The sequence below is a fragment of the Cervus canadensis genome, chromosome 8 (assembly GCF_019320065.1).
Source record: "Cervus canadensis isolate Bull #8, Minnesota chromosome 8, ASM1932006v1, whole genome shotgun sequence".
Lineage (NCBI taxonomy): Eukaryota > Metazoa > Chordata > Mammalia > Artiodactyla > Cervidae > Cervus > Cervus canadensis.
Window position 1 is genome coordinate 39,560,053 of NC_057393.1, and position 110,468 is coordinate 39,670,520.

The following is a 110,468-nucleotide window of genomic DNA, read 5'->3' on the forward strand; positions in this document are numbered from 1 at the left end:
TATTTTGGCCACCTGATGTGAAGAGCCAACTCATTGGAAAAGACCCTGATGCTGGGAAAGATTGAAGGCAGGAGGAGAAGGGGATGACAGAGGACAAGATGGTTGGATGGCATCATTGATTCAATGGACATGAGTGTGAGCAAGCTTCGGGAGATGGTGAAGGACAGGAAACCCTGGTGTGCCACAGTCCATGGGGTTGCAAAGAGTCAGACTTGACTAAGCGACTGAACAGCAACAAAAATAAACTTGCTTATCTCTTAATAAATTTGAAAAAATTTAGGAAACAAAAATGTCACCATTGCAAAGACCATGGGGTCACAAGCATGGTATTTACTCTTGTGTTTCCATTAAAGCATGTTATAATTAATTCTGCAAATACATGGTGAAGAATGACAGAGTAGAACACACCATGGAATTAATAACCACATAAGAGCTAAACCATTAAGTTATCTATTTTAAATCCCCACTTGCAATGCTCAGATTTTTAAAAAATTTTCAGGGCTGGCTGACCCCATTTCCTTCTCTATTATCATAAATTTCTCTATTTCCTGGAAAGTTCAAAAGTGATTTCAAATCTGACAAGATTTTTAAAGTCTTGGATTAAAGATCCAGTGTTAGTACAAAACAAGAAGTATAATTGCAATTTGACTTCTGAATCCTGGACTTAATTTTAAGTGAATATTACAAAAGAAGAGAGAAATACAGAAAGAGATGTCAGGGCTCGAATGCATGAAAATGAGAAACACATTCTGATTAGCAAAAGTCCTTATTTGATTAGATAGCAGTTCTTAACATTAAAAAGTGCTCAAATGAAAAATAAATGTCCTTGTATTATTTAAAGAAGAAATAACTATACAACCAAGGAATTTGTACAGGTTGTAGACAAGAAAAAAAGACTGTAACAAGGTATCTAAACCCTCTCATTTCTTACGTTAAAAAGTATTGATTGATATGCTAATAATTCTCAAAATCTTTATCTCTACAACAGCTTACTCCAAAGTTCTAAAACCATGTAACACACTTACATGAGTTACACCTGTGTCCCATATTCACAATTTTGCAAAAACTGGAGCAGATCATCTCTCCCTAACCCTTCCCTCGTCTTACTCCTAGAGTTTTGAATTGCAGTGAAAGGTACCAAAATCTACCATATTTTCTAAATGGGAAACCTGCATGTCACCCTTGATATGCTCTTTCCTGTGTATCTTATATCAGACTAAGAATTCATGCTATATTTAGTGTCTGAACATCTCTAGATTATTATATCAGGGGGCTCCAGTGGGACAACCACAGTAGTTACTTCAAAAGAAAGATTTAATATAAGGAATCAGTTAAGTGGGTATTGGAGCATTGTAAAAGGAAGGAGGGAACCCTAAGCTAACAGAGAGTTCAGGGTCAGCCACTACCTCTTGGATTGGAGGGACAGAGAACACAGGTTGGGATCATCAGAATAAAGGAACTTTCAGGAAGGACCCTGAAATTCTTGGGACCCAGGCATGAAGAGGGGCCATTGGTTGTTGCTAGTCCTACAGGAGCTCAGCAGAGGAGCTGCATCAAGTTGAGAGAGAGAGCTGGTTCTGGTACCACCGAAGGGTGTGATTAGGTTGGTTCAGGGAGTGTGGAAGGAAGCTGGACCAATGGCTATTCCTAGAATGAAAGGCTGTCCTGGGCTTACACTGGTAGGACCAGCAAACATGGAGAAATGAGTGAATCTTTTTCTCCCTCATTAGCTGTGGAGTCTCCTTTGAGAGTTCCCTATTGGGAGAACCCAACACGAAGCCAACGGAGAGAAAAGAAATGGTAGTTTACAGAGTTCCGATGTCAGCATCACAGGCTAAAACAGAAAGAACTGTGTTTGGTGCCAGGAGATAGTAGCTATCAAATGACAAAAATAAAACAGTTCAATATGATGTCCTTTGTTTAAGGGAAGGCAATCTGTGGATTGGAGGAGGAGAGTGGTTCAGAAGCAGTGGAGTACTCTGCCTGAGGGATGTTTGGGCAGGAGTGAGTTTCATAGGTTGTTAGGAGCAGCAACACAGAAATAGGACATGGTGGGTTAGGAGTGTGGGTATTTCTTCATAAGGCTGGCAGGTCATTTACGGAATAAGGAAAATGTTTTGACATTTGGCTTAAACTGATTACTCTGGGGTTGCCCATCTGATCTTATTTGTTTATTCATTTATTTGGCTGCACTGAGTCTTAGCTGCAACATGCAGGTTCTTTTTAGTTGTGGAATGCCAACTCTTATTGCGGCATGGGGGTTCTAGTTCCCTGACCAAGGATTGAACTCAGGATCCTTGTATTAGGAGCACTGAGTCTTAGCCACCAGACCACCAGGGAAGTCCCTTTGACCTTATTTAGAACAAAGATATGAAAACAGATTCTTGATATTTGAGGACTGGCTGGCTGGAAATACTGTTTTTGGTCAATCAGAGCATTTATAAGGACACAAAAGTTAAGTAAGTTTTGGTCTGTTGTTTGGTCTGTTTGACCTGGCTCCCTGCAGCCTTCAGAGTTCTTCCTTTTCTCTCCAATCCCACTATTGCTCTTCTGCTTTAGGAACTATAATCTCTCAGTTGACCTAATGCAGTATCCTCCTCCTTGGTCTTGCTGTTTCCTCTTTTGGCTACTTCAAATCCAATCTCTACACAATGGCCAAAGTGATAGCTTTATTATCTAAAGGAACTTCTGATCATGACATTCCTTTACTCAAGTGCCTCCTATGGGAGCCCTTAGACAATGTGATGAGTCAAGATCTCAGAGGAAAACTCTGAGGTTGGGTGCACCACAATCCCTAGGTATCTCTGCTGAACTCTCATGAGGATCAAGTCTTTGGGTTAGACCTTGTAGAAACCTCTTTTTCCTCACAGACAGTAAGGTGCTGGGCAGCTGGAGTTGCCTCTATCCACAGCCGGAGGAAAAGGGCAACAGAGGATGAGATGGTTGGATGGCATCACTGACTCAGTGGACATGAGTGTGAGCAAACTCTGGGAGATAGTGAAGGACAGCAAACCCTGGCGTCCTGCAGTCCATGAGGTCACAAAGAGTTGGACACAACTGAGAGACTGAACAACAGCCATATGAAATGGACACTTTCAATTTTAAGCCTGCCAGGGTCTGACTCAAACATTATTTCTTGATAGAAGACATTCATGTGTGAAAGTTGTTTCATAGAACTTCTTTTTGTTTGTTTCTGTCATTATGGCTCAGTTTTCCAGAGCGTAAACTCTAAACAGGTTTAAAAAATTATGTTTCTCATATTTCAGTGGGTTTCCCTGGTGGCTCAGCTAGTAAAGAATCCACCTGCAATGTGGGAGACCTGGGTTCGATCCCTGGGTGGGGAGATCCCCCAGAGAAGGGAAAGGCTACCCACTCCGGTATTCTGGTCTGGAGAATTCCATGGACTGTATAGTCCATGGATCCGCAAAGACACAACTGAGCGACTTTCACTTTCACACCTCATTATGACAGTGTTTCACCGTGAGGGACCCCAGAACATGCTCCCCCTAACTATGCTTCTTTGGCAAATGAATTACTTTATTGAACTAAAGTCCATTGAGAACCAGGAGAGGCAGGGAAAGATTTAAAGGCAAGATACAAAGTTTCTTTTTGTGAAGAAAATTTGTATCTATAAAGGAAAGGGTGGAACGGGAGCCCCTTGCCTTGGAAGCTGGGAGTCTTAAACACTGGACTGCCAGGTAAGTCCCTGTTTTCTTAGTAATCTATCTTTTCTTAAGGGCCCCTCGGAATTCTTTGGTGGCCCAGTGGTTAAGACTTCACTAGTGTTAGGACTTAGTGCTTTCACTGCAGAGGGCATGGATTCAATCCTTAGTGAAGCAACTAAGACTCCATAAGCTGCGAGGCACAGCCAAAGGAAAAACAGAGAAGCAGACAAACTTTGCAGTTGTGAAGAGCCCCCAGCAAGAACCTAGAAGGGTAGAAGGAAAAAAATTTTTTTCTCCTCTACAATGATACTCCATTCTCACACCACAACTGATCCAGTCCTCTGTCTTCACCTTTAATTCTCCTGTTGGCCTAGAAGAGGGTTTCTCTACCTCAACACTATCTGGGGAGGATAATTCTTGGCTGGGAGAGACTGTCCTATACCAGGATGCTTAGCAGCATCCCTAGAGTCTACCTTCTCAAGACAAGTGGTATGCCCCACACTTCTGGGTGTGGCAACCAAAAATGTCTCCAGATAATGCCAGATGTCTCATTTTGAGTTAAACAGCCATTTTAGTTAAATGATATGATTATTTAGTATAAGCATGTTCCATGCAACATTTTAGAAATTGATCTAAAATTTACATTTAACTGAACATCCTGTATTTTTATGTGCTAGGTCTGGCTGTCTTACCTGGGGAAGAAAATCATCCCTGATCGAGAGTCTCTGGTTCAGAGATTAATGAAAGTGTTTCACCACTTGCAATGAATCAGCTGCTTTTTTATTACTTTACTTTTAGTGTCCACATCACTGACTCAGTGGATATGAATTTGAGCAAATTCTGGGAGACAGTGGAGAACAGAGGAGCCTGGTCTGCTGCAGTCCATGGGGGAGCAAAGTCGGACGCGACTTAGCCACTGAACAATACAACAATACCTACATTCAAACATTTCATCTTTCACGATTATAATAAGTATCGTGCCTTTAGAAACAGACTGTAGGGCAGGAAAAAGGATCTTCCCTCTACCCTTCTAGATTCTATGGCTGAGAATCCCCCTGTAATAAAGGCAGATTGACAAGAGAAAATTGAGCAGAAGGTTACTAGCAGGTATACCTCATGTACACCTAGGAGACAACCAGGAAAACTTTGGAAATGGCCAAGTCACCACCTTAAAACCATCTTCAGACAGAAGAAGATGTTGGGGGAGCGGTGGTTATGGGAGGTGATCAAGAAAGCACAGAAAACAAGGGTAATAGTGTTAGGCAGATTTAAGTCATTCCTTTCTCTGTGGATAAATTTCTAGAGATTTAGAGTCACCCTTGTCTTTCTGGTGGGGTTTCCCAGGTAGCTCAGTGGTAAAGAATCTGCCTGCAATACAAGAGACACAGTTTGATCCCTGGGTCAGGAATACCCCTTGGAGAAGGAAATGGCTATCCATTCCAGTATTCTTGCCTGGAGAATTCCATGGAGAGGAGCCTGGTGGGCTACAGTCCATGGGGTCGCAGAGTCAGACAGACTTAGTAATGGAGCAGGCACATGCACATTTTCTTCCTGGTACAGTGAAGGAGATATTTCTACAAATGGACACTTTCATTATAAATATAAATCTCCCTTGCAAAAGAGTAAATACTACTGCTTTCAGAGATTCTCCTGTGAATGTTCAGTTTGAATAATAATCAACTGAAAATAATCCTTATGTCAAAAAGGCCTATTTTAGGATTACATATTCTGCTACCATTTATCAGGAAGGAAAAAAAATTCTCAACCCTTTTAGGTTCTTCTGGCTGGCCTAAAAATTTAATTGACAAGAAACAGATTAACAGGAAAAGATCAGATTTAAGTTTGCACACACTGGAACCTCACATACATGAGAAGTTCAGAGAAAGAAAAGTAAATGAGGTATATATGCCATCCCGAGCTAAGGAATGGAACAGAGGCCTGGGGCTTCAAAGAACAGGAAATTCATTTGCAAGATAATAAGAGAACATGTTTGGTAATTAAATATTTGCCCTGCAGTATTAAATGGGTCACTCAGATAAAATTTATCTCCAGTAGCAAGGCTTTTTTGGGAAAAACTCCAAACTTAAGTTCTTCTGGGTAGTTAGTTCAGTTCAATTCATTCGCGTCCAACTCTTTGCGACCCCATGGACTGCAGCATGCCAGACCTCCCTGTCCATCACCAACTCCCAGAGTTTACTCAAACTCATGTCCATTGAGTCGGTGATACCATCCAACCATCTCATCCTCTGACATCCTCTTCTCCTCCCGCCTTCAATCTTTCCCAGCATCAGGGTCTTTTCCAATGAGTCAGTTCTTCACATCAGGTGGCCAAAGTATTGGAGTTTCAGCTTCAACATCAGTCCTTCCAATGAATATTCAGGGCTGATCTCCTTTAGGATGGACTGGTTGGATCTCCTTGCAGTCCAAGGGACTCTCAAGAGTCTTCTCCAACACCACAGTTCAAAAGCATCAATTCTTCAGCGCTCAGTTTTCTTTATAGTCCAACTCTCACATCCATACATGACTACTGGAAAAACCATAGCCTTGACTAGATGGACCTTTGTTGGGAAAGTAATGTCTCTGCTTTTTAATATGCTGTCTAGTTTGGTCATAACTTTTCTTCCAAGGAGCCAGTGTCTTTTAATTTTATGGCTGCAGTGATTTTGGAGCCCCCCCAAAAAAGTCTCTCATTGTTTTCACTGTTTCCCCATCTATTTGCCATGAAGTGATGGGACTGGATGCCATGATCTTAGTTTTCTGAAAGTTGAGTTTTAAGCCAACTTTTTCACTCTCCTCTTTCACTTTCATCTAGAGGCTCTTTAGTTCTTCTTCACTTTCTGCCGTAAGGGTGGTGTCCTCTGCATATCTAAGGTTATTGATATTTCTCCCGACAATCTTGATTCCCAACTTGTGCTGCATCCAGTTCAGCATTTCTCATGATGTACTCTGAATATAAGTTAAATAAGCAGGGTGACAATATTCAGTCTTGACGTACTCCTTTCCCGATTTGGAACCAGTCTGTTGTTCCATGTCCAGTTCTGTTGCTTTATCTGCATACAGATTTCTCAGGAGGCAGGTCAGGTGGTTTGGTATGCCCATCTCTTGAAGAATTTTCTACAGTTTGTTGAGAGTCACACAGTCAAAGGCTTTCTTATAGTCAATAAAGCAGAAGTAGATGTTTTTCTGGAACTCTCTTGCTTTTTTGATGATCCATTAGATGCTGGGAATTTGATCTCTTGTTTCTCTGCCTTTTCTAAATCCAGCTTGAACATCTGGAAGTTCACAGTTCATGTACTGTTGATGCTTGGCTTGGAGAACTTTGAGCATTACTTTGCTAGCATGTGAGATGAGTGCAATTGTGCAATAGTTTGAGCATTTTTGTCATTCCCTTTCTTTGGGATTGGAATGAAAACTGACCTTTTCCAGTCCTGTGGCCACTGCTGTTTTCCAAATTTGCTGGCATATTGAGTGCAGCACTTTCACAGCATCATCTTTGAGAAGTTGAAATAACTCAACTGGAATTCCATCACCACCTCTAGCTTTGTTCGAAGTGATGCTTCCTAAGGCCCACTTGACTTCACATTCCAGGATGTCTGGCTCTAGATGAGTGATCACACCATCATATTCTTGCCACCTCTTCTTAATATCTTCTGCTTTTGTTAGGTCCATACCATTTCTGTCCTTTATTGTGCCCATTTTTGCATGAAAAATTCCCTTGGTATCTCTAGTTTTCTTGAAGAGATCTCTAGTCTTTCCCATTCTGTTGTTTTCCTCTGTTTCTTTGCATTGATCACTAAGAAAGGCTTTCTTATCTCTCCTTGCTATTCTTTGGAACTCTGCATTCAGATGGGAATATCTTTCCTTTTCTCCTTTGTCTTTTGCTTCTCTTCTTTTCATAGCTATTTGTAGGGCCTCCTCAGACAATCATTTTGCCTTTTTACATTTCTTTTTCTTGGGGATGGCCTTGATCCCTGCCTCCTGTACAATGTCACAAACCTCTGTCCATAGTTCTTCAGGCACTCTGTCTATCAGATCTAATCCCTTGAATTCATTTGTCACTTCCACTGTATAATCATAAGGGATTTGATTTAGGTCATACCTGAATGGTCTAGTGATTTTCCTACTTTCTTCAATTTAAGTCTGAATTTGGCAATAAGGAGTTCATGATCTGAGCCACAGTCAGCTCTGGGTCTTGTTTTTGCTGACTGTATGGAGCTTCTCCATCTTTGGCTACAAAGAATAAAATCAATCTGGGTAGTTAAGGGAGGGGCAATGGATTCTCTTGAACCCACTGGGTCTCTATTGCCTTTAGTTCAAAGTAATCTTCATGTCAACATGGCACATTTGGGGAAGCTTGTTTCAAACTCCTACACCTTCAAGATGCAGTCAAGAGAGAGAGACAGATTCCAGTTAGAGGAGTTGTGGTCCTGTTAGGAAATTAAAGAAGACTTTTCAGTTCAGTTAGGGTGCAAAGAGCTTGGAGAAACCATCAACAACCTTAGCATAGAGGTAGTGAAAGTGAAGAGTTCTGTTAAATAAGTTAGAAGAGATTACAAAGGAAGCTAAAAAGGGTTACAGAAGATTTACACAAGAGAGTGAAGTACTCCCTGGAAATAGCATTAATGTTTAGGTCAATAGGAAAGACCCTGAATGTGTTAAGAATAAAGAAATGCAAAATCAAACTAAGCCAAAGAGGAAGTCAGCTGCAATCTTACTGGGTATTGCAGACTTCCGTCTTCAAGTCTCCAACAGAAGTATTAGCTAATTCTTAAAATTACAGGGGGATTGGCTCCAATGCCAAGGCATAGTAGTGTATAATTCTCATTATAACAACAATAAGACTCCACTGCATCCATCAGTGGAGTAGAAAGAATTTCCCTGGGGAGGAAAAGAAATTCAAGAGCTCAGGTCTTGAATCCTAGCTCCTTAATCTTGACCAGAAAGAACCTCAACTGATCAGAGTCCCATCCATTTGCTTGGGATGACTGAACTCTTTTCTCATGAGTGTGTGTTTTAATTCTGGGAACGTTTAGCGCTTTGCTGTGATTGTGTTAAGTTCAGAAAAAATGTGTGAATATTTTGTATTATATTTGGTACCAAATATAACAACTTCCCTGGTGGCTCAGCTGGAAAAGAATCCACCTGCAATGCAGGAGACCTGTCTTTGATCCCTGGGTTGGGAAGATTTCCTGGAGAAGGGAACTGCTACCCACTCCAATATTTTTGCCTGGAGAATTCCATGGACAGAGGAGGCTCTGAACTGGCAGGCTACAGTTCACGGGGTCACAAAGAGTTGGACATGACTGAGCAACTTGCACTTTCACTTGATATATAAAATGTCTGGGCTTCCTAGGCTCTAGTGGTAAAGAATCCACCTGCCAATGCAGGAGAAGTAAGAGAACTCCATGGGTTTGATCTCTGGGTTGGGAAGATGCCCCTGGAGCAGGAAATGGTAACCTGCCCTAGTATTCTTGCCTGGAAAATTCCACTGATGGAGGAGCCTGGCAAACTACAGTCCATGGATCTGCAGAGAGTCAGCCGTGACTGAGTAACTGACTGTTCACACACACACACACACACACACACACACACACACAATGTCAACAGTGCTTAAGAGATTTGGCATGTTAGTCTATTTGACCATGTGGCCTGGTGATTCCATGCAAAATGTATTGTTGTTGTTCAGTCACTCAGTTGCGTCTGACTGTTTGCAACTCCATGGACTGCAGCACACCAGGTTTCCCTGTTTTTCATCGACTCCCAGAGTTTGCTCAAACTCATGTCCATTGAGTCTGTGATGCTGACCAACTATCTCATCCTCTATTGTCCCCTTTTCCCCCTGCCTTTAGTCTTTCCCAGCATCAGGGTCTTTTCCAATGAATTGGTCCTTGGCATCAGGTGGCCAAAGTTTTGGAAGTTCAACTTTAACATCAGTCCTTGCAATAAATATTCAAGATTGATTTACTTTAGTATTGATTGATTTGATGTCTTTGCAGTCCAAGGCAGTTTCAAGAGTCTTCTCCAATACCACAGCTCAAAAGCATCAAATGTATAATAGAGATTTTAGACTTATGATTTTTAAATGGAATATTACAAATTAATTTGACTAAATTTGAAAAAAGAATGTTTAAGACAATTTAATATTTGTTTTATTAGAGTAAGTTTAGTTTATTCAATTCACAAGATTGTTTAGCTGTGAAAGTATTACTTGTTATGCTCAGAATTACAGTGCTTATAAAGGAAAATCAAATATGGTAGTACTATAAGTATAATTTAAACCTTTCAAGGTAATTGAATTGACTAGAATGTAAATGGGATTAATTTTTCCAAAATTTAGTTTCTTTTTGAGTTGCTCAAACTTTACTCAGAGATGCCCTTGAAAGTCATTATGAGTATACTTATGTATTTAAAATAGTATAGTTCACAAGTTGACTTTATTATTTTAATTAGTTTATATCGAAACATCAAGAATATTAAACAAACTTATCTGTGAATAAAGATAGCAATAATCCATTAGTTTCAAAGTGGATTTTTCACAAAGGTCAAGTCCTGTGCCAACATACATGGTTCTAACAAGTGAGTTTGTTTGCACTTAGCCTTTCTCAATAGCCACTGAAAACCAGATTTCAATAGGAAATGTCCCAAACACAGTACCCCGTTTTGAGCCGAGTCCTTCCTGACCCTGTGAAAACTTTTCTTCCCCCTTCAACTCTGCTTCCTTCTTTTCACATGTCACCATTGGCAGAGGAGATATGACTCAGAAACCGGTTCCTCGGGGTTGTAACAGTAGATGACGCAGGACTTCGGTCATTCATTACACAGTAAACTAAGGCCCTCGTTTCACTGGGTTGGGCTCACTGGAAGGTGTGTTGCTGTGGGCTGCTAGAAGAATACTCACCGGCGTCAGAAGAAATGACTTGCCGCTGACCGCCCTGGGCTTCTAGAGACCTTTCCCTGGACTGGGAAGGATTTGGATATTAACTGGAAATACCTCAAGAAGGTTCAAGAAGCAGTAGAGGTGAAGTAAATCTGTGAAGGACCAGTATGGGGATCCTATACTCTGAGGTATGTAAGTTCTCTGGAAATGAGATTCCCAGGGTGTTAAAACTGGCTCCTGCTTTTCAAATGGAACTTCCTATCCCTGTTACTATGTCTCCTTTTCTTCTGTCTAACTTTCTGTAAAAGTATTAAGTCCAAACAAGGTCCTGTGTGCTAGTCTTTTTGATCTGTTTAATATTTTTAAGGCAATAGTATCTTGCAGCTCTAAAACTTTAGCTAGACAGAGCCATAGCGTGTACAAGTCATGATGTCCAGATGTTTATGGGGGTAATTTGGATCCATAAAATGAAGTTTATGAAGATAGAGTTAATGGAGTTGTGTTTTCTGATGTCAAATATCCAGGGGATAAGGAAAAATTGTCCTCAGCTGAATTTTCTAAACAGACAACAGATAGCCTGGTTCTTTTATGGAATCATTTGTATAATACAGAGTAACACCTTTCTTCTGGTATTTGAAAGGAAATTCACCTCTAGCAATTACTAATAAAGCCTGCCCCTATATAGGAGACAGATAAAAACAGAATGCATTTTGATATTTTTCTTTTCACATCTGATGGATACAGAAATACTTTCTCCTATATTGAGAGTAACCAGTTAGAATCAAATAGATTTTTACTAATGTTTTAAAGGAGAACAGGAGAGTGATGTTTAAACAAGAGTCCAAGAGAGGAAATGATGTTATTGTTCACGATTTGCTCCCTCTCCTCTCTGACACAAATAGCCTGTCTGTCCGCATTTCATTGCAGACGCTTGAAACCTCTTTCAGCAGTGGAACCTCTTTGGGTGGTTCATCTATTACTAAAGGCATTTTCTCAGTGTTGGCAGTTTTGTCTAATGCCAGGTGTGGGTTTGTGTTTCTGTAGTCAACTTGTTCTTTAATTAGTTTATATTTCTAGGTATGTCTTGCCCAGCGACTTTAGGCTGGTGAAAAACCCACATAGATGAAAGTGTCAACATGTATAATATTCTAAAATGCTACTCTGGCTTTTCTTAAACCCTAGATTGCCTAAGCGCTGGGGAGAGGAACTTGTTGAAAATGCAGTTTCAAGGGCCCCCACCCCAGAGATTCTGCTTCACTCAGTTTGGGGTAGGGTCCAGAAACCTGCTTTGTAGAGGAGCCTCTCAAGTGATCCTGATGTAGGTAATCAGCTTACCACCTCTTGGGAGAGAAACACTGGTTTAGGCTAGTGCTTTTCAAACTTTAAAGTGCATACAGGTCACTCAAACATCTTTTTCAAATATAGATTATTATTCTGTAGGTCTGGCTGGGCCTAAGATAATGCTGCTGGGCCAGGACCACAGCTGTGAGAAGCTAGGCTATAGTTTTAGCTGTTCCCTTCTCCAAGGGATCTTCCCAACCCAGGGATTGAACTCAGGTCTCCTGCATTGCAGGCGGATTCTTTACTAACTGAACCAACAAGGAAGACCAGACTGTAGTTTAGGCCCCAGGAATAATTACTTACAGAAATCTCTGTGTGAGCAGCTTAATTGTTAATGGCCTGCTGATGCGGCAGGTGGTTGAGTCAAGGCAAGGCAAGACATAATGAGTTACTTAGCAGTATCAAAGAGAATATCCTCAGAAGCAGAATGAATGGTTCACTTTTCAGATATATCGAGGACAAAGCAATGTGGAATTTACTGTGATATTTGAAAGCAAATACAACCACCACATGCACACACACACATCACATGCTTACACATATCCGTAAAAGACTTTAACTTACCCAGAAACTCATAGGTAATTATTCAAAGCTCATAATTAATATTGAATCATGGATAGTATTGACTGAAAAACACATGCACAACCCTAAAGCTGAGAGTTATGTTTTATTCAGCAGACACTCTGAGGATCTCAAGCCCAGAAGGCAACATCTCAAGTAACCCTGAGAAAACTGCTCCGAGGAGGTGAAGGGGAAGCCAGGATATATAGGAGCTTTGCAAGCAAAGGCAGGTAGTAGGAACAGATGATTACTAGAAAGAAAACTAGTTATCTCAAGTTAAAGAATTTAGTGCTTTTCCATGTATGGAAAGACACCAGAGTCTGGGCTCACTGAAATCATTTCTTTGATATGCATCTCAGTTATCTCAGGCCTATATCCTGGTTTTCACATCCTGAGTGTTCTCGGGGCTCACTGTAGGGAATGGCCGCAATCTGCTGGCTTCTAGATGGCAGGTTATTTGTTTTCTTCCTGAGTTCCCTCAGGGCTCATCAGGTCACCTTTGATGGTCAGAGGTGGCTGCAGTCTTTGATGACTCTGACATCCTTTGTTTACTGATATGTCAGGCAATAAGGTAGTGATGGGATAAAAGGTATTTCCATGCAACTCAGTATCAAATGATACTACTCGAGTAACTCAAAGAGGTACTTACAACTTGGGCTCACATAGCATCTGAACAAAAGAACGAGTTTGTAGATCAGTGGCAAGATGGAAGGAAAAGAACTTTGAATTCCTAAGGCAGAAAATTGAGGGAAGGCAAATACATAAGATAGCTAATGGAAGATGAGAGCTAGTTTCTGTAGATTGCTTTGTTGCGTTCTCTGGGCTGACAAAGGTAGTTTTGTGTTTCCTGGTAGAGAAGGAAGGGAGACACCTTCACAAATTTATATCCTGTTTTTAGTTAAATAGGAGGGCAGAGAATAATCTTTGTATATACTTTTTCTCAATTGCTTTTACCTCAAAATAACTGTTCCATTAAGAGGTGAAAATTGGGGTGCATATTCTGCTATTCTTTAGAGTCTTGCATTGCTAATAGTTATGCTATTTTATATTAATAGCTATTTATATTAATATCTATTTATATTAATACCTAGCATATATATACTTATTGAGATACAACTGACATTACATTAGTTTCAGGTGTATAAAGTTATGATTCAATATTTGTATATATTGCAAAATGATCACCACAGTAAGTCCAGGTAACATCCATCACCATAGTCACCAGGCTTACATGCATCCCAATGACTTACTCATTTTATAACTAGAAATTTGCACCTTTTGACTTCCTTTACCCATTTCCCCCACCTTTCACCTCCTTCCCTCTGTCTCAGGCAACCACCAATCTATTTTCAATATTCATGTGTGATTTTTGTGTGTGTGTGCTTGATTTGTTGTTTTTCATTGTTGTTATTTAGATTCTGCGAAGAGTCAGACATGACTGAGCAACTAATCACAGCACAAAAGTTAGAGCATCTGGTATTTATCTTTTTCTGTGTGACATACTTCACTTAGTATAATACCCTGAAGGTTCATCTTTGTTATGAGCCCCTGCTAAGGTGCTTCAGTCACGTCTGACTCTTTGCAACCCCATGGACTGTAGCCTGCCAGACGCCTCTGTTCATGGGATTCTCCAGGCAAGAATACTGGAGTGGGTTGCCATTTCCTCCTCCATCTATGTTGTAACAAATGGTAAAAGAAATTTGTTCCTGTTTAAGGCAATGGCAACCCACTCCAGTACTCTTACCTGGAAAACCCCATGGATGGAGGAGCCTGGTAGGCTGCAGTCCATGAGGTCGCTGGGAGTAAGACATGACTGAGCAACCTCACTTTCACTTTTCATTTTCATGCATTGGAGAAGGAAATGGCAACCCACTCCAGTACCCTTGCCTGGAAAACCCCGTGGACGGAGGAGCCTGGTAGGCTGCAGTCCATGGGGTCCCTGGGAGTCGGACATGACTGAGAGACTTCACTTTCACACATTGGAGAAGGAAATGGCAACCCACTCCAGTGTTCTTGCCTGGTGAATTCCAGGGACGGGGAAGCCTGGTGGGCTGCCGTCCATGGGGTCGCACAGAGTTGGACACGACTGAAGCGACTTAGTAGTAGTAGTATGGTTGAATAATATTCCATTGTAGATATAGATGTACCACATTTTCTTTATCCATGTATTCACTGTTGGACATTTAAATTATTTCTAATATATTTTTAAGAAAGAAGGAGAAACTAACACAACATTGTAAATCAATTATACTCCAATAAAATTTTTTTAAAAATAGAAGGAGAGAATGAGTGGGTGTCCCAGAGTCATTCCTAATGCCTACAGTAGGGGATATGCTCAGAGCTCAGTGAGAGAACCTAGCTTGGAGTGATCACCCCCGGTTACACAAGCCAGACTTTTAAACAGGGCTGATTCGTTTAAACTCTTATCACACATATCTGTTCATACTGTTTACAATAATAACAAACATGTACTTTGGACTTATTATGTGCCTGGCTGTGCCTGCCAATGCAGGACATGTAAGAGATTCAAGTTCCTCCCCTGGGTTGGGAAGATCCCCTGGAGGAGGGCATGGCAACCCATTCCAGTATTCTTGCCTGGAGAATCCCATGGACAGAGGAGCCTGGTGGGCTACAGTCCACATGGTTACATAGAGTTGGGCATCACTAAAGCGACTTAGCATGCATGCACACATGAGGTAAAGACAGTTTCAGGAACCTGCTCAGAGTTAATGCAACTAGAGAGTACTTACTGGCTAGAGACCTGTGTACATTCAGGGAAATTCTGCTTACCTGCTGGTGAACCTGCTAAACTCTTTCTCTAAAGCTCTCTAAACAGGCATGTCACCCTCCATAAAGAAGCTGGTCTTAACCACTCTGCTCCCCATGAAGACACACTACGGCCCTTTCCCTTAGAAGAATAGGGTACTAAATCCAGGTGCCAGTGAGGTACATCTTACTCTCAGCTGTAGAGAAGTGTTGCACTGGAAAGTACTGTTGCAAAACAAAAATTAGAAAGCAGGAATATGTATAAAAACTTAAAGAGCTCAAGAATTTGTGCTTAGAAGACCTATAGAATCTTCTCTAAGCTCTTATGCTTGTCAGCTAGGGAGTCAGGCCTTAAGAGGAATATCTAGAGAATCATACCATAAATGATGTAGCCCTTTAAACTTTAGGAAAGTTTAATGTTAAAATTACCTATGAACAGAGGTGCTTACACACACACACACACACACACACTCTTAGTATTAATGTTTTAGAAATGAATCTATTTTTCAGATAGGAAAATGATGCCATAGAAAAAGGGCATATGGTTTAAAGAAAAGCGGGATCATATTGGAATGAACAGTGTCCAGAGAAAGCAATTTCAGCTGAGCAGGGCTTTTTGGGAGAGCTGGTACCCCTGAGGAGGAGAGCTCAGTGGGGAGAGAAAGAGAGATGTAATGAGTGGAAAGGCCATTGGAATGGAAATCCAGAAGACCTGGAATTTAGCCCCCATTGTGCCAGAAACTCTTGGCCCTTACAGGAAATCATTTAGCCTCTCCAAGTCACAGTTTTGATACACATAAAACAAGAGGGCTGGGTGAGATCCAGTTCAGCATGAAACACTGTGTCATTCCAGACAAGGGAAAAGGAGAAGCAAAGGCAGTTGGAAAAAAAAAAAAATCCCTCCTCATAATTTTACAAGCTATATCTTCTTTGTTTGTATATTGCTCCCTTTGCAAAATTTTGGCATTATGTATTTAAAAAGAGCACCAAAGAGCACCCAGTTGTTTTCTTGATTCCTTCCTTGTATATTTTAAGTATTTTACAAATGATAATAAGGTACTAAATCATTTTTCAAAGAGGAAATGATAACTTCAATGTATGAGCAGAAACTGGAGCTAAGTGCTAATAAATATTTATTCACACATTCAGTCATCTATTTGTTTAATCAACAATATTTATTGATCACATACTACATTCCAGGCACATACTAGTTCCTGGCACATAGTGATAAGAAAATAAAAGTGGATCTGGACCTCTTGGAGCTACCAATGTGAAATGAATATACAAACTGAAAAAAAAAGAACTAGATGCAGTGAAAAGAGGAAGCAAGGAAACAACAGGATAAAGAGTATCTAAGACAGGTGTATATGTGGAATTAGATTTGACCTGAAAGGCTTCTCTGAGATAGTGACATTCGAGCTAAACTCTGGGGAAAATGAATCAATCTTAGAATCTAGTCTTGGGGATAGTGTCCTGGACAGAGGGTGTATGTGTGGAGAATCTGAAGCATGGGAAGTTGGGGCAATTGGAATAACCGAGCAGTGTATGCAAGGCATGCTGATGAAAGCAGTTCATCTGGGTACAGGCAATAAGAAGTTTTATCATCTATTCAGAACTGTGCTTGCATGCGCTCAAGTTATGTCTGACCCTTTGTGACCCCATGGACTGTAGTCCATCAGACTTCTCTATCCATAGGATTTTCCAGGCAAGAATACTGAAGTGGGTTGCCATTTTCTTTTCCAGGGGATCTTTCTGAGCCAGGGACTGAACTCACATCTCTTGTATCTCCTGCATTGGCAGGCAGCTTCTTCACCACTGTGCCACCAGGGAAGCCTGGAATTTAGAGAGTAATGAATCTGACTCCGGATTGATTTGCTTTTTGTCATCACTGCTCCAGGGATTCTAAATAATGTCAGCTTAACATGGTCCTCCAAACCCTTGGGCAGAAAGTCCAGGAGTACAGGAAGCAGTAAGTGTAAGACTAATCTCTGGCGGTCTCGACCGGTAGCAGCTTGAAGCAGAGTTTGAGCTCCTGGCGGATTGGTGTCAGGCCACGGCAGTGAGAGTGTCAAATCCTGGCCACCAGACCACCAGGACCAGTGATCGGTGACAAGGCCCTGGCCCCTCAGCTGTGTGCAAATGAATTTCCATGTAGAGGAGGAAAGTTGTGAAGCAAGTAAAGTGTTTATTAGGAGGAAAAAGAGTACATATGGAAAGACACACAGGCAGGCTCAGAGAGAAAGAGTGCTGTCCTCGTGGTAGTTTGAATTACTTTTATGGGACATTTCTTCTGGGTTTCCTTTGGCCATTCACCTTGCTTGGCTTGCTTCTGATATATTTGGTGCATCCCAGGACCCTCCTAAGTGTGCACATGTGTCTCTTAGCCAAGACGGATTCTAGCAAAGAGGCCTATGGGAAGTTGACATCACTTACTATGAGCTGATGCTGCCTCCCTTTCTGACCTTCAAGGAGCCTTTCTGCACACGTGTCATCTGGAAGGTCTCCTTGCCTTCGAGAATGAGGAATATGTGATCTTTTATCTCTTACCTGGGTAGGGCTCAGCTCCTCTCTTGCTCCAGCTATTTCGGAGTATGGGAGGAGACTCCAGCTGTTCAGACTGGGGCCCGTCTGTCTCCTGCCTCAACATGACTTCCTCCTCAAAGCTCTGAACTTACTTCTTTGGTGGTCTGAGCTGGTGGGGAGATACAGGGCTTCTGATTTGCTAAATCTAGCAGTGAGAACCCACGCTTCCTCTGCCCCTTCTCCTCAAACAAGCCTTTGCTGTCTCCTGGTCCTCATCCCTGACCGCAAGGCTTCTGTCTCAAGTGTGGTAATGATGCTTCTTTAACTTTCTGGCGGTGAAGACAACATCACGTTCTCAAGAGTATCTTTGTTGGAGAAAGAACACAAAATAGATAAATGTGTGCCTTGCCTTGATTTCCCCTTCACTGTTACGACTCCTTATAACCCAACCACCGCTGGGACTATCCTTCACATAACGTAGTGGATGTAAAGACGACAGACAAACAAACAGCAACATCAACAAAAAAACACCTTGTGCCTTTCTAAAATTTGTCTGAAAGAAAGAATTTACTAAGAAATTTAAGTCACAGTATGTGAAGAAAGGAGTCATCAGAAGGAAAGGCTTGAGATTTATTTGTACAAGTAAAATTAAACCTTCATTATTATTGTTCCCTAAAATTTCTTGAATTGAAGAGGAAGAAAATGCTTTCTCGACTTTTCTGGGGAGACATTTCGTTAATATACAAGGCTCTTTACCTGAACCATGTTGCATCAAAAGCCACTTATCCTTCTCAGAAGTTGTTAGGGAACATTTTAATTCCCCCCCACACTCCTTTTTTGCCATGCTGTGTAGCAAGCAGGATCTTAGTTCCCCAGCCAGGGATCAAACCTGTGCTCCCTGCATTGGGAGCGCAAAGTCTTAACCGCTGGACCACCAGGGAAGTCCCAGGGAACATTTTAAATGAGTGGATCTTCAGCATGGAGAGTGTTAATAAGCAACTTATAAAGGCAGAGTTCCACATCATCTTTCTTTAGACTGACAGTTAAGGAAGATCCTCTACACTTAGAGGGAAGCAATACTGAGGATGGGCGTGGTGGGAGAAACTTTGCTTTTAGAGAATCTATAATGGTGCAGGCAGCTCAGGTTCTTCCATGTTACTAAAAATGCAAACTTATGGACTGTAAGCCACCAGGCTCCTCTGTCCATGGAATTCTCCAGGCAAGGATACTGGAATGGGTTTGCCATTCCTCTCTCCAAGGGATCTTCCCAACCCAGGGATTGAATCTGGGTCTCCTGTATTGGCAGGTGGATTCTTTACTCTCTAAGCCACCAGGGAAACCTGAAAAGGTGGGATACAAAGTGGGACAGAGGTGGGCTTCTAGCACCCAGCTCTCGACTATTTTTAAGGCCAGACATGGACACTTCCTCTTCTTCAGGCTGATCTGCAAATTAGATGGGCATGAGGAAGATAAGCAGGGGAAAATCAATCAAAAGTTTGATAACATGTTTACATGGGAGAGACCCAGGAAAACTGAGTAGCTCGCCAAAATGGCTGAAATCTTGACGTTAAATACCATCTTCAGCTAAATATGCAGAGGATGTCGGGGTAGTGATTTGAGACTTCAAAGGGGAGGAAGGCAATTCATGTGAAGATGAAAAAGCAGAGAACTTCCCTGGTGGGCAGGTGGCTAAAACTCCATGCTCCCAAAGCAGTGGGCTCAGATTTGATCCCTAATCAGGGAATTAGATCCACATGTCACAACTAAGACCTGGTGCAGCCAAAAAAACAAAACAAAACAAAACAAAACAAAAATAAATGTTTTTCTTTAAGAAGATGAAAAAGCAAACATTCAGTAGATGGATGTTTGCTGGGCCTGCAGAAACAGTGGGACACAAAGTAGACTCTGATCTTTAGGCTTTGCTGAGTTTTCCCCATATTCCTTGCAGAGATCTCTGGTGATAGCCCTATTCTGGAACGGGCCTTTTTAAAAAAAAAATTATAGTTGATTTACAATGTTGTGCCAGTCTCTGCTGTATAGCAAAGTGATTCAGTTTTACATATACATACATTCTTATTTTTAAATATTTTTTCTATTGCAGCTTATCCCAGGAGACTGGATATAGTCTCCTCTGCTGTACAGTAGGACCTTGTTGTTTATCAATTCTAAATGTAATAGTTTATTTATATCCACCAACCCCAAACTACCAGTCCATTTCTCTCCCTCCCCTCAGCTCCTTGGCAAGCACAAGTCTGATCTCAACCAATAGTCTATGAGTCTGTTTCTATTTCATAGATAGGTTCATTTGTGCCATATTTTAGAATCCACATATAAGTGATATCACATGGTATTTGTCTTTCTCTTTCTGACTTACTTCACTTAGTATAATAATCTCTAGTCGCATTAATACAGCTGCAAATGGCATGAGATTCTGTTTCCATATAGGTCATTACTGGGCATTGAGTAGAGCTCCTTGTGCTATACGGTGGGTTCTCTATCCCATCATTACTCTTTCAGTAATTATTTATCTGATGACCATCTCTGCTCATCTTCACTGGCTTCTATGTTTTTAAAAAATAATTATAAGGGTATGGTTTATGTTAATTGAAGGTTTATTATGAGTCAGATCTGAGCTATGTGCTTTATCTATACAGTCACACTTAATCCTTTTTGTAACCTAATAAAGAAGATGTGATTATTAAATGAAGAAACAAACTGAACACAAATTGTTTAAGTTGTCCAAAGAGCACAGTTGTTAAATGGCAGGGCTGAGATCGGAACCTAGAAACTTTGTTTCCAGTGCCTGTATTTATAACCACTTGAAACTACCACCTTGTCTCTAAGAGGGGTAGAACTTTGGCTGGACCCTGATACTTCCCTCTGGGTACCCACTGGCTCCCTCTTAGCTTTCACTACCAAACTTACAACCCAATCCAGTATTCTCTTCTGGGAAATTCCACAGATAGAGAAGCCTGATGGGCTACAGTACATGGGGTTGCAAAGAGTCAGACATGACTGGGTGACTGAGTACACACACACCAAACTTGCCACAGATTCCTCTCTGATCACACTCTTTAATTCTTCTTAATCCGAGTACTCAGGCCCATATAATCTGCCTTCTGCCCAAGCCTGTGTGAAATTGATCTCTGAATGGTCATTAATGATCAGATCCAACCATCTTTTCTTGAACTTGACTTTCTTAATTCTATCTTCCTTCTTGGAACTTTTAAACTTTTTCTTTTTTCAGCAGATATTGCTAAACACAGAAACTGTGTGTCTAGGATATAGGGATCCTAGGAATGATGGAAAGATAAGATCAGGTCAATATTGTAAGTAATGTTGCTCAAATGGGATTGAGAAAACACGCCAAGGCACTGGGCAACTTTTGCAGGAAAACTGTCCACTTTTCCTTTCCTCCTCATATTTAGCTCTCAATGAAGATTTTGAGCAGCCCAAGCAGAGGGAACTTTGTGTGGTGTCCTGTGTGAACTGTGGGCTCTTAAAATGTTTGAGTATTTTAAGAGAATCTGGAAAGCCCGATTATGACATAAAAAACTCCACCTTTTAAAATATTGTCAATAAAAATTTTAGAAAAAGAAAAATTAACAATTTGGATAGGATGTCTAACCAAGCCAGGAAGACACTTTACTTTTTAACAGAAAAATTAACTCTAGAACCACCTGTTTTTAAGTTTTGGAAACCATCACTTCCCAAACGCTAGTCCATCAGTAGTAGTGATAAGAGGCAAAGTTTCACAGGTCTATGGTTAAATTTTTAAAAAATGAAATGGGTTTTTCCAAACAACTAAATCTAGCTAATATGACAGTTTTTTCCTTCTGATTACAGACTGGCATCTGTTGTCAGTGCTTTTATGACTCCGAGCTGCCCCCTAGTGGAGATAGCATGTAGAACAGCATAGAATTTTCTCATCTGCTTGTACAAGTCATCCAACAAATCACTTCTGTGTGATGTCTAAATAAAAGTTGAGAGTGAAAGTGTAGTCGCTCAGTTGTGTCCAACTCTTTGAGATCCTGTTGACTGTATGTAGCCGCCAGGCTCCTCCGTTCATGGGATTTTCCAGGCGAGAATACTGGAGTGGATTGCCATTTCCTTCTCCAGGGGATCTTCCAGACTCAGGGATGCAACTCACACTTCCTGCATTGCGGGCAGGCTCTTTACCGTCAGTTAGACATAACAATTTAATTTTATAATTAAAAAAAGCTTTGCCTCCTTTGCATTTGGGCCATATCTTTTTCTGTCTTCTCTTGCAACCACTCTGACCACTATTTCTTTACCTGTTGGCAGATACTGCTAATTAATTTAATTAGTACTTGTTTTAGTCACTAAATTATGTCCAACTCTCTGCAATTCCATGGACTGCTGTCCACCAGGCTGCTCTGTCTGTGGGATTCTCCAGGTAATAATACTGGAGTGGGTTGCCATTTCCTCCTCCAGGGGACCTTCTTGACCCAGGGATCGAACCTGTGTCTCTTATGTCTCCTGCATTGACACGTGGATTCTTCACCACTTGCCACCTGGGAAACTCATAAGCAATAATAATAACTTCCATAAACTAAGTATGATTCATGTGCTAGGTATTTTAAGTGCTTTTTAATACAGTCTAATTAAAATCAATCTGAAAATATTTAATGTTTTTCTACTCTGTTCCCAGTGCTGACCAACACTGCATGAAACTGATCTCTGAATGGTCATTAATGATCAAATTCAGCAATCTTGTCTGGGGCTGCGGTGGTGAATGGAATTAAGTAGTCTCTATTCATGTGGAATTTCTAGCCTGAGCTTCAGTGCTTCCCCTCACTCACTGTGCCCTCAACACCTCCTGATTCACACTGGTGTGAAACACACAATTATAAATAAGAAAAGAGGTATAATTATGTCAGTTGCTGTAAAGGAATGCTGTAGCCAGGAAAGACTTAGATAATAGGAAAATAAGTTATGACATGAAGGGTAAGCTAGAAGTTAGCCAGGTGAGGAGACAGGTGAAAAGTGTTTTGATTTGTTTAGCTTGTTTGTTTTCTAGAGGGGGTAGTAAGGGCAGAGGCCCTGATGGGGGAATTAAACATCGGCTTCCCTGGTGACCCAGTGATAAAGAATCCACCTGCCAATGTAGGAGACATGGGTTTGATCCCTGGGAAAATCCTCTGGTGAAGGAAATAGCAATCCACTCCAGTATTCTTGCCTGGGAAATCTCATGGACAGAGGAGCCTGGCAGATTAGTCCATGGGGTTGCAAAAGAGTCTGACATGACTTAGTGACTAAGCAACAACAAATTGAAAAAAAGAGAGAAGTCCAGAGGGAGAGCAGAGTGGGGAAATTAGGCAAGATTAGGTAGGTTCAGAAACTCCCATCATGCATTGCCAACTTCCTTATAATTCTTTATAAAATAAAAAGCATCTAGTTGCAAGTAATTACATAATTCAATATTTGTCTGAAATAGGTCTTTCCCACTGTGCAGAGTTCCTTGGTGGGGTGTGCGGGAAGGGGGCAGGTGGTCATATGTCTTTGACCCATTACTTGGCTGCCCTGAACTCCTCCCATAGGCCGATTTCATTTTAAGTAAAATCCTGCTTTCCTGACAGACATTAATCCATGAACCCAACATATGATTTCCTTAGTGAGTTGGTAATATTGTATTCATCCTTTCACTCACTGGTCTTGGATGAACATGCCTGTGTGCCAAGCAATTTAGGAAATCATGAGGTTCTAGTCCTTAAGACTAGACATAATGGAGACCCAAGATCTCATCTACAAAGCAGAGGACTACTGTTCCAAAACACAGAATTTCAAGGTATCAGGTGATTTTTTTTTTTCCTGCTGTAGTTTAATTATTCCTGTATTTCAAAACCTGCTTTTGTTTTCCTCTCCTCAGCCCATCTGCCAGGCGGCCTATCAGAATGACCTGGGTCAAGTGTGGCGGTGGGTGAAGGAAGATGGCAACTATATCAATGTCCAAGACGGCTTTAATGGAGACACCCCCTTGATCTGCGCTTGCAGGCGGGGGCACATGAGAATTGTTTCCTTTCTTCTGAGAAGAAATGCTGATGTGAATCTCAAAAACCAGGTGAGGCTGTGACTACGGTAATGCCTTTCCCCTTGGCCCGGTGGAAGCAGTGGACGTCATTTGCTTGTTGTTTGCAGTTCTTAATATCAACAAAAAATTTTTTTGGCCTTACTTTAGAGAGACTGACACTTACTGAGGCCATGTTATCAGGCTAAAAAGCAAAATAAAGCATAGTTCCATGAGCAGGTATAGTTCCATGAGCAGGCATATTTTGTGGGTTTTGTGGCAATTATGTCCTTGCATTTATGAAAAAACAAAACAAAACAGGAATGGTTCACTCCTTTGTCTGCAAAGAGCATCTTCCTTTCTTTTCCTCCTTCTCCTCCTCCCCAGGCTTCTCTTTGCCCTTCTTCTTTCCCTGCTCATGTTCCTCACTATTACAAAAGTTAATTGGCAAGAGTCCCTGGAAAACAAGTATTGATCTGGTACTGCTATTTCATTAGTTAGTCTTTTGTCTACTATGTCAATGTTCTGATCTCCAGAAGATTCTATAATTTGCTTATGGAATAAAAGAATTTCAGTAAGAAATTTGCAAAGAACAAATATGAGGCTACTTGAAACCAGACAGGAGATGCTGTGAACATCCTTTCAGAACCCCACAGGAACGTCCAGTATTGGCATCACAGTAAAGCCAACATTTAAAGGACACTGAGTAAATATAAAAAGTCACTTTTTGTAATAATTGTGAATGCCCAGAACCCACTGAAGTACATTCAATGACAGAAAATAGCCCATAAGGCCCCACTTGCCCCATCCAAGTCACTTCAAAATCCACATTTGGAGTAATAATATATTATCAGAAAATGGGTCACTGCTGGATCTTCTTGTTTGTGCTTCCCATTTTTTGTGTTGTTGGGTTTAAAAGCAAGTCATGGCTGGGCTGCATCTAACAGATAGGCAGTTTAATGGAGTGTGACATGATTGCCCCAGCACCCAGCTGAGGAACCAGGTGGGTGGCCTTGTGGTGAGAGGGGGTGGCCAAGACAGATGTTTCTGGGTTCATGCCCTCTCAGGAGACTTGGTGGTTAAGAGGCTGAGGGATGTTTGTCAACACTGGGAGGAGGCAGCTTAGCTCTGTTTGGCAGAGAACCTGAGCCAGCCTGCTCATGGAGATCATGGAAAGGACTTCAGTGGATACTTAGGTAGAGATTTTATGAGAAGTGGTATTTGGTTTGCAATTTGAAAAATACTTTTAATGTTTTTTTAAAGGTTTAATCACTTACATTTTCCCCCATTATTAATTCTTACACATTAATAATTTGAACTGATGCTTTCTCATTTCTTAGGTCTGTGAACTGCCTTCAGGAAGTTCCCCTAACCTAGGAGTTAGGAGTAAGGACTCCTAACTGGAGTCCTTAAAAACAAACAAACAGAAAGCTCTGGTGTACCATTGATGATTAAGGAGGGGTGGTGGTGGTAGCTTAGTTGCTAAGTCGTGTCTGACTCTTGTGATCCCATGGACTGTGGCCTTCCAGGCTTCTCTGTCCTTGGGAATTGTCCAGACAAGAATGCTAGGGTGGGTTGCCATGCCCTCCTCCAGGGGATCTTCCCAACTCAGGGATCAAACCCAAGTCTCAAACCTGCACCTCCCACATTGCAGTTGATTCTTTATTGCTGAGCCACCAGCAAAGCCCAGATTAAGGAGTAACTATAGATTTTCATATTAAATTCAGTCCTTTGTTTATATCTCAATGTATTTCCGCCCCCCCCAAACTAAAATGAGTGTAATAATCCATTTTTTGATAATTTGTAAAACGTGCATTTTATTTACTGTCTTCTTCTGTGGCCCAACTTTTCCTTTAGACTGTACTGTGTTCAATATTCTGGTCAATGGAAAATGGGGTTTATTTGTTAGATGTACTCTTCAGAAAAGGGTGCCATGGGTACCACAAAAATAAAAATCACAGACTAAAGTTTTTGATATTATAATTTCAAAACCTGAATTTTGACAAAGTTTTTTTTATTAATAAAGAGTCCTTTTATGAATTTTTTAGAAACAGAGAACCTGCTTGCATTACGCTGTGAAGAAAAGATTTACCTTCTTTGATTATCTACTCATTATCCTCTTAATGCCTGTCCTGCTTATTGGGTATTTCCTCATGGTGAGTACAACACTCATGAGATGAGTGAGTAAGAGATTGTCAGCATGAGTCATTAAGTTTTGCTACACTGGTGAGATGTAAATAAATGGTAACAAAAATAAGCTCTTGGTTTGTATTCTATAAATGGCATTACCAACATATATGCAATGCTATGATTGAAGTAAAGAAAGAAGAAAGGAAGCCAGGTTAATCAATCAATGATTAAATAATCTATGCAATGCTTATTTGGAAAAATAAATTAATTTTGATTACAAATCTTCTGAAGGAAAAGCAAAAATTCTAAATATTAAAAAAAATCCTCTCCCTACTGTTTATTTTCTCTCTTTTTTTTTTTTTTGTAAGGAGAGTGTAAGTCTGTACATATCTTTCTGAGTTTCTAACTTTTACAACAGATCCCAGGAGATTTGCACCAGAAGCTGACAAACATAGGGGATCTTTACAGAGAATTTGAAGCCCACCTTTCCCCTTGGTTGATTTATTCATGCTTGAAGGAATCTTTGGAGTGCAGTAACCTGCTTACATAAAGAAAGATGCAGTTGGTATATGAATACAGTCATATTATGAGTAGAAAATGAAGCTTGAGATTTTTTTCCCAAATAGAGTGACCGATTTGCACTGACTTATTCACTTTTTCCCATCTTCTTCTGGCAAGTTCCATGTCTGAGAGATGACTCAACATATATGCAATTTATTAAGTGACCAACTCCCTTCCCTTCTTGCTAATAGACTATGGGTGTCAGTTATAATAGTCAACATAAGCTCCAGAACAAACTCTGCCAGTAGGCAATGTGATTATCTCCTTGAGTAATTAAATGTTATAAATTTTGAAGAACTATAATTAAATATGGTAACATTGATTCTGATGCTTGGATTTATGAGAGAGGAAAAACTATAATTCACTGACAAACATATAATCTGTTTATGCTCTCAAAAAGTTCTTTAAAATGTATATTTAGTCCACAGCATTTGAGTATTTGTAGTTTTGTTGTGTGTGTGGGGGGCAGAATCTGCCATTCACTTCCAAGCCTTTTTAGAGATTATGAAGAAAAAGTCTCAACTATGATTGGTCAGACTGTTTTAGAATTTGGTGACACACAAACTTGCTCTTTAAAACAGTACAATTTTTTTTTCCATTTATTTTTATTAGTTGGAGGCTAATTACTTTACAATATTGTAGTGGCTTTTGCCATACATTGACATGAATCAGCCATGGATTTACATGTGTTACCCATCCCAATCCCCCCTCCCACCTCCCTCTCCATCCCATCCCTCTGGGTCTTCCCAGTGCACCAGCCCTGAGCACTTGTCTCATGCATCCAACCTGGGCTGATGATCTGTTTCACCCTTGATAGTATACTTGTTTCAGTGCTATTCTCTCAGAACATCCCACCCTTGCCTTCTCCCACAGAGTCCAAAAGTCTGTTCTGTACATTTGTGTCTCTTTCTCTGTTTTGCATATAGGGTTATCATTACCATCTTTTTAAATTCCATATATATGTGTTAGTATACTCTATTGGTCTTTATCTTTCTGGTTTACTTCACTCTGTATAATGGACTCCAGTTTCATCCATCTCATTAGAACTTATTCAAATGAATTCTTTTTAACGGCTGAGTAATATTCCATAGTGTATATGTACCACAGCTTCCTTATCCATCCGTCTGCTGATAGGCATTTAGGTTGCTTCCATGTCCTGGCTATTATAAAACAGTGCTGCAATGAACATTGGGGTGCACGTGTCTCTTTCAGATCTGGTTTCCTTGGTTTGTATGCCCAGAAGTGGGATTGCTGGGTCATATGGCAGGTCTATTTCCAGTTTTTAAAGGAATCTCCACACTGTTCTCCATAGTGGCCGTACTAGTTTGCATTCCCACCAACAGTGTAAGAGGGTTCCCTTTTCTCCACACTCTCTCCAGCATTTATTGCTTGTAGACTTTTGGATAGCAGCCATCCTGACTGGCGTGTAATGGTACCTCATTGTGGTTTTGATTTGCATTTCTCTGATAATGAGTGATGTTGAGCATCTTTTCATGTGTTTGTTAGCCATCTGTATGTCTTCTTTGGAGAAATGTCTGTTTAGTTCTTTGGCCCATTTTTTGATTGGGTCATTTATTTTTCTGGAATTGAGCTGCAGGAGTTGCTTGTATATTTTTGAGATTAATCCTTTGTCTGTTTCTTCGTTTGCTATTATTTTCTCCCATTCTGAAGGCTGTCTTTTCACCTTGCTTAGAGTTTCCTTTGTGGTGCAAAAGCTTTCCAGTTTAATTAGGTCCCATTTGTTTATTTTTGCTTTTATTTCCAATATTCTGGGAGGTGGGTCATAGAGGATCCTGCTGTGATTTATGTTGGAGAGTGTTTTGCCTATGTTCTCCTCTAGGAGTTTTATAGTTTCTGGTCTTATATTTAGATCTTTAATCCGTTTTGAGTTTATTTTTGTGTATGGTGTTAGAAAGTGTTCTAGTTTCATTCTTTTACAAGTGGTTGACCAGTTTTCCCAGCACCACTTGTTGAAGAGGTTGTCTTTTCTCCATTGTATAGTCTTGCCTCCTTTGTCAAAGATAAGGTGTCCATAGGTAAGTGGATTTATCTCTGGGCTTTCTATTTTGTTCCATTGATCTATATTTCTGTCTTTGTGCCAGTACCATACTGTCTTGATGACTGTGGCTTTGTAGTAGAGCCTGAAGTCAGGCAGGTTGATTCCTCCAGTTCCATTCTTCTTTCTCAAGATTGCTTTGGCTATTCGAGGTTTTTTGTATTTCCATACAAATTGTGAAATTATTTGTTCTAGTTCTGTGAAAAATACTGTTGGTAGCCTTAGAGGGATTGCATTGAATCTATAGATTGCTTTGGGTAGTATAGTCATTTTCACAATATTGATTCTTCCAATCCATGAACACGGTACATTTTTCCATCTATTTGTGTCCTCTTTGATTTCTTTCATCAGTTAAAACAGTACAACGTTTAAAGTTGGAGCCTGGGCAAAAAAGATGAATTACAGTGAAAAAGTCAGCTCTGATTGCACATGTATTATATTAATTCATGGGGCCTGAAGTTGTAAATTTGTGATGCATAAAGAATAAATGACATGAGAGGAAATAATCTGGGAAGTGATCAGAAAGGATTGTGCTACATCAGAGGACAGGAGGAGAAAGGCAGATATTGAGGTGGGAGGGAACTGCAAAGAGAAGACAGCTGGATGGAGCTTCCTAAATGATAAAGGGGCTTAACTCCAGGACATGCCCATTTGAATAGGGACAGCCATTCTCCCTACACAGTGGAATGGTGTGGGATGCTCAAAGTGTCCTGTGATCAGAATCTCAGAAGACTAGGCAGGAAAAGTGGATTTCTGAGGAACCTAGTTAATTTCATTCATGTTTTCAACCATTCACCACATACTTATTATAAACCTTTTATGTGCCAGACAGTGTGCTGGTATTAGGAATACAATGATGCACCAAATAGGTTTGGTCCTTGTCCTCATGAGAGTTAGATGGTAGGGAAGAATGAGTCATTCAATCAAACAGTGAAAGAAACTTATGAAATTCTCATGAGGTAGTTGGTACACAGAGGTGGTCAATGGAGAGGGATGTTGCCTGGACAGATAGGTCAGAGAAAGCCTGCTGGAGGAAGAGGGGCATAGGGTAAGATATTTACCAGGCAAAGAAGAAAGAGAGGAGGCTTCTAGGCAGAAGAAACATTCAGTGCAACTCTTCTATGGCACAGGGGAGGCTGTGGGGATGAAAGACTAACAGAGGCCAATGTGGCTGGAGCAAGGTGAGCCAGGGGGTGTGGTTGAGATGGCTGAGGCCATAAGTGGAGAGCAGAATATAGGGATTGCCACAGGCTGACGATTTTGCTTTTGTCCCCAGAGCAATGGGATGTTATAGAAAGGTTTTGAGTGAGGAAAGGAAAGACAGGCCACTGGACTCCAACCTCAGTAGGATTTGGCAGGCCTGGGATGGCACCCTAGATTTTGTATTTCTAGGTCCCCAGATGCTGATGCTGCTACTCCAGAACCGCACTCTGACAACCATGACTTTCCCTAGTTGTTACTGGAGGGCAGGGGGAAGGTGGGGAGAATTTAAGAATGATGCATAGATGCAGGGGGGTGTTGGGATTAAAATAAAGCCTATTGATGGGAATATTCCAGATATAAGATGGAGACAACGTTTGTAAATAACCCTCTCTTGTTCTTCTTGTGCTTGCTGTTGTAACAGGTGTCAAAGACGAAGCAGAATGAGGCTCTTGTACGAATGCTGCTTAATGCTGGTGTCGAAGTTAATGCCATAGACTGTGTAAGCTTGCATTTGTAGTCACTTTGAAAGAACATTCAAAATGGTATTTATGGGTAGTATACTTGTTTCTAAAGAGTCAGACATGACTTAGCGACTAAACAACAACAATGCTTGTCATCTGTAAAGTTGCTTGTTTTTTATTTTGTGAAACACTTGAACATTTAGCTGCTCCTTCCTCCTTTCTTGCCTTTCTTCTTCCCTCCTTCCTTCTTTGCCTCCCTCCCTCCTGCCCTCCTCTCTCTTCTTCCTTTTTACTGTGTCAGGCAACCTTGAGATTGACACTGAACTCATGGGATTAATACTTTTATTGAATATAGTACATTTTTTAAGAGAACTGCTCCACCAGTAGCGGGAAGTTAATAAAAATGGAGGCTCTGATGACAAAATTCCATTCTCAGTAGTTAAGCTGCAATCCAAATGCCTGTGTGTAAACCTTACCAGTTTTTATGTATGCAAGTTGTGGGAAGTTTTAAACTTACCTGACTCTTGGGTTTCCTCATCTGTAAGATGGGGACATCACTAGTTCTTACAAGGCTCATCACATGATGCACAGAGCAGAGTGATGGCACACAGTAAGTGCTCAGTGAATCCTAACAGCTGTTGTAACCAAAACCCCAACCCACTGGTGAGAAGGTCCCCAACTGCAAACTAGGGAAAAATAAGGGCAAAGGTCAAAGAGAAATCCAAATGACAATAAAAACAGTGATAACAGAAGCAGTGTAAGCTACCTTCTTCCTGTTTAAATATAAGATTTTGTTTTCACCTTTTGCTCCATACCCTTGCACTCATCTTCTCTTGCATGATAATAAAGGGATCAGAAGTTTACTTGCATGAAATTTTTGCTTATCTTAGCAAAATGAAATTTTGATTCCCAGTTCCTTATTGAAAGGACAGGCAAGTTGAAATTTGATCCTAAGAAAACCAATATTCTTAGGTTTTCTTTATGATCCATGCTGTGTACATCCATGCTGTGTATTTTATGCTGTGTACATCTGTGTGTGTGCATGTTTATTACCATTTTTCTGTGATAGAGAAAATGTCTCCACCCCTGTTTGCATTATTGTAATTTTAATTTTGGTTATATTGGTATTGTTTAAATGGAAGAAGCACACTCTGTCTGTGTGTGTGTGTGAGAGAGAGAGAAAGAGAGAGAGAGAGATACAGGAGAAGAATGCCCAAGAGAATACATTTATGAAATGAATGTTTTCCCTTTTATTTAAGTTAGAATTTTTGGATTAATTTGGATAGACAGTACATCATCAATTTTTTAGATAACTTTGAAATATATTAAGTAAGATTGTTTAAGAAACCTAAAAGATTTGTTGCAGGTATTGCTTGGTCTTCTTATTTAAACTCAAAAGGTGTATTTCTTTTTTTCAAATAGTTTTTGCTTTTAAGTATTGTCTAACCATTTGTGGTTCGAGACTGTATTGGATGACTTCTGATGTCTTATCTAATTCAAGATTCTGCTTATTTAGTGTTATTTGTACAACTAAAAATATGTAAAACACATGTAATGTGTTGAAAGATCTTTTCATCCAGAGCTTCTTAGTTTCTAACTTAGTAGTTGATGATTTTAAACTTGCTACACCAAGGATGTATATAAATGAGTCAACAGAGAATGTATCTATTTTTTAAAATGTGTTCATAATATAATTTCAAACTTAATTCCCCTTAAAAAAGGTTTAAACTTTGCCTATGACTGAAATTTCCCTAGGATATTTTTCTCATTATCTATGTCTCTCTCCATCTCTAGATAGAAAAATCACATTTTTGCATACACACAAGCACATACATGCAGACACACTCTTCCCCCACTATTTTTCAAAAACCATCTGAATATTAAGGTCCATTTCCCAAATCTAAGTAATGCAGTATAGTGCATTTTTAGGTAATTAGGTCCTATTTATTTCATATGGAAAAATTCAGATCCAGATCTTCATTTAACATGTTATCATTTAATAAAAAATAAGTGGTTGCAGCATTATTTCCTATGATCTTAGAAGAATTTCTGGGGAATAAGATCCAGAGTCAATTTTGTTAGTCTTGATAGTCATAATATTTCTTCACTTCTTGAATATTATTATTCAAAATCATAGTTATTTGGCTGCTTTTTAAAAGACAAAATTTTGGGCATGAATATCTCAGCTATAAATTTCCTTTGACTGTCAGTTGTGTTTTAAATTAGACCCCCCTAGTAGGTCTGCTATTGTATAATACATAAGATAAGCTACAACAAAGCAAGGATGGGCAATGACTATGTGGACCAACATTGATCTTGTAGGTGTGCTATAACATCTGAGCACCAGCAACCTTCTTCAGACTGGAGGGATTTTGATTATGAACCATAAAGGATGATATTTGTAAAAACTTGGGAACTCTTTAAGAGAAAAGATGGTAACATAATCAAGGTGGTGATTGCCCAGAATTGTAGAAAGAAACCTTGGGATAGTTCAGCATTAGCCTTTTATAAGCAGAATTTGTTTAGTCTGGAACAGAAAACAAGAGGGGAGATATGATGACTTACAGGATGTTGATGATATACACACTGAGGCACAACAGACTTTTTGAGCTTAAGAAATGTAATTGCATGTGGATGGTTTGCAGACTGTTGATTTGGCTTAATTGTACAAGACAAAATATGAAAAGTACTTGCTAAAGAAGTCACATGTACAGTGTGTAAGGGTTCCGATGGATCCGTTGCATTGTTGGTCTTTTGTGTTTCAGTATGGCTGCACTGCGTTACACTATGCCTGTGAAATGAAAAACCAGACTCTCATTCCTCTGCTCCTTGAAGCCCATGCAAACCCCATGATAAAGAATAAGGTAAGGATCTGGGGACCACGGTCTGAGGTCCTTCTATCAGCATCACCTTCTAACATTGGCCTTGTGTTGACGTAAATAAATTGCCCCTGAAGTTGTTAATAGCAAATTATTAAGGAATCAAGTTATCCTATTAAAGTTAGAACCCAGTGACATTCAAAGCCCTTGCCAAGCCTATGAGTCAGTCACACTAAACTGTTTACTAGATCCTTTGCAATGACATTTGACCTTCTTGGTGATAATTATAGTTTCTTTTTCTTCTCAGCATGGTGAGACTTCCCTGGATATTGCACAGAGATTAAAATTTTCCCAGATTGAATTAATGCTAAGGAAAGCATCATAATCTTTGCAATCTCATATGAAGAAGTAGCAAAAGGCCTGGATTGTGTCTCAATCTTGGACTGTGGGTCTGCAGACCACTCAACCTGGAGACCCCCATGGTACCGGGATAAGGTTGGTTGCCATGGGTAACATTTTCGAAGAGCTTTGTATTTCTAATGTTTTTTGCTCAGTGGAGTTCACTATGGTCACAATCCTTCTGGGGGAGACACTAAAGATGTTGGACTCTCCACATCAGTCAAAACAAGGTGATGTTTCAAAGTCAATCTCTTCTGAAGGAAAGGATCAGTGTTCTTCTCTCTTTTCAGTTGCGCTGCTCTTATAAAGAGGCTGTCCCATCCATATCCTGCCCCAAGAGACAAACTGTTCCTCTGAGGCTCCTTTGAGTAATAAGACCAAGAATCAAGCATATATATTCGTACAGAATGGTATATGTATGTGTGTAGGTTTAGAGATTTATATGTAAATATTCAAACTTCAACAAAATCATGTATCAGTTATCAACAACAAATGCTTCAAAATTGGCAAATGCTTCAAGTCAGAGCTTTTTTTTCCCTTACAAAGAGCCAGTGTACCAGCACATCTCTAGATGTTTTGCTATCAGCTTACAAATTAGAGCCACCTTGATTTCAAACATGATTATGTGACTATCAAGTTGTTTGTTCAAAAATATTTTTATGATTCTCTTGTGAATGCAGGACAGTTATTAACCTTGTTAGTGTATTTTTTATTGATAAAATAAAAATATTGTAAATTATTTGAAAAAAAGAATTCTTGACAACAAAGAACTATGTGATGAGGTGGTATCTGGATTAAACTTCTAGAGGAGAGATAGTGAACATTGAAATATCTGTCTCAAGTTCTTTGTCAGTGAGAGAACAGAAATGAGCACATTTAAAAATGACTGAATTTTGCAAAGCAAGACTGCATCATGAATATTTTTAGCCATGGACTACACAGTGTGTAGCAACAAATGCAGTCTAAGAATGAAAGATTTACCATCTCCAAACAGAACAAAGGTCTAATAAAAAAATAAAATCCAGGAAAATTTACTGAACTCTGCACAGTACCTTAAGCACATACTTTTTGAGGGAAGTAGTTGTGTGTAGATATAGATTCTGAAGACCTTAAATGTCTCTTACTACATTATCTAAGATCCATTCACATTGAACTTAGTTATAAGGTGACTCTAAAGATTAAGAAAAAAAAAAAAAGTGAAACTTCCAACAAATTGCCAGAATGCCTTCAATTTGGTGTCAGAGTTCTGCAAAATCACCATACCATGTAATTCATAACTGTTGTCTTTGAAACTGTGTGAAAATTGAACAATTTTCTAAAGAAATAAATCCAGGTTTATAAACGAGTTACTTTGCCAACAAAGGTCCGTCTAGCCAAGGCTATGGTTTTTCCTGTAGTCATGTATGGATGTGAGAGTTGGCTTATAAAGAAAGCTGAGCGCCAAAGAATTGATGGTTTTGAACTGTGGTGTTGGAGAAGACTCTTGAGAGTCCCTTGAACTGCACGGAGATCCCACCAGTTCATCCTAAAGGAAATCAGTCCTAAATATTCATTGGAAGGACTGATGCTGAAGCTGAAACTCCAATACTTTGGGCACCTAATGTGAAGAACTGACTCATTAGAAAAGACCCTGATGCTGGGAAAGATTGAGGGCAAGAGGAGAAGGGGACGACAGAGGATGAGATGGTTGGATGGCATCATTGACTCAATGGACATGAATTTGAGTAAACTCCAGGAACTGGCAATGGACAGGGAGGCCTGGTGTGCTACAGTCCATGTGGTCGCAAAGAGTTGGACACGACTGGAGCGACTGAGCTTAATTGAACTGGGTATGATTGCCTAATAACAGTACCTCTGTTAAGATCAAAGCATAATGTTGTATTATGTTCATGATATTTTAAAACTTTCTTCCTGGTGTTTAATTTTTGAAGGCAGAAACCTTGGCTGGACATTTGTAGCCAGTAGGTCTCCTAGCAACAACCTGTAAATTATCAAAGAAGCTTGAGCTAGAACGTAGGTACTGAAATACACACGCATGCTTTATTGGAAAAACTCATAAATATCCTAGAAGATAATCTTCTTTGACTCTCAGCTATGAAACTTGGCCTTTTCATCTATACTGTACATTGATTTTTCTTTTTTGGTTAAAGCAACTTGGCTTCCTGGGGTAGTGTTATTATGTCTCTGTAGCAATAAGGTAAAAACATCTAGCTTATTTTTTCAAATTCAGCAACCATCTGGAGCTTCAAGACCTCTGACCCCAATTCATCATTTTACTTTATTGCTCCAAAAATATGGCTCATAGACAACAATAAATGTTTTAAGGAAGTTTATTTGAATGACGTAAAGAATGACTAGATAATTTCTAGCTGTCAGCTAAAACCTACCTTTTAAGATGGAAGAATACACAATAGTACATGAAAACTGTGTTCACCCAATGAGTAGTTCAATTAATTGAAAAAATTAAATGTCAGTTTTAGCCTCAAATGCAAAAAGTCTAAAGGAATGAATACAATCTTAACCCTAATCTCGGCCCTCCCTTTTCCTAATATGGTGGGTTTCCAGTGCTGAAAATCTTTGATATCTTTCACTCATGGCCCCATCATTCATGAGGTTTTTTCCTAAGACTAGTCAGTATCAGATGCTTCACAAGCCTACATTGATAGTTCCCCGGGAAAGGCTGGTATCTTCCTGTTTCATCAGATGTATGATTTCATTGTACATACGGTGAGGCGCATCCAGACCCCAGATGAAATCCACGTGGGCCCATTCAGGAATGTTCTTATGGTAGATGAGGGTGGTCACCTCAGAGAGCAGTGTTCTCACATCATCCGGATTTGAAAGCCAGTCCTGACCCCCAGTCCACATCGCTGTAGGGACTGTCATATCTCTAACTTTGTACCTTATAGGAGTTGGCTAGAGAAAAGAAATAGTTTTTAACTGTATAACATTTGGACTTCCAAACTCATCATTTACTTTTCTGATAAACACAGTCAATGTGCTCTGTGTTGTGATGAAAGGGGCATGGGCACTGGACCCATACAAAACTGCATTTAGAGTTTCTACTCCAGCCCCTGCTTAACCTCATTTAACCTCGGTTTCTTCATCTGCAAAATGTGGATGATGCCTGAAATAACTTACCAAGTTAAATGGGAAAACATCTCAATTGCCTAGCACCATTGGCATTGCATGTTCAATTCTTTCCCTTTCTATTAGTAAATATTTGATATATAAATTGCCTTTAAAAGATAATACTCCTGTCTTTTTCAAAGATAATTTCACATTTCATGAGGTCAGATTGAAGAGATTCTACAGAGAAAGGCAAGAGGATGGAACCTACTGAGAAGGACTTGGGTGTTCACAGGGGTTTTCTGTCCTCTGTCTCCAGAAACATGGGGAAGCCAATGGCACTGAAACTTAGGGAGTTTGAACCTAGAAGTGGTAAGAATTAGATCCCTGCTCTAGTCACCCATCACCCAGAGAAAGGATATCTAGGATTCCTAGTTCTTGAGATCTTCTCTTATTCAAACAGAAATACCAGATCAGTTTGGTTGGCTGAGAGCCCTTGATGTTAATAAACACCAAGAACTTTCAACAGAAATGTCCAGGCCCACTTCTCACTCAGGAAATCCACCCTGGATCCAGGACTCCAATCCTGGGAGTCTTCATTTCTCTTTGTGGCTTTTAAGGATTTGAAGGTATAGCATCTGATACTGTGAGTTATAATAAGACATATGTGTATGGTCTTCATTCACGTTTGTGGTCAGATCCACTTTTATACAGTAACTAGATGTGAAAGGTTGGAATAGTCTATGGAACCTATAATATGTTTTTCTCATCTAACAGGTGAAACGATTGAACTGAATATCAGGACTGGCTCTAAGGCTATGTGCTTCTATGATATCTTTTTGTCATAATACCTTTTGGTATGTGTGTTTTTCTTTCCATGACATTTTCTGTCACCTATTTTGCATGCTTCACTTTCTAACTCATGACCTTAAATATTGATTAATTAAATCTATCTTGGAACTGGTATGCTTTCTCTAAAGATATACTTTAGGAAACAAGGAAGATCTAAAAATATATAGCTGAAACTCGTGATTGAGAGTTTGCTCTTCGGGGGCATTGCAACGGTCTCTCCAGTTTCCTAGACTTTTACATTTAGACTGTTGTAGAAAAGTGGACGCTAAGCATGATGTGAGACTCTCAAAGATTCACCTATGTGTGTATTCTGCTCCCTCCAGCTTTATGTTTGTGTGGTCAATATCTGTTTACATTCATATACAAGCTAACCAATAAACTTCAGAGAAGATTTTATGCTCAGAAAAGTTTGATGCCCATGACTTTTACTTTAAATTTTAGTCCATAGCATCGATTACACACACATTTTCTTGGGTAATATTTTTTCATATTTTTCACTTGCAGATTACAGATTCATCAAAAGTGTAACCAGGCAGAACTCTTAAAAGTTACCTCATCCAATAATTTTTATTTTAAAGAGAAACAGATTGAGGCCTGAAGAATCAAAGCCGTCTAGCCACCATTACACAACTTTGTAGGGCAGAGGCACAACTAATGCAGTAATTCTCACTTGTTATTAATACTCTTTTTACTGTACCATGAACCAGCCTCACTCCTGCCATCTTCATTTTTTTTTTCTGTTGTCATTGTTGTTTTTAAATCTTGAAAGATCCTTCTAGCAGCCACCAGACCACACCCTTCCCTTCACTGTCTACCCAGTCTTGCTCCTAAGAGGCCCAGTGTCTTGTTCACAGAGGCAGCATCATCAGAAAAGTTCTCCTACTGCATTATAACAGTTTGTTTTAACCTCTGAAAGTCTCTTGTCAAAGCTTTGAACTTTCTCATTCTTAAATGAAGTTGAACCAGAACTAATTACTTTTTACTTGAATTCATTTTTTAAGAATTTATTTTATGCCATGCACATAATTGACTGACAATGTTGTGTTAATTTCTGCTGTACCACAAAATGATTCAGATGTATATTCTTTTTCATTTTCTTTTCCATTATATTCACAGGATATTGAATAGAGTTCTCTGTGCTATACAGTAGGACACTGTTGTTTATCTATCCTATATATAATAGTTTGCATTTGCTAATCCCAAACTTCGAGTCAATGCCTCTCCTAACCCCTCTGCCCTGGCAACCACAAGTCTGTTGTTCTCTTTGTCTGTAAGTCTGCTTCGTAGATAAGTTCATTTGTGTCATATTTTAGATGCCACATATAAGGGATAATACCATATGGTATTTTCCTTTCTTTTTCTGACATACTTCACTTAGTATGATAATCTCTGGGTCCATCCATATTGTTGCAAATGGCATTATTTCATTCTTTTTTATGGCTGAGTGGTATTCTATTCTACTTGATTTCTTGTACTTTATTCCCATTTCTAGAATAAACTGCCAGTATAACTTTTCTCTCATGCACTTCAAAAGGATATATTTTCAGCAGTTGATATTTGATTTTCTTACCTGATTGCCTTTTTCCAGATTTTTGGTCTCACTGCCCCAGTCAAATGCCCGGAGTTCCCCAGAATTCATAGCCTAAAAGGAAATGAAAATTTAGATGGCATTCAAATGTGTTAAGGGATAAAGGTGGGAGGAGGGGTGAAAACATGCTGCCAAGTCTGCAGTTATGAGGGAAGCAGAGAACAAAGCCTGAAGCTACTTTCCATTCAACTTCAGGATAGTCTTTAGGAGAGTGTAAAGACAAGAATAAGGTCCTTCAGGAAGATAAATGTGCTATAGAAATACTTGACCACCATATTATACAACCCCAGAAAGTGTATCCCCATCGTAGTCCGTGTAGGCGGATATCCTGCACAAACCTACAGTAGGAGAGTAGCCCCTACAGTTGCGCAATGTAGTGATTCTGGAAGAAGATGACCAACATTTAATCCAGTTTAGAATTCTTCTTTGATTTTGATGATAAAATGCCTCCCCCTACTCTCCTCTCTCTCTATCTCTTTCTCTCTTGCTCTTACACACATCTACTAAAATATAACAATGACCTTTGAAGAACAATTTGACTAGGTTCTAAATTAGAAAAGTGGACAGGACCAATATTTATCATTTATTAATGTCATCATCACTATTACAACTTTTTGTTGAGTTAAAAAGTCACCCATTTTTAAAAACAAAGTAGTATTTTTAGTATATATGTATATACATTAGTCGCTCAGTCATGTCTGACTCTTTTGCAGCCCCATGGACTTTAGAGCCCACGAGGCTCCTCTTCCATGGAATTCTCCAGGCAAGAATACTGGAGTGGGTGGCCATTCCTTCTCCAAGGGTATTTTTAATAGGTGAGAGTCTGAGGTTAGTGAGGTTCTAACTCTCTGGCCTATGTGCATTTTTATTCCCACAGCCGATTGGGGTCACTCTATAGTATCATCTATAATGAGCAAAATTAGTTTTGTTGCCTCTTCACATGTGAAAGGATAATTAGCAGTCACATTGTTCCTTGAACCAATGCCGAACAAACTCACCACTGTGCCTAGAGATAGTTCCTGTGACTGTTAATCAGGACATTCCTTCCTTGCCCGCAGGTGAAATCTGCAGCACAAAGGACTTCTCTGGAAACCTCTTTGGGGAATTAGACCTGCGTTTGGATTTTTATTTCTACTTGACTTTGTTGTCCTGCTGGAAGAGCCTATCTCCAGTCTCATCTTTGAGGTGTCTAGAGACTGAAAATGTCTCACCTGAACGGTCTGAATTCACACTTGCAGAAGTCTACTAAAGATGTCCTAGGGCCAATCCTTTCCTCCCATATCCTGAAAAGTTTCAGTGTTCTAGATCAAACTCACAGTTGAAATAGTGTTGACACAATCACGTGTCATCTTGTAATAAAGGTGAAACAACTCCTGGGCTCTCCGAAGAGCATTCTTTGACTTTTCCAGATAAACTGCACAAACACCTAAACAAAGACTACAAATTCAGCATCCTTACCTGACTCCAGTGCAGGATATTTTGCACAGATGTTCCTGAAGGAGTATGAGCGACATAGACATTTGCTCGGCTCTGTAACAAAGCATGAGTAGTTTGTGGCACATACATGGAAAAACTCACAAGATTTGTACCTTGTTAAGATCAAATCTTCAGGGTGTCAAACTCAGAAATGGTAACATCATTAAAGTCTCAGCATTTATCCATGAAATAGGAAACTACACATGCACATAATTTAAAAAATGACCCTAAACATATCACAAGCACTTATATTTTTCATCTGAGAAAAGTTCTCATTAGACATCTGACTTTATCTTTTAAAAAGCTTTCCTAAAGTAATTAAGGATAAAGACTCAAGAACTGAGACTGCATTCAAATCTCACTTCTGCTGTTTAATTTTTAGGAGAAATTGAGAGTATAGCTTAATCCACTAAATGTCAGGTTATTAACCTGAAAAGTGGGAATATTGATAATACCCATCTCATAAGGTTGTTATAGGGAATAATAGCCTGGCATACAATAAAATGCTTATCAAATGATAGCTCTTCATCATATCTTTGATTTAAAAAAAACTGCAAAAAATCTTCAGGAATTAAAAACATGTTCCTCCCGCTGTTGACAGATAGCCTTCCGCTGTCTGGTGTCCTTGGGGGACTATCCCCTCTGCAGAAAGCTGCACTGCCCAATGCCTCCCCATGACTGGTGCTATCTGCATTAAATGATTATTTGATGTGGGGGTTACAAAGACCCAGCCCTCTCATGCTAACTTGGGACAATTCTCAAGGGTCATCCCATCTTCACAGATCCCTAGAGGGTCAACTGAGGTTCCCACTGAGGCTACATCTCAGCTGGACTTTTTTGATCTACCAAACCCTGTTGCTTTCCCTTCTCTAGGTGTTATTCCAAGGCCATAACCCAAATCATTTTGCACATGAATCTCCATCTCACAGTATGCTTCCTGGGGAACCCACTGTCATATGCTTCCTGGGGAATCCAAACGGTAGCCACGCCTTGTGTGTGCTAAGTTGCTTCAGTTGTGTCTGACTCTTTGCAATCCTATGGACCATAAACTGCCAGGCTCCTCTGTTTATGGGATTCTCCAAGCACGAATGCTGGAGTAGGTTGCCATGCCCTCCTCCAGGGGATCTTCCAAACCCTTGGACCAAACCTGTGTCTCTTACATCTCCTGCATTAGCAGGCAAGTTCTTTACCACTAACACCACCTGGGAAGCCCTGGGAAGCTGTGTCTTAGCCAAACTGAAACTCCCAGACAGCCTATCACAGCACTTAAACTACAAACCGGAAAGCTCTGAGTAAAAAGAAGTGGGTGATGCACAGCAGTTTTCTCTTTTGACTTATGGGTTCTAATCACATATTTTTGCAGATTTAATTCACTATAATAAAGCTGCTCTCAGACCTCTTCAATCTTGAATTTATGGAGTTAATGTGTAGTCATGTTGTTATGTTAAACTTGACTTAGCCCATGTTATTTTCTGCATAGTATTATGATTTGAAGAAAACTGAGTTTCTTAGAGCATCACTTCTCTGTCTTCCCTGGCATTAGTTCACCCTCAAGGAGAGGGAATAACAACTGTTTGCTTTGTTCTGGGACACTGAGAATTGACTAGGCTGCCACTTACCATGTTCATATTGTTTGCATTAAATCCTCCCAGGAGTAACATGAAGTTGCTACAAATCTGATCCATAATCACCTGGCCACAAAGGTAAATAACAAACTGTCTGAGAAATCGGGTCTGGTAGAGAAATTCTCTTTTGCCAAACAATCCCTGTAAAAACATGAAATAGTCATTATAGTCGAAAAGAAGTGTCTCTAATGTAAAAGTGTATCTCCTAGCCAATGGGCTGGAAAACTCTTGTGCATAGACAAGGAATTTTCTGAGGAGCCACATACCTTGATCATCACATCTGGCAGCAGCAAAAATTTGGTCCCAGGGCTTTTTGCATATTTAATAGTAGCTATGGGTGCTAAAGCAAAATACATTTTTATTTTCTGAGCCAGCTCTGGCATGGTGGAAAATGCAATAAAGCCTGCAAAAAAGAAATATGTCAACGTGGATATTGAATATCCTAGAGCAAATTAAATGCTTATTTTACTTCTACCAAGACGTTTCATTAATATTTTGTTGTTTAGTAGCTAAGTAATTATGTGTGTTCTAACTCTCTTGAGAAATTATAAGGTCCTCGACAGGCAAAAACAACAGCAACAACCACATCTCTGAGCTTCCTTTGACGTTTTGGATACTTGCTGCCCATTACTAGGTTCTCAGTGAATTATTAAATTATTGAATCCAATAATATGGATTTTGAGAAAATATGTGTATTGAGAGGTAACTATATGTTAGACACTTTGCAGGAGACTTTCATGGATCTTACTTAATTTTCAGATGTTTGTGAGGTATTTTTTTTTTTTAATAAATCTTTATAGTGAGAGACATCAAGGAGGAAAGACATTTTCTTGTTTATTGATAAAAACCACGTTCTCTAACATAATGGGTATTGAGATAACAGAGTTTTGCTGATTTTCTTGGATCTCTAACTTTTCTGGAGCCCAAATTGGAACACAGTAGTTCAGCTGGGAAAGAATCCACCTTCAATGCAGGAGACCCTGGTTCGATTCCTGGGTCGGGAAGATCTGCTGGAGAAGGGAACAGCTACCCACGCCAATATTCTGGTCTGGAGAATTCCATGGATTGTATAGTCCATGGGGTTGCAAAGAGTCTGACATGACTGAGTGACTTTCACACACACTAGTAGAGAAATTGTCCAGTGAACTGGATTCCAGTTCTTATTTGTGCCCACAGACGAGGAATGGAATACTGATAAAGTCAGTCTGTGCCTCAGTTTCCATACTTATAAAATAGAGACTAATACCCCAGATTGCAAAGGGACACTCTTTCTCGAGCCTTTGGGAGGAAAATACTCTCATAGACAGCCAGGGCGTGGCCATTATATTTTAAATACTATGTGTCTATTTCACATGGAAGCAACCTAGATGCCCATCAGCAGATGAATGGATAAGGAAGCTGTGGTACATATACACCATGGAATATTACTCAGCCGTCAAAAAGAATTCATTTGAACCAGTCCTAATGAGATGGATGAAACTGGAGCCCCTTATACAGAGTGAAGTAAGCCAGAAAGATAAAGAACATTACAGCATACTAACACATATATATGGAATTTAGAAAGATGGTAACGATAACCCTATATGCAAAACAGAAAAAGAGACACAGAAATACAGAACAGACTTTTGAACTCTGTGGGAGAAGGTGAGGGTGGGATGTTTCAAAAGAACAGCATGTATACTATCTATGGTGAAACAGATCACCAGCCCAGGTGGGATGCATGAGACAAGTGCTCGGGCCTGGTACACTGGGAAAACCCAGAGGAATCGGGTGGAGAGGGAGGTGGGAGGGGGGATCGGGATGGGGAATAAGTGTAAATCTATGGCTGATTCATATCAATGTATGACAAAACCCACTGAAATGTTGTGAAGTAATTAGCCTCCAACTAATAAAAAAATTAAAAAAAATAAAAAATAAAAAAAATAAATACTATGTGTCTATTTCAAAAGCGCCTGCATATTCTCTGTCTAAGCTGATATTTACATGTTGTGGGGCTGGAGGGTGGGCAGGGAGAAATCAGAATCTCATGGCCCTGAAGAAGCCAGATCTGAGAGAAGTCTGTGATGCCTGGCCTGGCTGTGCTCATATATGGTCACATTTCTCCTGAATATACAAACCTGATTTTTTTGGAACTTACCCATGGTGGTGCCCTGTGAATAGCCAACATAATAAATCTTTTTTTGGCCTGTTTTCTGCAAAATAAAGTTTATGACTGCAGGAAGGTCAAACCTAGCCATCTCATCATAGCTACAAGGGGAAAAGACAAAGTTATATGAAAAATTATAACCACAAACAAACAAAAGCAGCCCCCCCGGGTTTACAAACACCCTTGAGTTGTCAGTCCCATCCATCAGCTTGTTACTGTGCTGCTCACAATACTCAGGATGGACTTGTTTCAAACCCATGATGCGTGGGTGCCTCTGGGATCATGGGCTGTTAGCAAACTGTTGTTTTCTCTAGATATTATCATAGAGAAATAACCATCTTAATCAACATTTAGTGAGCCAAAGCTCCACCTCCTGGGGGAGGTGTCCTCGTTATTCACCTAGCAGAATAGCATAGGGCCAACCAGATTGTTTTTTTTTGGCCATGCCAGGCGACCTGCAGGATCTTAGTTCCCCACCAGGGATTAAACCATACTGCCTGCAGTGGAAGCATGAAGTCTGAACAACTGGACTGCCAGGGAATTCCCATCCAGATTCTTTATATGAAATGTATTAAAGATGCTGCAGGGTCCCTTCTCTGGTGAAACGGATAAACAGCAAGTTGAATATCAATAGATCATTCAAATAAAAACATTAAAAACAACTTTCGTAAGAGTGTGAGAGATCTATTAACCAAGTTGATGGCCCCTAAAGCTTATTCATTCCCCTTATATATTTAACACTGCCTGTCCTCATCTTCTTCTGGGGGCTGGAGTCATTACTTAGGGAAGAGTCAGTCCCAGGATATCCATCTACAAGGAAATGGACCTACATTTCTCCCATTCCAGGCTCCATCATCTGACACTAACCATCATTCTTATCCCACTGGCCACAACAACCTTCTACTTGGGGAACTCAATTTACTGCCCCCAGAGAATCACTAGTCAGCTATGACAATTGGGGGACATAGTGTTGGGATATTGATGGGCCAACCAAAGTAAATTATCCTAACACCAGGAGCTCTAATTCTTTACTCAGTTCTCCCAAAGACATCCATGTCCATCTCCACTCTCAAGATTTACATATACCTGAAAGCCCAGAATTCATCTTGGTCAATGGACAGGGTCTTGTGCTTCCGAGACCAAGTGTTTCCTCTGCTGTTCCCCAGCCACACGTCAAAACCAGCATCTGCCAGAATGAAGCCCAGGCTGTTGTTGGGCAGGTTGGAAATCCAGTTGCTGGCATCTCCCAGCAGGCCATGCTGCAGTAACACCACAGGTCTGGGACCTACAGAGAAGTGAATTTCAACAGCGTGTAATGTTCTGCACCTGTCGTATCCCTAATGTGTTTGAAGGCTTAAAGTTAGACAGACCTGTGTTCAAACCTCGATTCAGCTGCTTGCTAACTTGATTACCTTGGCCAGTTACTTAACCTTTCTGTGCCTTGATTTCCTCAAAAAAAACAGTATTTTTGTTATGATTAAGTAAAATAGTGCACAAGAAGCAGTTGGCAGAATGTCTGACACAGAGAAAGAATCAATAACGTTTGCCTTCTATTGTTGCTTTTGTGTAGTTACCATTATCATTAGACTTGTCTGGGGTCAGAGGATATTGGAAGTGCCCCAGGAAGAATGTATAGTATAATGATTAATTTAATTATATATAATTATAACTATCACATATAAATAAGAAAATAATGTTATAATATTTAAGTATGCTATATTATAAAATATATAAATATATGTGTATATTAATATTTTAATATCAATAATGTACACTATGGGCTGTAAAGAGTCAGACATGACTTAGTGACTGAGCAATAAAGTTAATATATAATTTAAATTAGGGTTATATAGTATATATAATTATTGACATACTATTAATATACACATATATATGAATATATACACAAATATATTTAATATATATATACTATATTAATAATATATAAACATACACTTGTGTAATTATATAATATTTATACACACACACACATATATATATACACACACATACCATACACTTAATGGCTTAATTGTTATAGGTCTTTCATATCAAGAGGACTGGCAAGCCAACTTGAAGGAATTTCAACTGTTAAACATGTGAAAGTTTTAACATCAAAATAAATAATGATGATATAAGTTATATCCCATTGAATAAATTAAAAATGTATGAGTTAACACTGACACCAACAAAAAATAAACAAGTAATTATGGGAGGAAAAAACTCTTAGTAACAGCATGTGTGTGAAAGTGTCATTCATTTATGTCTGACCTTTGTGACTCTATGGACTGTAGCCTGCCAGGCTCATCTGTCCATGGAATACTCCAGGCACGAATACTGGAGAGGGTCGCCATTCCTTTCTCCAGGGGATCTTCCTGACCCAGAGATAGAACCCAGGTTTCCTGCATTGCAGGCAGACTCTTTACCGTGTGAGCCACCAGGGGATATGGAAACTTGGATGGTGTTATAAATTCATCCATGGATACTAAAATTAATGGGTAAAAGTTTGAAGAGATATAGGATATTTACATATCCTGAAAATATCTCCTCACAAATTATTTATGAATTCCAGAGTGAAGAATATGAACTTTACTGTGGAAAAACAGCAGACACTGCCTTAGCAAAGTGATCATTGCTAAATATTGCCAAAATGGAAATGCCTGACCTCTTAAAAGATAGTAGCTCCTGTCATTCAGTAAACTGAGTCCACATCGGTCAACTGAGTCCTTACTCAGTCCATACTCAGAGCCTCCATATAAGACAAAGGCCTTTCTATAGCAAACTCATTCAGCATCTGGGCAATCTTCATGAACGCCATTTGCCTCATTTTATCCTTCTGGAGAGAGAACCCGAGGGCTGCTACTGCAAGGCCAGGATAAAGGAACTCAGAGTTATTTTAGGTTTTCATTTATGGCTGGTCCTTGAGTTCATCCTCTTAGCCCTCAAGGAGATGACCTCAACATGAGGTGATCAAATCAAGGAGAATCAGTGCTCCTCTTTGGAACCCTAAGGACGTTTCCCATGGTTGGGGCCAGCTTGGTCCTCCTTAGCAGGACGCTTTGTACTTATGGTTCACCTAGTGAATGAATTGGCTTACAAATGATTTATTTCATTTCAAATATCCCCTTGAGTCAAGGGCTTTCATTTAAATTATAGCTAGCAGGTGAGTGTGTAAGGGCTGTTCAAAGATCTATCGTTTCTGAAGATGGCCCAGCCTATTTTACCTCTTGATGTAAATATTTGAAGCTAACAACGATTACTTGAGAAAATAAAATTTTAAAAAAGACTTTTGTCACAAACTTATAGACATCTTTCAGTTGCTTGCAGTATGAATTTTATCGGCCCTCTTTTTGAAGAGATGGTGAGAAATCCTTTTCCATCATTGCTGGGAGATACCTTCCTTGAAGAGGCCAATGGGAGCTGCAGGAACAACATCAGCCACTAGAGGGGAGTATTCTGCGCCCGATAGCTCAGTTGGTAAAGAATCCGCCTGCAACGCGGGAGACCTGGATTCGATCTCTGGGTTGGGAAGATCCCCTGGAGAAGGAAACGGCCGCCCACTCCAGTATTCTGGCCTGAAGAATTCCATGAACTGTGTAGTCCATGGAGTTGCAAAGAGTCGGACATGACTGAGCGACTTTCACTTTCACTTTCATCTTGAACTCCAATTGCCTGGGCAATGAGGGGACAGTCTAAATAAACAGTGTTTAAGAAAACAAACTTCATGCATGAATAGGTGCTGCAGATAACCCTCTAAGCTTATGAAAGGCCACAGTCTCCTGCTTGCTTGGAAGAACTGTGGCTTGCTTTCCCTCTAGGATTTGTGGGGCTCAGTGAAAAAGTTCTATCTCCAGGCTATTCATTTATTTACAAAAAATTCATTCATTCATTCCACATATATTTGGTACCTGCCATGTGCTTGGCACTATTTTAGGCACTGGTTATACCCTTGCACAAAGCTGATAAAGTTTCTTGCTGAGTTTACATCCTGGTTGGGAGAGACAGTTAATAAATGAGAAAATATCTATCATATCAATGGTGTTAAGGGCTATAAGGAAAAGTAATCAGGATAAAGGGCCAGATCTCCATAGGTGGCAAGGGTTTGTTATTTTGAACAGACTGGTTAGGGAAGTACATGGCAGAAGACCTGAAAGAGAGGCCAGAGGAAACTGCATGGATATCTGATGAAACAGTGGTCCAGAGAGAGAATTGTAAGTTCAAAAGCACTGACATAAGGACATGCTGGACATATATAAAGCACAGCTATTTAGCTGGTGTGAAAACAAGTTGCACATTCCCACCAACAGTGCAAAAGAGTTCCCTCTTCTCCACACCCTCTCCAGTAGAAAACCATAATTTAAAAAGACACATGTGCCCCAAAATTCATTGAAGTACTGTTTACAATAGCCAGGATGTGGAAGCAACCTAAATGTCCATCAAGGGAGGAATGGATAGTGATGTTGTGGTATATATACACAATAGAATATTAGTCATAAAAAGAAACAAAATTGGGTCATTTGTTGAGATGTGGATGGACCTAAAGTCTGTCATGCAGAGTGAAGTAAGTCAGAGAAAATCAAATATCATATATTAATGTATATATGTGGGCTTCCCTTGTGGCTCAGCTGGTAAAGAATCTGCCTGCAATATGGGAGACCTGGGTTCAATCTCTGCATTGGAAAGATCCCCTGGAGAAGGGAAAGGGTACCCAGTCCAGTATTCTGGCCTAGAGCATTCCATGGACTGTATAGTCCATGGGGTCACAAAGAGTCAGACACGACTGAGAGACTTTCACTTCACAATGTATATATGTGGAATCTAGAAAAATGGTACAGGTGTATCTATTTGCAGGTCAAGAATAGAGACACAGACCTAGAGAATTGATAAGTGGACATGGGGGAGGTGGAAAGAGGGGGTGGGACGAATTTTGAGATTGGGCTTGATATATATTCACTGTGCTGGGTGCTGTGTTTAGTTGCTCAGTCGTGTTTGACTCTTTGCAACCCCACGGACTTAGCTCGCCAGGCGCCCACCATGTGTAAAGCGGATAGCTAGTGGGAACCTGCTCTATGGTACAGGGAGCTCAGCTTGCTACTCCTTGATGACCTAGGAGGGGTGGGATGGGGGTAGGGAGGGAGGGAAGTCCAAGAGGGTGGGGGAGTATGTATATATCTAGCTGATTCACTTCCTTGTACAGCAGAAAGTAACAACATTGTAAAACAACGATACTCCTAAAATGAAGATGTATTATTTTAAAAAGCTGTACAAATGCAAATTAGAATAAAACAGAATCCTGAACCTTCTTTATACCAAAGCCAAATAGCATTCCTTCAGCATTTTCTGGTCCTAGTTAAGAGAGGAATCTTAACTTGAGTGCAGGTTTTGCAACATACTAGCAAGTACTAGCAGAGATTCTCTGGGTAATTTAACCTCTGTGAGTGTCGGTTTCTTCACATTATTGTGAAAGCTAAATGGGATTAATGTAAATGAATTTAGCATTGTGCCTGGTATATAGAAAGAAGACAGTAAGAAATTACATTATCTGTACTCCTGATGGATAATGTAGTTGCTGCTGTAAACATAGATCTAGCCTTTTAAAAGGAATAGAGCCAAATGTAGCTGAAGGATGGATATACTTTAGTTAGTAATGAAGGTGAATTTCTTAAAAGCCAACAGTGACTGAAAATCATAAAAAAAAAGGGATTGTAAGAGCTATGGAGACATGTACCAAAATCTTAAAATATACATATAGTCCTCAATTCTTTAAAAGACTTTAGTGAAAATCTGAACATCTTAAATATTTACAGGATATTTATAAGACTATCTGGATGGGGAATATAATGTGCAGGGGTGGATATCAGATGCTATGTGGGAGTTTATATTCTTTGTGAGCAAGGTTTGCAGTGATCTATTTAAGAGATTATCGGTGGATATTCTAGAATATCTACATAGGAGGGATTGGGGGGAATGAATTAATTACTAGAAGGGATCAAAAAATAAACTTTTCTTGAAGGTGTTTTTTGAAAAGCAAATGCTGTGTTTAGAGACCTCCTTGGTGGTCCAGTGGTTAAGAATTCCCCTTCCAATGCAGTGGATGTGGTTTCAATTCCTGGTCAGGGAACTAAGATCCCACATGCTGAGGGGCAACTAAACCTGTGTGCTGCAAGTATAGAAAGCTTGTGTGCTCAGCACAGCCCCCAAAACAAAAACAAAAACAAAAAACAAAAAAAACCATACCCCACTGTTTATTCGAGATAATTGGGAGTGGGGCAGTGGTGATGAGAATTAAGAAGGAGTTGAAGCCACATTTTGGCTGGAGTAATGGGCCCAGTCTCTACCAAAAACCCAGGTTTCTTTCTACATACTCAAATCACAAGGAATTCTTTACTGTAGGGAAGATTGCCATGTTGGGATAATATAGGGGAAATCATACTTGTCTTCTTAAGTTGCACGAGGCCTTGAGGAATCCTGTTAACAGAAAGGATATATCCATCTTCTGTTAAGACTTCATACTCCTCACAAGGATAACCTTTATGTTGGATGATTTCACTCTATGGAAAAAGCAAAAAAAAATTTTTTTTTAGTTCAGTTCTGTATGATTGTGTTCTCAATGATTATAAAGTAAAAAGTAGATTTCTTGAGCACAGAAGAGATAGACAAGAAATTCCTTGCTTCTCACTAGCTAATTAGGTTATTGTTTTTTTTTTTTTTTTAATGTAAGCCCTCTCCAGTTCTCATTTTCTTTATCTTTAATGTGGAGATTGAACTAGAAGGATAGTTTTAAAAGTGTAGCCCTGAGCCAAGAGCATAGCATCGTTTGGACACTTGGTAGAAACACAAAATGATCAGTTTCCACTCACACCTATTGAATTGGAAACTCTGAGGATAGGGTCCAGCAATTTGGGTCTTAACAAGTCTCTTAGGAAATTCTGATGCACTCTAACATTTGAGAACCACTGGACAAGAACATTTATTCCAAAACCTGAGCATACATCAGAAACATTCAGGGCACTTAAATATTCTTGACCTGTCAGGAAGCATTTAACAGGAGGCTTGCTGTGTGCTGTTTTGGATCTGTCAGGAAACCTTTGGCCCTTATTAATTCCTGAATATTCAGGAATTAAGAGGAGAGGCATGCCTTTCCCAGGGCTGAGGAATCCAGGCATTTCCTTTGTTAGTTTCTCATTATGGTGATAAGTACCCTCTTCTCTCTTTAATAGGGATCGCCTTGTGTTTTGTAAGTCTGGAATTTTAATCTTTATTTTTGCTGAGGATAACTACCTTATAAGACAGTATGTATGCCCACACCATGTTGATTAAAACACCTTTGCTCCATCAGAGCTTTGGTCCCCGTGTCTGTCTGTCTTTCTTTCTTTCTCTCTCTATTTCTGGCTGATTCCCTGGAGCATGAAAGCCGGCTACATAACCCAGGGAATATTAGCCTCTTTCCTTCTTTCATTTTCTCATCGTCGACTCTGGACCACCAGGTTCCGGTCCATTAAAGGACCAACAAGTGGCGCCCAGTAACAGGGACTCTGGTACACGTGGATTTGGACGGAGTGACCCCAGAGGGCCTAGTGAGCCTGGTAAGTACTAAGACATGGGTCAATCGGCTGGAAAGCCCCCTCACTTTTCTACTTTACTTTATCACTTATTTAAAGTTCAGGGATTTTTGGTTTCACACCAGCAAATAGAGGCTTGCCATCAGACAGTGGCTGAATGTAACCCTTGATTCCCTGATGAAGGTAGTTTTGATTTAGAAATTTGGCATCAGGTCAAAGAGAATGTTGAATGAGCCATCAGACAAGGAAAAAATATTCTGGTAGGTTTTTGGCCCTTATGGGCTCTCACTGAAGCTGTGATTCTACCATTCCAAGGTAATTCTAGCCCTCCTGATATTTGGCAACAGGCAGAACACTTATTGCATGAATATGAATTAGACGATGAAGCCTTACAAAAGGCCCAGTTAGAATAACATGAGATATTTCAGAATTTTCCTATTAATCTTGCCCCAGTTGCTCCAAGTGCTCCTCCCCTGCCAGCGGGCACAAATCCCAAAGTCTCTAGAAACTGCTATTTCCCATACTGTACTTGAAAAAAGAAAAAAAAAAAAAAGAAAGAAAGAAAGAAAAAAGCTAAAAGACAACTAAAAAAATCACTTGCTTATGAAAATGCAAATCAAATATGTCAAAGGCTATAGTTCCAATTCATGAGACAGTGACTATTTTTGATTATCTGAAGGCTTGTCACCATATAAGATCAGAAACTCAAAAGATGTAAATGCTAGCTGAAATAATGGTTGCTGCCTTAAGAAAAAAAAAAAAATGAAGGATGCTTTATATGTGGAGATAAAAACCATTTAAAAAGGGACTGTCCTAAGAAAGCTAATAAAAAAGCCTCCAAAAATCTGCCCTCACTGCCGTAGAGAAATGCATTGGGCCAAAGAGTGTAAATCAAATTTGATATTGAAGGGAAACCTATTCTGGAAAACTCCAAGCAGGAGACCCCCCAGGTCCCCTTCAACAAAAACCAGGGGCAAATTCCATCTTTTCCCTCAAACCCTCAACATCCAGCAGTGCTGACGTCAATATACCAGCCCTAAATGACTTTCTCCTTTACCCTCAAGTAGTCCCCTCTAGAATACCTACTGGACTTTTTGGACCCCTGCCCCCACAAACCTTCTGTCTTTTAAGCGGCCGATGTAGTTTGACTTAACGGGCAGGAAGGCCAGAGGTCTCCAAATGGAGAAAATAGGCCGCAAGTGTCAGACATTTTTATCTCTCTTAAGTGGCAGGAGGAAACAAACTAGCGATATTTCTTCTTTTTTTCCTTCTCTATACAAATTTAAAAGGAGGTTTCTCTTAAAATACTGTGTTGCCATAATGACACCTGGTTTCACTTGAAGTTAACTACTCTCAAACCCTGAGTTAAGCAGTGCATTTTTCTTATGGAAATGTTTGTCTTAAGCTATGTTAATGAACTATGTATTTACCCTAGATTCTTTCTTCAAGTCGATTCTGCCTAAGACTCAGAACTGACTTGACAAACCAGTATGTTTTACTCATGCAAATTTTCTCTTAAGCTATGTTAATGAAACTGTATTTGCTTGGAAACCTGCCTTTCTTCAAGATTCATGTCAATCATTTTGTGCCCCGGGACAACTCACCTGGTGCCAAGGTTATCTCAAAATGCATGTTGTGGGCGAGGGGCCTGGTGCTATTGTCTTCAGTGTTGAGACATTCCCTTTCTCTAATTAGCAGACTGCTGATAGTTATATGACATCTGGCTAAAGACTAGCAGGGGGGCACTCTTTCTGCCCCTTCCTGATGCCTATGTCAGAAGCTTTCTCTATCTCCTTTATACTTTAATAAAACTTTATTACATATAAATCTCAATTTGAGAACACATTACAAACTTCTATGGATTTCCAGTTAGCTTTTCTAAAATATTTTGGAGAAATATCATTTCATTATCCTTCTGGTAAGCTGTGTAATTTCTTCAAAAACACTGAATTTATTATTTCTCGCATTTCTTTTATATAGATGGGACTAAAAACGCCAAAGCTTCATTCTGGTCTCTTAAACAATATAGAGTCTTTTACACTAAATTCAATTCTGCTCAACAAAATGAATTATATGCTCTTATTCAAGTTATTTGCCTACATCCTTACCCCATTAATATAGTCTCTGATTCTATATATTCAGTTTTTGTATTAAAAAATATAGAAACCTCCACCATAAACTCCTAGTTCTATTAAAACAGACAGTAGCCCTGCCTATATTTCTAGACACTTTAAACAGTTTTTACAATCTTTTTCTATTAAACATATTACAGGTATTCCTTATAATCCACAGACACAAGACATAGTCAAATGAACACATCACACACTAAAGTTACAAATAAAAAATTAAAGAAGGGGGAATACACAGGTACACTACTGTCTTCCTTATCTAAAGCAGACTTTACTAGATTCCAACATAAAATATTTTCTAAAACTATAATTATTGTTAATACAGCTTTATTTGTTTTAAATTTTAAAAACCTACCACAGGGAAATATTTTAACAAGAGCAGAAAGACATTTTGAGGAATTGAAGGACACTTCTATTCCTCTGCCCATTTGGTGCCAAGATGGGTTCAATAATCAATAGAAATCTGGGAAATTAATCTTACGGGGAAAGGGATATGCTTGTATTTCCCCAGATGGATCCAACAAACTTTTTCCTCAGAAAATTCGACCCAAGGGGGCCCCCGACATTCAAAATGGAGATGAAACAACAAGAACCTCAGGAGGAAGAAATTCCGGTACGGGTCATGGCGACTCTAAAGATCTCCAGAAAGCTCCTCCCTTGGCGACATCAACCCTATGATCTCCCCACTTGGGGACAGATAAAAACCCTTATTAATCAAGTTAAAAATCTTATTTCTCAACAGGGAATGCCTCAGAGTCCTGAAAACCTTCTTATTGCTATGCTCTGTTGGCCTGTGTGACCCTCGCTGGAGCCAGATTAACTAACTTACTCACCCACCCCCCCCCCTTTATTACAGGTCATAAAATGGATGGAGAAAAGACCGATCATATCAACCAATGACTCCACCCATATGCCCCCTCCCTGGAACCCTCACACCCTGGGGAAGAGGGAAAACTAATTAACATTTCTTTAGGCCTTCCATTGTGCCTGGGCCCAGGAAAATTATGCATAAACGATGGCCGACAAACTTGGGCTTTCGTCTTGCCTCCAAAAGAAGACTTTCAGACATTGCTGCCCCTTTTCTGTCTGTGAACCATGTTTACTACTGAAACTTTAGGGAAAGAGTTAGGGAAAGAACAAAAAACATTATGTAAAAGGTTACTAACACTATGTTGAAACATTACCATGACAAAGGACTTCTTGGCTGGCTTGACGGTGGAAAGGCATCCCCCCCTCCTCCTCGAACTGTCCTCGATAAACAAATTGGGCCTAAACAATGGGACATCGGGAAACTTGCTGCCAGCACCGAAGAACTTGAAACTTGGACTAGACATTTCACAGAGACCAGTCGTGGTCGTAGTAACTATTTCTTTCGCTATAATCAGTCATATTTTATACAGGCTTGTGTCCCACTTCCTTTTGTTATGGCCATAGGAAATTTACAATTTAATAAGACTTTACATTCTGTAACTTGTATTAATTGCCAATTTTGTGTTACTTTTGTTGAATTCAATCATAGTACCTACAACTGGGAATAAATCAAATTTCATTTACATGATAATGCCTCTCTGAATATACAGTTACTGCAAAAGAAAATCTTTGAAACTTTTTCTAAATGTCTGCCCTCTTCCACTAATTTGGAAACTTTAGCTGAACAAATTATCTGGGCTAGACCCACGAGGATGGTTTCAAAGTATTACCCGCAGAATCGGGTCTGGAACTGTAACTTTGGTGATTGTCTTGACAATTATATTTGTTGTTTATCATCGCCTTTCTATAAGGTTGATTAATACTAACCAAACTCATTTGGCCAGGACCTTTTTTTTTTTTTTAACAAATATAATAAAATAGGAGGAATTGTCAGGAAGCATTTAACAGGAGGCTTGCTGTGTGCTGTTTTGGATCTGTCAGGAAACCTTTGGCCCTTATTAATTCCTCAGGAATTAAGAGGAGAGGCACGCCTTTCCCAGGGCTGAGGAATCCAGGCATTTCCTTTGTTAGTTTCTCATTATGGTGATAAGTACCCTCTTCTCTCTTTAATAGGGATCGCCTTGTGTTTTGTAAGTCTGGAATTTTAATCTTTATCTTTGCTGAGAATAACTACCTTGTAAGACAGTACGTATGCCCACACCATGTTGATTAAAACACCTTTGCTCCATCAGAGCTTTGGTCTGCATGTCAGTCTGTCTGTCTTTCTTTCTTTCTCTCTCTATTTCTGGCTGATTCCCTGGAGCATGAAAGCCAGCTACATAACCCAGGGAATATTAGCCTCTTTCCTTCTTTCACTTTCTCATCGTCGACTCCGGACCACCAGGTTCTGGTCCATTAAAGGACCAACACTGACCCACTTCAGGTTAGGAATCAGGTAATTCCAATGCATTTGTAGAATATAAAGCTGCCAAGTCTCCTAAGTATCCTGTTTGTGCCCATTGTCATTACTTAGAGAAGGAGGGATTTATTCCTATTAGCTGCTGGTTTTAAAGGAACAGGAGAGGAGAAAGCCAGGTGCAAAGTGACCAGTGTAGTATAAAGGATAAAAGGGCATAGTAGTTAAGAGAAAGGCTGTGGGGTCCCACCGCTTGAGTTTTAAAATCCTGACACTTGCACTAATACATAAACTCTGTGATCTTAGGAAATTTAGTTAATCTGTCCCTATTGCTCAGTTTATTTGTTCATAAATTAGGTACACCAATAGTTTATTCAGGCTTCCCAGGTGCCTCAGTGGTAAAGAATCTGCCTGCAATGCAGGAGACGCAGGAGATGCAGATTTGATCCCTGAGTCAGGAAGATATCCCCTGGTGAAGGAAATGGCAACCCACTCCATTTTCTTGCTGGGACAATCCCATGGACAGAGGAGCCTGGAAGGCTATAGACTGTGGGATCTCAAAGAGCCAAACACAACTGAGCACCCACACATGCATGTGCAATAGTTTGTATTCTCTGGGATTATTGCAAAGAATGTAAAAAGATAATTCACATATGACACCAACAAGATTGACTGGTACATAGTAGGGACGTAACGAGCATTAGCTACTACTGCAATTAAAAATCACCTCCACCCCTTCAAGTAACTCCTATTCAGCTTTCAGAATTCAGGTTAAGAAATCTTTCTTCAGAAAAAGTTCTTAAGTTCTCCATTTTATATTTTATTTTTTGATTTCACTGCTCTTGTGGTTAGTAACTGAGTGTCTGTCTTCTCTGCTGGATTGTTAACTCCATGAACTCAGGGCTTTGATATGCTTAGATCTCTCTGTAACTTTGGTGCTTAGCCCAGTATTGAGGCCTAACAGGTGCTCAATTAACACTAGCTGGAAGAATACTTGAGTGAGGCAAGTTGTATACCAAAATATAGGATAAATTTTATCCATATGAATTAGTTGTGTGTATATGCTCAGACACTTAGTCATGTCTGATTATTTACAACCCCAAGAACTGTAGCCTGCCAGGCTCCTCTGTCCACGACAGCTTCCAGGCAAGAACTCTGGAGTGGGTAGCCATTTCCTTCTCCAGGGGATCTTTCCAATACAGGAATTGAACCCATGTTACTGGGTCTCCTGAGGCAGGCATATTCTTTACCACTGAGCCAGATCCTTAGGAGACATCCTTCTGGCCCTTAGAAGTTCCCATACAGATTCTTCTGGGTTGTTGAGTGAAGAGAATCTCTTTAGTTGTAGATATAGCCAATCTCTCTGGGCCTCAACCACTGGGCGTGCCCAGCACCTACACAACACTCGGGCTTCAGGAGCCCTAAGACTAAAATCCATTAAATTGGACTCTGCATGGAGAATTGTACATGGAGAGGCAAAGTAAGATAGAAAATTCTTATAATCTCCCATATAAATTAAATGAAGTACAATAGAAGTGCTTCCGAGTACTAATTTATATGGCTTCCCTGATGGCTTAGTGGTAAAGAATCCACCTGCAATGTAGGAAAGTAGAGTTTGATCCCTCGGTGGGGAAGATCCCCTAGAGAAGGAAATGGCAACCCATTCCCAGTATTTGCATGTGTGTAGATTCAGAATGTGTTGATAGCCTATTCAGAGTTTTAGAATTCATTCAAGGAAGTTTCTGTAAAAAGCTTCTTAAATCTGTATTAAGAATATATTAAGTCTATGATAAAGCTATGGAGCATGAACATTACTGCTCCATAAGAGAATCACCTTACTCAGTGGGAGGCAGCCTCTTCTTCCCTGGGAGGATTTGTTGCAGAGTGGTTACAATTATGAGTTGTGTGTTCGGGCAGGTCTGGATTTGAATTCTAGTTCTACCACCTACCAAGGATATGGCCTGATTTGAGTTGCTTAACTTCTTTCATCTCAGTTCTTGGATTGGAAAAATGAGGATGGTCATATCTATAGCATAGGACAGTGAAGATGAAATAATATCTTTTCAGCTTTCATCACAATGTCTGCTGTGGGATAAGCATTACTATACCATGAATGTTATTAAAATTCAGCTAAGAATGTGAGCAAAAGCCATAAAAATATTCTGGGGATGCCTAGAGAGGTCACATCATTCATGAATTTTACTGACAGGAAGACCTCTTTACCATTCATAAGGGTCCTTTTACTGCCGGTTAAAGAGTTACCAGTTCAAACTAGAATTAAATAGATTAGAATGGCACAAAATGTTACTAAAAAGGGCTGTCCTGAGAGTAAGAAAGGAGGTCTAACATCTTTTTAATATTGGAAAAAGAAGAGGAATATAATTAGCACAGATGATATGGAAATAATGATAGCTCTGAGCTTGACCCAAGACACTGCAATGATTTAACTGTTCATAGGATGAACCTAAGAATTCAAGAGAAAGTTAAATTGCATTTGAAGCTCAAAGGGATTTAATTATTTGCTTGAATTTACTGAAACTGTTTGAGGTGAACCCATATCCACTCACACCCAGCTTAGTGTTCTTTTCAGGACAATATGTTAATTTACAACTATGCTCTACTAGCAAAAATCACCACCACATATAAATATGATATATAGTGCAGATAATACACAGTTGTAAGCAATAAGCATGTAAGGTACTTCCTTTCCCCCAAAATATGGAAAATCCCAACTTACAATATTCATGAATGCTTCTGGGTCCACAGTGATAGTTGGCATATGTCCTGAATTCACATTCCTCTGGAACAAATGCGCCACCAGGATCAGAAGCCACATCTCGTTTCTGTATGAAACAATCCATTTTTTTGACAAGATTTTTGGCATGGTCCAACATCTGCATTTATCTCTTCCTGGTAATATAACAAATGATGCTAAAATCAGAAGAACCTCTAGGTTTAAAAACTCTTTCACATGTTTGCCAGCTATAATTTCTTCTCCAAATTCCAAAGCATATAAATAAGCTTGGTTGATAGGAACGAAAGAACATGAAGTAGAATAGACACCTCATCCAGAATGTCCCAATACCATCTGGCTCCTCCCATTCCATCACACGAATTGGTGTGTAGAAAGAACTTTCTCTGATGCAACCTGCAATTAAGTGCATTTGATGCAACCCATAAAAATCTCTGTTCACCATCAGGTAATATGAACCTTGTTGTGCTTAGCCACTCAGTTGTGTCTGACTCTTTTTGACCCCAAGGACTGTAGCCCACCAAGCTCCTCTGTCCACGGAGATTCTCCAGGCAAGAATACTGGAGTGGGCTGTCATGCCCTCCTCCCAGGGATCTTCCCAAACCAGGGATCGAACCCAGGTCTCCTGCATTGCAGGCAGATTCTTTACCACTGAGCCATCAGGGAAGCCCAAAATGAACATAGGAAGGAAGCATCATTTTCTTTTTACCTAGTTCTTTAAAAAAATTTTTTTATTGGAATAAAGTTGATTTATAGTGTTGTGTTAGTTTCAGATGTACAGCAAAGTGGATCTGTTATACATATACATATATCCCCTCTTTTTTAGATTTTTCCCTCCATATTGGTCATTACAGAGTATTGAGTAGAATTCCCTGTGTTATACAGTAGGCCCTTATTAGTTATCTATTTTATATTTATGTATAGTAATGTGTATACATTAATACCAATATTCCAATTTCTTTCCCTTTACCCCTTTGTAACCATAAGTTTATTTTCTGCATCTGTCTTTCTGTTTCATAGATAAGACAAGTATATGATATCACTTATATGTGGAAACTGAAAAAAAAGTACAAATGAACTTTTTCTTATTTATCTTACCTTTCTTTTTTTAAGTAGAAAGATATGAAGTCTGCAGAAAACTTTATAACCCTAATTTAGAGTCACATTCTAGGACTTTAGTGATCACTGTCCTTTGGTTGAAGGTCAATGTAGTGATAAGCATTTTTACTTAAAATGTGGAAAAATTTTTAGGATATTTTCTATTTTCAGTGATGGGTAAAAACATTGATTGAAAGACTGAATCCTCTATGTTTAGATCATTTCTAGCTAGCTCAACTAAATAGATGACAAGTTTTATTTGGGGTTGTAATCACTAGTTAATAGCTGAGAGATTAATTTGATGGACACCTGTTAATTAAATCATCTGCAATAACTAAAGTGAGTTGCAGGCTAGTTATTTTCATGAACTGAATGTCTCAGTTTAATCAACTGTTTGAGCAATGCCTTGGCCGACTAATATTTAAGCAAATCAGAATAGTCTTACTGTCATTGTAAGTAAAGAATGTGTTAGAATTTAAGAAAAAATACTGTTTAAAGTAAAATATTTCTCTGCTTTTACATCAAATCTTCAGAACTGAGGTACCAGCAGCCACACGAAATGAGAGACTTTTGGAATGTGGTTGGTGAAGCAACTAAAGCTGAAACAGGAATGGTGAGTCTGTGAATAAATACCCACCCATACTTTCAACCTCACCCACTCTGGGCTGCATGGCATAGACATGAAAAAGTGAGCTTGCAGCTCTTATCTGTACCAATCTCAACATCTCCACCACTAAAGAGCTGATGTGTGCTAAGAGTATGCTTTGACCTATTTTAAGAGAGCCAATAGATTATAACACTGGAAACAGTGAGAGACTTCATTTTTTTAGGCTCCAAAATCACTGCAGATGGTGATTGCAGCTATGAAATTAAATTTTCAGCCATTAAATTTCCTTGAAAGGAAAGTTATGACAAACCTAGATAGCATATTAAAAAGCAGAGACACTACTTTGCCAGCAAAGGTCCATCTAGTCAAAGCTATGGTTTTTCCAGTAGTCATATATGGATGTGAAAGTTGGACTATAAAGAAAGATGAGCACTGAAGAATTGATGCTTTTGAACTGTGGTGTTGGAGAAGACTCTCGAGAGTCCCTTGGACAGCAAGGAGATCCAACCAGTCCATCCTGAAGATCAGACCTGGGTGTTCATTGGAAGGACTGACACTGAAGCTGAAACGCCAATACTTTGGCTACCTGATGTGAAGAGCTGACTCATTCGAAAAGACCCTGATGCTGGGAAAAATTGAGAGCAGGAGGAGAAGGGGACGACAGAGGATGAAATGGTTGGATGGCATCAACGACTCAACAGACATGAGTTTGCGTAAACTCCGGGAGTTGGTGATGGGCAGGGAGGCCTGGCGTTCTGTGGTCCGTGGGGTTGCAGAGTCAGACACGACTGAGCGACTGAACTGAACTGAAGAGAGCGGAGAGTAGGTGCCCAGCGCCGCAGAGCCCAAGTCCTCAGTGCCCACTGAGCTCACGCTGAAGTTATGCAGAATAAAATTTTGGAAAAGAACTTGGGTTCCCACTGTTGACACTTTAGGATTTTAAAATGTCATTCAGCCAGATATATACACACTGGGTGCATGCTAAGTCACTTCAGTTGTGTCTGACTCTGTGACCCTATGGACTACAGCCCACCAGGCTCCTCTGTCCATGATATTCTCCAGGCAAGAATCCTGGAGTGGGTAACCATGCCCTCCTCTGGGGATCTCCCCATCCCAAGGATTGAACTCCTGTCTCCTGCACTGCAAATGGATTTTTTTTTTTTTTTTTACCACTGAGCTACTGGGGAAGCCCCATATACACACAACTATATATAAAATAGGTAAACAGCAAGGACCTACTGTATAGCACAGAATGCTATCTTCACTATCTTGTAATTATCTAAAATGGAAAAGAATCTGGAAAAGAATCGAAAAATCTGAATCCACTTTGTTGACTGTCCATTTGAACAGTCCACTTTGCTGTACACTTGAAAATAACACAACACTGTAAACTAATTTTCAAAGAGTAATACAGTCAGAAGGAAGCAGACTCTCATTCAGCCCTGTCATTTTCATTTGGGAAAATATGCTAAAAAGCCTTGCCCAACATTACCTAGCTAGACTGTGGCAAGGTCAGAAATAAAATTTAGGTGTTTTAATTCATCATTGAGGATTATTAATACATGGGGAAAAAATGTAGCATTTCAATGTTCCCCACTGAAGGACAAAATTGCATCTACTATCAAAAGCAATTATATCAAACTCTATGAATTGTCTCTTTAAAAGTTCTCTCTAGTTTTAAAACTCAAAATGACTCTCAATAACTTTAAAACTCAAAATGACTCTCATTATAAATTTGGGATGTATCTTCCATTGTTCCAATATATTCAGATAAGATCAACTCTCACATAATATACATGTGAATACTGTATAGACTTATAAATGAAAGAATTGATACCAAAAACTGATTCATTTTGGAAAGAAAACCCTATGTTTTTGGTAGTGGGACCACTTTCCCCCAACACTACCTCTTTTTCAACCTTTAGAAACTGTTCCCTCCTTTGTATGAGCATAATGTAGAGAAGACAGAGTTCAATTCAGCTTATCAAATTCTTGGGTGACTTTATGAGCTCACAACCGTCATTTTGGAAGCAAGAAAGTGACAGGCAAAGTCCAGCTCAAAGAGCTGCATTTTGAACAAATGTGAAATAATTATAATTATTCTCCACTGCAGAATTTTAAGAATGCCCTTAACACCTGAGCAATCCACAGCTCATGGAAAGTATCAGCAGCATCACAAAATGAGCCAATGTGACCTCCCACTTGGAACTGTTTATTTTGAGAGGTTTATCTTTAGAGGTTTCCATCAAGGAACTCTGATCTTTTTAAATACCTTTTTTTTTTTTTTTTTTTTTTTTACCATCTCAACACATAAAGAAGGATGATATGAAGTACCCTGACACCTTGAAACTAAGGAAATACATTCCCCCTAGTGTATACAACCTATAAATCAATTAAATATCAAAATTATATAAAAAGCAACAGGTCAAATAGGAGACAGGTTAAGGAAAAACTAAGAAAAAAGCGAATAGAAGGTGATTACCTATAGATGTTCTATGTGTAAAAATTATGAAAATGATTAGTTAAACAAAACAGAACCCCCTTACACCCCACAAACACACACACATGCCAGTAACATAAGAGTGTAAAAAACAGAACACCAGGAGCGAATTCCTTTCTTCTATTTGAGTTGCAATTTAAAGGGCTCTCAAGCACTGCTTTCCCCCAAAGTTGAGCAGAGTTTTATTAAAATAATTCATTCAGGTTCTATGATCCAAGACCCCAAGTCCAGTGAAGGCTATACCACGAAATGCGCCTGAAGGCCCAAGTCAGTGCTCTTGTCAGGATCACGCTATGATCAAATGACCAAAGCTCTTGTGCAAACGGATACCCTACTCATTCTTTCAATGTGAGTTATCTCACAACAGACTCTGGGCCACCTGGCAAATGCTCTTTTGGTTTATCTGCCCTCCCATTTGTCAGACATAGCTGAAAATGTATAATTCTCATTTTGAGGTCAATCACTATCTCTCAGTTGCGTTAATCCCGGGTGGTACAATGGTAAAGAATCCACCTGCCAATGCAGGAGACACAAGAGACAAGGGTTTGATTCTTGAGTTGGGAAGATCCCCTGGAGGAGGGCATGGCAACCCACTCCAGTATTCCTCCCTGGAGAATCCCATGGACAGAGGAGCCTTGTGGGCTACAGTCCCTGGGTCACAAAGAGTCGGATATGACTGAGCATGCACAAGATCCAAGTATCTCTCAGCTGCATGAATCAATATGTGATGATTCTTTTCTTATAAATTGTTTTATTTTAAAATAAAGCTATTAAACTCTAAAATTAGTTGTAGTTAACTTTAAAAAAATTTAGAGGGACTTCCCTGGTGGTCCAATGGCTGACTGCACTACAAATGCAGGGAGGCTGGGCTTGATCCCTGGTTAGGGAACTAGATCCTGCATGCTATAACTGAAGATCCCTCATGCCTCAAAGAAGATAGAAGATTCTGAGGGCTGCAACTAAGATCTGGCACATCCAAATAAACAAACATCTAAATTTTTTTTTAATTTTGGGGAAAATATTTTAAACATTATTTAAACAGCAGAATGTACTTAGGTTTATACTTACGCACAAGGAAAATTAGAAGGTTTAAAAGTAATGGTACAATATTGAGGTTGTTGGTATTATAGAAGGTATAATCTGTTTAGGTGAGTTCATACATATTCATACCCTAAACTTATCAACTGATGAAGTTCTAGAGAATTTGAGAATCTACAGTACCAGTCCATTAACATCATGTTTCTTGGAACTTATCCCTTTCTTCTAGGTTATCCAATTTGTTGACATGTAATTGTTCATATTGGTTTCATTGAATCCTTTGTATTTCTGTGGTACCAGCTATAGTGTTGCCTTTTTAAATTTCTAGATGAATTTATTGAGTTATCTCTCCATTTTTTTTAGTCTAGTAAAAGTTGGTCAATTTTGATTTTCTACTCAAAAAATTAATTCATTGCTTTATCAATCTTTTCTATTGTTTTCTTGTTACAGTTTTAACATGTCTTGGAGAAGGTCATTTGGAATAAAAATTTTGAGGTGAGATGCCTCCAAATTTGTCCCAGGTTTGGGAATTTCTCTTTGTTTTCCAGGACTCCAGTGATGTGTACATTGTTTCTGTTTCAGCTCCAAAATTTCTGTTTGCTTTTTTAATGTTTTCTATCTCCTTGTTGAAGTTATCATTTTATTCTTGTTTTCTCTCTTTCTTCATTCTATTTTTTGGCTGTTCTGAGTCTTCACTGTAGTGCATGGGCTTCTCTAGCTCTGATGTGGGTTCAGTTGCCTCACAGCATGTGGGATATTAGTTCCTTGGTGAGGGATCAAATCTGAGTCCCCTGAATTGGAAGGTAGATTCTTAACCGCTGGAGCCCCTGGGAGATCCCATATTGTTTTCTCAATACCATTCAGTTATTTATTTGTGTTCTCCTTTGGCTGAGTATCCTTAGAGCAATTATTTATAATTGTTGTTGGGGAATTCCTGGGTCTCCATTTCTTTGGGGGAGTTACTGGAGGTTTACTGTATCCCTCATTCTTCATGACCCCTAAAGCCTTGTATTGGTGTCTGTATTTGGAGACAGTCATCTCTTCCAGACTTCATGATCTGATTTTGGTAAAGGAAGACTTTTACTGTGAGTGGGGACATGCTGAGGTGTGCCATGACCTCAGAGCTAGTTGTGTAGGGCACCAAGGGCAGGCGTGTGCGGAATGTGTGAGGAATGACGTCTCTTGGGCTCAGGTTGCTAGGATCCATAGCATGGACAACTGCGTGATCCCGGGTGAGTGTTGCAGTGTTGCACTCCGCTGTGACTGCATGGCCTTTCAGAGCCCTCAAAAAGTGCCTGGAGCGCCTGCAGGTCCAGCAGTTACGGACTGAGACAGGCAACAGTGGTGTCTGGAGAGGAGGCTGAGCACACAGCTGGCTGCGGGGGCCAGCTGCTGGTGCCTGTGTAGTGGCTGGGACTGATTGCAGACGTTCAGGTGGTGGTGGGGGCTAGGGAGGCAGCAAGAGCCGGCCCAATTAGGGGCGCACAGTGGTTCTCCGGTGGAGTTGTGGCCCTCTGCGCTCTGATTTGATATTTGTAAGGTAAACCAGAATTTCTTCATCAACTAGTGAAACTATGAGATATCTGATAAAGAAAGCAGCAATTTTATTCCCCACAGACTGGTCCAAGTGTAAGTCCCAACTCCGTTTGGTCCTGGTCCTGTGATATTTTTTATTTTTTTGGCCACACCATTCATCCATTTGTCATGTGGGATCTAGTTCCCTGAACAGGGATTGAACCTTCACCTCCTTCAGTGAAAGCTTGGAATCTTAACCAATGGACCACCAGGGAAATCACATGGCCCTGTGATATTTGTTAAACCTCTCAATCTCTCAGAGTCTCAGTAAAAATGAGATGCTAGTAGGATAAATGGGGAAATGTATGCAAATTGAATAAGCATGGAGTATCTGCTTAGGGAACTGTCTTTCCTGTCTCTTTTTCTTTTCCTTGAAGGATTCTGTGACATGGACTCAAGCTTAGTGGCTTGTTTTCAAATTTCTTTCTAAATCAGAATTAAGGCATAGGTTGTTAGAGCCAAAATTGCACATTTCTGAAATCATTTCATTCAATCTTATCACTTTAATTTAAAAATTATATAGTATGCACAATACATATTTGTGGTGAAACTTAAAACACTGTGAAACACATAGGATGAGATGTACATCCTGCTTTTCTTCCTGGAATTAATTCCTACTGATCATTTGATGTGTATATTTTAAGACACTTTTTATAAGTTTACATATATGCATAGTTATGTTGATAATTATTACATACACATAACATTATTTACATGAATAAACAAATTTATTTACATACACGTGTATATTTACATATTTATATACAGCTCTGGGAGTCTCTGTCATATAAAAGGTTTTTTCACGTCAATATTTTAAATTATCTCATTCAATGTAAATGTTGCATAAAGCTACCTTTTATGGCTGGATGGCATTGCCAACTAGACGGACATGAATTTGAGCAAGCTCCAGGAATTGGTGATGAACAGGGAAGCCTGGCATACTGCAGTCCATGGGGTTGCAAAGAGTTGGACATGACTGAGCGACTGAACTGACTGACATTGTATGTATCAAGATAGTGTTGTGCCAAATATTCCTTGTTGATGGCTTACAGCTTGTTTGTAATGTTTTGTTATTATAAATAATACCATGCAATTACCCTTGTATGTATATACATATATATATATATATATATATATATATATGTATATCTATAGTGAGCACATATGAGAGTATTTTTATAGAAAAGATTTATAGATGTAAATACTGGGTCAAAGTACACTATCTACATTTCCATAGCTACTGCTTAGTTGCCTTCAAGAGACCAAATTAACGTTAAGTTCTCCTAACAGGACATGAACATGATTGTTTCTCCACATCTTCCTTTATCCATTCTGCACCTTGTATATCTTTTTAATTTTGCCAGTATGAAGGGATCAAGACATCTCATTGTAATTTTAGTTTGCATTTTTTTTCTTTCTTTTTCTTTTTTGGCCACATTACAGTTTATGGGACCTTGGTTCCCTGACCAGGGATTGAGCCCAGACCCTTGGCACTGAGTCCTAATCACTGGGCCACCACCAGGGAACTCCTCCATTGGCTTAAGTTATAATGAAACTGAGGCTTTTTTTTTTTTTCTATCATCACGGTAGATTTAATGCATCTATAACTAAGGAGAGAAAATTTAGTATGGATATAAAATTTTTGAACACAATTAGTATACTTGTTCTTTTTTGGGTGAAAATAATAAATGCCATCTTTTTTGTCCATAATGCAGTATCATTTATATAAATTAAAAAATCTTTTTATTGGAGTATAGTTGACTTACAGTGTTGTGTTAGTTTCAGGTGTACAACAACACGAATCAGTTACACATATACAAATAGCCATTCTTTTTTTAAATATATTCTTTTCCCACATAGGCCATTACAGCATATTGAATAGAGTTCTCTGTGCTATTACTAGTTATCTATCTTATATATAGTAGTATGTGTATATATATATCAATTCCATGAAAATGAGACTTTTAAAATGCTTTGGCTATTTGATTTTTTTTATGAATTGCTTTTGCAAATTATTAGCTTGTTTTCTCTGTGTTTTTCAATTTGTCTGGGCTTTTCATTTTCTATGAATATTGGTCATCAGTTTTTTATGTATATTACACATATTTTCTCTTTTAAAATTTTCAATTGCAGTACCTTTCTTTAGTTATTAATTCATCATGTAGAAGATATTGTGAGTTAAGTCTCTTGAGGTCTTCACTTTGGGTTTCTGGATTTTCTGAATTTCAACATATTTCATATTCTTTTCAATATTTTCACAATATTTTTTTCTTAGAACTCTGAACCATTTGAAATTTACTTTTCAGTATGAGTAGATATATTTAATGTGTATTTTTTTCTAAATAGTTATTTAATTTACCCAGTATCAATTATCATATAGTCTTCTCTGATTCCACTACTATAAAAGCCACTCTTACTCTTTCACCTTATATCACAAAATCCTGAAGCTTCTAAGCTTAGCATGATTTTCCTAGAGCAATTCTTGTCAGAGGGTAATGATTTCATCTCGCAAGGAAGCTTTGGCAGTGTCTAGAGACAATTTTGGATGTCACCACTGTAGGAATCTTACTCTAGTGGTAGAGGCCAGGGATGCTGCTAAGCATCTGACAGTGAGTGCACAGGGTGATCCCCAAAGAATATCCCAACCCCAACTGTCAATAATGCTGAGGTTGAGAAATCTTGGCCTAGAGTCATCACAGTGCTGTTTAGTTGCTAAGTCACATCAGACTTAGCAACTCCATGGACTGTAGCCTATCAGGCTCCTCTTTCCATTGGATTTCCCAGATAAGAATGCTGTGGGTTGCCATATCCTTTTCCAGGGGGGATCTTCTTGAGTCAGAGATCAAATCTGCATCTTCTGCATTGGCAGGCAGATTCTTTACCAATGAGCCACGTGGGAAGCCCACAGAGTCATCGCAGTATATGAATATAAGCCTGAAAAGAGTCCTGCTTAGAAAAGGTGTGTGAACATATTTTTAAAATCAGCGTTTAAAACTATTGTTGTTTTGTATCTGTTGACAAATCCTCTGAGAGTTGTTTTGCAAATGAGCTTGTCACCACGATTTAGTACCTGTTTTGCAGGCAAGAAAAACAAAAGACCTTTTCTCATTGTCATTTCTATGCAATGTTCCCTATTCTCATAACTAAAATATATTTTTTTATGCTCACCAACTGTAGAACACCATGTTTTATCCTCTGGATGACAAATACACATATTGACTGTGTGTTCATTTCAAAGCACTGGCTTTTACTGGTCAGGTGGGGACCAAGTTTTCAAACCTAATGTCACCTCTCATATGCAAGAAAATCAGACTGAGAATCATTTGATTGATGAGGCTGGTTTCAGTTCCCACCCTAAACCAATTGAAGCAGGGTATCTGGGCTTGGGGTCCAGGCATCAGTATTTTTATCACATGAACCAGTTTGTCTGAGGAAGACTGGGGTTTGGGGGTCGCTGTCTTGCAGCACTCACAGACATCCTGCCTGCAGGAGGAGAAACTTTAATCTCTGTGCAGCAAATTGTTCCAGCCTTGTTCCTTCCCCAGAGATGAATTTGGTTCCAGATAGTGAGATAAGACTGGGGGCTTCCAGGGCTAAAGATTTTCCTTGTACTCACCAGCATAAAAAATGTAGTAAAATGATGATTCATAATGACTCACAATTTCTTTGAGTTTTTAAAATGTGTAAGGAGAAATCATAGGGTTGAAGAAACAAAAATGACAGCTAATGATAGTTTATTAGCTTCCTTTCATCTCAAGGTTGATTTAAACATTAATTATCATAAAACTGGACTGCACTTAAAAATTATAGTAAAGCCTAGGGAACAAGAGTATGAAGATTTGGTCTGAATGATGCTAGGTAGAAAACACCATGGATCACCTAAGTACACCCATTGGGACATCTTGCAAATAGTCTGATCAACTAAACTTTCCATGGTTTATTGAGATGTTTAGCATTTATGGCTACCCAGTCCCAGAGATAAAACAGCTCTGAAACAGCAATGACAGGGCTGAATTTCAAAAATTGCTTCAACAATAGTGAAAGAATTTTCTTAAGTACATTTAACAATAAGGGGAAAGTTATCTTGAATTCTTTAAATCTTGGCATTCCCAATTTTTCAGCTTTTAATAGATTCATTATATTAATTATCAAAATGATTTTTTGAAGAACATGTCAAAAAACAGAAAATTTGCAATAAATTGACAAAAAAATTCTGGTATATCTTTCCAACAGGGAATATATAGCCTATTCTTAATCACATTAATACAGAACAAATGAAATATATCAAAACAAACAATAACAAATCCAGAAACTTCATGTAAACAATTTTAAAACAATGCCCTTAAAGACATAGAAGAAAAACAATTTTTTTCTGCTCTTTCAAATCTATACTATACCTAATGAAGGATGGTATAATTGAGGATCATAAAAGACTCTAGCTGTGATTGAGTTGCTTTAAACATTTTTTTTTCAGGGCCATTGAAGGGGTAAGTGTGAGAATGTGTAGGTTTGGTTATGAAGCCTAGAAACACCAACTGAAGCCTCAGGTCACAGGGGCACCTTGCAGAGAGTGTGGGACTCTCTGGAAGGGCCAGTCAACGGTAGTGGAATCCAACAGACCTGGGTTTAAATCCCAACTCTGCCTCTCACCAACTATGGACCCCTGGACAATTTTCTGATTTCCTTTCTTCTTACCTATAAATTGATAGCAATAATAACACCTTTTTTGCATCATTATTGTAAAGTTTAAGCAAAATATGTGTGTGAGGTGCACAGCATGATGCCTGGTACTCAGAGGCTACCTAATAAGTTGTTATTTATTGTTCTTAACCTTATTTCTAGGATTATGTTCAATTTGCCAGGCTTGAGGTGGAGAAGACTGGAAATAAGGCTGATTACTTGGAAATTCTCTACCTCATACTTTAATATATACATAGAACCTGGAATGGGCAACCCCAACAACAAGCCATGCTCTTTAGCTGGCAGAATTTGCTGTATGAGGTTTAGGCAAAGCCAGTTGGACTGGCCAGGCTCCTCCGGGTGTCATGGGCTTTGCCATGACAGCACCTAGCAAGCAAGGAATTTGGAAGTTCTCCATCTAATAACCCGTGTGGACAGCCAAAGTAGAAATTTACTTTAAGGCTACATAATCTGGTTGCCTGTAGCAATGAAAATATCAAATTTATTATTAGCTGTGTGTGTACCTTGCACAAACCTTTTCTGAAACAGGCAAAGACTTTTAAAAGACCTTCCACATTTTGCCCTACTGGGGATTGTCCATCTGCAACACATTTCTGGAACCTGAAAACACTGACTCTGAACGTGTTTATGTGTGGCATGCCAAGTGGCTTCAGTCGTGTCTGACTCTTTGTGACCCTGTGGACTGTGGCCTGCCAGGCTCTTCTGTCCATGGAATTCTCCAGGCAAGAATACTGGAGAGGGTTGCCATGCCCTCCTCCAGGGATCTTCCCAGCCCAGAGATCAAAACTGCATCTCTTGAGCCTCCTGCATTGGCAGGTGGGTTCTTTACCACTAGTGCCACCTATGAAGCCCAGAAGTTTTTATAAATTCATCTAAATACCCTTAAAAAATTTCCTTACTTATTTTTTCCCCTTTAAGAAGTTCCAGAGCATCTTTTTCTGCCCTCTTCTTTCTCCAGTAGATAGTCAAGTGAGGAGAAAGACAAGCATATTCTCTTGCTTATAATACAAAATATGAAATAAAAAAGTTTTTCTTTCTCTTTCGTCCCAAAAGGTTATCGCTTATTTTCCTCTTTTATTTACCTAAATGTGCAATTCATTCTCTTTAAAAGAGATTTTTTTCCCAATATAAATTTTTATAACTCTCTGATGGGAAATCTGGCAATAAGTATTAAAAATTATTCTTAATTCAGAAATTTATTTCCAGGAACCAGCAATAGTGAACAAAAATATTTTCAAGGAGCAGGGTGAAAAGTTGGAAACAGCAAAAATAGCCACATGAGTGAAATGGTTACAGAAATTCTACTTTATCCTTTCAACCCAATACTATTCTGTTACTACAAAAATATTATAAATGTTTTATCATAGCTAATGCAAACATGTTTTTGTTTTAATGGGGAAGAATGAAGGCTACTACACAGTATTTATTGGCTATTTTTTAAGTTATAAGCAGACATGAGGAGAAATGGGGCCAGAGAAAAATCTATCAAAATATTAAAAAGGAGTTTTCTCTGGGGAGGGAGTTCAGTTACTGGTTATTTATTAATTTTTTTGTTAGCTTTTCTCTATGTTTAAAAAAATGTCTGTCAACAAATTTTACTTTTGCAATGATACAAGAACACAGTTATTTTTTTCAAACTTGAGAAATTCCCAAGCCTATTTTAATCTAATAGAAAGGCAGTGTCATTTAGGAGCAAGAAGAACTATAGCTGTGACCTACCTCAGCACAACGTCCATTCGCTGAAGGTTCTGGAATGCTGTCTCCTCAGCTCAGACACTGCAGTATAAAGGGAGGTTGAAGTAGAAGAGCAAGCAGTATACCGACCACACAAAGCTTCTTACCCTATAATCGGCCATCGTTCTAGTAACCAGCTTCACTGCCTCAGGCCTAAATTCTTCTGCAGTTGCTTTTATCTGTGGCTACCCTTTTCTCTGACGCCCTGGTGGAATTCATTAGGCAGTTTTCCCCAAGTGCAAATGTACAAGACTGGGCTATGGAAGATTTTAGCTGATATATGTGCATGGTATTAAATAATGTTGTATCACTTGATATGAGAATTAGTCTCTGTATTAGTTTCCTATTGCTTCTGTAACAAATTACCACAAACCTGTCCTGCTCTTAGTTGCTCAGTTGTGTCTGACTCTTTTAGACCCCATGGACTGTAGCCTGCCAGGCTCCTCTGTCCACAGGATTTCTCGAGGCAAGAATACTGGAGTGAGTTGCCATGCCTTCCTCCAGGGGATCTCCCCACCCAGGGATTGTACCCAGGAATCCTTCATTGCAGGCAAATTTTTTCCATCTGAGCTGCCAGGGAAGTTCATCATATAAGTTTATTCTCTTATAGTCTGAAGGTTAGAAATCTAAGTTGGAGGGGTTGATCCGGTTGTATTCTTTCTGGAGACTTCCCTGCCTTTTCCTGATTCTAGAGACTTCCTGCATTCCTTGGCTCCTGGTGTATCACATCAATTCTGGTTGTTCCATTTTCATAGATCCCTTTTTTGACTTTGATCTTCTTGCCTCCCTCTTATAAGGACCCTTGTGATTACATTGGACCTATGCAGATAACCTAGAATAAACTCTCCACCTCAAGTATCTTAACTTAATCACATCTCTAAATTTTCTCTTGATATATAAGGTAACATCTTCACAGGTTTCTGGGATTAGGACATGGACATCTTTCAGCAGGGGGTGGGGGGCATTATTCACATTATTCATCCTACCATATTCTCTCTATATAATTTCTTTCGCTCTTTTGAGTGCATCAAGAAGAAAGTATAAATTTGGTTTATGGCTCTTTTTCTAACACTTGTTAACTTCTCTTTCAAACGAAGAGCCCATATTGAACGAAAACAAGGCAGTTCCGAAACTCAAGTGTCCTGAATAGTAATCAGTTTTATTCTCAATCATCTCCTTTTCACTGTTGCTATGTTTATGCATGCGCAGTCTGACTCTATGTGATCCCATGGACCGTAACCCACCAAGCTCCTCTGTCCACAGGATTTTCCCAGCAATACTGGAGTGGGTTGTCATGCTCTCCTCCAGGGGATCTTCTTGACCCAGGGATTGAACCCAAGTCTCCTGCCATCTCCTGCATCGCAGGTGTCTCCTTTACTGCTGACCCACCAGGGAAGCCATATTATGTTTCTGGTTATCCTCAAATTTTAGCAAATAATATTTTCCCCTCTCATTTACAGTAATTATAGGAAGTTTAGTTTAAAAAGTTATTTAATTAAATAGGCAAATTGATTTTGAGGCTTTTAAATAAGTAGCACTAAAGGTGACATACAGATGGGGCAAATATTGTGAATGAGGAATGTTAGCTAACTTTGATGAAGCTTATGGAGGGCACATAGGATTCCAAACAAATTAACTTTCAGTTCAGCTGAGAACTGGTTTGGTTAGGAGAACAGTTGGCACACAAAAAATCCCTGGTGCTTTTATGTATACTTTATATGTGCATGCTGTGCATGTTCTGCCCGTAGTCCGAATCCCCGATCGGGAAAGAAGACTCCTCGAGACAATGCAACTTGCAATAGGGGAATTTATTACTGACTCGAGCCAGGGCCTCCCGCCCTCACCAAGGGTGTGAGGACGAAAAGGTCCCGAGCCCCAGTTCTCTCGGGTATTTATTGGGTACAATTATTCAAATGTAAGCAGCAGGTAGTTGGCGCAAGCGGATTGGTTACACAGTAGGTAGTTGGTGCAAATGGATTGGTTACACAGTTGCAAGGCAATTTTTGTTGGCCCAATCCTTCGTTGGCTTTCAGCTTTCCCCTGATAGGTTCCCTTTTTCTTGCTAGGCACATGTTGATTGGCTGGCTCCAGGTGGCCTGATAATTATGTTACCCCGGGAAACCAGGCCTACTCCTAATCTAGGCTGCCTGTCATGGCGTTAGCCATGACAGCCTCACAGTGCATGCTAAGTAGCTTCCATCATGTCTGACTCTTTGCAGCTCCGTGGACTGTAGCCTGCCAGTCTACTCCGTCCATGGGATTCTCCTGGTAAGAATACTGGGGTGGGTTTCCATGCCCTCCTCCAGGGGATCTTCCTGATCCAGGGGTCAAACCTGTGTCTCTGGCACCTCCCGCATTGGCAGGTGGATTCTTTACCACTAGCGCCACCTGGAAAGCCCCATACTTTATATAATGCTTTTAGTGATTGTACCGCACAATTGCACTCATCTCACACGCTAGTAAAGTAATGCTCAAAATTCTCCAAGCCAGGTTTCAGCAATATGTGAACCGTGAACTTCCAGATGTTCAAGCTGGTTTTAGAAAAGGCAGAGGAACCAGAAATCAAATTGCCAACATCTGCTGGATCATCAAAAAAGCAAGAGAGTTCCAGAAAAACATCTATTTCTCCTTTATAGACTATGCCAAAGCCTTTGACTGTGTGGATCACAATAAACTGCAGAAAACTCTGAAGTTATGACCAACCTAGACAGCATATTAAAAAGCAGAGACATTACTTTGTCAACAAAGGTCCGTCTAGTCAAAGCTATGGTTTTTCCAGTGGTCATGTATGGATATGAGTGTTGGACTGTAAAGAAAGCTGAGCACTGAAGAATTGATGCTTTTGAACTGTGGTCTGGAGAAGACTCTTGAGAGTCCTTTGGACTGCAAGGAGATCCAACCAGTCCATCCTAAAGGAGATCAGCCTTGTGTATTCATTGGAGGGACTGATGTTGAAGCTGAAACTCCAGTATTTTGGCCACCTGATGCAAAGAGCTGACTCATTTGAGAAGACCCTGATGCTGGTAAAGATTGAGGGCAGACGGAGAAGGGGACAACAGAAGATGAGATGGTTGGATGGCATCACCGACTCGATGGACATGGGTTTGGGTGGACTCTGGGAGTTGGTGATGGACAGGGAGGCCTGGCATGCTGCAGTTCATGGGGTTACAAAAAGTCGGACCTGACTGAGTGACTGAACTGAGCTGAACTGATGCTGGCAAAGATTGAGGGCAGGAGGAGAAGGGGACAACAGAAGATGAGATGTTTGGATGGCATCACCGACTCAATGGACATGAGTTTGGGTAACTCCGAGAGTTGGTGATGGACAGGGAGGTTTGGCATGCTGCGATTCATGGGGTTACACAGAGCCAGAGCTGACTGAGCAAATGAACTGAACTGAACCATACTATTTTCATCATTATTATTTGTATTTGGGTTGGCTCTGTAGGAGGTATGATGATACTGATGAGATTTTTGTTTGTTTTATTTTAAAAGTGACTGAAGTTTTGATGGGACTAAAGTCCTGTTACATGTTGACATTGGCTAGGACAAGTATTTCTTAACCTATCAAAAATACCAACAATCTGTTTGCATTCTACCCCAAAGCACTTAAATCACACAGAACTCTAAAATGTAATGAGAATCACATCAATGTTTTGTAATCATGGGCAGAGAATTGTCTAGTTAAGTCAGTGGAAGCTTTTAGAGAACTGACATTTCCCCTTAGGTCCCTATACATGTTAGTGATGGCATCAGCATAAAATTCAGCTTTGGTTGAGCTGTTGTTGTTTAGTCGCTAAGTTGTGTCTGACTCTTTGTGACCCCATGAACTGTAGCCCGCCAGGTTCCTCTGTCCATGGGATTTCCCAGGCAAGAGTACTGGAGTCAGTTGCCATTTCTTTCTGCAGGGGATCTTCCTGACCCAGGGATCGAACCTGCATCTCCTGCATTGGGAAGCGGATTCTGTACTGCTGAGCCACCAGAGACAAGGAATTAACTCAAATTGTAATTCTACATTCTCTTTTAACCAATAATTCTGGTTCAAAGATAATTTATCTTGTAGGTACAAATGGCATTTGTATAAAGTTTAAACTGATATTTGTACAATATTTTCTACAATACTGTGTGTAATTATTACAAAAAAATCCTACTTCATCATAATCTCTATTGATGAATTTCCATGTAACCTTTAATAATGTTCCATGTGAGCTGATGGAGAATGATTTCCAAGAGATAGTAAGTGATTATAGCAAGACATGGTAAAGAATGTACAATATGGTACCAAAAGGAGAAGAAACTAAATGGGTATCTGTGGATTCATTTGAATAAGCATACCATAATCTGTAGAAAGACACACAAAAATATTGCTAAGAATTAGGTGTCTTTGAAGGAAAGAGTGTATGATAAGGAATTGGGAGAAAGAGAAAAACTTACCTTTTATTCCCTATTTTTATCTTTCAGATTTTGTGCCTATGTATGGTAGAATGGAGTATCTTCCCCAATTCTTCATTCTTGTGTAATAGCATTTTATATCCACACTTTTTGGCATGTGGTTTGAAGTTTCTTCCTGTAGGTGAAGCAGACTACTCTGCACCATTGAGGTAAGGCTTGGTCCTGTGATCTGAATTAGCTGAAGGCATGTGAACAAGCAGAGGTTCAAATATTCTAGTGTGATATTCTAGTGTGATCGTTCACCCTCTTGTGTTCTTGGGATCTGTCACATGAAGGACATAATCCTGAGGGCTGCTAGTTCCAGAATGAAGAGAAGGTATGGAGCAGACCAGGACCCAACTTACAGCTTTCAGCCAAGGCCAGGTGATCTGTGTAAAATGAAGCCACACCAGCCAAACTGTGGACTTGTGAGCATAAAAAATAAATGTTTGCTGTTGTAAGTCACTGAGTTGTTTATTGCACAGGACTGTTGTAGCAGTAGCTGAATAGGACAAATCCTACTGAAGCTCTCTTAACTGACCCTCGCTTAATCAGATTCCTATATTAACCAATGCCCTTTTTTCTATATGTAAACATATTAACTGATGGTCAAAACCTCTTAAATATTCATAACTAGTAGGCTAATCTATTATAGTCACATCCTTCCACTCCTTCCAGTTGAATCATATGCTTACTAAGAGTTAGATATCTGTTCTCAGTCTTATCTATTTGTTCTATCAGTTGAGTTATTGATAACTCATAGTTATCAATGAGTTTTGATTAATTTAATTAAATGTGACTAAAATAGAATGTGGGCTTCCCAGGAAGCATTAGTGGTAAAGAACCTGTCTATCAATGCAGGAGATGTAAGAGACACAGGTTCAGTTCCTGGGTTGGGAAGATCCCCTGGAGGAGGGCATGGCAACCCACTCCAGTATTCTTTCCCGGAGAATCCCCATGAATAGAGGAGCCTGGCAGGCTATGGTCCATAAGGTTGCAAAGAGTCAGACATGACTAAAGCAACTTAGTATGCATGCATGCAAAATAGAACGTATTGTTTGTATGAAAATTACCATGTAATCTTTGAACGAGCTCAACAAAAGTCACTAAAAACTGTGATAAAATTAGTTTAATCTTGGTAAATAAATGCTATAAAGATATAAAAGGATTTTCATTTAAACTTGCTTCCCAAATTTTAAAAAATTATAATCCTTTTTAAAGACACTAAAACTAAAAATGATCAATTATAGATTATTTATTGGAGAATGATTATATGGTATTCAGCATTCAAAGACCTTGACCCTGCATGCAAATATCTGTGAACTACTACACTTATCTGTTTTAAGTTAAACTGTTGAAAGTATGTATTATGCATTATTTATTAAATTTATGATTCCTTGAGGCTCATAGACAGTTTTCCATTCATTACGTCTTCATGGAAGGAAAGGTCTTTTCCAGGTTCGCACCTTGAATTCATTTAGGAATGAATTCATTCAGGAATATAGAACTGACACTAGAACTTCATGCTACTTTTGGAACTCTGTACTGAGCCCTAGACTCAGTATCTGGCATCAGTTAGAGACTGAAATAAAGCAAGACTTTAGAATTCCTAGTGCCTCTCTTGCTGGTCCTCAGTTAGCCTTTCAGAAAGCTGCTTTAAATGTTAAAGGGTATGAATGCAGTAGTATAAATTCTACTTTGATAATGAAGACATAATGGCTGATCAGTTCAGTTTATCTTTAAAGCAAAACAAGAAAGAATGAGCTTTCAAATGCTATCACTTAAGACTACTGTCTATGAGTTCTAGTACACTATTTTCAAAAAGCTTTATTCAATTTAACCTTGTTTTAAAGACAGTAGTCTAAGTGAATAATTTTAACAACTAGAAATTCAGTTTATCCTAATCATCCTCAATCTTGTCTGCCCCCCATCCCCCAGCTTGTAACAGTAAAACTGCTAGATACTTTAATTTGGTTAGTTTTCCATTCTGCTATTCTTATCAAGCTTGATGTGGATCAGGCTTAGTTCATGGCTTGTTTATAGTTGACTATTTGACTATTGCTCTAACTGTGATTTTGAGAAAGCCACAATATTACAGCCACCTGAAATATTTTCCCAAATGACCCCCCGACAAGATTTTTCTAGGCCAGCACTCCTATGCTTACATTCAATCCTTTGAAAAGAGGGGATGGGGAGTGGGTATTATTTGCATGAAGCCACTATATGTATTTGAAATAAGAAAGACAAAGGCCTCTTTTAATTCTTCCCTGAAGTGTACAGTTAGCAGAGAAGAGTTTACCAGGGCTTCTTAGATGAAAAGCATGGACTTGGCTCTGACTGAAAGGAAGAGTTCTCAGAGTTCAGTTGTGGACATTTGTTTGAGAAAGAGCAGCACAGTTGGAATAATTCCTAGCTGGGATGCCGTGATAAGAGAACACCTCAGCAAAAGCAACAAGGTGAAGGATGCAGGTGTACATTTCACTGCTACGTAAGTAGATTAGTATTTCCCCAAAGCCTCTTATGGGCTTGGAAGCAACCCCTAACTGAAAAGCAGTTAGGGATATGACTTCATCAAATCTATGATTTTGCTGTATACTCGTTGAGCAGCATCGAGGCCCCAGATGAAATCAAAGTGGTTCCAATCCGGCAATAGTTTGAAGTAACGGAGATTCCTGATTTGGGGGAGTATCCTGGCCACATCTCGGGGTGTAATAAGAATATCATTTCCACCAGCCCAAATAGCAGTAGGCACTTTCATGGCAGTCAGATCATATAGTGGAGGACGACTCTACGGAAGAGAGAGAAAGGACATTCATGAGAGGGAGCTCCTCAGAGCAACAACTGACTTCAAATAAGTAGAGAGACTACTAGATAAGTATTTATGATGACCATAGGAAGACAGCATGCAATGGTCCCTATATTCAAGGAGTATGAAGGAACAAGGCAAAATGGCTATATAAATTTTTGTATACAAAGGAGGGTATGTTAAATGCTATAAAACATTCTCCAAATGTGATGGAAGTGAAGACAAAGAAGAAATTATTTTCACCTGAGGTTTCATGTAAAAAGCAGTCATTTGAAGGGCTTCCCTGGTGGTTCAGAAGGTAAAAGTCTGCCTGCAATGCAGGAGACTGGGATTTGATCCATGGGTGAGGAATATCCCCTGGAGAAGAGCCTGGCTACCCACTCCAGTATTCTTGCCTGGAGAATCCCATGGACAAGGGAGACTAGGGACCATCCAAGGGGTTTCAAAGAGTTGGACACAACTGAGCAACTAACACTCATTTTCACTTGAGGAATGGTTATATTTTAAAGATAAGGATGAATACGGGAGCACTTTCCAGCAGGCAGATACAGCATGTGTACCATGGTCAGGAATGGCAAGTTGCCCAGTGCACCCAGAAAATAAACTATGTGAGGGAAGACAGTAGGATATAAGACTGGAGACAGTCAAGGTCTAAATGCCAGGTTAAGGCAGTTGGGCATCCTTCAGAAGTTTTAGAGACAAGGCATGGTCATTTCTCATAGCTCTGCCTACTTTGTGGGATGACTTGAAGAAGAAATTTGTGGGGAATGGGTCCTGAAAAAAATCTAGGCAGGCAGTTTAGATTATCCTCAGAGCAGGATAACTGAAGCTGTTGTTTAGTCACTAAGTCATGTCTGATTCTGTGATGATATAGACTATAGCCCATCAGGCTCCTCTGTCCATGAGATTTCCCAGGTGAGATTACTGGAGTGGGTTGCCATTTCCTTCTTCGGGGATCTTCCTGACCCAGGGATTGAATCCACATCTCTGGCACTGGCAGTCCGATTCTTTGCCACTGAACCAGTGAAGCCCTCAGTTGAAGCTGTAGAGATGGCTAAATTATTTAAACACAAAGGGGAGAGATATGGGAAGAATTGTGGAGAATTCTGATAATTGAGGGCGGTGAGGGTTAGAGGGTAGCTAGTGAGAGGATAAAGAGAGCAGTCAAAAAGGGAGGGAAAAAAATCAGAGAGTGTTACATAAAGGAAATCCAAGTCTGGGTGGTAAGTTGCAAGGAGTCTATGGTAACTAACACTACAGGTGAGAACAGGCTATTATATTTGGCAATTAAAAGCCACAAATAATCCCATGGATTGGGGCCTGCCAGACTCCTCTGTCCACGGGATTTTCCAGGCAAGAATACTGGAATGGGTTGCCATTACCTTCTCCAGGGGATCTTCCCTACTGAGGGGTCAAACCCAAGTGTCCCACGTTGTAGGCAGACTCTTTATAGTGTGAGCCACCAGGGAAGGTACCTTAAATAGAACAGCTATAATAAAAAGATGAAGACTCAAACTACCTTTTCCAGTGTTCAGGAGTGAGTGGAGAAGTAGAGATACTTAGCATTTTTAGATATTAAAAAATGTTGATAAAAACAGAATGATGGAAGCATGACTTGATAGAGTTCAAGGCTTGAGCGAAGGGTTTCTGTTTGTTTTTGTATGAAACAGGAGTTCATTTAAGATAGTAAGAGAGGCCAGTAAGAATAGATGAGAAGAGATGAGGTCAAGGACACAAGACAGGATAACTTAGATAATAAGAGGATCATCATATTCTGAGAGTGAAAGGAAAGACAGAATCAAAAAGACAGAGAGATTTTAAGGTGGATTAGAGGGAAGCTAAGAAATTTCATCCATACAGCAAATGATTATCAGGGGACTAGTAAGTGCCAGCTACTCTACCAGCTGGGACAAAACAGAAGGAAATTCCTACCCTCCATAAGTTAATCTTTTTATTCTCAAGAAAACATAGAATGGACACAGAGGTTGTGTTGGGAACTTATGAAGAGGACACACTGTTGAGAATGGAATAAAAATTGACTTCCAATGATACAAAATTACAAGCAAATAAAACAGAATTGGCGTGGAGTAGGGTAGGAGCAGCTAGCTAACTGTAAATTCTGAGAACATTTGCACCCTCAATATTTGTCATCACATCATACACTTCAATCTTAAATTTTTTGGGTCAGTTTTACCTCAATAAAGCTGAAAAAAGAGAACTTGATAATAATGGTTTTATGTGTATGTGATTTTTTGGTCTTATTTTCTTATAAATATAAACAATATATAAAGATAACATGTTCATGAAAAACAATGAAAGAGAACAAAAGTGTGTGAAATCCAAAATAAGAGCCTCCTTTTACTCCTTTGCGTGCATCCACTTCACCTTTTCTTTCTTCCTTTTCTTGAAAGTTATCACTTTAACATGTGCTGTTTATTTTTTGGCCCTTTTCTAAGCATTTGCAAATATATGCATCTGTGAATTTATATTGTTTGAGGAACAGGAGAAAACTTTTGTGGGTAATGAAAATGTTCAACATCTTGCTTGTGTTGTGGTTCCATGAATGAATATATTTGTTGAAACACTGAGTTGAACATGTAAAATCAGTGACTTATACTGTATGTAAATCACATCTTAATCATGCTGATTAAAAATAATAAAAAGGATAATGATTTTATACCATGGTCATTGTCTTAGGAGCTAGTAGATTCATTTCCCTAACAATTCACTCTGTTACTGAGAAATTGAGGGCTTCCCTGGTGGCTCAGCAGTAAAGAATCCACCTGACAATACAATACAGGAGACATGGGTTCAATCCCTAGGTGGAGAAGATCCCGGGAGAAGGAAATGGCAACCCACTCTAGTATTCTTGCCTGGGAAATTCCGTGGGCAGACGAGCCTGGCAGGCTAACGTCCATGGCATTACCAAAGAGTCAGACATGACTTATTGACCAAACAACAACTGAGAAATTGACTGGTCTGATTGACTCATTTGATGTGCAGAATCAATTTAATTGACCTATGTTTGTACCCATAGCTTTAAGTATGTCAGTTTGGGAAAATAAAGGAAAAATTTAATTTAACTTTCTTAGTTCATACTGAGAAGCCCAGCCACTGACTTAGAAAATAAAGGAAGGTGGCAACAGCATTGATTAAAAGTGTAGGATGGCTAAATGAATATATAAATTTTGGTGTGTAAAGTTAGAGGGAAAAAGATGCCTTTAAGACTCAATGCTTCACAGGTGGATAATTCTCTTAACTTCTATGTGCAGTTTTATTTTTTTCTGTTGCATCAAGAAATATGTATTCATGTCTACAAGCAATAAATGCTGGAGAGGGTGTGGAGAAAAAGGAACCCTCTTACACTGTTGGTGGGAATGCAAACTAGTACAGCCGCTATGGAGAACAGTGTGGAGATTTCTTAAAAAACTGGAAATAGAACTGCCATATGACCCAGCAATACCACTGCTGGGCATACACACCGAGGAAACCAGATCTGAAAGAGACACGTGCACCCCAATGTTCATCGCAGCACTGTTTATAATAGCCAGGACATGGAAGCAACCTAGATGCCCATCAGCAGATGAATGGATAAGGAAGCTGTGGTACATATACACCATGGAATATTACTCAGCCGTTAAACAGAATTCATTTGAATCAGTCCTAATGAGATGGATGAAACTGGAGCCCATTATACAGAGTGAAGTAAGCCAGAAAGATAAAGAACATTACAGCATACTAACACATATATATGGAATTTAGAAAGATGGTAACGATAACCCTATATGCAAAACAGAAAAACAGACACAGAAATACAGAGCAGACTTTTGAACTCTGTGGGAGAAGGTGAGGGTGGGATATTTCAAAAGAACAGCATGTATACTATCTATGGTGAAACAGATCACCAGCCCAGGTGGGATGCATGAGACAGGTGCTCGGGCCTGGTGCACTGGGAAGACCCAGAGGAATCGGGTGGAGAGGGAGGTGGGAGGGGGGATCGGGATGGGGAATACGTGTAAATCTATGGCTGATTCATGTCAATGTATGACAAAACCCACTGAAAAAATAAATAAATAAATTATAAAAAAAAAGAAATATGTATTCATTTACTATATAAATTTTTATCACACAATTTTCATTATTATGTAGCCATTAAAATTATATTGAAAATATCTCCTGCAACATTAGTTATGTTTTGCTGTGACTATAAGTAAAAAACAAGATCAAAAGTTGTGGAAAAGTAGTGATGTTGAGATTGGAAGAAATGTAACCAAATATTGATCCATCTAGTTATCTCTGGGTGGAGGGATTATAAATGATTTAACTTCCTTAGTATATACTTCTTTCATTTTTAGGTTTTTTGAAATAAATGCATATTTAAAATACACTTTGAAAAATCTCTGTCTACCATTGTGAATCTGACCAAGTGCCAACTAGGATTATTTTTACTGTCAAATAATTTATCATTATAATTTTTCAAAGCCAACCTTCTGGGGTTGCTCTGAGTAACTCACCTGATTGTAGTGATGCATGTTTTCAGCTTCACTTCCCCAGTCATAAGCTCTGAATTCATCAGAATGGTAAAGCTGTAATGAAATGTTTTATAGAAAAGTAGTATTCAGAATAAGAATTAGGGTTAAGATTGTTAGTAGCAAATCTTAGAAAAGCATACTGTATGCTGGGAAGAAAATAAGGCTTCTGCATCACCAGAGGATATAAATAAATTTTACCAGTGTGCAAAACAAGATCAAGAGAAATGGAGGCAATGAATTCCTTGGTTTGAAGGAAAAGCTAGTGAGAACCCAAGACTCACTGAGGGAAATCAAATGTCAGGTATTTCTCTCTCTGGGGAAGGCTAAGTTCTGAGGTTCTCCCAGTTTATGTTTAGTTTCAGCTCAGAGCCTACTTTGCAAGGTCGTCTTTAAAATGGGATTCATTTATGTGCCCTACTTGGTCTGTGCATACTTTGTTCTTTCTCTTAAAATCCAGGGAAATGCAACTATAAAGATGGTGAAAAAGGTAAAATGGAAGCTAGCTGCTAAGCTTCTTAGGACAGACATGCCTACTCTGTCCTTTCAAATATAAAGAAAATAAGGGGAATGGTTTTCCATGTCAAAGACACTACCTGTTTTATATGCAGGATGTTCTGTATTGATGATCCAGTGGGAGCATGGGACATATACACATCCATTCGGCTCTGAAGGTAAAACAAAACAAACCATATTAAAGCAATAACCACCCAATGAAAAAACTGTGCCTTTAAGAAACAGAGAATAATTATGCTAAGAATGAACAGACAAATATTGCAGTAGAATGGCGAGGCAGAATTCATTCCATTCCATTCCATGCTGTCTTACATGTTCCAAGTGGTGAATTTTATTTGAGGCTAAAGTGACCCAACAAGAGAGGGCACAAAGAATAAGTTTAAAGCTTCTTTCCTAAGATTTCATTTTATTTTTTAATGCATTGTATTATAAAATTAAGCTGACTATATTAAGTGGTGGCTAACTGCAAACTTGTGAAACCACTACTGATTGTTGGACAAGTATTATCTTAAATTTGACCAGAGATGAAAGGATGAAGCTGCCTATTCTCTTTTTCAGTCTTCACATTTATGGTCCATTGAATATTTAATCTTCCATGCATAGAAAATCTCTGCCTTTAAAAAGAGTTAAGAATACCACATTCATTTTTTAATATGATAGACACATCAAAATGAAACAAAGGGAACTTCCCTGGTGGCTAAGTGGTAAAGAACCCACCTGCCAATGCAGAAGATGCAGGTTTGATTCCTGATCTGGGAAGATCCACATGTCGTGGAGCAACGAAGCCCATGGGCCACAACTATTGAGCCTGTGCTCTAGAACCCAGGAACCACACTACTAAAGTAAGTGTGCTTGGAACCCGTTCTCCAGAACAAGAGAAGTCACTGCAATGAGAAGCGCACGCACCTCAACTAGAGAGTAGCCCCAACTCCCTGCAACCAGAGAAAGCCGGCACAGCAACAAAGACCCAGCACAGCCAAAAATAAATGAATAAAATAAAAAACAAAAAGAAGAACCAAAGGAAAGCTGGAATTTCTAAAAGCATCAAATAGCCCTAAAATCATTATACATACCATATTCATGTTTTTCTTGTTGAATCCCGCCCATAAGGACATAAATTCACTACATATCACCCATAATATTTTATTGTTGCAGATTTTGATAGAAGGTGACTTCCCTATACTTTCTTCTAAAAAGAAACCTTTGGTACCAAACAACTTCTGTAAAAAATAAAAAATAATTATTCTTTCAAGAATCATTTTTAGACTTCTTGATGTTCCCTTCACCTCCGGAATGAGAATTCTTAGGAATCTATTTATATTCATATATTTTTTTCCTGTTTTGCTCAAGGAGACCAAGTTATTTGGGAAAAGTAACTATTTATAAATCAGTCTTTACCTAGGGAATATCATCAAACATAATTTACAAGGAGATGGTAGCAACGACCTTCAGCCCCAAATTAGCTAATTTATCCATTGTGAAAGCGTCCCTGAAATCAGTCCAATCAGTGATCGCCTATATTTCTCATTAACTGGCAAGAGAAGTAGAACAGTTTCTCCTTTAAGGTCAAACATTGCCTTCATTAGGAAAGAAAAGCAGGGTTTTACCCATGTACACATCACCTTTCTGGTAGTGTACCAGAGTGCTTGACTTTCATGCTGAAAAGTAGAGGATGGTGTACTGAAGGGAGGGTGCCAATGGATAGAAGAAAATGATGTCATGGGCGACAGCATGATTAAAACTTCTAGGGTTTATAAATGCAATCTTGGGTGGGGATCTCTGATGGAACGACTGGAGCTTCTAAGGGCAACAGATATTATGGAGGGGTAGGAGTAGAGAATGGGACTTAAAGTGGCAGAAAGTTTGACAATAGGGAATTAGAAACTGAGATAAATCAGGGAAAATACGTACCTCAGACCTGACCTATGTAGGCAAAGCAATACATATGCAAAACAGGTATACTTAGTGATAGATGTGTCTGTCTCTGGATTTACTTTAACTAGTTTGCCTGCTTAACTCTGCCCCAATGTAGAAAACATCCCAAATAATGGATGCCAACACATTTTGAAATAGAACTATTAATCACACAAAAGGGAAGTTACATGTGGTTTAGTCGCTAAGTCGTGTCCAACTCTTGCGACCCCATGGACTGTAGCCTGACAGGCTCCTCTGTCCATGGGATTTTCCAGGCAAGAATACTGGAGTGGATTGCCATTTCCTTCTCCAGGGGATCTTCCCGACCCAGGAATTGAAACCAGGTCTCTTGCATTGCAGGCAGATTCTTTACCAACTGAGCTATGAGGGAAGCATTGTACTCAGTCATTCAGTTGTGTCCCACTCTTTGCAACTCCATAGACTGTAGCTCTCTAGGCTCCCCTGTCCATGGAATTTTCCCAGCAAGAATACTGGAGTGAACTGCCATTTCCTCCTCCAGGGGATCTTCCTGACCCAGGGAGTGAACCCATATCTTTTGCATCTCCTGCATTGGCAGGTGGATTCTTTATCACTGAGCCACATGAGAATCCCTAAGTTTATTGTTGCTGTTGTTCAGTTGCCCAGTCGTGTCTGACTCTCTGAGACCCCGTGGACTGCAGCATACTAGGCCTCCCTGTCCCTCACCATCTCCCGAAGTTTGCTCAAATTCATGTCCATTGCATCAGTTCATGTCCATACAGCCATTTCATTCTCTGACACCCTCTTCCGCTCTCAATCCTCCCCAGTATCAGGGACTTTTCCAATGAGTTGATTGTTCACATCAGATGACCAGAATACTGGAGCTTCAGCTTTAGCATCAGTACTTCCAACAAATATTCAGGGTTGACTTCCCTTAAGATTGACTGGTTTGATCTTCTTGGTGACCAAGGGACTTTCAGGAGTCTTCTCCAGCACCAAAGTTTGAAGGTATCAATTCTTTGGCACTCTGACTTCTTTATAGTTCAGCTCTCACAACTCTACATGACCATTGGGAAGACCACAGCCTTGACTATACAGATCTTTGTTGGAAGAGTGATGTCTCTGCTTTTTAACACACGTCTAGGTTTGTCACAACTTTCCTGCCAAGAAGCAGTCACCTTCTGATTTCATGGCTGCAGTCACCATCTGTAGTGATTTTAGAGCCCAAGAAGAGGAAATCTGTCACTACTTCCACCTTTCCCCCTTCTATTTGCCATGAAGTAATGGGACTGGATGCCATGATCTTAGGTTTTTAATATTAGTTTCAAGCCATCTCTTTCACTCTCCTTCACGCTCATCAGGAGGTTCTTTAGTTCCTCTTCACTTTCTGCTGTTAGAGTGGTAGCATTTGCATGTCTGAGGTTGTTGATGTTTCTCCTGCCTATCTTGATTCCAGCTTGTAGCTCATCCAGCCCAGCATTTCTTAAGATGTGCTCAGTGTATAGGTTAAACAAACAGAGTGACAACAGACAGCCTTGTCATACTGCTTTCTCAATCTTGAATCAAACAGCTGTTCCATACATGCTTCTGACTTTTGCTTCTCAACCCACATACAGGTTTCTCAAGACAGGTAAGATGGTTTGGTATTCCCATCTCTTTAAGAGCTTGCCACATTTTTGTTATGACCACACTGTCAAAGTCTTTAGCATAGTTGATGAAACAGAGGTAGATTTTTTTTCTGGAGTTCCCTTGCTTTCTCTATGATCCAGCGAATGCTGGCAATTTGATTTCTGGTTCCTTTTTCTTTTCTAAACCCAGCTTGGACATTTGGAAGTTCTTGGTTCACATAATGCTGAAGCCTAGCATGCAATATTTTAAGCATGACCTTACTAGCATGGGAAATAAGTGCAATTGTCCGATGGTTAGCACATTCTTTAGTAATCCTCTTCTTGGGGATTGAAATGAGGACTGATCTTTTCCAATCCTGTGGCCACTGCTGGGTCATCCAGATTTGCTTACGTATTGAATGCAATGCCTCAATGGCATTATCCTTTAGGGTTTTGAATGGTTCTACTGGAATTCCATTGCATCCGTTAGCTTTATTAACATCAGTGATTCCTAAGGCCCACTTAACTTCTCACTCCAGAATGTCTGGCTCTGAGTGAATGACCACAGCATTGTAGTAACCCAGTTCATTAAGATCTTTGTTGTACAGTTCTTCCATGTTTTCTTTCCATCTCTTCTTAATCTCTTCATCATCTGCTTGGTCTCTACTGCTTCTGTCCTTTATTGTGCCCATCTTTGGGTGAAACGTTCCCTTAATATCTCCAATTTCCTGAGGAGATCTCTATAGTCTTTCCCCACCAAATATGATCCACTGGAGGAGGGAATGGCAAATCACTCCAGTATACTTGCAGTGATAACCTCATGAACTGTATAAAAGAACAAAAAGATATGACACCAAAAACAGTATTGCATAGGAACCTGGGATGTTAGATCAATGAATTAAGGAAAATTGGATGTAGTCAAGCAGGAGATGGTAAGAATAAATACCGACATCTTAAGAATCAGTGAACTAAAATGAATGGGAATGGGTGAATTTAATTCAAATGACCTTGACATCTACTATTGTGGGCAAGAATCTCACAGAAGAAATGAAGTAGTCCTCATAACCAACAAGAGTCTAAAATACAGTACTTGGGTGCAACCACAAAAATGACAGAATGATCTTGATTCATTTCTAAGGCAAACCATTCAACATCACAGTAATTCAAATCTATGCCTCTACCACCTGAAGATGGTAGAGAAGCTGAAGTTGATCAGCTGAAGCTGAAGACCTAGAAGGCCTTCTAGAATTAAGTTTATTAAACAATACCAAAAACCTACTATCCTGGTTCAGTTTTGGAAGGTTATACTTTTCTAAGAATTTGTCCATTTCATCCAAGTTGTCCACTTTATTGGCATAGAGCTGCTGGTAGTAGTCTCTTATGATCCTTTGTATTTCAGTGTTGTCTGTTGTGATCTCTCCATTTTCATTTCTAATTTTGTTAATTTGGTTCTTCTCTCTTTGCTTCTTAATGAGTCTTGCTAATGGTTTGTCAATTTTGTTTATTTTTTCAAAAAACCAGCTTTTAGCTTTGTTGATTTTTGCTATGGTCTCTTTAGTTTCTTTTGCATTTATTTCTGCCCAAATTTTTAAGATTTCTTTCCTTCTGCTAACCCTGGGGTTCTTCATTTCTTCCTTCTCTAATTGCTTTAGGTGTAGAGTTAGGTTATTTATTTGGCTTTTTTCTTGTTTCTTGATGTGAGCCTGTAATGCTATGAACCTTCCCCTTAGCACTGCTTTTACAGTATCCCATAGGTTTTGGGTTGTTGTGTTTTCATTTTCATTCATTTCTATGCATATTTTGATTTCTTTTTTGATTTCTTCTATGATTTGTTGGTTATTCAGAAGCGTGTTATTTAGCCTCCATCTGTTGGAATTTTTAACAATTTTTTTCCTGTAATTGAGATGTAATCTTACTGCACTGTAGTCAGAAAAGATGACTGGAATGATTTCAATTTTTTTTAATTTTCCAAGACCAGATTTATGGCCCAGGATGTGGTCTATTCTGGAGAAGGTTCCGTGTGCACTTGAGAAAAAGGTGAAGTTGATTGTTTTGGGGTGAAATGTCCTATAGATATCAATCAGGTCTAGCTGGTCCATTGTGTCATTCAAGGTTTGTGTTTCCTTGTTAATTTTCTGTTTAGTTGATCTATCCATAGTTGTGAGTGGGGTATTAAAGTCTCCCACTATTATTGTGTTAGTATTAATTTCCTCTTTCATACTTGTTAGCATTTGCCGCACATATTGTGGTGCTCCTTTGTTGGGTGCATATATATTTACAATTGTTATATCTTCTTCTTGCATTAATCCTTTGATCATTATGTAGTGTCCTTCTTTGTCTCTTTTCACATCCTTTATTTGAAAGAAATAGAAGATCTTAACAGACCCATCACAAGCAAGGAAATCGAAACTGTAATCAAAAATCTACCAGCAAACAAAAGCCCAGGACCAGATGGCTTCACAGCTGAATTCTACCAAAAATTTAGAGAAGAGCTAACACCTATCTTACTCAAACTCTTCCAGAAAATTGCAGAGGAAGGTAAACTTCCAAACTCATTCTATGAGGCCACCATCACCCTAATTCCAAAACCAGACAAAGATGCCACAAAAAAAGAAAACTACAGGCCAATATCACTGATGAACATAGATGCAAAAATCCTTAACAAAATTCTAGCAAACAGAATCCAACAACATATTAAAAAAATCATACACCACGACCAAGTGGGCTTTATCCCAGGAATGCAAGGATTCTTTAATATCCGCAAATCAATCAATGTAATACACCACATTAACAAATTGAAAGATAAAAACCATATGATTATCTCAATAGATGCAGAGAAAGCCTTTGACAAAATTCAACACCCATTCATGATTAAAACTCTCCAGAAAGCAGGAATAGAAGGAACATACCTCAACATAATAAAAGCTATATATGACAAACCCACAGCAAGTATCACCCTCAATGGTGAAAAATTGAAAGCATTTCCCCTGAAATCAGGAACAAGACAAGGGTGCCCACTCTCACCACTACTATTCAACATAGTGTTGGAAGTTTTGGCCACAGCAATCAGAGCAGAAAAAGAAGTAAAAGGAATCCAGATAGGAAAAGAAGAAGTGAAACTCTCACTGTTTGCAGATGACATGATCCTCTACATAGAAAACCCTAAAGACTCTACCAGAAAATTACTAGAGCTAATCAATGAATATAGTAAAGTTGCAGGATATAAAATTAACACACAGAAATCCCTTGCATTCCTATATACTAACAATGAAAAAACAGAAAGAGAAATTAAGGAAACAATACCATTCACCATTGCAACAAAAAGAATAAAATACTTAGGAGTATATCTACCTAAAGAAACAAAAGACCTATACATAGAAAACTATAAAACACTGATGAAAGAAATCAAAGAGGACACAAACAGATGGAGAAACATACCGTGTTCATGGATTGGAAGAATCAATATTGTCAAAATGGCTATTCTACCCAAAGCAATCTATAGATTCAATGCAATCCCTATCAAGCTACCAACGGTATTTTTCACAGAACTAGAACAAATAATTTCACAATTTGTATGGAAATACAAAAAACCTCGAATAGCCAAAGTAATCTTGAGAAAGAAGAATGGAACTGGAGGAATCAACCTGCCTGACTTCAGACTCTACTACAAAGCCACAGTCATCAAGACAGTATGGTACTGGCACAAAGACAGAAATATAGATCAATGGAACAGAATAGAAAGCCCAGAGATAAATCCACGAACTTATGGACACCTTATCTTTGACAAAGGAGGCAAGGATACACAATGGAAAAAAGACAACCTCTTTAACAAGTGGTGCTGGGAAAGCTGGTCAACCACTTGTAAAAGAATGAAACTAGAACACTTTCTAACACCATACACAAAAATAAACTCAAAATGGATTAAAGATCTAAATGTAAGACCAGAAACTATAAAACTCCTAGAGGAGAACATAGGCAAAACACTCTCCGACATAAATCACAGCAAGATCCTCTATGACCCACCTCCTAGAATATTGGAAATAAAAGCAAAACTAAACAAATGGGACCTAATGAAACTTAAAAGCTTTTGCACTACAAAGGAAACTATAAGTAAGGTGAAAAGACAGCCCTCAGATTGGGAGAAAATAATAGCAAATGAAGAAACAGACAAAGGATTAATCTCAAAAATATACAAGCAACTCCTGCAGCTCAATTCCAGAAAAATAAATGACCCAATCAAAAAATGGGCCAAAGAACTAAATAGACATTTCTCCAAAGAAGACATACAGATGGCTAACAAACACATGAAAAGATGCTCAACATCACTCATTATCAGAGAAATGCAAATCAAAACCACAATGAGGTACCATTACACGCCAGTCAGGATGGCTGCTATCCAAAAGTCTACAAGCAATAAATGCTGGAGAGGGTGTGGAGAAAAGGGAACCCTCTTACACTGTTGGTGGGAATGCAAACTAGTACAGCCGCTATGGAGAACAGTGTGGAGATTTCTTAAAAAACTGGAAATAGAACTGCCATATGACCCAGCAATCCCACTTCTGGGCATATACACGAGGAAACCAGATCTGAAAGAGACACGTGCACCCCAATGTTCATCGCAGCACTGTTTATAATAGCCAGGACATGGAAGCAACCTAGATGCCCATCAGCAGATGAATGGATAAGGAAGCTGTGGTACATATACACCATGGAATATTACTCAGCCCTTAAAAAGAATTCATTTGAATCAGTTCTAATGAGATGGATGAAACTGGAGCCCATTATACAGAGTGAAGTAAGCCAGAAAGATAAAGAACATTACAGCATATTAACACATATATATGGAATTTAGAAAGATGGTAACGACAACCCTATATGCAAAACAGAAAAACAGACACAGAAGTACAGAACAGACTTTTGAACTCTGTGGGAGAAGGTGAGGGTGGGATGTTGCGAAAGAACAGCATGTGTATTATCTATGGTGAAACAGGTCACCAGCCCAGGTGGGATGCATGAGACAATGCTCGAACCTGGTGCACTGGGAAGACCCAGAGGAATCGGGTGGAGAGGGAGGGGGGAGGGGGGATCGGGATGGGGAATACATGTAAGTCTATTGCTGATTCATGTCAATGTATGACAAAATCCACTGAAAAAATAAATAAATAAATTAAAAAAAAACCTACTATCAAATCAATCATTAGGGCTCATGAAAGTTCTTCCTTGGGTTAACTCACAAATCCTTTTTTTCTCACTCTTAACTCTCCACCACAAACCAGGACCTCATCTTAAAAATGATATCTTGACTTGTCTCTTTGATCTCATTTTGGTCACAACTTATTTTATCCTTCAATTCACATTTAAGGGGCAATCTTGATAAAATACTAGTCAATGAGATTTTTAGAGAAACAAAAAGCAAACAGAAAAAAACTTTTAATGGATAAAATCTTAAATTCACAATTGACCATCAAACCAGTCTTCCAACCATTGGAAAATAACCAATAAATAGTTGAGTGAATAATTCAGCTGTAAAACATTTAGGCTTTGGCATTTTAGCTTTAGTAAATTGAAGCAAGCTCCCATATGGAAAGGGGTATATTATTCCAGCTTATCTAACATCAAAGTCAAGGACATCAGTGATCAAATTGAAAAATGTCTTCCATTTGGGCACTGTGAATTCATTGACATGCCCAGTGGAATAAGAACAGAACAAGGAAACTGCGATAGCAGTCAGCTCAGCTAGAAATTCTGACTTATACTCAGGTCTATTAATAACTGAGTATAGCGAATTGTATATGAGAGCTGTAGACACTGTGACACACACACACACACACACACACACACACACACAGCACCTGACACCAGAGCACCAGAGTCTGGAATCTACAGGTTTCAAAATGTCCTACTTTTGTTTCATAGTAGATTTTCAAATAATAAGGATCTCTCATCCAAAAGGAGATCCTCTTATACACTGTGGCAAAAAGAAGAACTTACCTTGATTGCAGAACTTGGAAGTTGGAAAAATCTGGTAAAAATGCCTGTGGGATATTTGAAGGAGACCACAGGACCCAAGGCAAAATTCATTTTGATTCTTTGTGCCAGTTCAGGCATGGTGGCAAAGGCTACAAACCCTAAGAGAACAGGAGATAAGACAATCTCATAAAAATTAGGAGTAGTGATGTAATGTTTCTGCTAACAAAAGTGAAGCTCTCCTTTTTCATTTTATTCTTGTACTGCAGCACATGGGGGATGAATTGGGCAACTCTTCCGAGTTATTCTGCAAAGTTAATCTATCTTCAGCCCTGTCTACCCTCAAATCTCCATTTCTTTCTTATTCTGGACAATTTAATTTGGTTGGGGAAAGTTAGGGATAAATTGCTGAAGCAACTTCTGCCAAGTAAACTGAGGATGCCAACAAGCGGGGGCTAAGTATTGTCACTTTACCCCAACTCTGAGATGACAGAGTGAGTCATGGAACCTCTAGAAATAAATGATCAGTTTGTACGAGGTGAATCAATCAGATCTTTGTGCATCACCATCTAGCTATTCTGGAGGAAGAAATGGTAACACTCCAGTATTCTTGCTGGGAAATTCTCATGGACAGAGGAGCCTGGCAGGCTACAGTCTGTGGGGCTGTACAAAGAGTTGGACATGACTGAGCATGCACACACACACACACACAGAGAGCTATTCCACAGTTTTTTTTCTCACAGTGGAATGAGATTGCATTGCTCCCAGTGCTTCATTGGATGCTTACCAAACCTCCAGAATCTTCTCTGCTTCCAAAAGTCCCACCATAGTCCCTGTAAGGACCAAGTGTCTCCATTGATAAAGCAATAGCATTGCGTTTGTATCTAGCAATATGAGGGTGAAGGTGGTGGGGCTCAGCCCCACACAGAAAAGTCTATGTGGAGGATCTCTTTGTTTTGGTTCCCTGTTGTGCTTTCCTGGGCCCCCCTCCATTGTGTGTGTATGTGTGTGTGTGTGTGTGTGTGTGTGTGTGCACAAAGCTATAGCAGAAGTTTTTTGTTTTTTTCTGAATTTCTTGTTGAAATATTGAAACTGTTTTAACCAGAAAAGGAGCTGGCTGGGCACTGAATTGAAACTGGCATAATAGCTCCCCCTAGATGTCTAGAAATGAGCAGAGGTAAGTTTTTGATGGTCATACTGGCTGAAGAGTCCTACTCCATGCGGTATTTAATGGGCTAGGCCTGGCTTGTTAAATGTCTTGTGAAGAATCGGTCCTTCCCACATAACAGAAATTTCTCTGCTCAGGATACAAATCATGCTCACTGAAAAATGTCATGCTCGAAATGCAACGCAGAGAACTGATAATCAAATTGACTATTTTCTCTGCCAATCAGGTATGAGAGCATATCTAAGTCTTACCGACTTTTCTAGTCACACTCAAATCATCCTTCTCCATACAATCTCTCCACAGCACCCAAGAACCCCATAAGTGAAGTCAAGATGACCTGGTGTGAATTTTGTGTGCCATCTCTAATGTGTGAAGAGACCTTGAAGGAGCCAATTAATTTCTTTGAACTTCTGTTTTCTTTTTCTATGAGATGGGAATAATAGTGGTAGGTAGGCTTGTTCTAAAGCTTAGAGAGGGATATTGTAGGAAAGGTCCTAAATGAAAATCCCTAAACATAGAAAATGCTCCTAAGTGTTAGCAATTATGGTATGATTATTTTCCTGTTAGTGGCAGGTTTTTTTTTTGTTTGGGGGATAGGGTCCTCTTACTAGTTCTTTGATACTCCTTTAGTATATTCTCTCTAATGCTCATATGCTGCAAGCTAAGTTGCTTCAGTTGTGTCTGATTCTTTGCAACCCTATGGATGGTAGTCAGCCAGGATCCTCTGTCCATGGGTCTCCGGGCAGGACTATTGGAGTGGGTTGCAATGTCCTTCTCCAGGGGATCTTCCTGATCCAGGGATCAAACTCGGGTCTCTTACGTCTCCTGCATTGGCAGATGGGTTCTTTACCACTAGTGCCACCTGGGAAACAATGCTCACACCCTCACAGTCTCTCCTAAATTTGTAATTGCCTATCAGTATAAATGGGCTTCCCTTGTGACTCAGCTGGTGAAGAATCCGCCTGCAATGTGTAAGACCTGGGTTCGATCCCTGGGTTGGGAAGATCCCCTGGAGAAGGGAAAGGCTACCCACTCCAGTATTCTGGCCTGGAGAACTGCATGGACTGTATAGTCCATGGGGTCACAAAGAGTCAGACACGACTGAGCAACTTTCATTTTCTCTTTATCAGTATAAAACACTGGTAAATACATGTTTGTTCTTGATGATAATAGTGGCAATGTAGGATTATTTATTATCTCTCACACAGTTTCACCCAAACTAAGAGTGCATTTTCATTTAACCCAGCCTCTTAAAATTAGAAATTTTAGTGGAAGATTGATAACAAATTCATATTTTTAGTAGTATCGGGTTTTTAAATTTTTATTTGGAGCTAGATTATTGATTTCTTTTTTGAAAAATCTGGGAAACCATTAAGAAGTATACATTCAAAGTACATTTCTTGGACTTTTTTTTTTTTTATTAGTTGGAAGCTAATTACTTCACAACATTTCAGTGGGTTTTGTCATACATTGATATGAATCAGCCATAGAGTTACACTCTTGGACTTTTAAAAAACTTTCTATACAGTGCTTACAGTTAATTGTGTGCTGAGTCACTTCAGTCATGTCCGACTCTTTGTGACACTATGGATGTAGCCCTCCAGGCTCTTCTATTCATGGGATTCTCCAGGCAAGAATACTGGAATGGGTTGCCATTTCCTCCTCCAGGGACTCTTCCTGAGCTAGGGATCAAACCCGTGTCTCTTATGTCTCCTGCACTGGCAGGCGGGTTCTTTACCACTAGCACCACGCATGAATCATACATTAAATGTATATGCCCAATTTACTTATTATAGTAAGTCTTTGCATTCTGATTCACAAAGAAAACATTATTATATCTTTTTAAATTTGTTCAAATATGAATATAAGCCCTCTTTTTTTTATTTTTTAATATCCCATGTGGGTTGTGAGGAAGGTATGACTGATGTATATTTAACATTCTTCAAGGATATTTCATGCCATTTGGCTTTACTTTTTCAGCCTGGAGGAGAGACTCAGTCTTCGGAAATATTTCTTTGGAATTCCTGGCAAATTACCATTACAAATGCACTGCAGTGACCAGAAATGGATGAAAGATTCTTCCTACAAACTCACAGTCTCTGGAATTCAGGTTTACAGCCACTAGAGTTACATTCCCATCACAAGACATAGAATTAAAGACACTATAAATGTAAAACAGTGACTCTGTTCCTGACTCAAAGGTGAACTCTTGCATGGCTCTGACCCTTGTAAAAATGTTGACCCTTGTAAACATACCTATTGTAGTACCAAGTGAATGTCCAACGAAATACAACTTCTGCTGACCAGTCTTATTGACGATGAAGTCTATTATTCCAGGGAGATCATATTTGGCCATTTCATGAAAGCTGAAGAATAAAACGGGACCTTATAAATATTTGCAGCTAAGTTCAAAACAGAGCACTTGCTCATTTATTTTTTATACACAGAATTTTATGCTGTCCACTTACTTGGTTTGTGTTTCATTATTTATCCAGTTACATGTAGGCTATTGTGGTTTTTGTTTGCTGCACTTATATGTGTTACTTTCTAATAGCAGGAATGATTTCAAGGCTTGTGTATACTACATTTTCTGAAATTCAGTCTTGTCATTCTCCCTCTTCACTCCCTTCTCTTGAATTTCTTTTGCTGCCCTTTACCTACCTGGTTTGCATGCCTCTCTTTCAGTCTCTCCCAGGGAATTTCAAGATGCTTAGGGTCATTTAACACTCAGATTTTGAAATGGAAGTGGTTGTAAATCATGATTGTATCATGTACTAGCTGAGTAGCTTTCCATAAGTTACTTAAATGCTCTGAGCTTAAGTTTCATCATCTGTAAAATAAGCATGATAGTGCTTTATGGCAGGGGAGTTATGGGGGCTGGATAGTATTAAAGGAATGACTGTAGCAGCAGTTAGACATTCAACTGGATGTTGCTATTATTATTTCTGTCCATATACGGTTATATTCAATATATACCAAAATCCTATAGTACTGGTTCAGCCAACATTAATACAAATGTTGAGAGAACAAAAAATGCCTAAATAATATATGGTTGAGTTAGGTACTTCACAAACTAAGGGCCTGCTTATTAAAAGAACATGAGAGGAAATATAGATTGGTACTTTCCAGTATAGGAGAATCATTGTGATGCCTTACAGTAAACAAGCTGCAAGTTCCCAACCAAGGATCAGCTGCACAAAGTATTTCCCGATGCTTGCCCCTGGGAAAAAGCTCTGACTCTAATTGGCCTATTCTTCCTTTGCTTCCAACTTGTCAGTAAGTACAGAAGTGAGGTATGGAATATTTCATTAATATGGTTCTGTTCTAGCAGCAGGCTTCAAACAACCAGGGAGTTTAAGCCTGAGAAAGAATGCTCACTGCAGGCATCAGCCTGTTCTCTGATGACAGAAGAAAACACTTTCATTAAAGCAGCAGTCAGCATGTCAAAAGATTCTTTCCTATTGCCTATTAACAAGGTTGTAAAGATCTCATATTAGAGTTTTCCTGAAAATGGTATTCTATACATTCTCAACCACAGTTCCTATAGGTAAAATATAGTACTGATACACAACATCTTTGCAAAACTAATTGACAGTCCAAGAGAAGAAAAAATTATAATAACATCACTAGGATAAAAATATAAGCTTCGTGAAGGTGGAGGCTTGTTTACTCTTAGATGCTCAGGGACTGAACAGTACATAGGAAAGGCACTCAATAAATATTGGCTGAATGAGTGCATACGTTGTTCCAGGAATTTTCTAAGCTGTCGTTTGAGACATACCTTGTATTAGATAGAAATGTATGTTAAAATGACCTTGTTGAAATGATAATTCACTTGTGGAAGAATCAGTGTAAATCAGAGCTTCCTGCTATTTATCTTGGAGAAGGCAATGGCACCCCACTCCAGTATTCTTGCCTGGAAAATCCCATGGATGGAGGAGCCTGGTGGGCTGCAGTCTATGTGGTTGCCGCTGCAGTCCATGGGGTCGCCGAGTCAGACACGACTGAGCGACTTCACTTTCCCTTTTCACTTTCATGCCTTGGAGAAGGAAATGGCAACCCACTCCAGTGTTCTTGCCTGGAGACTCCCAGGGATGGGGGAGCCTGGTGGGCTGCCGTCTTTGGGGTCACACAGAGTTGGACATGACTGAAGTGACTTTGCAGCTGTTTATCTCCTGTGAGCTGTTAGTAGGGACTGCAAGGAGGTGTGTGACTCCAAGTATCATACATATTATGAATACCATCCACACTATTATATTCAAAGGACTTGTCTCAAATTGTGTTCACGGTCTTTCTTAGATAGAGTTTACCTAAAGGCCCAGAATTTCTCTTCATTCACTGAGAGTGTTTTGTGTCTCCTTGACCAAGTGTTCCCCCGACTGTTTCCCATCCATACATCATAACCAGCATCAGCTAGAAGGAATCCAAGGCTGCCGTTGGCAAAATTCTCAAGCCAGCAGGCACTGTCTGAAAACAGGGCATGCTGCATATATACAACTGGTCGGGCACCTAGAGGGAGGCAAGAAGGCAGAGAGAGAAATCTATAACTAAAACATCTGAGAAACATAAGAATCACACACACACACACACCCTCCCACTGGAAAAAACCCAAACCAAAAAAGAGACACATAATAAATATATTTTAATTCCCAGTCTTGCCCAAATTCAATCCTCCCTTCTTAAGCAACATCTTTCCTATAAATGTTTCTCCTTTTATATTTCATAGTGGCTCCCCACAACTCCTCATCACGCTTGGTGTTGCAAGATGAGCCAAAAACAAAAATAAAGGTAAACAAAAAGACCCAGTATGCCCTGTTAAATTTACATTTCATATTAACAATGAACTAGCTTTTTAATATAAGTATATCATAAAATGAGACATGAAAAACTCATCTGCTCTTTATCTGAAATTCAATTTTAACTGGGCATCTCATATTTTATATAGTAATCCTACCCATGTCTCGCTCCCATTTTTTATTCTGAAACTCTTGAATTCTTAAGCAACATGATTTTAGCTGCCTCTGAATGTGGATGGGAGATGAGATAATGCAGAGCGATCACAGTAAACGATTTGGTAAATTAAGACCACTGAGCCTTTGCAGATACTTTGCTTACTCTTCTCTCTCCCTCCTCAGATGATTTGTGGTTACATTTCCCTCATAGTTCAAAAGGATACATAGCAGCACTGTTTGCAATAGCCAGGACATGGAAGGAACCCAAATGTTTGTCAACAGAGGAATGGATAAAGAAGATATGGTACATGTATACAATAGAATATATCTCAGCCATGAAAAGGAATGAAATTGGGTCATTTGGGAGATGTGGATGGACTGACAGAGTGTCATACAGAGTGAAGTAACTCAGAAAAAGAAAAACAAATATCACATATTAGCACATATATATGGAATCTAGAAAAATGGTATAGATGATCTTATTTACAAAGCAGAAACAGAGACACAGATGTAGAGAACAAATACATGGATACCTAGGGAGAAAGGGGGTTGTGTGGGAGAAATTGGGAGATTGGGATTGACGCGTATATATAATCTCTTTCCAACAACGAGGAAATCCATTTTATGGGAATACAGCAATTTCTCACATGAGAAATAAGTAATGAGCTGACATAATGTAGGCTTCACCTCCACACTGACTCCCTAAGAAGCAAGCCTGACAGCAGTCAACTAGATCAATTCTGCCCTTTGTAATTTTCAGTTCTTGCCTGCCTTCAGAGAATTGGAAAACAACGAGACTTCCTGTTAACTATATGAAAACTAATCCAAAATTCAAACCAATTTTGATAAATCAGTCACTGTCTTAATGAACAGCCAGTACTAAATTTTAGTCATGTGCAATTCTCCTTCTCAAGATAGACACGTCTTGTACCTGTGATCCTAGTGTCTTTTCGCCCATGGGGAATCCGATTGACGCTGAGTATGTACCCATCTTGAGTGGTTACTTCATACTCCTCACTGGGGTAGCCATTATAGGTGATGATTTCATTCTGCCCAGTAAAACAGAAGCATTAGCTAAACATTTTCTCTAAAGGTTATCAAAAGGAGCTAGAACAAAGCAGCTAGTGTGTGCTTATTAGGGTAAATTATCTGAAATCTGCAGCCCCAGGTAACAGTGAGATTAATTTACTACATAATGTCATGATTGAAAAAATAAGTAGACTATTAGAAAATATCTGCTAGTGGTAAATTTTTGGGGGGAGTTGAAGATAATATCTATCTTTGACCCATTCTTCTGACAAAGCTATATTCTCAAGTCAGTTGTTTTTTTTTAAGTACATATAGATATATTTTAATTGAAATGTAGTTAATTTACAAATTTGTGTTAGTTTCTGGTATATAGCAAAGTAATGCAGTTTTATACACAGACACTATATATGTATTATATATATATACATATATTCATATTCTTTTCCATTATGGTTTATTATAGGATATTGAATATAGTTTCCTGTGCTAGACAGTAGACAATAGAACCTTGTTGTTTATCCATTCTATACATAATAGTTTGCACCTGCTAATCCCAAACCCTCCTCTGTCCCTCCCCCCCACCTTTGGTAACCACAAGTCTGTTCTCTGTGAGTCTGCTCCTGTTTCATATATAAGTTCATTTGTCAGTGACTTCATATACTATTTGTCTTTCTCTTTCTGACTTACATAGTATGAAAATCTCTAGGTCCATCAATATAACTGCAAATGGCATTATTCTTTTTATGGCTGGGTAAAGTTCCATGTGTATACACAAAATGTAGGTATTCATCTTTTTAAAGTTTTTATTTTATACTGGGGTATAGTTGATTAACAATATTGTTTTAGTTTCAGGGGTACAGCAAAGTGACTCACACACACACACACACACACACATATATATATATATATATATATATATAAATGTATATATATATATATATAAATGTCAACTGTGAGACTGCTCTTGGTTCAAAGGTAATAAAACCACAGTCCAGTGGAGGGCAGTCACACATATCATCCAGAGGGCTTAAAATCTGTGTGTGCTCAGTTGCTAGTCATGTCTAACTCTTTGAGACCCCATGGACTGTAGCTCGCCAGGCTCCTCTGCCCATGGAATTCTCCAGGCAAGAATACTGGAGTGGGCAGTCATTTCCTTCTCCAGGGATCTTCCCTACCCAGGCATCAAACTCAGGTCTCCTACATTGCAGGCAGATTCTTTACTGTGTCAGCCACCAGCAAATCTCTTAAAATCACTTATGTTTTTATCTATATCAGAGATTTTCTGCTATAACAGGAACTTCAATAATCTTACCACCTATTGATTTGCTTTATTTGATGTTCTTTGGAATTCTCCATTACTTACAATATTCATCCACACTTCAGGATTTGCTTCTTTTTCCAAATTGAAGAATCCAGCAGCATTTAAAGTTCCACAAATCAAATAGGCTGTTGTTAAAAACAGCCACATGGTGGGAATGCCTGATAGAAAACATTTAATAACCACAAATTGTTACATGTCAAAATTGATTAATGAAATGAAACAGTCCCCCAGTGAAAACTTGAATAACATCCTGAGAAAGCTGAGACTGTGTGGAAGGGAGTAAATACAATGAGCTAACTCCAAACACTATTAATCTATTTTTTCACATAGAAACTGCCCTAACATAGTCCAGGTCCAGATATGAAATGAACTAATATGAGGGCTTATTTTTTATCTTATTTTAACCCAGGAGTTTCACTTAATTTAAATCTTTGCTTACCTGTGAGTTGCCAGGATATATAAAGATTCAGAGGACACCATGATTCTCCACACCATGGAGAAGCTAAAAGTGGAGTTACTCTTTAATTTCCTCCAACATCCCACAAAATAAACAAGAGCAATGAACAATGAAGCTTCAAACAAACAGGTTTATGGTGAGTTTCAAATGATGTGACTATCTCTCTTGTGAACAACCAAAGGCAAATTTTGCACATTTGTATGTGCAGTGTCTCTTCCTTAGCACAGCTTAAAAGCATGCCTCCTCAAAGTAGTTTGACCAACATCACAATGCAGAATACTCATCAAAGGAGAACAGCAGGAGAGCAGGTCTGAGTCTGAAGTCCAGGCTCACCATGAACAAGATTTCTGACCTTGGGCATGTTACTCAGTAGCTTTGTCTCTCGTTTTTCCTGCTGGTAATATTAGGATAATAAAATAGCCTACCTTATAAGATTGTAGGGAGAATTAGTGACATATAATGCATTAATCACAGTGGAAGCTCTTTCACTATTTTTTTTTTTTAATCTAAGAACGAGCATGAGAGTCACATCAGAGAACTTTTATGGTAATAAATTAATGACAGATTTCTAGAGAAATTCAGAGTTTACTTTTGCAGTTCAGTAGCTTTCCATAAACTTGCTATCTGGTTGAAGATGATTTTACAGCTATAAATGTTATGTAATTTAAACCATTTTTGAAATTAATAATAGCTAATGTGTATTGAGGGCTCAGCTTGTGCCAGGCCCTGTTCTAAATGCTTCATGTATGTTATTTAGATCTCAAAGAAATGCCATTGAAACAGCTACTGTTATTATCCTCATTTTGTCAATGAAATTAGCAAAAGCTTAGAGAGATTAAAGATCTGCCCAAGGTTACAGAGCCAAGAGGTGACAGAACTAGGACAGGAACACAGAAAGCCTCAGTGCAGAGCCCTATACCTGGCTACCACGCCCAACCTGCCTCCCAGTTGTGCTAAGTCTTGATCTTACCTAGTTAAGAGAGCTTCCCCTGCTCCTGAGGACTCCTTATCGATGAGGGACTTCTGAACTTTTGCTTGGGACAGTGAGATACGATTGCAGCTAGAAGCTAGAAAAATGAGAGCTGGGAAGCCCGTGGAAATGAAGAAATCCTGGACAGTGGCACACACCCAAGGTTAACCAGTTTGACTGAATCCTCATTTACACTATGTCTGTCACCCTTGGGAGGGTTCAGCAACATTTTCGAAACAAGGCATCCAATGCGGAAGTGTGTACTCAGGATCCTAAGGCAAAATCAGAGTTAGCAGTTATCTACCTTCTCAACACCAGAGTTCACTAGGAGGGTCAACTTGAAGCAATGTTTGTGAAAGTACTGACAACCACCAGGTAACATGCAATGTGCAGGAAAGTGATTGATTGCCAACTGTTGACACGTTGAGGCCTTCCTGATTCACTTCTTTTTGTATTTTTTAAAATTTGTTTTTTAATTGGCGGATATTGCTTTGCAATGTTGTGCTGGTTTCTGCTGCACAACAAAGTGAATCAGCCATAGGTATGCATATATCCCCTTCCCTCTTGAGCCTCCGTTCCCCCGCCGCCATAACCCCATCCTACCACTGTAGGTCATCACAGAGCACTGAGCTGACCTCCCTGTGTATTACCTTCCCACTAGCCATCTATTTTACAAATAATAGTGTATATATGACAACGTTCCTCTCTCAATTTGTCCCACTCTCTCCTTCCTCCCCTGTGTTCACAAGTCCATTCTCATATCTGCATCTGCATTCCTGCCCTGCAAATATGTTCATCAATACCATTTTTCTAGATTCCATACATATATATTAATATACAGATTTGTTTTTCTCCTTCTGACTTACTTCCCTCTGTATGACAGGCTCTAGGTTCACTTCTGAGGCCAGAAAGTGTTTGGACATAGCAATGTAGAAGAGGAAATGAACCCTTATGCCAAAGGGATTTGACCAGCTGTTAACTTTGGCATAGAGACCTGAGGAGGATGAAGACAATTTAGCTCAAAACCCCACCTGAAATACTGGATGATAAAGGCAGAAGTGCCTTCATTTCCTACTTCACTCTGAATGCTGGAAAAGCCCTAGCAGTAATTCAATCTCTTTCTTTTCCCAGTGGGAAGAATGGTAAGTGGCTGCCCAGGATAAAGTAGTTCCAGTTCTATTAGTCTGGACTCATTCTCAAATCCTTTCAAAGACACACATGTTCATATTTATCCAGGGCCTAAGATCTGTTCCATTTGAGCCAATTAAACAAATGTAGAGTGAAAGGAAACACTCAGCTTGTTGGAATAGCTGGAAAGCTTAAGTATGAGTCCACACTCATTCAGTCTCTTTGATGAAAAAGACAAGCATACTTTGCCTTCAATGAGAATGGGCAAAGGTGTGTGGCAGAGGCAGAGATGTGTAGATTTGTCTAGATCCTCTCATGGGTTGAGATTTTAAAAACAATCCTTTTAACAAAATTTCAGTGAATTCCTTGGAGAATTCTAGGAAGCACAAATGTTGCTATGACTTCTTGTGAAAATAGCATAAATATAGTTAAACTTCTCAGGTCTTTATGGATTGTAGACCAGCTTAAATCTCAGAAGGACTTCAACATCATTGCCTTCTCATAGTCTTACTCAGCTTTGAGGTTTATCTAAAGAATCTGGAGACTTCTTCCAACTGATTTTCTTGTAAAGGCACAAAGTCGTCTTTTTACAGTAAATTCATACGAATAAACAATCTTGCTTTATACTAACCTGTAATAAGTCCACTATTATCTGTAAAGTGCATTGCACACTAATAAGATAAAAAATTATTACTCAATAGTTTTTCTGCCATTCAGACTCCAAACTATCCTTAAGTTTGGAGACCACTATGGCACAATCTGATGTCTTTGACACAATTTACATTCTCTCATTTCTCCATATATTTAAAAAATTTTAGAAATGCATAATTATTCACATTTTTCCATCATATTTCATAGAGGACACTTACCTTTTACTCTTTTCTCTATTCCAGTGCTGTCCAGTAGAAGTGTAATGTGAACTACATATACAATTTACATTTTCATACAGCCACATGTTTTAAAGTATAAAGAACAAATGACTAATAAAAATTAAAAAAAGAACATATGACATCAAATTTTTATTTGTAATTCATTGTATAAATAATCATTTCATAAAATTTAATTCTATTTCTTTTAAACCAATAGATCCAACATATTATCATTTCAACATGTAATCAATATTATTATTGAGAAATTTTCCTTTTTTTCTTTTTTTTGCACTAAGTCTTTAAGTTTGAATATCATGTTACAGTGTAACACATGTCCATTAGTATTGCCCCATTTAAAGGGCTGAACAGTCGCATCTGACTAGTGCTATTTATTGGAGATTGCAGCTCTGTACTCTCAGGCTTATGTTTCTTTTTTCTTGTTTTTCCTTTTATTTTGTTGAAACTTTCCAACCAGATTCTTTATTTTTCATATCGTCCTCACCCCAAATACATAACTTTGTATCTTATGTGTGCTGTGCTTAGTCACTTCAGTTGTGTCCAATTCTTTGTGATTCCATGGACTGTAGCCCACCAGGCTCCTCTGTCCATGGGATTCTCCAGGCAAGAATACTAGAGTGGGTTGCCATGCCCTCCTTATATTTGGCATGAATTGAGTATCTGCCTATCAAACCTCCTACTATTTGAATCACCAACCATATCTTCTCAAGTGCTTGGCCTCTGCTCCCCAAATGAGCTTTGAGCCTTAAGCTCAAAAAAGACATGAGCATAAACACTTAGCTACAGTCCTTTATCAAAAGCGTGATATCTAACAGTGTTCTGGTGGTCACTATATCTGGAAGAATGGCTTGTTATGCTGACTCTACTCCAATAATAAATGTCAAACTACTATTTAAAACAGAAAATGTCACCAAAATAATATTATTTAAACTTATTTCCAGATTTGACAGCTTCCTGGATTTAACTCTTCTGAGAGTACTGATTGAATAAATGGCAACAGGTATCAGTTCATTTCAGTTGCTCAATCATGTCCAACTCTTTGCAACCCCATGGACTGCAGCATTCCAGGCTTCCCTGTCCATCAGCAACTCCTGGAGCTTGTTCAAACTCATGTCCATCCAGTCGGTGATGCCATCCAACCATCTCATCCTCTGTCGTCACCTTCTCCTCCTGCCTTCAATCTTTCCCAGCATCAGGGTCTTTCTCAGTGAGTCAGTTCTTTGCATCAGGTGGCCAAATTATTGGAGTTTTAGCTTCAGCATCAGTCCTTCCAATGAATACTCAGGACTGATTTCCTTTAGGATGGACTGGTTTGATCTCCTTGCAGTCCAAGGGTCTCTCAAAGAGTCTGCTCCAACACCATAGTTCAAAAGCATCCATTCTTCAGTGCTCATCTTTCCTTATAGTCCAACTCTCACATCCATACATGACTACTGGAAAAACCATATCTTTCACTAAGTGGACCTTTGTTGGCAAAGTAATATCTCTGCTTTTTAATATGCTGTCTAGGATGGTCATAGGTATATATGTGTGTAAATAGCACAGCAGCTTATTTGAGAGATTTTGCTTTGAGATCGTGAGTATCAACACAAATTGTCCCTAAAAGAGCCCTGATTCCTTAACATTGAGCTGAGAATATCTTTGTTCCTGGATAATTCAATAGCCACATAATAGCCCAAGCTATCTTCATCACTAGCTGGACCCCTGCAATCTTCCAACTAAATTCTCTGCATCTATCTCATCTGTTCTTATTATGCACTATTGTCATCATTTTAAATCACAGATATGATTCTGTTTTAAGCATTCTTGAGATTAAAAGTCCTTAATGACTTAGCATCCAAACTTCTGTGAATGGCAAGGAAAGTGTAAAACCAGGGTCTATCTCTTTAAACTCATCTTGTCCCATTTTCTCCCTGTGCTTCTTTAACTTTCTTTAGTAAGCCTATCTCCTTGCCACTGAGAGCTAGTTCCCTATCTGTAACAACTGGCAGAATGTATAGATCTCAGCCAAAATTTCAATTCCTCAAAGAACTGCCTGTCCACTTTGATGAGAGTGAACTTCTCATTGGTGATTCAGTACAGTTACAATTAGATTTAATTATGTGAGTAAGTAGCTATAAAAATATCTGATTTTTTTCATTAGCCTTTAAGTTCCACTTGGGAAGGAATGGTGTCTACCTTATTACCCTTCATGTTCTGAATGCCTAGCTATTAATAGTTCATAATAAATATAACATTATTGCATAAAGATTAAGAGCTTGGTATCCAAAGTCAAGATTTCAGAGTTAGAGACGTAATATGTTGGGAGAAGTGGCTCAATAGCTTAAAACTTCAATTCCTTGGTCTATAAAGTGGGGATACTAGTGATACCATTTTAAATGATGATTGTTAAGATTAAATAAGATAATTCATGTAAAGTGCTTACACAGTTATTTCCTTATGGAAAATGGCTCAGTGTACTTGAATTACTTTTTAGGTGATAATTTTTGCTAAACCATATACTTCCTCTGTGTTTTATTCCCTCGCACAAACAAGTAACATTTTTATACTGGGGTTTCCTATGTGTTTTATTACAGGGAAAGAATGCACTGCTGTGGCCAAAAAATTGAAATAGTTCTTTTGACAACCATAGTTTTAAATATAAATTATAAAAACATGTTTTGATTTATGCTTTTCACCTTCTTGTAAGTTTCAGTTACGTGACTGAAACATGCGTAGGTATTCAGCATGGGTAAGTGCAATCATTTCTGGGACACTGACATGTCAAGTGCTGGGATTGGCCAGTCTGATATGCCATAGTCACCAAAGAGGTGCCTCCCTGTGAAACTTTTTGGTGCCCTGCCAGCCAGCCTTCCCTTGCCAACACTCAGATCTTCTTTAATACTCCCCCTCACACCTATAGCTCCTTTATTTAAGTATGCTAAGACATTTTTGAGAAATGAGTCTTAGCCAAATATGTATTCATTACGTGTATGAAATGTATTCCAATTTCCATAGTACCTAGTTGAGTGCTTAGAGGACAGAGGTGGCCAGCCATTCAACAGCTATTTATTGATCACTGAATGTGCCTGGGTCGTTATGGGTGCAATCGTGAATGAGACAGACAGAACGACTGTCACAAGACAGTTGTTTTCCCACCCATGTCCATTTGGATACAGATAGACTTCACATTCTCTGCTTTTTCTTCTGTCTGAGGCGCCCAAGTCTTCCCTTACAACTTAGATCATTTATTTTCTCCTCTGGGGTTTGTGCTCAGACACTTTAGCCTTGTGTAATCATCCCTTTTTCATATATGACTATATTCATACCTGAGCTTCATTGGTGGCTCAGAAGATAATGAATCGACTTGCAATATGGGAGACCTGGGTTTGATCACTGGGCTCGGAAAATCCCCTGGAGGAGGGCATGGCAACCCACACCAGTATTCTTGCCTGGAGAATCCCCATGGACAGAGGAATCTGGTGGGCTACAGTCTATGGGGTTCCAAAGAATCGGACAGAACTAAGCAACTAAGTACAGCACATAGACATACCTGGATCATAACATTGAGAGCATAGGAAAGTGCTCTTGAGAATTAGAGTAACCAGCTAGTTATTTGCTGTTTGACTTTGGGTACCCTAGTTATTTCAACTACTTATCCTCTTCATATGTAAAATGGATATGCTGATATCTAACTCATAAACCATTGCAAGGACTAAATGAGATAATGTATGTCTAGTTTGGTTCTTGGTGCATAGTAGGAACTAAACAAATGTTAATTCTTATTTCTGTGCACATGTTTCTTCTCTTTCTCCCTCCATTGTATTAGGCAGTATGGCACTGGATAAAATCTTAGAGCTTAGTTAATTGCTTGTGTGAATAAATGGAGATTAATTGTTTGACAAATACTATTATTCTGGCAATACTGCATTGTGAGAAGTAATATAGCATCATGGTTAATCAACAGTACTGGCCTCTATAATGAGACAGCTTTTCCCCCAAAAAGTGGGTCTATTACTTCAGCAAGTTATTAATTTTACAAACATATTGTTATGTCTTTAAAGATGTGTAAAATGGACAGAACATGGAGTCCATTTTTAGGACTCTTATGAGAATCCAACAAGATAATGTATAGAAAGCACTTAATATAATACCTGGCAAACGTGAAGTGTTTCAAAATAATAGGTAGAGGTGATTTCTATTTTTAATGTTAGTAGGATAAATATATCAAAGTCTCAAGATGGCAGGAAAATAGGATTTTGCATATGTCATTTAATGTCTCGGTATACTTAATTCCTATGTAAATTAAGATTTCTATTTTCCATATGGGAATTTGGTCAAAATTAAAGATATCAATTATCTTTATATGAGTGAGTGAAATTCGCTCAGTTGTGTATGACTCTTTGCAACACTATGGACTATACCCCATCAGCCTCCTCTGTTTGTGGAATTTTCTAGGCAAGAATTCTGGAGTAGTTTGCCATTCTCTTCTCCAGGGGATCTTCCCGACCCAGGGATCGAAGTCAGGTGTCTTGCACTGCAGGCAGATTCTTTACCATATGAGCCACCAGGGAAGTGCTCCTTCCCAGCATCTTATAAATAATATTTATTAATCCCTTTCTATGTAACTGGCATTGTGTTAAATTCTTTTAATGCATTA

The 110,468-nt window shown here is 39.2% G+C and overlaps 3 protein-coding genes across 6 annotated transcripts; 1 reads left to right on the top strand and 2 right to left on the bottom strand.

Annotated features, from left to right (window-relative positions):
• Window positions 1–10,497: 10,497 nt before the first annotated feature.
• Window positions 10,498–40,273, top strand: ANKRD22 (ankyrin repeat domain 22). 2 transcript variants are annotated; one of them, XR_006270893.1, is made up of 7 exons: window positions 10,498–10,730; window positions 23,624–23,815; window positions 25,810–25,917; window positions 30,133–30,210; window positions 32,938–33,036; window positions 33,299–33,486; window positions 39,958–40,273. XR_006270893.1 is itself a non-coding variant. In XM_043476883.1 (6 exons), exons 1-6 carry the CDS (start codon window positions 10,710–10,712, stop codon window positions 33,374–33,376), a joined length of 576 nt encoding a protein of 191 aa, XP_043332818.1. In that variant the 5' UTR covers window positions 10,498–10,709; the 3' UTR covers window positions 33,377–34,163. The 2 variants fall into 2 exon arrangements, 1 of the variants encoding a protein (XP_043332818.1); XM_043476883.1 differs by lacking the exon at window positions 39,958–40,273 and having other exon boundaries at window positions 33,299–34,163.
• Window positions 35,705–72,237, bottom strand: LIPM (lipase family member M). 3 transcript variants are annotated; one of them, XM_043476881.1, is made up of 10 exons: window positions 72,154–72,237; window positions 58,901–59,073; window positions 50,580–50,697; window positions 45,233–45,431; window positions 44,138–44,247; window positions 42,267–42,403; window positions 41,995–42,141; window positions 40,358–40,429; window positions 38,882–38,953; window positions 35,705–36,306 (listed from the first exon to the last, which is right to left on the bottom strand). In XM_043476881.1, the coding sequence occupies exons 2-10, from the start codon at window positions 59,045–59,047 to the stop codon at window positions 36,037–36,039; spliced, it is 1,272 nt and encodes a 423-aa protein (XP_043332816.1). In that variant the 5' UTR covers window positions 59,048–59,073; window positions 72,154–72,237; the 3' UTR covers window positions 35,705–36,036. The 3 variants fall into 3 exon arrangements, with proteins under 3 accessions (XP_043332816.1, XP_043332817.1, XP_043332815.1); XM_043476882.1 differs by having other exon boundaries at window positions 58,901–59,006; window positions 72,154–72,190; XM_043476880.1 differs by lacking the exon at window positions 72,154–72,237 and having other exon boundaries at window positions 58,901–59,217.
• Window positions 72,238–77,553: 5,316 nt separating this feature from the next.
• On the bottom strand, window positions 77,554–103,959 carry LIPN (lipase family member N). The gene is made up of 10 exons (XM_043475926.1): window positions 103,815–103,959; window positions 102,430–102,545; window positions 100,969–101,086; window positions 99,396–99,594; window positions 97,342–97,451; window positions 93,942–94,078; window positions 85,524–85,670; window positions 84,531–84,602; window positions 83,920–83,991; window positions 77,554–79,387 (listed from the first exon to the last, which is right to left on the bottom strand). The coding sequence occupies exons 2-10, from the start codon at window positions 102,532–102,534 to the stop codon at window positions 79,154–79,156; spliced, it is 1,194 nt and encodes a 397-aa protein (XP_043331861.1). The 5' UTR covers window positions 102,535–102,545; window positions 103,815–103,959; the 3' UTR covers window positions 77,554–79,153.
• Between the last annotated feature and the right edge of the window lie 6,509 nt (window positions 103,960–110,468).

Bases quoted from the DNA above. Each gene is read 5' to 3' on its own strand.
- ANKRD22 (XM_043476883.1), top strand. From the start codon at position 10,710: ATGGGGATCCTATACTCTGAG. The intron at 25,918-30,132 runs GTGAGTACAACA...CTGTTGTAACAG, and splicing joins TTATTGGGTATTTCCTCATG to GTGTCAAAGACGAAGCAGAA. The intron at 33,037-33,298 runs GTAAGGATCTGG...TTTTCTTCTCAG, and splicing joins ACCCCATGATAAAGAATAAG to CATGGTGAGACTTCCCTGGA.
- LIPM (XM_043476881.1), bottom strand. From the start codon at position 59,047: ATGCCAAAAATCTTGTCAAAAAAATGGATTGTTTCATACAGAAACGAG. The intron at 44,248-45,232 runs GTATATGTAAAT...TTCCCCTTGTAG, and splicing joins GATGAATTCTGGGCTTTCAG to CTATGATGAGATGGCTAGGT. The intron at 38,954-40,357 runs GTAAGGATGCTG...ATTTCCTTTTAG, and splicing joins ATATCCTGCACTGGAGTCAG to GCTATGAATTCTGGGGAACT.
- LIPN (XM_043475926.1), bottom strand. From the start codon at position 102,534: ATGTGGCTGTTTTTAACAACAGCCTATTTGATTTGTGGAACTTTAAAT. The intron at 94,079-97,341 runs GTATGTTTACAA...CTGTTCTCTTAG, and splicing joins TTCACTTGGTACTACAATAG to GGTTTGTAGCCTTTGCCACC. The intron at 79,388-83,919 runs GTGAGTTACTCA...TCTCTTCCGTAG, and splicing joins ACATGCATCACTACAATCAG to AGTCGTCCTCCACTATATGA.